General features: G+C 38.7%; 8 protein-coding genes and 2 pseudogenes across 11 annotated transcripts; 6 read left to right on the plus strand and 4 right to left on the minus strand.

The window, feature by feature from the left end:
* Positions 1-4194: 4194 nt before the first annotated feature.
* Positions 4195-5765, minus strand: LOC143626563 (uncharacterized). The gene has a single exon (XM_077096621.1). The coding sequence runs from the start codon at positions 5692-5694 to the stop codon at positions 4213-4215; it is 1482 nt and encodes a 493-aa protein (XP_076952736.1). The 5' UTR covers positions 5695-5765; the 3' UTR covers positions 4195-4212.
* Positions 5766-10325: 4560 nt separating this feature from the next.
* Positions 10326-14652, minus strand: LOC143628080 (uncharacterized). Of its 2 annotated transcripts, none has more exons than XM_077097761.1 (7): positions 14563-14652; positions 13608-13808; positions 13408-13530; positions 12889-12926; positions 11561-12797; positions 11400-11473; positions 10326-10695 (listed from the first exon to the last, which is right to left on the minus strand). In XM_077097761.1, exons 1-7 carry the CDS (start codon positions 14635-14637, stop codon positions 10503-10505), a joined length of 1941 nt encoding a protein of 646 aa, XP_076953876.1. In that variant the 5' UTR covers positions 14638-14652; the 3' UTR covers positions 10326-10502. The 2 variants fall into 2 exon arrangements, with proteins under 2 accessions (XP_076953876.1, XP_076953868.1); XM_077097753.1 differs by having other exon boundaries at positions 11561-12803.
* A 31555-nt stretch (positions 14653-46207) lies between these two features.
* On the plus strand, positions 46208-49044 carry LOC143628095 (remorin-like). Its single transcript, XM_077097767.1, has 5 exons — positions 46208-46463; positions 47224-47289; positions 47398-47485; positions 47575-47656; positions 48645-49044. Exons 1-5 carry the CDS (start codon positions 46298-46300, stop codon positions 48837-48839), a joined length of 597 nt encoding a protein of 198 aa, XP_076953882.1. The 5' UTR covers positions 46208-46297; the 3' UTR covers positions 48840-49044.
* Positions 49045-49776: 732 nt separating this feature from the next.
* Positions 49777-51247, minus strand: LOC143626574 (uncharacterized). The gene is made up of 3 exons (XM_077096627.1): positions 50618-51247; positions 50368-50497; positions 49777-50290 (listed from the first exon to the last, which is right to left on the minus strand). Exons 1-3 carry the CDS (start codon positions 50721-50723, stop codon positions 49777-49779), a joined length of 750 nt encoding a protein of 249 aa, XP_076952742.1. The 5' UTR covers positions 50724-51247.
* A 13422-nt stretch (positions 51248-64669) lies between these two features.
* LOC143628103 (uncharacterized) lies at positions 64670-67214 on the plus strand. Its single transcript, XM_077097775.1, has 3 exons — positions 64670-64950; positions 65449-65544; positions 65645-67214. Exons 1-3 carry the CDS (start codon positions 64891-64893, stop codon positions 67142-67144), a joined length of 1656 nt encoding a protein of 551 aa, XP_076953890.1. The 5' UTR covers positions 64670-64890; the 3' UTR covers positions 67145-67214.
* Positions 67215-68683: 1469 nt separating this feature from the next.
* Positions 68684-71162, plus strand: LOC143626577 (protein phosphatase inhibitor 2-like). 3 transcript variants are annotated; one of them, XM_077096637.1, is made up of 4 exons: positions 68684-68720; positions 69870-69985; positions 70128-70304; positions 70813-71162. In XM_077096637.1, exons 2-4 carry the CDS (start codon positions 69970-69972, stop codon positions 70986-70988), a joined length of 369 nt encoding a protein of 122 aa, XP_076952752.1. In that variant the 5' UTR covers positions 68684-68720; positions 69870-69969; the 3' UTR covers positions 70989-71162. The 3 variants fall into 3 exon arrangements, with proteins under 3 accessions (XP_076952752.1, XP_076952745.1, XP_076952747.1); XM_077096630.1 differs by lacking the exon at positions 68684-68720 and adding an exon at positions 69633-69676 and having other exon boundaries at positions 69867-69985; XM_077096632.1 differs by lacking the exon at positions 68684-68720 and adding an exon at positions 69633-69676.
* An 18515-nt stretch (positions 71163-89677) lies between these two features.
* LOC143626589 (uncharacterized) lies at positions 89678-91140 on the plus strand. The gene is made up of 3 exons (XM_077096641.1): positions 89678-89951; positions 90776-90858; positions 90946-91140. The coding sequence occupies exons 1-3, from the start codon at positions 89747-89749 to the stop codon at positions 90994-90996; spliced, it is 339 nt and encodes a 112-aa protein (XP_076952756.1). The 5' UTR covers positions 89678-89746; the 3' UTR covers positions 90997-91140.
* A 3077-nt stretch (positions 91141-94217) lies between these two features.
* LOC143626595 (mitochondrial succinate-fumarate transporter 1-like) lies at positions 94218-95822 on the plus strand (annotated as a pseudogene).
* A 3334-nt stretch (positions 95823-99156) lies between these two features.
* LOC143626596 (uncharacterized) lies at positions 99157-100886 on the plus strand. Its single transcript, XM_077096645.1, has one exon. It carries the CDS (start codon positions 99246-99248, stop codon positions 100614-100616), a length of 1371 nt encoding a protein of 456 aa, XP_076952760.1. The 5' UTR covers positions 99157-99245; the 3' UTR covers positions 100617-100886.
* A 398-nt stretch (positions 100887-101284) lies between these two features.
* Positions 101285-105269, minus strand: LOC143626597 (uncharacterized; annotated as a pseudogene).
* Positions 105270-108099: the final 2830 nt, after the last annotated feature.

A 108099-nucleotide genomic window follows, 5' to 3' on the forward strand; every position in this document is an offset into this window, starting at 1 on the left:
ACTGCCGCATACGTTTTAGTGTTAGCCAGAAATCACCAACATAGTCGTTCCTGTCCATTCGAGTTACACCACCGACAACGGAACCGCGAGTGCTGGAATACGCCGCCGCCGCCCTGCAACTAGCCGGAGAAACCGCTGACACCGCATCCACCTCTACGTGGGTTCTCGCTGACGCTGCTGGTAGCCAGGCAACCACCGCTCGCTTGCACTCCCTGCTCGTACACGTGAGGTCTTCGTCGCTACCGTAACCTGTTGTTACCGGGAATCACCGACGCTATCACCATCTCGAGTCGACCTTCCAACGGAATCGCCGTAGAAGGTAAACCCATATCGATCTATAATTGTTTCGTTATATCAGTTAACAAAGGGTTGGCTTAACAACTCTTGGCTAATGGGTTTATAGAACAAAAACAAAACATATGTTTTAAGATATATATATGTTTGAAGCCAAATCTGAAGTCTGAAATAAGAATGCCAACTTTAATATGTTGCTTTTATTCTTTTTTATTTACTGTTTATGAATCCAAAACCAATATTAAATTATATTAATAAAAGTGGAATTACCTATTTAAGTTATGTTGAGAAGCTTGTATAATGAGTTTTAGTACTAATATATACGTAAACATTTTATGAATATGAAATAACTACTAAAGTATGTAGTATATATTAATGAAATTGGGGAAATAGTAATTATAATAAGACAATTATATACGTATACAGAGAACATTACCAAATAAATAAAGTGTACATGGATATCAAAGCATAATGTAAATTACAATAATATTATAGGTCCCCGCGACATATAATTCAAGCTTATGGTTACCGCTATTTCGCTTAAAAGGTACGGATTCCGTGTTTCTCTTCTTTTAGCTTTATATTGTTTTCACCGTTCTCGTAGTGTACGGATTCTGTGGTCTTTTACTTGTAGCGTAAATATTGTTTCCCATCGATCTCATAGTGTATGGACTTCGTGGTCTTGCACTGGTAGCGTCATACCGTGTCTTCGCTATCATAGTATATGAGTTCTTGAGTCATTGATCGCGTTATATTTATTGAGTTATTTCATAGTATCTTGTCACCGTTATTTATTGCAAAGTGTTAGATTGCTATTGTTAAATTGTCATGCATGCGATATAATATATTTTATTGCACTCATTGTCGCATGTTCCTAATAGACCATTGTACATTGACTGATTGTTATTGAGACATATTATATTAATATTGACCATTGTTATTGTATTTTATTTGACCTCAATACCCGAGCATTTATCCACCTATGGGGACGTAGGGCGTCAATCGAGGCACCTTTGACGTGCTCTATCTGTGGCGGAGCGATTAGTCCACATCGTCTCTATTTTATTGTGCGATGAGAGCACTTACTGATATACTGATTACTGAGAGGCGTATGGATTGATCCTAGGTAAACTGTTACTGGAGTGAGATGGTTAGGTGTGTGTGTCCACATTCCTATCTCACTTAATTACTGGTGCATTAGTCCGCAGCTAATGTACATACTGTTACTGTTACTGGCTCACATGGGTATTTCCATAGATATATTGTTATTGTACTGATTCATAACTGATAGTTCAGCGTATTGTTAGTGCTATCGGCTCATAGACTGTACTTGTTTCCCCTGTAATCTTTTATTGTATTGCGTTGTTCTTCACCGTTTGTTACTGCTATTCTCCTCCGTTACTGGGCAAATTTTTGGCTCATCCGTGTTTCTTTGTTCTGTGTTTTCTTTAATTTGTTACAGGTACTCAAGGGAATCCGGGGAACGTGTGATAAGAGAGTAAAAGTGAAAGTCTAGAAGTTGGAAAATAAGGAACTTAAATAATTTTCTTTTGAGTGAAACAACTTTATTTAATTTTCGTTGTCAATAATATTGAACCTTTTTGGTATTTAATGATTTTAAACTTTTAAATTTGGATTTATTATCTTATCGAGTGACACGTCGGCCCTAACCGGGTCGGGGTGTTACACAAATCATGATTTAGAACTTGAAACCACGATTTAAGAAACCATATTTTAACGATTCAGTTCATACTTTATAATTTGTTTAATAAAGCATATATAGAATTGATCACTTAAAATTTTAACACAAATTAACAATTTAGAAAGGAAAATTCATAAGATTTCGATTGTTGACCACAAGGTCTCAAGTCGAATCCGATCCCAACCTGGTTTTATCGTAATGGGCCTTCAGAAGTTTGGTTTTCCATTGAATATGCAAATAGTGAGTTTGTGCTATCCAGCATTGTTTGTGTCACCTTTTACCATTGAGTTACACCAGGTAACCGGGCTTTATTCAAATGTTTTAGTGGGTTTGAAAACGTGATGGACCCGACCGGCTAAAATTCTAATTTTTTAAAATCGTATTTAATGATGTAGCCGACTTACATGTATACACCACCAAAGGTCAAATAATATCCTAATTCCTAAATAAGTACTTATAAATAATACCCATATCCATTGATTCCGCTACCCGATTTTCTTTTGATGTTGACTTGTCTAAAAGTGACGGCATGCTCCATGCATAGAGTCAATATATTACAATACTTTTTACTTGTTTAATGGAGTTAATTAAACATAATTAATCAAATGTATAAAATGGTTATAACTATCTCATGCATAATATACAACTAATTTATAGTAAATAATACATGGTTAATTATGTTTTTACTGTAAATTAAAACACAAACACAATTAGAGGTACACAAACCGGGTATTTTAAAGAACAAGAACAGGGGAACCGATTTCGGGTATGGTCAACAAAAGTCAAAATCGGGTCGGGTAGGAACCAGTTCCGGTATAGTCGGGTATTTGACCGGGTATTTCCGGTTCTGATTCGGGAGAGAAATCCTATACCAAGTTGTACCCACGGGTCGTGTACATGTAAACACAATGTTCTTTATACAAACCCTTAAAACAACCGATTTGCTATTCCATGCGGTTTTCAAAACTGAAGATACCAACTTTTGTTACCAACAGTGGCGTCGTCAAAAACTTTTTCCTACAAGTTCAGAAATTTTGATGGACGGATGACCGATCGTATATCATTTAGCTTTGGGTTTTCTACGGGTTCGATGTATAAATTTCTACGGATACAATGTCAAAATTCATGAATATATAACACCAAAAAAAATTTGTACGGGTTCGACTTAACTCATTCTCCAAAAGCCGCCTAAGCCCCTGGTTATCAAGAGAGGGCAAATAAAAATACTTAAAAATCCGGTAACGGGACCCGCAGGCCATGTTAATAAGCATCAGATTGTTTAATGGAAACAAATTGTCCGTGTATATAAAAATATGTGAAAAACAAACACATGCCTATAAGATACAAGAAAAGGGTATACAGATAATGATTTAAAGGTATGAAGAGTCAGATCTCACTTATTATTTTAAGTTAGTAAAGTGTCATCTACATGAGTCATCAGCAACAATAAGTATAAGCCATATATAATAAGTTATGTTGGATCAGAGGTACCAAATCAAATTAATTCTATTAACATTATATACCAACTATTGGCATCACCAAGGTTATCTAACAAAACACAAGCAAAATTTATGGGAACTGGTATGGTATTGAACCAGTACGGTACCGAAAAATACTGATATCGAAAACAAGTGAAAGTATAAACCGAATACTAGACTGATCTAGACTGTTCAGTACCGGTATCATTGAATAGGCCGAAGGAGAAGACATGAAAAACGTATACTAATACCGGCATCGGTTTGGCTCATCAATGGTACTTGGAAACAAAATGCTTATCCCTACTTGTAAATAATACAAGAAAAAGTCACTAAACTAAAGTAGTACATGTGAAACAGAAAAAACTTATACGTAACGAGCATAACTGAACCTAACCAACCCAAAAACTAATGGTTTGTTTTTATGTTCTTTCTAAATGACTTTTATAATAACCCTTACAAATACAAAAATCATCACAAACATAAAAATTCTAGCACGTATTAAAAAACGAAAAAAAAAAAAAAAACTATTTTCAACAAAATTATGGGTAGTAGATGCAAACCTTAAACAACTTCCAGCATTGTCATATCCTTTATTTTGCCACCAATTAAACCTGCAAAAAACTTTTAACAGCAAAAAAAAAAAGCACAAAATAATGACCAAAATGGAGAGAGAAAAAATGGTGTTTTTCATTTTGTTAAATACGAAACCGAAACCGAAACAAAATTCCTATTACAACATTAACATCTTCGATATCTCCTAATTTTGTGAAGAAGATGTGTATACCGACCCTTTTCGACCATTTCTTTTATTACCTCATGCGCTTCAAAATACTTTCCATTTTTCCTCAAATAACTAACAAGTGTACTATACACAACAAAATTAGGGTTACACCCCCTTAACTCCATTTCTTTAACCATCAAACACGCGTACTCAAACTTCCCGTTCATACAAAGCCCACGAATCATCGCATTATAAGTATAAACATTTGGTACTCTCCCATTATTAATCATTTCAGAAAACAATCCCTCTGCTTGTTCTAACCGCCCAACCGCCACGTACCCGGTTATCATAACCGTGTACGCCACCACATCCGGCTCACACCCGTAGTTAACCATTTCATCAAAAAAGTACTTGCATGCTTCCATGTTACCCGCCCGACTCAACCCGTCTATTAACGTGGTGAAATGAAGCACACTTGGCTCGATTCCAACTTCCTTCATGTGGGTCAACAAGTCAACCGCTGCTGCGGGCTTGTCGCCTTTACCAAGAATGTGGAGTAAGATATTAAACGTATGAAGATCCAGTGAAAACCCGCTTCGTGTCATTTCATCGAATAAGCTATGAAACTGACCTAATTTCCCAAGTCTATATTTCGTATACATAAAAGTCAACGAATCCGGTGAATAACCGTCGGTCAACATTTGCTGATACACCCATTCGATTAGTTTATACTGTTTAACCGCAAGCAGAGAATGCAATATCGCATTAAAGCAATGATTAAACGGACGAAAGTTGAAAGATTTCGACTTTATAAACCTCTCCACAACTTTCTTGGCGACACCCGCTTCGCCACACGAACATATCAATATATTAAACGTTCTCGACGTAACAGGATACCCTTTCTCGGTCATTTCATCAACTAATCTCCACATCGTCTTATACTCCTCCGACTCTGCAAATATCTGCATTATCAAATGGTACGTATTGACCGTATGACTGTAATTCGATTTTCCACCCGACCATGTAAAGAACTTGTACCCGAGCTTCGCACACCGCTCACGGTTAACATGATTCATGTTCTTCAAGATGCCTATAAGAACCTCTCGCACGAGTAAACCCGATACCTCTAGTTCTAAACTATCTAAAGCCGATTTGGTGTCGAAGCCCGGACCGTCTTCTTGGAGTACTTTTAGCGCTTTAACGGTGTTAAGTTTCGCATTTCGTATAAAACTTGCTCTACTGAATGCATTATTATTATCATTATGGTCTTCGTGATGTTCGTCTTCGATAGCATTAACGGAATCTTTTCCTTCGTGGGTTTCGGATTCTAGGGTTTCATTTGATGCAAAATTAGGGTTTGGGTTGTTAATGTGGGCTAATAAGTGTTTTTCGATTCGACGAAAGGCGGCATTGAAGCTACTAGTGTTGTTGCTACATAAAGATCGTGAATTGGCGGGAAATTGAGCTAATTTGTGGCCTAATTTGGCAATTGGGAACATGAACAGAGGCAATGGTTATTATTATTATTAGGGTTTTGTTAATCGGGTCGAATTGACCCGGATTAACTTCGACAACACCTAATTAATTAGCTATGAGAATATGTATTTAAGTACCTTGAAGTTGTGCAGTTTGTTGTATTGAAGACGGTGGTGGATGACGGCGGCGTGAGTGGCGGTTACGGCGGAGGGTTTATGATCGACGGAGAGTGGTAGGTTCCGTTTGCGAGATTTAACATGTGGAACCCCGGATGCGAAACTGATTGAGTACGCAAGTTCGGCTCGTTTTGACTTATTAGAACTTACGGCTTGAGATCGGTTTATTTTGAGCGCTTTGTTAGAAACAACAGCTTGACTCGTGAGTTATTTTTTCAAGATAGATCTAGGCTAGCTTTAGCTTGACTTGTTTATTATTTATTAGTTTATTTATATACACTTAGAGGGTGTTTGTGATTGTTTATTTTTACCCAATTTATTAACTTTTTGAAAAGTAATAAGATGTTTAGAATTGCTTATATGTTATACTTTTATAACTTATTAACTTAATGAAAAGTTATAAAGAAGTATAATAAGGAATCCCAAACTCCCCCTTAAAATATTTTTTGCGAAAATTCCCAAAATGACCTGAACGAGGAGAGAAAGAAAATCCCAAAATAACGTTTTTTTCATCATTCCATAACCCCCCCCCCCCAAACCTGTCGGCTCAAAAGACTTTTGAACAAAAATTGTCGACTCATACGACTTTTATGAAACCTGTAGGCGAAGACAGATTTGGTTCAAAACTTGTCTCCGCCGATAAATTTTGTAGGGATTTTTGTGGAATCTTGAAAAAAAAAGGGTTATTTTGAGATTCTCTCTTTTCTTTTGAGTCATTTTAAAAATCTTCCCTGATTTTTATATATGTTGTTAGTTGTAATTTTTATATATAGCATAATGTATATTGTTTCGTTATATTTATCTTAATTTTATATCTAACAAATATTATCATATAAATATATATATTCGATACATTCAATTATAATTATATAAACATAGGCTCGTTTAGACTTACGAGCAAGTTCGAGCTTAATAAGTGAAGCTTTGGCTCAATTTGATTTGTTAAACAAACATATTTTAGGCTCGAGTGAAGGATTAATCTTGAATATTAATAAAGTTAAGGGTTTATTATGTTATATTTATTTTACTAAATTGAATTGTAGTAGGTTTAGGAAAGGTATGCCTTGAAGAGCAAGTTAAATAGGTCTATAAATAGGGTCTAGATTATTAGTTTTATTTGTGAGAGTAAAGAGAGAGTTGAGAGAGAGTTAAGAGAGAGTCAAGGAGTCTCATCTCCATGTACGTTTGATAAGTTCGTGAAGTTCGTTTGTTATGTTCGTTTGATTATATGAAAAGAGTCGTGGGTTGTCACCCAATATCTCGTGTTAGTTTGTTTGATTCAATTGTTTGATCCGTCTGGGCCAACAATTGGTATCAGAGCTTAGGCTCGTTGTTCGTAGAAGTTTGTGGGCTTCCTGTTTGAAGAGTTTGGAATAATCGTTAAGAAACAAATTATTGGGTGGTGTACGTTCATACCAAGGGCAACTGATAGCAAGATTAAGCAGGGTATGGTTTCTTTTTCAACAAAAAAAAGTTAATTAAAGTCGGTGCAAATTTGGAATAGTGTCGTTCGGTGTTTTATTATTAAACCCATAGATACTTGCTTTACAATTTGAAAAAGAAGTCAAAATTATATAAAGAAACCAACATAGGTTATTTTCTTTTGTTGTGAGATTCAAAACAACACAGCAAGTTCGAAGAATTAATTAAGAATAAAATTGATTCTAGCAAAGAATTAATTTTTTCATGCTAAGTTAACCGACTTATCAATCAAGTAAAAGAGAACAGAAAAGTTTGTGAGGTTTGGTTATTTGTTGGAGATTGGTTTCGAGATTGGGAGTCAATTCCAACTAGAATAGCATAAAAAAGTAAAGATAGGAAAGACGCTATGGTGTTTGGGGGACTTCCAGTATTAACGAAATCGAACTACAAAGCATGGTCGACCACAATGGAGGGGTTTCTGAAAGAATATGGTATTTGGGAAGTTGTTGAACCTACAGTCGGCGTAGCTGTAGATGAAAGGAAGATGTACACAGCATTCGGGTTCATATGTCAAGCCCTACCGGAAGACATCTTGGTACAAGTTGGTATGCTCATGAATGCTAAGGAAGCATGGCTTGCTTTGAAGATTCGATTTCTAGGAATTGATTATGTACGAAAAGTAGAAGAACAAAAAGCAGCTCAAGAAGCCGCTGAGAAAGAAAGATTGGATGAAAATGTTGAGAAGGAAAGATTGGATGTGATTGTTCAAGAAGAACAAACACGTAAGAAGGAAGTTCATGAAGCTGTTGAGAATGAAGAAGCTTTGCAAGCTGTTTTGAGAAGTGAAAGAAAAGAAAGGTTGAATGAAGAAAAAGAAAGAATTTCTTCAGAAGAAGAAGAGAAGATGGAGAATCTTAAGGTATGTTTTTATGACTCAAACAACCTTGAAGATGCGAAAATTGATAAGATAAGTGAGCAGAAAGGAAGCAAGAAATCTGCTACTGATGATGATGAGAGGAAGGACATTGTACTGAATGAAAGGAATGATGCAGCTAACAGGTCTGTAGATTTAGAAGTGTGTGTGAAAGTCAACAATCGAGCATTTGTTGATGAAAAGTCAAAACCGAATGAAAGGTTGAGAAGAATTGTTAGAATGGAAGGCCTAGTAGGGTCTGATAAAGAAGGAATGAATAGCCTATCTGCAAGTTTTGATGAGCAAAGAAAGAAAAGAAAAGTTAGAAAGAAAACCGTGGAGAATGAAGTTGTATCTGAAATCAACGTGGGAGGTTTAAATGATGAGCGTGAAGAATCTGTTAAACAGGTTTGTTACAAACAACTGAAAAGAAAGGGTAAAGATGAGCCAATGATTTAAATTGAAGAGTTGAGAGCGTTATTGGGAATTCAAGACCTTGGTGGTACAAAAGAGATGAATAATTCAAGATTAAGGGGGTGAATGAAGGATTAATCTTGAATATTAATAAAGTTAAGGGTTTATTATGTTATATTTATTTTACTAAATTGAATTGTAATAGGTTTAGGAAAGGTATGTCTTGAAGAGCAAGTTAAGTAGGTCTATAAATAGGGTCTAGATTATTAGTTTTATTTGTGAGAGTAAAGAGAGAGTTTAGAGAGAGTTAAGAGAGAGTCAAGGAGTCTCATCTCCATATACGTTTGATAAGTTCGTGAAGTTCGTTTGTTATGTTCGTTTGATTATATGAAAAGAGTCGTGGGTTGTCACCCAATATCTCGTGTTAGTTTGTTTGATAAGTTTGTTTGATTCGATTATTTGATTCGTCTGGGCCAACATCGAGGTCATAAAAGCTTAGATCAAATCGAGCTTTTCACGAGCTGATCTTGAATATATCACGAGCGGATCAACCAATTTGTCTCGCTTATGATAAGGATAATTGGTTTCGCCCTGCCATTGACTTATAACATCTCTCAAATAGTGGTGTGTTCAATGTGTAAATACGCCTAGGCACATTTACGTTAATAAAAGTTGAGGTCGTCCTAGATGAGATCTGGACTAGCCGGTTTACCCAAGCATTGTGTAGGTTGTGTTACTTACAAAGTTACCAGCTTATCACTGACGTTTTACTTTCTTGTTAGCATATTTTAGGTCATACAAATTAGGAAGATTTAGAATCATTTTCCTTATAGATGGGTTAGTCATTATCCTTGGTAGATGTGCATAAAAAACCGGTTTGAGACCAGTTCTATGCAAACCAAACCGAACCGGTTTGACCATAAAACCGGTTTCACCCAAATTGCTGATTTTGGGGACCGGTTTCCTTTATGATCTACTAAACCGGTTTTAAAACTGGACAGTTTGAGAAGAAAACCGGTTTAAAACCGACCGAATCGAACCGAGTTGGATCAGGTCGACCTCTCTTGCTACTAAATCGGTTTCTAACTGACCCAGTTTGGGTCAAACCGGTTTTGACCAGGCTTTGACCAAACTGTTCGGTTTATAAACCGGTTCGGTTTGGGAAAAAACCGGTTTACACATCTAATCCTTGGTGTCAACATAAGATGGCTGGTTACCTTAGCTAGTTAGGTACATGAAAATGGGCTTTAGATACTAGTTAAGCTTAAGCCCACTTGCATTTTTGACTCTTAAATTGCAAGTGGAGTCAACCATAAAACACTTTCAGTGACCACAAACTTATTTTAAGTGATGATTCTTTCATATAATTTCTGATCATGAAGAGATTTTGGTACAAATGATTGTTATCATTAGCTAAGATTTAGAAAGTGAAGTATCCGATGATATCGAAAAGTCAACTTATTTTGATAAAACGCAAGATCTGATGCACGCGTGATGCTGAATCGTCCTAGTCTGAGCGAGACATCATTTAGTCAAAACAAGAAGTGCATACACCCATAGTGGACAAGTTAGGCATCCACACACTCTTAAAAGGAAAAATGATTAACACTCATCATGATGCTATGGTAGTTAAAAACGTCTATTTAAATAATAATAATAATAATAATAATAATAATAATAAATAAATAAATAAATAAAAAATCATCCAACTGACTAGTCTTCCTAGTTTTCTCAAACATTTTAAGTACTTGTGATACTACTCAACATAAGATGAAACACAAACACAAAAAAAATGTTGTATTTAATCTGTTACTGGATATAATATCCAAACACAATATTAATTGTAACTATATTATTGTTCTGTTCATACTGTTACAATTTTATGAATCGAGCATCTACAATCGAGTTACATCTTTTTACCATTTCGCAAGTTACGCACGGCCATTACCAGTTCTTGTCTTTCACCTTCCACCTCAGCAAATTTAAGACTTACTTCTGAATATTTTTCTTGCATTTCTTTTAGCTCATTTTCCATGTGTTTGTTCCTTTCTTCCAATGCTGATATTTCACTTAATAATTTGTTGAGTTTCTGCTCGGATCTTTAAACACAAGAAACAAAGATTCGTTAGTGTACTGGTTGGATTGACCCGAAACACTTTTGTCCAAAAATATAATTTTTTTTTGGATAATAACACAATAATATATATTTTTTACTAGTATGATATAGAAGGCTTTATGCATTAAAAACACACTTTAAACGGCTTTCAACATGTTTGACCTTTTAGAGATGCAGTGCAATTCAGATCGACCCGTTCCTAAGTAAACAAGTCTAAATTCCAGGGGTGTGCACAGGTCGGTTTTGGGCGCAAACCGAAAATTTGATTTTTGGGTTTTTAAAAACTGTTCGGCTACGGTTTGGGACTTTTTGGACGTCAAATTTTTGGTCGAAAAAAATTTAGCTAAACATTTTTAAAAACTTTTGGCTGCACCATTTATTAATTTTTATTACTTAACATTTAAAAATCAAACTTATAGTTTATAAATTCAATAATAAAGTCGGGGTTTTTCAGTTTTTACGTTCCGGTTCAGTTACAAAAGTTGGTTCGTTTTTCACGGTTCGGTTTTGGTGCATGCGGAAATTCGTTTTTTTTAACATAAACCAAACCGTCAGCTTTGGGTATGGTTTAGTTATTTTTGGTTTCATGCACAACTATACTAAATGGCACTAAATGCTTAACATAATACCTTAGATTATAAATTATAAATATAAGCAAATAAGTTTATTTAAGTTAATTGCGCATACCTTTTTCCTGAATCCGCTATAGATCTGCTTTCATCATGCTTGCTAGTCGCGACATCACAAGCTACTTTACGTTCCTGAAATAGAATATTAACCGCACGATAAGTTAACCTTCTTCCTTACCCATATACACATATCAAATGTATATGTACATATTACATTACCTTGACCAAATTCCGATTTTCTTGATCTAAACTTGTAACTTCTTTATGTAACTTATCTTTCTCTGACTCAACTACCAACAACCTTTGTTGCAGTTGATTATAATCACCTCTCAACACCTTCAACTCTGACTTCAAACTTCTAATCACAACATTCTTTTCACTCATCAAACTCGTCCAACTTGTCGATTCCTTCTTTAACGAATCGAGTTCCGCCACCAACGCCTCTCTTTCCTTAACCATTTCTTCCAAATCATTATTATTTTCTATAACTTTTTTACAATTTTCAAGCTCTAACGACATTTGCTCAATATGTTCTTGCTCATCTATTTGATCATAAAGCTTTTGCACTTCTTTCTTATGCGCGTCTTTTAATTTCAACAGTTCTTGATTCAACTTCTCGACAACCTCAGCGTTGACCAACATTGACTTTCTCAACGCCTCTTCCGCTTGCGAAACTCTTTCCTCTTGCTCTATTTTAGCTTTCATTAAATCTTGTACATCATCTTCAAAATCATTTACTTGTTTCTCCAACTCTTTTTCTAATCTTTTAATATGCGTTTCTAACTCCGCGTTTGTATCCAATGTTTTCGAAATCTCTAAAGCTTGATCCATTATCTTTTCCTCTAGCTTCTTCACTTGAAGATCATATTCTTTATTTGTAGTTAAAGATTTTGATGACACGTCATCATTTTCTTGTAATAAGTATTTATAATCGAGCATAATATCTTCGATATGAACCTTTAACTCCTCTTTCTCTTTCTTTTCAGCCTCTAACTCCGCATATATGTTCTCAATATCTTCCGAAAGATGAGATATATTTATATTTTTATCTTCCAACTTTTTTTCAAAATCTTTAACCGCAATAACTAACTCTTCGTTCTCCTCCTTAACTTCCTCTAACTTTAACGACAAATTGTGTGATCTGTTGTTCTCTTTCGATATCTGTTTCCGAAGCGATTCTAATTCCAACTCAGCTAACTCGGCTTGTCTTTCCAGCCTGGCGACTTCGGCTTTTAACGTGTTTACATCGTCTTTTTCCTCAGGGCTGTGTAACAAATCCGCCATGCTTCTGTCTGAAAGCGAACCGAGTGACCAGTCGGTTATTGATCTTTGCTTTACAATATTATTTCCCTCGTTTTTACTCGCAGGGTTTGATTTTCCATTTTCACTAGTGTCACTTGCTTGGTTTCTTGATTTGACTGATTCAGACTGTAAGGACTCATTCTCTTCGGACTCTCTGAAACTTGAATACTTGAATATTAGATTAATCAACATTAAATTTATAAAAATAATAATAAATAGTTAAATGCACTTGTTAGTTGTTATACCTTGATTCATCCGTTCGTTGCATCTTTTGTATAAAAACCTGTTCACGTTATGTATAATTATTAGTAAAAACTATAAACATCACACATTTGCATTCTGTTTTCAAACTTCAAACAACTAAACGAGAACTTGGGCTAGGAATGGATTTACGGGCCCCATAACTAGTGAGCGGAAAGGTCTAGACGTTTGTAATTTTAGCCTAAAACGTTGTATGTCGATTTATACTTATGATTTCAGTAATTTATAGTAAATTTGTAATTTCAAATGGTTGTCAAATCTGCAAAATTTAGAATTCCTGTAAAATAATACTTAATGATTTACACGTCTATTTATAGTTTTAAGTTCAGTAAAAATTAATCGTTTGTAATTTCGAATGTAACGCTGCCACCGGCATTCAATTATAAATCAAATTTCCTTGAGAATAATTAGTCTCTATTTACTATTCTTGCTTCTGCTCTACATCATATTTTAAAAAATAAAGACATTATATCATGATATTATCATCTTTGATATAAACTTACATGTAGAATTGCACCAGTGTCTGAAGCTGTAAGTGGAAGTGAAAGCTGAAATGGTTCGTTTGTCTCGGCAAAATTAGCAAAATCAACTCCTACTTCTCCAACAAACCCTGACTTTGAAGATCCCTGTGACAATCCACACACACATTACACCAAAACCAAACAAACCAAACAAAAGTATTTCCAAACATTCATGTTCTTACTGTTTGCACATTAAAGTAATAAACTTTCTCCTTATATGTATCAGTCTTTTGATGTTTGACCAGTTTGACCATTTCATATATAGGCTCTGCCCATGTACAAGCTCCATCAACAACAGGAGTTCTTGCTAATTTGGCTACTGGTTTCCCTGTTTCTGCTGGTATCAAAGCAATCATTAACCCTTTTCCTTTAATCTTTGGTACCTGCAAGTTTTACAGCAAATCAAGAAATAAAGTTCAAAACTTTTTAAAAAATATTCAAGAATTCAATATTTTCTTGATCATTATTCTAATCTGTGGCACCTGCAAGTTTTCCCAAAAAAAAAACCCAGAAATAAAGTTTAAAACTTTACTTTATCATTTAATCAAATTTTAATTAGAAAAAGATTCTGGATTTCAATACTTTCTTGATCAGGCTGCAAGTTTTGCAACAGACCTAGAAATAAATTTTGAAACTTAATCACTTAATCACATTTTAATATAAAAAAATTCAATACTTTCTTGATCATAATTCTAATCTTTGGCATCTGCAAGTTTTGCAGCAAACCAGGAATAAAGTTTAAAACTTTATCATTTAATGACATTTTAAATAATAAAAAATCAAACTTTCAACACTTTCTTGATCATAATTCTAATCTTTGGCACCTGCAATCTTTGCAGCAAACCCAAGAATAAAGTTTAAAGCTTTATCATTTAATCACATTTTAATTAAGACTCAAAATTTCAGTACTTTCTTGATTTTAATTCTAATCTATGGCACTTGCAATCTTTGCAACAAACCCAGGAATAAAGTTTAAAACTTTATCATTTAATCACATTTTAAATAATAAAAAACCAAAATATCAATACTTTCTTGATCACAATTCATCAAGTTCAAATCTTTTTCACACTACTTCATTCAAATTAAAAAAAGATTCAAAATTTCATCACTTTCTTGATCATAACTCATAATTCATACCTGGGTTGCTTGAAACTGAAGCTGAAACATGACATTGATCTTGCTGTTTTGCTTTGATCTTCCAGATTTGAACATTGTTTCTTGAACTTGTTCTCTGATTTCTTGAATATGCTGGTTTTTTCAGTTTAATAATGTTGTTACATTAGGACCAAGATTGGCAAATAGGTTATGATTTGCAATTGTAACATTGGGAGATAGCTGTCAAAGATGAAGCATCATAAATGCAAGGTAAGAAGGCTTTTTCTTTATTAGCTTTAAAATTATATATGTGAAAAAAATATTATAAAAATGGAAGAAATTAATTGAAAAGATTTTACTTTAATTAGACAGCAAGGTAGGTACCAAATTATAGAATAATATTGTTTTGCTGTGTGTCAGAGTAACGTTCACATATTACAAAAACCAATGTTTTATTTGTAAAATTTGATAAAAAAATTGTGGGTTATTAGGGATTTTAATAAAATAAAATAGTTACTAGAATGCAGATTTATGGATATTAATATTGTGACCTAAAACCAGAGTGGATATGGGTGTGGTGGGCCCATTTATCTCCATAATTGAAGCATGAAGTTGATGGGTGCACAGTGGTTCTATTTATGATTGACTTATATAATAACTTGCATAATTATTTTTTATAACAAAGGGAGTTTCTTTTTTATGTTTAACATGTTGTTCTCTTATGGTGACTATATTTTTTAACTGGATACATGTTGGCTTTAGGGTTTGATTTGAGTGTTCTCCCAGTAAATTATATGATCGGTTGCTATTTGACAGACGTTGTGTCATCACAAGAGCGTAACTTTCTAACGTAACACACGGTGGAGCGTAAATCTAAGTAAGCTCGGATCTAAACTGACAACCTCGCAAGACGCAACTTAAAATCATATTATTCCATAAATGATAATTAAAGTTTCAACTTCCAGCCTTGTTAATCCAACCCATGTGAGGGCATGTGCTACTTTTTCTCTCACATACACGTAATGGGAATCAAAGACTAGTTTTAAGTTTTAACTTTTAACAACTAAAATATTTATGAGGAATGTTGAAGTGATGGTGTATTGGTGTTAGGCTGAGGGGTGTGGAGCGCGAGAAAGGGCGTAAGAGGACAGGGCGCGAGCACCACACCACCGAGGCGCGAGAGGGGCGCGAGAGGGGCGCGAGCGCGGAAAAAGAGGCAGGCGCGGATGGGCTAGCAGCTGAGAATGGCGTGAAGGTTTCTTGGGTTGCGTGAATAGAGCCGTTTGGGCTCGTTTTTTATTAAAAAAAAAAAATTTTTTCCATACAATTTTTCTCTATATATTAACCTATATCCAACACAAACCCACAACAATATAACATACAATCTTTTCTCTCTATTAACCTATATCAAACCCAAACCAACACCAATATCACATACCAATATCACATACCATACCCAAAACCCAAAATCACCCCATCTTCCAAACCTTTTTTTAAAAACATGGCTGGAAATTGGTACCCAAACCTAGATTCAGATTACAGTTACGACGATTTATGGTCGGCACCGGACCAAGCGATGTTTTATTCGGGGTCGCAACAACCATCCGGCTTTCAACCATCCAACATACAACCGTCTCCTAACTTTGTAGTTCCGGAGACACAAGAAGCAGAAGGTGAAGCTGCGGGACAAAGAAGACGCGTCCACCGGAAAAAACAAGTTGCAACGGACGGGTCGGGTTCGGCTTCGACTGGAAGGACGAAACGGAAAACCACTCCGTGGTCATCGGATGAGAAGGAAGCCCTGTGTCGGGCTTGGATAGTCATTTATGAGGATCGGCGTTGCGCTAATTGTTTTAAACGTTTTTAAAAATGATTTTTAATAAAAAAGTTAAATAAACAAGTTAAATGACTTACAAATTTATTTATGCATTATGCAGCGGACTACCAAAAGAGCAAGGTCTTTTGGACAAAGGTTAGGGAGACGTTCTATTCGCTCGTTGGGAGTACAGAGCGGAACGCCGATATGATTTCGGGTCGGTGGACCGAAATCAGAAAATTTGTCGGCTTGTTTACTAATCTGTTCAACAGGAACGCCGGTCGTATGAGACCAAGTGGCAGTGACGATTTGGCGGTTTATAATTTCACTGTCGAAGAGTGGAGGCAGGAGTGCCTGCGAAGGTATGGGACGGTGAAGACGTGGGACGATGTAAAGGTGTGGGAGAGGTTGAGAAGGTGTTCTAAGTGGGTTGAGCTGGTGGCGCCGGACGTTGATGCGGAAGTAGGGCCGAAACGGAATAAAACTAGTTCGTCTGGAGCGTACAGCACTTCCGCCGGGTCGGATTGCCGGGTTGGATTCGACCTAAACGTTGCGGGGGAGGAAACGTCTTCACCGCCGAGGAGGCGGCCATTGGGAAGGGACGCCAGGGGCAAAAAACCGGCTGAGGGGGAAGCCGTAAACATCAACGATCTTGTTGAATCCCTCAATAAATTCAACAAAACCATGGAGGTGGTCTCTAATGACAAAAAGGAAAAAAAAAGAATGAGAGATTTGGAATTCCTTACAAGAGACTTCAGTAACCTAAATCCGGTCGACCAAATGCTGATGGAAAAACAAAAGGAACGTATCCGGAAGAGGTTGATCGAAGAAGACCAAGCCGAAGAATAAGAATAATGTTTTTTTTTAGTACTTTAAATTTTTTTTTAGATATTAATGTGTTTTTTTAATTAATGTGTGTTTTTTTAAATAATTTATGAGTTTTTTTAATAATACGTTTTTTTAATACATTTATAAAAAAATTAAAAAAAAAAACCGCTCGCGCCCCCTCTCGCGCCCCTCCACACCATGTCCCGGGGCGCGAGCACCACAACCAATACCCATCTTATCAAGTTTCTCTCTCTGCCACACGTCACAATATTATTGGCTGGCGCCCCCACTCGCGCCCCCTCTCGCGCCCCCCACACCCCTGGGGCGGTTGGAGTATATGTAACGGTTAAATCTCACAACAACCTAGATTAAATAAGATATCATCATATATTTAATGGGGAGTTTGGTTACACTTTTGTTATAGTTATCTAAATATTTATGAAAGAGATGGTATTCATGTCATAAATATCAAAATGAGTGTACTTAGGCCCAACAATATATATTTAACGATTGGGGTGCTAAGCTGATTTGGTAAAGGTTAACAAACAGAACACAAGTATCACTTTTTTTCATGGGTTAAGGGGTGTTAAAGGCAAGATGGGTTTAAATCATTTTCTTAGGTGAGATGGAGTGAAAGAGGGCTAAGTGAGTGATTTGACGTCCACGTGTAGTTAACGGGTGTGAGTGTATACCCCATGACCTTAATAGTACGATTTTTGTGGAGATATGAATATTGCAAAAGTTAAAGAGGAATATTTGAAATCAAGGGGTTGATCTTGTCGGGTTAGTGATCTATATTATTACTTGTGTGAAAAACGTCAACTCTCACTCTACATACATAAAATAATGTAACCCAAATACAATCTGTTTAATCCATCCGTCAAAACGTATCAAACACTCTCATAAAGTTGCATACCATTTTTTTAATTAAATATTTTAAAAGTTAAAGTAAGTCGATATAAAGTAAAGTGTCATTTTCTAGGGATTAGATTTCATTAAGTAAATGGAAGAAGAACATGATTCTCAAAACTTTTAATCAAGGCCCACTGGTATAAAGTCATTATTTGACCTTCCTGCTTGTTTTACATTTAGTCATATATTTACCACCTAACCATACCATCATTATCAAAATCTTCTACAAACATATTCTTTTCAACTTGTTTTTCTACAAATTAATGTATTAGTGATTAGAGTTTTCAAGTATCCCAATCACATGTTATTTGTTTAGCTTTCATAGAATCGTTAAATAATAATAAACTTGGGAAACCACATAATTGCATATACTTTCGAATTATCTATGATACCTAAGATAATCAGACCACATGTAGTGGTCGTTTTGGCCCAAAAAGCCTCCCTACACCTCATTCTTCTAAGATCATGTGTAATTAAAATTAGACAACCTTAGACATTTTACATCATGTGGGCCCAATTAACATTTCAAAGTTTTACAAAAACCAAGTGTAGTGAGAAAATGTCCACGAATCTCCTACAATCATTATTACCCCCCCCCCCCCCCCGGTCTCTCTCTCTCTCTCTCACACACACACACAAAACGCCGATCTCCAAACATTTTGTACACAATGTTAACATCCAAAATGTTGTGGAGGCGGTGTTTGGGAGCATTTTGGCCTCAAAATGCCCACCAAAATGCTCCACTACGCATAGTCTAAGTTTTGGGTTGGAGAGTTGTGTAGGAATGACTGGTTTGTGAGAGAGAGGGGAATAATGTAGTGACTGCAGGACAATTTAGAGATTTTTTTATCACTATACCACCTTTTACAAAAACTTTTTATTGTTGATTAGGATGCCACGTGTCGCACAACATCCTTATGTAGATAATTTTGACTATGCATGATCTAACATAACTGTATATCTGTCTCTTTTATCTTTCTCTCAATATACTTTGTCACCACTACATAAAAGTGGTTATATGATTCTCATAACACTAAAATGTTAGAATTTTTTTTCTAAAACATTTTGAAACTAAATGGTATCTACCTAAAATATTTAGTTTGAAAATCTACTTTTAATCAGACAATCATTTAGTATATTTATTTTCACCCAGACACTCAAAATCAATTCTTTTGTACACCATATATAAATGAGAATGATAAGTCATAACAGGATCAACAACTTTTGTCTAGTAATAAAGGAGGTTGATAGTGTATTCACTTTTCATATATTTATCCTCAACATCAGGTGTAGTTTTAGTAGGTTGGGGAGTAGAGACCTTAAGTTATGTGGGTGGTTGTTGGGAATATTTAACCTACCAAACTTTTCTGGCTTCCTCATATTCTTTAATGTTTATTCAATAATTTAACTTATTACAATCATATAAAAAAGTGTCATACACATTATTGTGTCGGAATCTTTGATATCGATGTTTTTTAGGCAACTGACAGTAGTCGTGGAAGAGAGAGGGAGAGGAGCTTGCGGACGTGACAGTGAGAGAGAAAGGTGTCACGGTTTGTGAGGGTCGAGAGAGAAGTCGTTAATTCATGGGGATACCTCTTGGGCAGACTGGCGTGGAGTTGTTCGAGACCTCCAGCGTTGCTACCGCTCTCACTCTCACATATATATGGCTTAAAATATAAAATTTACTGGAAATTAACTTGTATAATTTCCAACCTAAGGTGAGCTTACTTGTTAGAAATAAATATTTTAATTTGTTTTATCAAAGTTATACAAGCAAGACCTACTTTCTCTTGTAGGAGTGGCAAACACTCTTGAGACAAATGCTACATAACTATCTTTTGATATTGGGCCCTTTATTCCACTCTAAAATACATGCCATCTCGCTAGCCCACGTAGATCAAATATAAAAGTATAAAACTAAAAGGTTATCTATGCTTTAAAAATAGTGAACTCATTAACTCAAGTATCTCTCTTGAATGTAACTCAAAAGATTAATTGAGTAAAGCCTAGATTGATAGCCTAGTGACAGAGATAAAGATTTTGAGTTCGAGCTCATGTTTTAACTAGTAAAAGTATTTAACCTGAGTTAACTTTTGTACTTGAATTCAAATCCGAGCCCGAGCCAAAGTAGACCACTTGTGGATGTTATTTTATAGTTCTTTTTTATTTAATGTTACAACATGATTTTTAAGTTAAGAGTTTTTAATGTCATTTTTTATACAATACATATGTTAGTTCAAAATTTTGTTTTTTTAATTGATTATAGTTCCTTTACAAAAATTTGCCCTTCATATAAAAACTTGCGTGACTGTTAATCTATAAACTTTTCTCAAGGGTTTTACTAAAATAGTCAAGCTATTACTATATCACATACTTATATTTTATGACATTAATAATTTATGTATGATACAATGCAAATAACAACAACAACAGGCCTTTAATTGTAAATTGATAATCCATTTTGCTACATTATCCAACTCGTTGCATGTGAATTAAAACTCTTTTTGTTTTCACAAAATGTAGAGTAATTAATACAAATAGAAAATTACAATGCTAATAGCTATATTAATCTGAATTAATCACCTTTTAGGTTTTAAACACGTGCCTAATTGAAGTCTATTAAGTTTGGTAGAATAAAAAAGAGGTGAAATGTCAAAAACGAATCAAGCAACTGCAACATAACACTGTATTACACAACTTCTATAATCGTCTAAATCTGTCATCAATTTATCATATACTTAATTAGCGTAGATACGAGTTATAATACACATATTTTCTTTGATTGTATAATTAAGTAGTTATAATTTATATATCTAAAATTACGCCATTTTTATTAAAAATTCATTCATGATTAATGGCCACTGAAGAAACACTAAGTGATCCCGGCAGATTAAGGATAATCTTAGGGTTAAGTAGATGTTTCCTACGAGGGTTAGGTCCGGCAAAGATGGTTATTCTTCCCAACCTGCAAAACAGACACCGTAAGCTCGTCACTGAGAAGGGGGGGGGGGGGAGGTTCCTCCTTGTGACCACCCTCCGGCGTGAGAATCAGACTAGATTGCTCTGAATATAAGTGTATATTGAGAGAAATTGCTAGAGAGAAGATGATGATACCGTTCCAAGGTGTTGGAGTATTTATAGCCGAAGGTAGGTTTCCAAGCAGGTACGGCCAGCTGTATAATATTCCTTTTCCACCAACTATGGGCTATGTTCGTGCCACGATGGGATTTGGTGGGTAGGCAGCGGCTGATAGTGACATTTTGTACTGGAGCGTGCTCCTCCTCGTACTATTGTCGGTGAGCTGTCACCCTGTGATTGGTTCATAGGTCGCTTTCGTCAGATCTTGTCAATTTGTCCATACCTTGGTAGGTATAGTACAAAAGATCTTCTAGACGCGTACGGACTGGCTCTTTTGGGCGGGAATATTCCCGCCCTTCTCATTCCTTCTTCAGGTGACATTACTGAAGTATTAAGAGTTAGTGCCTTATGCGTGTAGCCTTACTGTTAATGCGGGTAGCCTTCCTTCTTGGCTTGTACCCACAGCTGCGGGGACAGGCAGGGTACTGTACCAAGGGAGGCTTTCCTGTGGGAACAGCTGGCTTACTGCGTGTAAGGTCTTCATCTCTCTGAGCATGGTGGGTCCTGCGGATCCAGTTGGTCTTTGCGCAGACGTACCTCTTCCAGGTGAGTCTTGCGGGTCCAACTGGGCTTTGCGGGGACCTACCTCTTCAAGTCCCCCCAGTCCATTGTTCTTCTCATGAATTGTTAATAAGTGAGGTGAACTTTTGGACTTTAAGTCAGGGGTTTTAAAGGGGTTTTCGTTTTTTAAGGTTCTCCATGGGGATTCTTCCCGCAGTTTTCCTAATGTCACTTGCAGAAAATTCCCGACTTTTTCTGCCTGATCTTTGGGTATGATGCGGGTAGGTGCGTAACCTCTCTGCAAGTCGGGAGCGTTGAGTTTCACTTGTGTAGATTCTCCACGGGGTATTGGTAGTTTTAGACATGGTGATCAGTTATGTTAAACAACCAATTCCACCTTGAAGCTTCAAACAATCTAGTTCTCAACGTTCCCGCCATGCGGGGGTGTTATTTCCCTTTCCGCAAGCATGACCCATAAGATCCATCTTGGGTTCAATTCCCTGCAAGTGCTGAGTATGTGAAGGGTTTCGCCTTGACACTGTACCCGCACTTGTCTTATGGTTTCTTGTTTTCCAAGGTATCTTCTTGGCTTTAATTCCCTGCAAGTGCTAAGTATGTGAAGGGTTTCGCCTTGACACTGTACCCGCACTTGTCTTATGGTTTCTTGCTTTCCAAGGTAAGGGGGTATATTCCCTCTTATTTTTGAATCTTTTTGGAATTCGGAGAGTTGGTGAAAGGATAAGGACAGTCCAAACGGTTGAAGGGACGTTGGCGTCTTCTGACGGTTTCAGGACGTGCAGGAAGTTATGACGACGTGATAGCATGTGGTCAATCATGACGCTTTTTCAGGCGCGTGGGCGCGAATTTCATGACACGCGCCATTCCGACACCTGTTGCCAGCTTGCTTTATCCACGTGTCGTCGTATCATTGCGCCTGCGCTTTCTCTCTCATCCGCATTAAATTCATCGCATTCATTGCGATGAGTATATAAGGGGGAGAGGGTGTATCTCGTCCCATCCTTCACTTCACTCTTCCTCCTTTTAAGCGATTTCCGGCGAATACTCGTCTTTTCCGGCGAGCATTCTCCTGAAACCGCTTTCTTTCATCTTTAACATTTGAAAAATGTCTTATTCTACTCATGACCCAGAGGTTAACGTCGAGGAGTCCGACGTTTACCTCGAGAACCCGACGTCTACGTCCGATAAGGACGATAAGAGTACTGTCGGCGAGTGTCAGTGTACTCTTTCTGTCGATGTATACCATTACATCGTCAAGAAGTTCATGCTGGAGCCCTATGAGCCAGAGTTCCCGGAGGCCCATCAGACGGTGTACGATGCCCCTAAGGGCAAGATAGGGGTTTACGCTTCGTTCTTCTTATATGGGAATCTAAGATTCCCATTAACGAAGTTCGTGTACCGTGTTTTGGAGAAACACGGTGTTCATTTGACGGAGGTGCACCCAATGGCAGTTGCTAAAGTTCGCCATTTTGAATGGGTGTGCCGTATTTTGGGTATCGAGCCTTTAGTCGACCGCCTGATGACCTTCTATACCTGGAGGTGCATCCAGGGTTGGTATACCCTTGTCACTCGGATCAAGGATTTGAAGATCTGAGCTACCGAGCGTAGTCTCCGCTCTTGGAAGCGTGAGTTTTTCTACATTTCCGCTCGCGTCGTTCCCATTGCGATGACGTTCAAGAATGGGAGGGCACTTCCTAACCTTCCGGCTTCCAATTACCAGGAGACGGAATGGTTCACCAAGATCTCCCAGATTCAGACTCCGGTTTATCGCTTCGCGGAGTCTGGGATGGTGATGCTTGGGATGAGCCGCGTGTGGAAGGATGCCGGGTCTGGGAAGCCGCAAATACCCATCGTTCTCGAATACGGTTTGAACTATCTTCCTTTTGGTACGCCCCGTCTTTTGTGTTGGTTTAGGGTTTTCCTTCTAATATTTTTATCGTTTTTATTTCAGAAGGGAACAACTTACATTCGCTCTTGCACCCGCGGGAGACTGGTGGTCCCGCACGATTGGGTACTCGTGATCTCGATGAGAACGAGTTGCCCATTTTGGAGCAGACTGCGGATAGATTCGTAGAGGTCTACCCGCCAGGCCACGAGATTTTAAGCGTCACTCGGCCAGGTAAGGAGTTCTTTAATCCTCGTCCTCTTCATGCTCAAACTTCTGCTGGAATTCCTCTGATCTTGTCATCTTCTGATGAGGGATCCGCAGATGGGCCTTTTATTGTGAGGAAGAAGAAGGCGGCTGACGTGAAGGGCAAAACGAAGGTTGCTACCTTCGTTGACCTGGGGAATCAGTCTGATTCCGAGACTGAAAGTGAGGAGGCGGCGGGGAACCTTGGTGGTGGTGGCGAGGCCATTGTCTCAGAGGTTGAGACAACGGCTGTCACTTCCGAGCCACCAAGCGCTGCGAAGGTGACTGGCGTGAAGAGGCCAGTTTCATCGGGTCCATCTCCGCCTGTCAGGGCTTTCAAGATCAAGAAAACCAGTAAGTATACTTTTTGTGTACCTTTTCCGCATTTCCTTCCGCCTTTGTTTTTTATATCTTTTTTTCTTCATGCAGGAGTGGACTTATCAGCTTTCGAGAGCGGTGCGGGAGGAAGCGGTTCAGGACCCACGACGATAGGTTTGGTCAACCTATCCGAGGCGATGACCTAGGCGGTTGCGCCTGTTTCTGGTACTGGTTCAGTTGCTCATACTGTTGAAGCAATTGTTCCGGTTATGACGTCATCTGTCATGGCTGCTGTGCCGACGATGGCGTCCAGTTTCGTTGCTGCGTTAAGCAGTTCAACTTCTCCGCCGGCCGTCAGTGCCATCTTTACTACATCCTTCACCGGACCGGCGGTGACTTTTTCTGTGAGCTCATCCGCAGCGGCTACCACGGTTGTGAGTTCATCTCAAATAAGTTCATCTCCAATGGTTTCTACCTCAGTGGCTTCTACAGTGTCACATTCGGCGTCAACGATTACCTCGTCTTTGGCCGGTTCTTCAGGTATGTTTAGAGTTGGGGCCTCTAGACTTACCTCTGTTGATGTGGGGGTCCGATCTTTGCCTCCTTCCCATCTCCTTGACCTCTTGGATGGGTATCCTTTAGGTTCGGGTGATGGGTTCAGCGGCTATCGGCCTGTCATCGACCCTACAGGTGCGTGGGGTTACTTTTGCCTGTTATCCATCCTTGTCATTTTTTCCTAACTGTTTTTTGTTTTTGCAGTTTCGGATTCCAATGAGTTTTATGCTCCAAGGTGGAATATCCGCCGGGGAACAACCCTCCGGACGGCTGCAGACTGCGTCGATCGGACGCGCCATGCCGCTCCAAGTGGTGCATTGGGGGAGGCAATGGCTAGCTACCAGGAGGGTAGGTTGTCCAACGAGCTCCGAATTCTACTCGCCCGGATGCAGCCGCGTGTCGAATTACTTTGTCATGAAAACGACAAGTTAAGGACTGCGCGTAGCTTGGAGGGGGCTCAGGTGCGATCGTTGCGGGAGGAGAACAAGAAGCTTGCCGCCACCGCTGCTGAGAAAGAGAAGGCCTTCAAGGACCTTGAGGCCGAAATCCAGGCCAGGCATGAGGCCCGTTCCAAGGCTACCCAAGCTGTTAACGAACAGCTTAGGTTGGCCAAGGAAACTGCGCGTAATGCAACCGAAAGGGCCACCAAAGCTGAAGCTGTTGCTGAGCCTCTACGCGCTGAGAATGAAGAATTAAAAGCTAAACTGGAGAAGCTTCAGCAGGCTAATGAGGCTTTGGCTTTGGAGGATGCCAAGAAGCTACAGGAGCTTTTGGATCAGAAGGGTGTGCTTGATCGCACTGAGCGCAAGCTTAAAAGCGTCGAGGAGGCTGCTGCCAAGGAAGTGCTGCTTGCCAAATTAAACAAGAATGAAGCAGAACACGTACGCGATCAAGATCACGCTACCCTTCAAGAGGCTCTGTCCAGTAAGGATTGGCTTCTACGAGAAGCGTTGCCACAGGTACGCATAGCTCCATTATTCTTTGCTTTTTGCTTTTTGCTTTTTGCTTTTTTCTTTATACTTAGAATTTTTTTTTTTTTTGTAGGTTGTGCATCGGATTTTCGCGAACACATCCTATGATGATGCCATGAGTGCAGCCCTCAACGCTTCTCATGAGGATGGGGAGAAAGCTGGTTTTTTGCTTGGTCTAGGATTTGCAGAGAAAGGCATCCCGCATTCCAAATTTCCTCTACACGATGTTGACACTGAAGCTGCCTATGACCAAGCTGTGAACCAGTTGCTGCTTTCTCTCATCCGGTTGTGGAGAAGGTGAACGAAGTTGCTGCTACTGATGACGGGCTAGCTGTTCTCAAATCTTTCCTTGAACAGCCGCAGTCAACTGATGGTGCGGGTTCAAGTGGGTTTGGAGGGAGTGGTCCCGAAGCCTGAATCTTGAGATTCCTCCCAACCGTTAGGATAGATTTGTATTTTTTGTAGGCGGGTAGATACCTGGCCATTTTGTAATGTTTGAACAGCTTTTAATGTGAATATAAATGTTTTGTTAATGCCTTGCCTTGCAAACATTATATGATTTGTTCATGCATATTTTAGTTTAACTTAGCAATTTTCTAAGTGTTTTGAATAAGTTAACCTTTCGACGCGTGTCAGATAATAGGTTGATGTTATGTTTCCTCTATCATGATTGTGCGGGTAGGACCGTCACTTTCACTTAGTAGGATGACCAAACTTCATCTATGTCTGACCTGCGTGAAGGTTTTCCTCATATTCCCCTTAGAAATTTTTGCTGTTTTTGTATTTATGCGGGTTGTGCCGCTTTCCACACGCAACGACTTACTTCCTCCCTCACTTATTTATGCGGTGAATACCGGCATATCAGTATGGTCAGTTCATAAGTATAAAGGTAAGGCTATCAACATCAATGTGATAAGGAGAATCATTTCCATTAGAAGTGGCTCTAGGCCTGTTCGTTACAAGTTTGGAATTGATCTACATGTAGCATCTGCGTAATTGAGCTCCATTTCATGTTCTTGGGATGGGGGTGCCATCGAGCCTTTCGAGCCGGTATGCGCCCTTTCCCATAACTTCTTTAATAATGTATGGCCCTTCCCAGACCGGGACCAGCTTTCCTGGGCGCTCTTGGTTCGAAGCCTCGTTGTTACGCAGTATGTAGTTCCGACATTGTAGTTGCAGAGTTTCACCCGCGTGTTGTAGTACTTTTGCATTTGTCGCTTGTAGTTCTCTTCACGCGCTGCGGCTAAGTCTCTGCGCTCTTCGGTTAGCATAAGGTCTAACCGTCTTTCCGCATCATTGTCTTCTGGTTGAGTTATGACTCTTGGTGAGGGTAGACCAATCTCGACTGGAACCATGGCTTCAGTGCCATAGGTGAGGCTGAATGGGGTTTCGCCCGTGCTTGCTTTTTTCATCGTTTTGTTTGCCCAAAGGACATGTGGAACTTCGTCCACCCAGCCGGATCTATGCTCCAAGAGTTTTTTCTTTGTGCCGTCGACGATGCTCTTGTTTGCTCTTTCCACCTCACCATTACCCTGTGGGTGTGCCACTGAGGTAAAGGTGTGGGTGATTTGAAGCTCTTTCAGCCACTTTTGTAGCTTCTGGTCAGCAAAGTTGGTGCCGTTATCGCTCACCAAATTCTGTGAAAGTCCAAAACGACAAATAATAAATTCCCAAATAAATTTTTTGATATGCTTTGCGGTTGTTTGGGCTAGGGTTTTGCTTCTATCCACTTGGTGAAGTAGTCGATGGCTACCACTAGGAACTGAACGTTCCCTGCTGCTGTGGGAAATGGGCCTGTCACATCGATGGCCCACTTCTGGAATGGCCATGAAGAAGTGACTGGAACAAGTTCGTTCTTCGGGCGATACGTGTTTGGTGCGTAAAGATGGCAGGACCTATATTTTTTGATGTAGGCCAGCGCATCCGTGTGCATCCCCGGCCAAAAGTATCCCGCGTTGTTTAGCTTAGCTACAACTGCGCGTGGACCTGCGTGTACTCCACAGATGCCTTCGTGTACTTCCCTTAGGAGGTAGTCGGCATCTTGGTCGTCAACGCATCTGAGGAGTGGGCCAAGAAAATTACGCCTGTAAAGTATGTCATCAACAAGTTGATAGTTCAGTGATTTACAGCGTATCTTTCTTGCCTGTGTCTTTGACTCTGGTAGTATACTCGCTGCAAGGTAATTTATGATTGGTGTCATCCATGTTTCCGTGCCGGTTTGGATGACACAAATTTCCTTGTGCGGGACTGATGGTGCTCCAAGAAGTTCAACGCGGATGTCCTTTCCCAAGTGGGTGAAGACTAACGATGCAAGCTTGCTTAACGCATCCGCAGATTTGTTTTCGCTTCGCTTGATGTGCACAACTTTGCAATCGTTAAAATCCCGCATAAGGGTTTTTGCTTGTGCGAGGTACAGGGCCATTGTGTCGTTCACGACTGTGTACGTCCCGTTAATCTGGCTGGCTACTAGCATGGAATCCACGTGGGCTTCCAAGTTTTTCACCCCCATCTTACGCGCAATTCTTAATCCGGCCAAGAATGCTTCGTACTCCGCTTCGTTATTCGTACTTGGGAAATCCAGCCGAATAGCGTAAGTGTATTCTTGGCCTGCTGGGTTAGTTAGTTTCAACCCTGCGCCTGAACCTTCGTTGTTGGCGGCTCCATCAGTATAGAGTCACCAGACATCGTCAATGTCTTGTGCTGGAGAGGGTTGAGCCTCTTCCTGGCACTCTTTTTCCCACGATGCGGGGACTTCTGCAATAAAGTCGGCCAAGACCTGGCCTTTTATGGCTGGTCTTGGCTTGTACTTTATCGCGTATTCCCCCAACTCAATTGCCCATTTGGCTAGGCGCCCCGACAATTCGGGTTTGCCTAGAATGTTTGCAAGTTTGAAGTTGGTGAGAATGGTGATTGGGTGACCTTGGAAATATCGTCTTAGCCTGCATGAAGCCTGTACAAGCGCTAAGACTAATTTTTCCAGGGTAGAGTACCGGGTTTCCATGTCTGTTAAGACGCGGCTTACATAGTAGATGGGCATCTGGATGCCTTTTCGTTCTACTAGTAAGACTGCCCCGGTTGCTCTGTCTGTGGCGGAGAGGTAGAGAATTAATTCCTCCCCCCCTTCTGGTGCTGTGAGCGTTGGGAGTTCGATCAAGCGTGACCGAATCTCTTGAAAAGCTGCTTCCGCTTCTGGTGTCCAGCGGAAGTGCGTTTTCTTCAAGCAATTTCTCAATGTTGACACGAATGGGAACGACCTATCCGCATGGTTTGCCAAAAAGCAGTTAAGTGCGACTAGTCGTCCATTCAGTGTCTGAGCCTGTTTAATGGTAGTAGGTGATTCCATTTTCATAATGGCTTCGACCTTTTCAGGGTTCGCTCTGAAGCCATCTTTGGTAACGGTGACTCCTAAGAACTTCCCTTCTTCCATCCCAAAGGAACACTTGCTCGGGTTGAGCTTCATGTTTATTTTTCTGAGCGTGTTGAAAGTTTCTTCGATGTCTTTCAACATCGCTTCTGGCTCGAGGCTTTTGATGACCAAGTCATCCATGTAAACCTCTAAGTTCTTCCCGATCTGGGCATGAAACTCTTTGTCCATCAGGCGTTGGTATGTTGATCCGGCATTCTTTAGTCCGAATGGCATCATTTGGTAACAAAATGTGCCATCGGGCGTCCGAAATGCGGTTTTATCCTGATCGTCAACAGCCATGTGGATTTGATGGTATCCTTTATACGCATCAAGGAAACATTTAAGGCGAAACGGTGCTAATGAATCTACCTTAAGGTCAATTTCGGGTAACGGGTAACAATTCTTGGGGCATGCTTTGTTTAGGTCTTTATAATCTATGCACATGCGCCACTGTTTGTTGGATTTTGGTACAATGACGGGATTTGCAACCCATGTTTGATATTTCCTAACGCGTACGATGCCTGCGTCAAGGAGTTCCTTGACTTGGGTTCTACACGCGTTAGCCTGCTCAGCACCCATTATGCGACGCTTTTGTATGACCGGTGTAAACGCCGGGTCACACTTGAGCTTATGCTCAGCCTTACTTCGAGGTACACCAGTCATGTCAGCTGGTGTCCACGCGAAGATGTCGGCATTTTTTTGCAACAAGCGTTTGAGTAAGGTGCGTGTGGGATTAGTGATCGTTGGGCCAATGGTAACAGCCTGGTCAGGGTATTTGCCATTGAATGCCCATTCTTCTGGTTCAGAGGTGGTTGGTTTAGCCATTTTTGGTTTGGGTTTAGATGAGACAGATGCGATGCATACATGGGGAATGCCCGTGATCATAGCAACGCCCTCGGCTGTTAGCCATCCAATCATCCCATGGACCGAAGACACCACGACATTAAATCTTGCCATCCCATCTCTCTCGAAGAGAATGTCGTATGTGTGGTGTGGCTTCCTCATTACAACGAAGTCCACGTCTTTTGTGCGGGAGTACTTCCCGTCCGTGAGAGTGACGGGGAAGGATAGGATACCCAAGGGGGTGTTTGTGCTGCCATCGAACCCTTCCATCGAGGCGTAAACTGTTTCTAGGCGTTCTTTGTCTTCGTCGTCTAGCTTGTCGAAGAACTGCCTATACATGACCGTTGACGAAGCGCCATTATCAGCAAGAGTGCGGGAGGTGATGTAGTGCCCCAGCTGGCTTTTGATGACTATGGGGCCTTCTTTGTTGGGCCCTCCTGGCACACGCAGGAAGCGCACTTCAGCTTCCTTCCACGCACTTGGCTCTGTTGTTTGTCGTTTTCTTCCTCTGACGTTGCCATGAACCATGTGAATGCTGATGTCGACGGGTTTTCGTCCATTGCCCTTGTACCGATTGTCATTCCTCCCTCCGTTCTTGATTGACGCCACGAGGTGTGTGAGTTTCCCATCTTTGACGAATGTTTCGACGATATCCTTCAAAGATGTGCACTCCTCCGTAGTGTGGCCTTTTGTCTCGTGGAAGTCACAGGATTTGCTCTGATCAGCGTTATGACGCTTTCGGATTATTGGAGCCTTTGGCCATGGGAGTTTCTCGGTGGCAAATATCTCGGTGACGCTTTTGGTGAGTGGCGTCCATCTGGGATTCCGGTTCGACAAGTGCATGTTGTCCCTTCCGCCTAAGAGAGGGCGAGAGCTGGATGAGGTGTCAAAGTTTATCCTTGACTGCCAAATACCAAGCTTCCTCTTTTTATTTTGTCGGGCGGTACGGACGTTATTTTCTCTTGTTCTCTACGTGTAGAGGTTTGTGCTCTGGGGAAGATTTCTACCCAGTTGCTTCTCCGTTTCGGCAAAGCGTTTAGCTGCCGTCATGATGGCATCCCACGTGGATGGCATGCCATCTTTACCTGTCAACGTGCGGATGAGCTCTGGGTACTTAGCGCCCTGGATGAAAGCGGCGCGAACAAGATCTTCGCTTATAGTGCCCAGACTTAGCTTCTTTGAGTTGAAGCGAGTGATGAAGTCTAGCAAAGATTCGTCTTCCTCTCGGATGCAGTTGAGGATTGTCCATTGCTCTTCAGTATATTTTCCTTGTTGACTGAAGTGCTGGCTGAACTTGTGCTGGAAGTCTGCCCAATCATAGATGTGGTGGACCGGTAGACGATCAAACCACGCTCTGGCTGCCCCCACGAGCGTCATCTGGAACATGTAACACCATGTGGGTTCCGTCCAATTACTGACTGTTGCCCCCGCTATAAATCTGTTCAAGTGATCGTCCGGGTCAGATATGCCATCGTAAGTGCCTATGTTGGACATCTGTTTGGCACTCTTTGGAGCGATTGCTTCCGCAATGTCCCTTGCAAATTTGGACGTTCCCGCATTCGCAACAGTTGGTCTGAAAGTTTTGGAGAAGTCACGTGGGTTTCCCTCCGTGTTCTTTGGTTTGAAGGTTCCCTCGAAATTTCTTCTCGAGTGGAAGTCTGCTTCTTTACGCTTCCCTTTCGCCTTTTGACGAGGGTTTGCGTCAATGTCAGATTCTTCCCAATCTTCATCATCCAAATACTCGCAATCATTGCTCATGTTGAGCTGTTGTCGAGTGCTTCCGAATTCGCCATTGGCCTGTTGGAGTGAACGTAAACGTTCGTCCAACTCGGCTTGGAATTCTTTCTGACGTGCTTCCGCCCAAGCTTTAACTTGATCTAGTGTTTGTCGGGGAAGCCTCGTCTGTTGTTTCTCCAACTGGGTATCAATAAATCCCAGGGGAGGATTGTTTACTGCACTTGCCCCGGCTTGGGTAACCGGGGTAGTGTTCATAAAAATCGTGTATTCACCGGTGTTCCCCCCAGTAGCTGGGGTTGTGGTTACCGGAGTTTCTTGGTCACTCGGTGGCTTTGGCATCGGAGTAACCTTAATCATCTTTCCAGAAGTTTGAAAAAACTGAGAAAAAGAAGAATTAGTTCTAGCGTAATGCACGGATGGCGCCAATGAAGAAACACTAAGTGACCCCGGCAGATTAAGGATAATCTTAGGGTTAAGTAGATGTTTCCCACGAGGGTTAGGTCCGGCAAAGATGGTTATTCTTCTCAACCTGCAAAACAGACACCGTAAGCTTGTCACTGAGAAGGGGGGGGGGTTCCTCCTTGTGACCACCCTCCGGCGTGAGAATCAGACTAGATTGCTCTGAATATAAGTGTATATTGAGAGAAATTGCTAGAAAGAAGATGATGATACCGTTCCAAGGTGTTGGAGTATTTATAGCCGAAGGTAGGTTTCCAAGCAGGTACGGCCAGCTGTATAATATTCCTTTTCCACCAACTATGGGCTATGTTCGTGCCACGATGGGAGTTGGTGGGTAGGCAGCGGCTGATAGTGACATTTTGTACTGGAGTGCGCTCCTCCTCGTACTATTGTCGGTGATCTGTCACCCTGTGATTGGTTCATGGGTCGCTTTCGTCAGATCTTGTCCATTTGTCCATACCTTGGTAGGTATAGTACAAAAGATCTTCTAGACGCGTACGGACTGGCTCTTTTGGGCGGGAATATTCCCGCCCTGCTCATTCCTTCTTCAGGTGACATTGCTGAAGTATTAAGAGTTAGTGCCTTATGCGTGTAGCCTTACTGTTAATGCGGGTAGCCTTCCTTCTTGGCTTGTACCCACAGCTGCGGGGACAGGCAGGGTACTGTACCAAGGGAGGCTTTCCAGCAGGAACAGCTGGCTTACTGCGTGTAAGGTCTTCATCTCTCTGAGCATGGTGGGTCCTGCGGATCCAGTTGGTCTTTGCGCAGACGTACCTCTTCCAGGTGAGTCTTTCGGGTCCAACTGGGCTTTGCGGGGACCTACCTCTTCGGCCACACATGCCTTTATTAGTTCTTTATGACCATAAAGTCTGGCCTAGATTCGAAAGTTGAAATGGTAACTTTGTGCAAAATATTGAAACAAGATAAAGATAAAGGGTGCAATATGATGTTACATAAATGTTGGAGGTTCGTATTATAATTAAACCCATAACCTTTGTAGAAACGGCAATTGATGAGCTGTTGACAGTTTATTTATTTATTTTTGAAATTCTTAAAGAAATTTAAGTAGTTATTTATATATTTTATGAAAATTAAATAGCTCTTTTTTATAAATTCCCACTTCATGCAATAAATTGCGATAATGACATAATATAATGTGTGAAGTTATTTTTTGTCTTTTAAAATATAGTTTGGAGAGACATATTTTGTTTTCTAAAAATATTGACACAAATAGTTTTATTTATTATCTAAATTTTAACAAACAGATTATACGCATCTTTCTCTATCCTTTTACTCAATCAGGGGGAGGGGTGGTGGATGTGATGAACTTTCTCATCACACACCCCACCCAATCAAATGGTGTCACATCATCAACCCTAAATCCATCACATGTGATGGTTTTTACAATGGGTGGTTGTGTGGTGTGGTGTGGTGTGATGGAATTTTTTTGTTTGTGTTCTTTTTTTGCAACTTAAAAAAATAAAACAATATTTTACTAGAACTTAAAAAATAAAAACAATAGTTTACTATAACATAATTCAACTTAAAAATTAGAAATAAAAAATAAAAGTTACAATAAACGTCTACTCCTCGTCTCAATCCGGAAATTTTAAACCTGAAGAACCTATAAGCTCAACTAGATCTCATTTCAACCGATGATGAATATCTTCATCCCGCAAGTCTAATTGGACATCACCGGGAACGGGAACTTGAGTCGGAGGATCTGGTACCCAATCTGGAGAAATTGCATTTCCATCTTCTTTTATTAACATATTGTGTAATATGATGCATGCATACACGTAGCTAGAGATCGTGGGTTTTTTCATTGCACGAACCGGTCGACTAAGTATGCACCATCTACCATTTAAAACACCGAAAGCTCTCTCGACATCTTTTCTTACCGATTCTTGCAACTTCTTGAACACCTTTTCACTGGTCTCGACAGGAAACGAAAAGGCTTTCACAAAAACAGACCATTGCGGGTAGATACCATCGACAAGATAGTAGCCACGTCTGTAATATCTCCCGTTGACAAAATACGGACAGAAAGGTGCGGTGCCATCTGTTACGCTCTGAAACAACGGTGATGTGTACAGAACAGTGATGTCGTTGTTTGAGCCGGGAACACCAAAATAAGAATGCCAAATCCATAAATTGTCACACCCCGACTTAGGGCCTAGGCGTGTGACCACGGGTTGGTACCTGTTTTGTAAATATATCAGAGTTTATGGGTTAATTTTAGCGGAAGACTTTAGGTTGAATATAATATTAATTTACATTGAAAATTTATTCGGGAATTAAATACCCGAGTTTTGGTTTACAAAGATTGTTTTCATATTACAAGGATTTTTATATCAAAAACGGAGCCATCTTGTACGCGCTTCTATCTTCATTAAGGCTCCAATCCTTGTTAATGCTACTTATGCTTAATTACCTGCAATGGGTTGGAAAAATACGTAAGTTATATGCTGGTGAACACGTATGACTCAATAAAAACATTTTGAATGACAATATAATACAAATGTAGTTTTCTTGACAATCTCAGCAGAAGCATTTCTACTTCCGGTATATGTACCACTGCCCTACACAAACAACGGTATTCCCCAAGCCAAACGACCCTAAACTGAGAACTGGTCATGACCGTTTAAGCTCGTGGCTTCATTGCCTTTGATTGATTGATTGAGCTTTAACAATTATGTTTGGATCTAGACACATGCGTATTCGGTCTGAGTTGATATTATTCTCTACTTTGCATTATAATATTTTAGAGATTTCATTATCTCATGTAGACATTGATTGACTCGTTAAGACAAACACCCGTTCGTCTCATTGAGTATAAATATGTTTTGACTGATTAAGAAGGTTGACGTATTCACCTGTACCGTCGGTGTTGTAAACCTTGACTGATTGATTGATCGACTGTGAATGATATTAACCTATAATAAATAGGTTCGTATGAATGTTTTGAATGATGTTAAACTATGATTGTAAGCTTAACCTTGAAATCGTTTGTCTCTGATTGTGAATGAAAACACTTAGTTTTATGTGACGTTTGATATAGCATGCTTTGGCCTAATAGGTTCTATCAAGTTGTAAGTTTCTCCAGGTAAGTAAACGGGTCCCTCGGTTGATTGGGATTTATGCGAATTACTTTTCCTTAGGCAAGAAACTTACTACTAATGATATCCCCCTTCCAGTTACTACATGCCCGTCAAAATATCTCTTTTGTTTAACATTACTTCATCATGAAGTAATGTTTTATGAAAACATTATTGCGAATGAATGTTTGTAAAATACGATCAAAGTTAAAGGCCATAGCCTCGATTGATAGTCTAAGCTATAATTCAAATAACTTAAACATAACTCCTACCTTAATTCGGATGCTTATAATGATAATAAGATAAGGCAGTACTTGATCTACTCGCTTATGTGATTGCTAGCTTAATTCCAACTTCGTTTCTTGCACGTATTACGAGAAAATGGCACGTCGACTCGTCACGGCTATTGGGCATCGAATTTCGTTTAATAAGCAAAAAGCTTATTAAAAAGGAATTAGATTCTACTTATTTAGATTCTATTTATATTGAATTATATTGAAGGGTTTGTTAGAATCCCATCCAGCAGGGATTCTTAGTCAAAATAGGATTATCGTAAGATATAGAAAGATAAAAAAAATCTATATTTAATAGATTTGAATTATATATGACGAGAAGATCTTTTTTTTTTCTGATTTTACTTTACGAAAATAAGAATTTCATCTTTTATCTTGTTGATAAATAATAATTAATATAGAAAAGGGGACGGATTTTTAATTTGATGTGACTTTTGATTCTTTAGACAATTAGATGTAATTAGATCTTATGTCAACAAAGAAAACCCAATTCGTCTAATTTTTACCTGGATTCCAATAAACTAATTAAATAAACTAATTACTTGTTTGCTCAAAATAATTGAACTGAATGTTTTAATTTTGATTCAAAGGAAAGAAAGTGTGGAGTTGAAATAACTCACTCAGAACGCTTTTTAAAGGATTACGTGGTACGATTAAATCGAATAAGCCCTTCTGGAATAAATACTCAGCCGCTTGTGAACCGTCGGGTACTGTTTTATTCAATGTTTGTTCAATTACTCTTTTACCCGCAAAGGCAATGTAGGCATTGGGTTGAGCAATAATGATATCCCCCAACATACCAAAACTAGCTGTCACCCCACCGGTAGTAGGAGATGTAAGGATTGGTACATAGAATAACTTTTAATTGGATTGATAATCATATAAAGCAGAAGAGATTTTAGCCATTTGCATCAAGCTCAAACTTCCTTCTTGCATGTGTGCCCCTCCAGAAGCACACACTATAATAAGAGGTAGAAATTCTTTAGTAGCGTATTCAATCAAATGGGTAATTTTCTCCCCAACTACGGATCCCATACTAAACCCCCATAAACTGAAAATCCATAACCGCAATTGCTACGTTAATACCGTCTAGTTGCCCTATGCCTGTTTGAAAAGCCTCGGTTAATCCTGTCTTTCTTTGATAAGAGTCGATCCGATTTTTATAAGGCTCCTCCTCCGAATGAAATTCAATGGGATCCAGAGAGACCATGTCTTCATCCATAGGCTCCCAAGTACCCGGATCGATCAAAAGTTCGATTCTATCTGAACTACTCATTTTCAAATGATATCCACATTGTTCACAAAGATTCATTTTTGATTTAAAAAATTTCTTATAATTTAATCCATAACAATTTTCGCATTGAACCCACAAATGCTTGTATTTTTGAGTTACATCCAGATCAGTAGAACTTTCCAGATCAGTATAACTTTCTCGTATAATTTGATCACTCGTTCTGGCATCCGCGTTTTTACTACTATTTCCACTTTCACCACAAATGGAACTAGAAATGTAATTGTGACTGGAATTGTCACTACCACTAATTGATGTTTCTTCAGAATATTCATTCGAGTTAAAGCAGACTATATGGAACAAGTATAAGAAAAATGATTTGGGGTATCTTTTATATGTATCGAAATATACACAACTCAATTAAATAAAAAATCGAAATATCTCATAATCAACCATTTCGAAATAAGGAAATATCCCCCCTTTTGACTTGCTTTTTACTTGTTGGAATTGAGACTTTATATTCAGATAGATAATATCTTGTCATTTTTTCGACGCTTCTTTTTGTGCTCCTTAATGACCAAAAAATTGGATCTCTTATAATGATAACTAGCCAATTTCTTTCTGTCGTTTTTTGCCACCCTTTTTCATTTCACAAGATTCTTCAGAAAATTCCCTCAATTATTCTATCCCTGACTACTCATAGTCAGTTAAATTTTTTAAAAATCTTAGCTATTTTTATATAATGATAGAAAAGGAGTTCTTTCGTATCAAAATCTTAAAAATATTTATATTCATTATTGAATATTGAAATTGAATTTTAGATTGAATTTTCGGAGCATTCATCGAAAGGAGATATGTGCTTCGAATTTTACTATCGGGAAACAATATTTTTTTATTCTTTATTATTTATTCATTCGAATTTTTTGTCTATTTCTGTCTTTTTTTCTAGATTCAAGGCCTAACCATGAAATCACAAATAAAAAATAGTGAATAGATTCATAGGTTCGATAACTTGTAATAGAACTGATGCGTGAGAGAAATATTAGATTAAATAGAGTCGACGAATGAGATGGGTTCATTAACAATTCACAGATGAAAAAATGGCAAAAAAGAAAGCATTCACTCCTCTTTTATATCTTGCATCTATAGTATTTTTGCCCTGGTGGATTTCTCTCTTATTCAAATAAGTCTGGAATCGTGGGTTACTTATTGGTGGAATCCTAGGCAATCCGAAACTTTTTTGAATGATATTGAAGAAAAGAGTATTTTAGAAAAATTCATAGAATTAGAGGAACTCTTCTTCTTAAAAGAAATGATCAAGGAATACTCGGAGACACATCTACAAAACCTTCGTATAGGAATTCACAAAGAAACAATCCAATTAATCAAGATACACAACGAGGGTCGTATTCATACGATTTTGCACTTCTCGACAAATATAATCTGTTTCATTATTATAAGTGGTTATTCTATTTTGGGTAATAAAGAACGTGTTATTCTTAACTCTTGGGCTCAGGAATTCCTATATAACTTAAGTGACACAATAAAAGTTTTTTCTCTTTTTTTATTAACTGCCTCCCTAGGTTAACTATGTGAAAATGAAGGTGAGTTTGGGATGAATTGGGTTCATACCCGTCCTCCCCTTTTATATCCGTTTTTGGACCCTATCGCGATACACGATAGATTCCTTGTGGCCCGTCGCGTATCGCGACGCCGCCATTTTACACCGCCTTATGCGGTGATGACACGTGGCATGTCATATTGCGCCACGTGTTGACACGGTTTCAACACGTGTCCGGTGACTCACCAAACCCATCGCGCTACACGATGGGTTGATTGTTACCCCGTCGAGTATCGCGATGGGAACAAATTTTTAGAATTTGCACTTTTGGTCCCTGTACTTCCTAAGTTAGTACTTTTAAGCTTAAATTAAAGAGGGTAAAAGACTCGGTGTTACATAAATCATTTGGCGCAACCGCTTCTAGTGAGATGGTCGGTCGTTTGATATCACCCCTAACATACGCCCCTCGCAACTCCCGTGGACAATTCCTCCATTCGATATGTGTACAATCGATGCTACCGAGCATCCCTGGAAAATGCCATCTAGCCTCGTGCGCGGCATAAAGACGTGTAATGTCGTGTCTTGTTGGTTTTCGTAGAAACTCTTTGGCATACAATTTTATAATCGCGTTACAAAAGAATTGTAGACATTCACGTGAAGTTCTCTCAGACATTTGTAAGTATTCATCGAATTGGTCGGGTAGGTTACCTGTCGCTAGTTGACGAATAGCGGATGTGCATTTTTGAAGCGCCGTAAAACTTCGTTTGCCCCTTGCGTCGTAAGATTCTTGAAACCATTCTTCGTTTGCTTCGACGTCGACTACAATATTTAAAAATAAAGATTTCGGCAAACGAAAGCGTTCCCTAAACGTCTCGTCATTGTATTTCGGCTCCTCCACAAAATAGTCGTTCATTAGCACGTCGTGGGCATGTATACGATCACGCTCCACCACTTTTTTCTTTGGATGGCTCGGGCCTTCAAGTTCGTTATATAGCAACGGGAACCATTCGAGAATGTCATCGTCCGAAGACGAAGAGCTATCGGTGTCTAAGGGAAGCGAGTGTTTCGGAAATGCCATATTTTTTTGTTGTGAATGAAGGGGAAGTTTGAGAGTGTTTTTGAGTTGGATTTGGTTTATGTTTTGGTTTGGTTTTGGTTTTATATTGGTTTTTTTTATTTAATCCCCCCCCCCTCCCAACGGCCACTTCCCCCAACAGTACAATTTTTTGGAAACCACCCCTCCTCAAGCGTGATGGCCATCATGCAACCCACCCTCCTCAAGCGTGACAAAGGAGCGGCGGCGGTGTGCTAAGAGCCACCACGCGTGATGGCTTCCTCCTCACGCGGTGCCCCGTCCGCCCTTATATATATTTTTGTTTATAAATAATGTAACCACTCTATTATATATTCTTTTTTTAAGTTTTTTATATCTTTTGTCGATCACCTATTGTCAAATGCAACTAAAAAAATCAGGTCAGATATATTTAAAAAATAAAGTAAACAACATAAAAAAAGAAACTATTTTTTGTGTTGACCGTTAGCGGAGTATATTTTAATATTGACTTAGGGTTTTTATAATTCTTATTTCAATGTTTTAAAATAATTTGGCATGATTCTTTTAACTATTATTTGACACAGGTTAGACTGAAAAAAGAAAAATAATTAAAAAAAAAGTATGATAGGTTGGGCAAATATATATAAAAAAGGCACTTCGTTGAATGAAGAGTAAAAAAGTATAATGGATATTGGATAGGTTGAATAACATGATAAGTAAAGTATACTGTGATGGAAACATAAACTAAATAAGTTAAACCAACTTTGGTAAATATTTTTAAACACCACCATTATAGTAAATAAATATTATCTCCACCAATAATCTTTTAGTAAAAGGAATAAAAGATAAAACAAACTCAATTGTATGTAGTTCTTTGTTGGTGATATTAGTGTCAACAACGTCTTTTGGTATAACGGAGTTTATCTAAGACCAAATGAAAATTTTGAATAAACGACGACTTGAGTTAGGAGTTAATGAGTACATGCTAGATTAAATCTTCTATGATTTCAAACACAATAAAACCTCAAAAGTTTAAGGACAATTATTCCTAAAAAGTACAAGAAAGATATTATAGGCCATTTCTTTGTCACTAGTGGAAGTGACAACAAATCCACAAGTGGTTAGTCTTTTACATTTGGTAGACATATTAGTCTTAGTTATGCTTATGTGAAACACTTGATTTTTTAATAGAATTATTAATGTAGTTTATGTTCTCTTTTGTAGTAACTTAGCTGATCTGTTTACTAAATGTCTTCTTAAATACATGATTTCTGAAACTATAAGAGATATGAGCAAAGTTTATTGTAATGAAAACCCAACCTTTACTTAGACATAAATCTAATTAAATGTTTAATGAGGTAAAACCAAGTTACCGATCACCAATTTGGACATTAGCTTAATAAACTAATGAGTAATATTTCGAGTATGAGTCGTATACTCTCATTGATGTAGTAAGTTAAAAGGACTTCACATATGTAGAGTGTAGACACAAGGAGAGGTGTCGCTCTAACATAAGCAAGACATACTCTACTATTGTAGGCGTCTAAACGAAAGAACAAGAACAAACTCTCGTAAGTTGAAATGATAACTTTGTGCACAATCTAAAACAAGAGAAAGATAAAGGGTGAAATTTCGAATTATGTATTTGTTGGAGGCTGGTTTAAAATATTAAACCCATGGAATCTTTGTCGAATCTGCACCTCTGTGTGTTGGTTTGCAAACGTCACTGGATGAGTTGTTGACAGTTATTTCTAGGACATTTTTAACAAATATAAATTTTTTGGACATATTAATATTATAAGAAATTTAATAAGTTGCAAAAATGTTTTATATTCTACATTTGTGGTTTTATATTTTGAAATGGTTCTCTCTCATTCAAGTTGACCCCCCCCCCCCCCCCCCCCCCCTATTTTATGGATCTTTGTGGATTCTTTTAAATAATTTTTTGAAGTCATTAAAAACATAAGTTATAAGTAAACTCAGATTTTCTTATATGGAAAGTTACAAAATATATGATGTTTAAATGAATAGTCTTGTCTGAAGTGGGTTGGGGGATGGGGGGTTATGAAATCGAGTTTCGGGTTTCTTGATACAATCGAAACAAATTTCTAAATTTTTAAAAATTCGATGTGAGTAAATCCGTTGAATGTTTCTGTATATGATCCCGTGTGTGATTCTAGTTTTTGAACAATTTTGCGGAAAGAAGCCATAACTAGTTATCAACTGGTTTCGTTGGTGATAATGAATTTTTTTGATTAAACGACAACTTACACACTCTCTAATTTACTCCAAAATTACTTCTTTAATGTCAACCACAAAATTTGAACCCCCACCCCATGAAAAGGCCGCCTTATCCAATCCCAAAGACCATTGTATTTTGTACTTGCAAATACTTGTACATAGAAATCTAAATCGACATATTTAGTCCTATAACATGTAATCAAAGGTTCATGAATTTTTTTGAAAAATCATAAACTATCGTGAAATCCGTACAACTAAAAGTTAAATCATCATTAGCTGTGAATACATTGTTTGAATCGATGAAAACAATGTTGTCTTATGTAATAGATAGTTAAATGTGGCAATAATCATAATTGGGATATATGTAATATAGTTTATGTTTCTTGTTTAATTAAATGGGGATAGATGGTAATTTAATTCCTTGGTTGTTGATGATTAAATAGTTAAGTTTTAAGCTTTCCGAGCGCTTTCAATTCGGGTTATTTGATAAACACCATATTATTCTTTAGCCATTTGAGTGAATAACGTGTATTCGGTATCAAAGAACCAAGACTGTTTTCATGAAACTTCTATGCATGGTTCGAGGCTTTGAGCACTTTAATTTAAGTGCAAATGTTGATGGCAAATGTAAAATGTGTCAAATTACATTGGCTAGCTAGTAGGTTGTTTTGTTATTAATTGCTATCAGACCTCATATCATAATTCATATTCATCACAACTACTTGTGATCATTGTATCATCAAACGAAACGAAAACATCCTTATACTGTTACACAGAGACAAGGATTTCAAAGGTGGATTTATAAGTGTTCAAGTGCTTAAGTTTTGTTATCATCATGCAAAGTAAAGGAGTTTGCTAAGAGTAGCTGCTAATTTGACATCAATTTGAATATTTGATGATGAGTTAGAAACTTAGAAATCAGCTTAAACATTTTTGTTTGTATAAGTAGTAATTGTTGTTTCCAGCTTAAAGCTTACACAACCTACAAGTTAATAGTATTAACTGTTAAGACTCAAGTATTGAAAATGTGGTGTTTCAGTTTTTAAGTCCTAGCAATAAATCAAATCATACATATAACTTCAACTGACCTTAAGTTATGCCAAACAAACTTGACGTACTACGTTGTACAAACAATATGTAGTCACCCATGTAGCCATATTTTAACACACTAACATAATTCATAAAGATCAATTTATCAGGATAAAAATGATTTCTTATGTTAATCATTCAGTAGTTGGCCTGCATTTTGTTCGAGCTGAATAAAAGTTACGAGTTATGACACTCAAATATGAATATCAAGATATGATCTCGTAGGCGAGTAAGTATTTAGACTCGTTACACGTCAACAAGCCAAGATTGGCATCTCTAGCAAGCTCGAACAAAATTTAAACAACATTCACGTGATGCTAGCAAGAACTTATAGAGCTGAATATATACGTTACACCACCTATAAAGGTCATCATCTTCTATATCATTATACACTCTTTGCAGTCTTGCAACATTTTTCTTTAAAACTAATTTATTAGATATAAAAATTCCTTTGTAGTTGAGGTAGTCTCTTATCTAATTATAGTTTTTTTTATATTGATCTTGGGTGTATTTTATATATGTATCTTTACTAAAAGTGCTCCGAATAAATTAAATATGTGCATTAAGATACGAAGGCTTCTTCTTCCAAAACAACGAAATCATTTTTTCACTCTTTCATATACTAGGGGATTTCACTTGGAAAAAAAAAATGTTCCATACTAATCGATTCGGGTTCATAACCATGGGTTCCAATGCACGAGATCTTGTAGCACTTACCAATAGAGGTGCACAAAAAACCCGTACCCGGAACCGGACCCGAAAAAATACCCGCACCCGGTTTTTTTTATACCCGGGTATTCTATACCCGAAACCGGAACCGACCCTACCCGTAGGGTATGGATAGGGTATGTCTTTTGAGCTCAATACCTGTACCGGAACCGAACCTGATCTATACCTGTAAATACCCGAAACCGGTCATACCCTATACCCATACCTGGTTATACCCGATACCCGATAATAGTTTTCTAATACTCGAAATAATACAGAGTTTTTATAGTATATTTTTATGTTTACTTCACAACTTTTATGTTTAAGTTTTTATAAAATGCATATTATTAAGTAAATAATTTATATTTTAAGTGAATTTATGGTTTTTGTAATATAGTTTAATTTATAAATTACAAAGCAAATTTAAAAATGAATAAATAATTTACAAATTCAAAACCGGGTAATAATACCCGGTCGTACCCGGTTCCAATACCCGAACCCGATAATACCCTACCTGGGTACATATGATTGTGTTTTTCTCGTCAATACCCTACCCGATTTCTCTCAATACCCGATACCCGAAACCGGTTTCATACCCGAACCCGACAATTAGAAAAACCCGATTTGTGCACCTCTATCAATTAGAAATGTAGTTCATATTTTCAAAAGGGAGTCATCCCCAAACGGGCCAAACTTACCTTAACAAGTATAACCGTACTGAGCGTCTATTCTATAAATGATCAATTTTTCTGTTAGTATTGATGCCCAACATTATCATTCTTTCTTTTTATAGTTTACCTCCTGAATTGTTGTTTGAGTAAATGTGAACTTTTCTTTTATTGTAAGTTTGTAACCTAAATAAAAAGTTTCCCATTTCTTCACTAATTTTAGGGTGTACATGAATCGATACGGATTGAAAGGGAAATTGTTATAAAAAAACCCAGACTACCTTTAACCAATTATTAAAAATACTAAGTAAACACTTTCTTTTCTCTTCTCTTTCAACTTAAGAACACATAAAATTTTAATTTCATTTTGTTTCTTTCAAACTCTAGAACACCAAATCAAATAACTTTCTTCTCTCCTCAGACTTTATTCCGTTCTTTTAGAATACGAAATTCTTGATTAGGCTTGTAAACAAACCAAACGTTATGTGGACAGTTTGTGAATCGTTAGAGGGGGGGTTGTTTGTATTCGTTCGTTTAATAAACGAGCAGACATGAACAAGAAATTTCGTTCATTTGTTAAACAAACGAATATGAACAGAGCACTCGTTTGTTCAACTGTGTTCATGAACATTCATTCACAGGGCCGACTCCGAGAAGACGAAATTTTTTTTGGCCCTTAACTAAAATGAACATTTTGTTGGGTTTAAACAATTTAATTTTAAATGAGCTTACTTAGTTATGATTTGAGTTGTGTAAAAAACTTTTGTATAAATATAAACATAAAAATATCTCAAATAAGACTAAAACCCACAACCTTTTGTTAGATTTCATACCTCTTGTCACTAGACCAAGCTAGTAGTTATGTAACTATGTTGAAACATTGAATATACATATTTTTGTTCGTCAAAATAAATCATCATCATCATCATCGTACTCAGTATATCCCACCAATAGCAAAGCTATGGTAGGGTCTGAGGAGGGTAAGATGTAGACAGCCTTACCTCTACCCCATAGGGATAGAGAGGCTGCTTCCGGTGAGACCCCCGGCTCGATAGTAGTTTTGCATCAAGCCTTGGACATAAAGCACATAGCACTCAATCATCGGGATACCGGCTGATTGGTGCATGTACCCTCGTCTTTCGGCTATCAACGCCACCACATGATGCCTGATTAACCTTCCGCCACTTTTAACGTTATTTTCACGAGATTAGTAAAATAATGTCAAAATTAGTGCAATTTCACTTTTACCCACCCGAGGGTTTACACATATATACATAATATGCGCGCACCTCAAGCAGGGCGTGTTCATCAAAATAAATATGATTTAAAAAAATTAAAATTGGGCCTAGCAGGGTGTCGGGCCTGTGAGCGTCGACTACCCTGCCACCCCTTAGACCGAGTGCAGTGGGGCTCGAGTTTGGGCGAGAAGGGGCTCGAACACCGCCCCCCGGGCGATAAATGGGCGAAAAGGGGCGAGGGCGGGGAGTTCTTCTCGCCCTCATGTCTATGTTGTTTGCATATATATATATATATTATATGTGTGTGTAAGATATATATATATATATATTACTATTGTAGCCCCTACACCATTACACCCCAAAAACAAATTTTCAACCCTTGCTGACTGGGCGCCACACGGCGCAAAACGCCCCAATTTGTAGCCCCTCCACTACGCATAGCCTTATGGCCAACTTATTCATAAATGTTCTTTTGTATATGTTGTTCATGAAAGTTTCTTGTACATTTATTTATATTATCTAAACATTTTATATTCTTTAATTTGTTACCCTAAACATAAAACACGAAACAATATTCTCTCATTGTTTTTTCATTGTTCTCATTTTGTTTCTCTTTATTTACATTGATAAACACATCGATGCCAATCTTTAGGTTCCGCCGATTTCATTTATGTTTATGAACTGTTCATATACACATTTATTTCTTCAACAAACGAACATGAACATAAAATACGTCCTTATTCTTGATTAATTAAACCAACACTCAACAAGGTATAGTGTACAAGTATAATATAGATGGGGGTTCGTATAACAGTTCACAAATTAAATCAATTTAAATAAATAAAATCAGGCAATCCATAACTCCAGCTTGTCCTCTGCAGTACGACACATACCCACCACACCCACATAATAATAATATCTTTATTCATTTCCAATCATTTCAATTCTCCAATTTTCACCATGGCAACAGCAGCTGAAGAAGAAACCAAGAAACTTGAAGAAGTACTTGAACCCGAAGCCCCATCGGACCCACCACCACCACCCGCACCGGAAGACAAACCCATCGTCCCGGTTGTCGCTGAAGAACCACCTGCTGATGAATCCAAAGTACTTGCTGTTGTCGAAAGTAATTTTTAAACCCTAACCATAATTAAAGATGCTTGCTTTGTCAAAATTTATCATGTTTCGGTTAATTCGGTTATTTGTTAGATGTGTATGGTTCGGTTTGGGCTTAAAACAAACCAAAAACAAAAACTTTTGGTTTTTGGATTTTTGAAATCGTGTGTGGTTTTTTTAATTATTATTATTATTATTATTATTATTATTATTTATTTGGTGGTTTGTCAGTTGAGCTTGAAATTTTGGGCCAGAAAAAGAGTTTGCACTTAATTAATTAATAATTATTTTGTTAATTAATAATTAATTTTGTTATAAATCAGGGAAAAAAATATTTGATTTACATATCTATTATCTATTGAAATATTTGCTGGTTGAGCTTGAAATTTTGCGCCGGAAGTAAGCTTAAAATAATGAATTTGGGTCTAGATTATTTTGTTAGTTAATAATTATTTTTATTATACATCAAGGAAAGAAATATTTGAGTTACATATTTATTTATTGAATTCTTATAAATTACTTAAAACAAAAGGTAAAGGTAAGTTTTAGAAATTCAGTTTGGTTTCGTTTTTTCAGTTTTTGTTACATGCAACATAAAACCAAACCATTGTTTTTTTATAGGTAGTTTCGATTTCATGCGCACCCCTAATTCTCTGTTTATGTAGGGATTGTTTAATGAATATTTGTTGATTTTGTAGAATTAATTAGGGAATTTGGATTAATTTTGTTCATTAAGAATATTGCAGTCTAAGTGTTTGTTTTGATGTCAGAACCAACTGAGCCTTGTGAAGAGAAGAAGCCTGAAGAGAAGTCTCAAGAGGGTTCTGTTAATAGAGGTAATAAAAGCTTTAATTTTGATTAAAAATTAATAATAATAAATAAAAAAGATTAATTCATTGATTTTTTTTATTTTCTTATTTTATTTATTTATTTTTTTTTTCCAGATGCTGTTCTTGCTAGAGTTGCAACAGAGAAGAAAGATGCTTTGATTAAAGCATGGGAAGAAAGTGAGAAATCCAAAGCAGAGAACAAGTAAACACACATTTTATTATAAAGCAAATATATTTAATATGTTTGGTGAAATAAATTAATTTTTTTTTAATTGAATTTGTGATGAATAGAGCTCAGCAGAAGTTGTCTTCCATTGGAGCATGGGAGAACAGCAAGAAAGCAGACTTAGAGGCTGAACTCAAGAAGATCGAGGTACGTTTTTTTTTCTATTAATGGTTAGATTACAGATTACTGATAATATTCAAATAGAGGTAGAACATGGGTTGCTTTAACAAACTATCACTTTGTTGGTAATTTGCTGACGTAGAGCGGAAGCAAAAGATAAAACGAGAATAATCTTAAGAGGAAAATTGATATATTGTTGAATGATTGAAGTATTGCATCATGCTCCTAGTTATATTGTGCATATAAACATTTTAGGAAAACCGAAAGTGGCTGCATAATGTGTCGGAGAAACTTTTGCCACATAATCTGGTTTGTCGAGTCATTTTAGTTCATTACTCGCGGGTCACGTATTAGGCTATAAACAATCCGAGTCAGGCTGGGCTCGTTTAAAATTTGAGCCAAACCAGCTCGACTCGTTTATCTTAGCAAGCTAAAATGTTGAGCTCGAGCCGGCTCATGGCTCGCTGAGCGAGCACGCTTAATTCAATTTTTTAAATATTTTTACACATTGATTTATATAAAAAAATATAATACACATAATGCATAACTAATAAACTACAAATATTATAATTTATATTTATTAGGCTTTTGTATACGTTACCTGACAAGCGAGCCAACGGGCCTGCTAAATGAGCCTAAGAAGTGAGCCAATGAAGAAATGAGCCAAGCTTATCTTGGCTTGAGCTCGACTTGTTTACAAACCGAGCCGATTTCAAGCGAACTTAAAACGAACCACAAGCCACAAGCTTTTTGAACAACCCTTGTCCCATAACTCGAAATGTAGCATAATTTAAACTCTATTTAAAGTCGACCCAATTTTAACCGGTTTGCCTCTGTTCAGCTCGTCCAAATATGAGTCTGCAAGCTTCTCGATTAAAATCAGTATCATTTGGGTAACCAAACTAGTTTTCTATTGGTAGACTTATAATATGATAGTTTAGTGACATATACCATGAAATAAATTGCCATATATGTTGAAAAAAAATCATTTTAAATGTGAAATGATAATGAGCAGGAAGATTTGGAGAAGAAAAAGGCGAAATACATTGAGAAAATGAAGAACAAAATAGCTCTACTCCACAAAACCGCAGAAGAAAAGAGGGCGATAACGGAAGCCAAACGTGGGGAGGAAATCTTGAAAGCGGAAGAGCTGTCGGCTAAGTATCGGGCTACCGGAACCACCCCAAAGAAAGGATGGTTTTCAAGCTAAATGTGTAATCATTATTCCATTCCACTATGCTGCATGTGTAAATTCCGCCTTTTGGGATTTGTTAGATGTGTGTTTACTTGTATTTTGAAATATTTGTTTAATGCTTCATTATTTGGTGTGCATAGTACTTATATATATATTATGTGTATATGCATCATTTGTAAGAAACAAGTTTGAATGATATGTTTATGTTTGTTCCATCAAATTTTGGATTTGTGTTCATAGAAAGATCTTGGTTTAGTCATTGGTGAATGCTTATTATGTTGACTTGTTAGGAAGGGTCAACTGGCCCAACTAAAACTCATTGGTAAGGCCTTAGGATAATAAGCCCACTATACAGAAATTTGTAATCAAGTGTGAGACCAGCCCTTAAAACACAAACCAGAGGTGCACAAAATACCTGGTTTTGGACCTGACCCGGTGTACTCAACCAGAACAGGTTCCTACCCGTACCCGACCCGTGGATAGGACCTGGTATAGAATTTATCCCCTGAGCCGTACCCGGAACCGGAAAAACCCGGAACTGGTTCATACCTGACCCAGTTTTGACTTTTGTTGACCAAACCCGGAAACGATTCCTACCCGGTTCCGGTTCCTGAAAATACCTGGTTTGTGCACTCTAACACAAACATAGGAAAAGCGACGGTTCGATTCAAACTGATCAAGCCAGTCAAAATGAAGTGAGTAAACCTTGGTTGAATCAACTCTGTATTTAATACTTTAGTTTGTTTCCACAAATGAAAAAGACATCTTTATTTATATAGTTGGAAAACCCACTGTTTTCCTAGAGATAAAACTACAAGGATTTGTTTACATACAAAACAATTATATGGAAAAATATATACATGAGTAATATTTTTCTAGTTATGATATAACATTAATGACATTCACTTTACAAATTAGTTGTTACACTTCCTTGTTTAATAATCCTTTTTCTTTACACACTTAACAAGTCTTCAATATTGAAATCTCCACCATTAAAGTTGAAAATTTGAACCATATCTTCATTTGAATATTTGTTTAGACAATTAACTGTCTCACTGCTATATGTGGATCCTCGATCATTTAATACCAAATCGTTCGCAAGGGCTTCTTGGTAATTTGACCCATTGCTAATCCCGTCCGTGCATATTGAACTCTCATGTCCGTTGAACTCTTCTAGGCTAAGCCAATCTGCAAATAAAATCTTTGGCAATTTGTTAACTTTTGCGATATCCGTTGATTCCAAACTCGGGTTTGGTGTAACTGAGGTCATGCATGATGATAATGATGATGATGATGGTGATGTTGAGGACCCTGTATGTCCCGTGTTTGAGTAGTTTGTATATTTTTGTTTAATCTGACTATCAAGATGTTCTGGTTTCGCCACTCGCTTTTTCAGATAAGAATGCCAGCGATTCTTTATCTCATTATCGGTCCGGCCATGTAAATGTTGGGCTATTAAAGACCATCTAATCAAATAATTAACCAAAATTAATAATTTGTGCCATCAAAAATAACTTATCAAAATAAAGTGGATTATGCTTACTTGTTGCCTAAAAGGCCATGAAGGGTTAGAATAGTTTCTTCTTCTTGCATAGAAAATGCTCCTTTCTTTAATCCCGGTCGAAGATAATTAATCCATCTTAACCTGCAACTTTTTCCATTGCGTTCCAAACCTATACGTGCGGCACAAACCATTAGGATTGATAGTCATATAATGCTTAAAAGAAAACGAAAAGTTAAATGCTTTGCGTTACTTGAGGTTGAAGAAAGAGCGTATTGAATATAAAAGTTACCTGCATTAATTGGGACAGCACTCCAACAACTATGACCATAGTTCATCACATAATCTCTTAGCTTTTGGTCCTCATCAGGAGACCATAACCCTCTCGTATGCTTCATCTTCGGCTTCTTTGATTGCTTACAACTCAAGTCACGAGCTTTTAAGCGAATAAAAAGCTAAGGATCGAATTGAGAAAGAGAGAAGTTGATGATGAATGCTATGATGAACAACTGAGATTATGTATGGTTTGGCATTTATATAGAAACCAATGACTCAATATATATATTATGCATTGGATTAATATTTAAATGGCCTCTACCCAACACATTATGAATTAAATTATGAATTATATCAAGACAAAAAACTTATAAAGATTAAGTCAAGTAAAACCAGACATAATAGAGACATTTATTTATATTATGACTAATTGCTATGATTTTTGGTCCATTTATGTATATATTATGACGATAGCATTGGAATCTAGTATGAACATCATCAAACAGTTGGCCACAAAGTTGGTCAATGAGTATATGCATGAACCTTTAATCATTATGCAATACAAATCATACAAGGATCTGCATTTGGTGTGTTTTGAGTAAATGAACACGACAAAATCATTTTTAAGTAGAGAAACGCGTAACACAAGCACGTACAGATGGTGCTTTGTGATACACAAGGTGGGAGTTACGTATTCTAACATTTTGACGCAGAGCGGAAGCAAGTAATTAAAAAATAGTCAATGATAATATCTTATTGAATAATGTAACCACTACATTAGACTCAATTTTAGAGAGTAAGCCTAAATATTGCGTGTAAGGACTAAAAGTAAGCAACAAATTAATCATGAAATTGATTTTCTACATAAACGCGCAAATTAATCAAATTAGAGATTCACATGTTTTTACAAATAAAGAAAACAAATAAAGATATAATTTCGACTTCCAAATGAGGCTCTAAATGATAGAATTCATATCCGACTATTGGAATCTCACATGATTCGGCTTGTCATGATCTTTTCGTCACTTATGAGCCTGTAACTCAACTTTTTAAGTTGCGTACGTCCCGGCTAGTTGGTCCAAATATGTGTATGTTACTATTGGATTTAACTTCGTATCACATCTCTTTCTTGAAATTAAATTTGTATACGCGGTTACGACAACACAAACTTTTCAAAACAATAGAATAAGGCAAATGAGAAAAGTGAGCTTCGCATGCACGATTTTTATATATCAACAAATGTTTGACTAACCTTATTATATTGGAATGATTCTTGTTATCAAAACTCTTCAAGTCATCGCCAATCAAAAAATCGACTTATTTATTTTAACAGACATGATAATTAACAACTTCAATTAAATATAACCCATATGTCTTTTAAGAATATAAAAAAATAATAAGAGAGATTAAGTGACAATAATAAATGGAACATGTGATTAGTTATTCATATATTTGGTTGTTTCAAGTTGGCCTAGTAGCCTACGGTTTAACATTTCATATTTTTCTTCTTAACCATTTTTTTATAAGCTTATGTTATAATCTTTTATTAGTACTTGTCATTTTGTATAATTATGTAATTATTTTTTATTATCACATCACCTCTCTTTGGTTATAGCATGTCATGAATTTTGTCGTTATGATGGATCGATTTGCATCCAATGATAAAGCGATATAATATTATTGTAACAAGTTAATGTAAATAATAAATAACTGGTCGAATTCTGATCTTGAGAATACACATATATGTAATTTAGTTGAAGCACATATGAATATTAGTTTTTGCTATTGTGAACTGCGTATATGTAATGCAGCAGAAACATGTACATATGAATGGGGCATACATATATGTGTTGTTCATATCAAGATTCTTTTTTCAATAGCCAGAAGTTTCTACACATAAAAAAGTTTTCAGATAATCAAAATAAAGCCATTGACTTATTGTAGCCATTGATTAATCATGCATAGTTAATAGTTATTAGAGGTTTTTGATAAGTTCTTACAAATAAAATATATACATATAGTTCTCATAAAATCCATATCTGGCCTGTATATATTGATGATACTGGCAAACCGCAAACAATATTACCATCATTTAACAGAAGTAACTAAGGCTTATTGGATTTTAATAACGCAAACTTTCATCTATTGGCCGTGATAAATCACATCTCACGAAATGTTTACATAGAAATCTAGCTAACTTTGAATGTATTGTGTTCTAGCGATCTCACACTAACTGAAAGCTAACCCCTTTAGTTTCTTTTTTCGTGAAATGGACTGCTTGTGGTAAAAACATTTTTGTTACTACAATCGAGTGTTCATTGGAATTGTAGGTTGGCCATGTGTATTAAGTTTCCCAAGTTTCCCTCCTTATATGTAGTAAGAGACACGTTTTAGCCACATAAGCAATTCACGTCATCAAAAAAAAAACAAAAAAAACTAGCAGGTTAATTTCATACCATATCATTATCATGATAGGGTAAAGTTAACTTACAAACTAAAAAGCGTACGAATCACATCATAGTGTAATTACAAGTAGTGTACTTATGTAATTACATTATGCTATAATTACACTACATTAAAATTGCACTACGTTATATATATATATATATATATATATATATATATATATATATATATATAATTACGATATCTGATTCTCATAATTAACATTAATTTAATTTGCATTCGATCCAAACTCTATCATGACATAATCATATAAATTATCTCACCATATCATTTAGTCGGCATTCTTTATTTCATAGGAGTAATTAAATATTTAAATTATATAGAAAATAAACACGTCAACTTGTTTCCTATCACAAGAACCATCTTAAATTTATTTTTTTTTTCCAACAATTATTTCTCAAAAGTATTCTATAATAAATGTGATGATTAGTTATATCATATATAATGGTTATAAAACTAGTAAAACCAATTAAAAAGAAATGGAATGTCAATGGTTTTATAATATTAATCCAGCAGGCATTGTCAACCAGTGAACAACAGCCTTCTGTTCTAAGCTAACATTAAAAACTATAAATCATGTTCTATCACTGGTAAGCACCAATGAAATATGTCGTTGAAACGAATAAATTATTTTAGTGTTGAAGAACTCGAACATCTTCACCGACAGAGGCCTGAAGCCTGAGGTCAGCCACATTTTGGATGCAATAAGTCCAAGCTTGCTGTTTCGGTATAATTGTATTATTATGTATCTCTAAGTATTTGTTTTGGCCTTTGTCAATGTATGTTATAACTTCTAAATGTATAAATATCATTAGATTATATATTAATATATATATATATATAATTTTGTCAAGGTTGTGATCTAGAAGAGTTTGAAACTGAATCAAAACTAACAGCTTGCAGCTAAGAAAACACTACTAGGGAAGTTGTTTGTGTGGATATTTTGTTCAGATTTCTTGGGTGGTAAGTAACCAATATCACCAACCCCATGGACATTTTATTGTGACACAGGGAACAAAAGTGAATGGATTTTAGATTTCTTGGGTGGTAAGTAACCAATATCACCAACCCTCTACGAATCTATCCGCCGTCTGCTCCAAAATGGGCAACTCGTTCTCATCGAGATCACGAGGCTCAGCAACGGCTTCAGCTTTGGTGGCCCTTTCGGTCGCATTACGCGCAGTTTCCTTGGCTAACCTAAGCTGTTCGTTAACAGCTTGAGTAGCCTTGGAACGGGCCTCATGCCTGGCTTGGATCTCGGCCTCAAGGTCCTTGAAGGCCTTTTCTTTTTCAGCAGCGGTAGCGGCAAGCTTCTTGTTCTCCTCCCGCAGCGATCGCACCTGAGCCACCTCCAGGCTACGCGCAGTCTTTAACTTGTCGTTTTCACGACAAAGTAACTCGACACGCGGCTGCATCCGGGCGAGAAGAATTCGAAGCTTGTTGGACAACACGCGGCTGCATGGCGCGCCCAGTCGACGCAGTCTGCAGCCGTCCTGAGAGTCGTGCCTCGGCAGATATTCCACCTTGGCGCATAGACCTCATTGGAATCTGAAACTGCAACAAAAAACAGTTAAGAAAAAATGAATCAGGAGGAATAACAGGCCAAAGTAACCCCACGCACCTGTAGGGTCGATAACAGGCCGATAGCCGCTAAACCCATCACCTGAACCTAAAGGATATCCATCCAAGAGGTCAAGGAGATGGGAAGGAGGCAAAGGTTGGACTCCCTCATCAACAGAGGTAAGTCTAGAGGTCCCAGCTCTAAACATACCTGAAGAACTGGCCCCAACAGAGGCAGTCGCTGACGCCGAATGTGACAATGCAGAAGCCATTGAGGTAGAGACCATCGGAGATGAACTCATTTGAGATGAACTCATAACCGTGGTAGCCGCCGCAGATGAGCTCGCGGAAAAAGTCACCGCCGGTTCGGTGAAGGATGTAGTAAAGATGGCACTGACGGCCGGCGGAGATGACGTCATAACTGGAACAGTTGCTTCAACAGTATGAGCAACTGAACCAGCACCAGAAACAGGCGCAGCCGCCTGGGTCATCGCCTCGGATAGGTTGACCAAACCTATCGTCGTGGGTCCTGAACCGCTTCCTCCCGCACCGCTCTCGAAAGCGGATAAGTCCACTCCTGCATGAAGAAAAACAAAAGATATTAAAAACAAAGGCGGAAGGAAATGCGGAAAATGTACACAAAAAATATACTTACTGGCTTTCTTGATCCTGAAAGACCGGACAGGCGGAGATAGACCCGATGAAACTGGCCTCTTCGCGCCAGTCTCCTTCGCAGCGCTTGGTGGCTCGGAAGTAACAGCCGTTGTCTCAACCTCTGAGACAATGGTCTCGTCACCACCACCAAGATTCCCCGCCGCCTCCTCACTTTCAGTCTCGGAATCAGACTGATTCCCCAGGTCGACGACGGAAGCAACCTTCGCCTTGCCCTTCACGCCAGCAGCCTTCTTCTTCCTCACAAAGAAAGGCCCATCTGCGGATCCCTCATCAGAAGATGACAAAATCAGAGGAATTCCAGCAGAAGTTTGAGCATGGAGAGGACGAGGATTAAAGAACTCCTTACCTGGCCGAGTGGCGCTTCAAATTTCGTGGCCCGGCGGGTATACCTCTACGAATCTATCCGCCGTCTGCTCCAAAATGGGCAACTCGTTCTCATCGAGATCACGAGGCTCAGCAACGGCTTCAGCTTTGGTGGCCCTTTCGGTCGCATTACGCGCAGTTTCCTTGGCTAACCTAAGCTGTTCGTTAACAGCTTGAGTAGCCTTGGAACGGGCCTCATGCCTGGCTTGGATCTCGGCCTCAAGGTCCTTGAAGGCCTTTTCTTTTTCAGCAGCGGTAGCGGCAAGCTTCTTGTTCTCCTCCCGCAGCGATCGCACCTGAGCCACCTCCAGGCTACGCGCAGTCTTTAACTTGTCGTTTTCACGACAAAGTAACTCGACACGCGGCTGCATCCGGGCGAGAAGAATTCGAAGCTTGTTGGACAACACGCGGCTGCATGGCGCGCCCAGTCGACGCAGTCTGCAGCCGTCCTGAGAGTCGTGCCTCGGCAGATATTCCACCTTGGCGCATAGACCTCATTGGAATCTGAAACTGCAACAAAAAACAGTTAAGAAAAAATGAATCAGGAGGAATAACAGGCCAAAGTAACCCCACGCACCTGTAGGGTCGATAACAGGCCGATAGCCGCTAAACCCATCACCTGAACCTAAAGGATATCCATCCAAGAGGTCAAGGAGATGGGAAGGAGGCAAAGGTTGGACTCCCTCATCAACAGAGGTAAGTCTAGAGGTCCCAGCTCTAAACATACCTGAAGAACTGGCCCCAACAGAGGCAGTCGCTGACGCCGAATGTGACAATGCAGAAGCCATTGAGGTAGAGACCATCGGAGATGAACTCATTTGAGATGAACTCATAACCGTGGTAGCCGCCGCAGATGAGCTCGCGGAAAAAGTCACCGCCGGTTCGGTGAAGGATGTAGTAAAGATGGCACTGACGGCCGGCGGAGATGACGTCATAACTGGAACAGTTGCTTCAACAGTATGAGCAACTGAACCAGCACCAGAAACAGGCGCAGCCGCCTGGGTCATCGCCTCGGATAGGTTGACCAAACCTATCGTCGTGGGTCCTGAACCGCTTCCTCCCGCACCGCTCTCGAAAGCGGATAAGTCCACTCCTGCATGAAGAAAAACAAAAGATATTAAAAACAAAGGCGGAAGGAAATGCGGAAAATGTACACAAAAAATATACTTACTGGCTTTCTTGATCCTGAAAGACCGGACAGGCGGAGATAGACCCGATGAAACTGGCCTCTTCGCGCCAGTCTCCTTCGCAGCGCTTGGTGGCTCGGAAGTAACAGCCGTTGTCTCAACCTCTGAGACAATGGTCTCGTCACCACCACCAAGATTCCCCGCCGCCTCCTCACTTTCAGTCTCGGAATCAGACTGATTCCCCAGGTCGACGACGGAAGCAACCTTCGCCTTGCCCTTCACGCCAGCAGCCTTCTTCTTCCTCACAAAGAAAGGCCCATCTGCGGATCCCTCATCAGAAGATGACAAAATCAGAGGAATTCCAGCAGAAGTTTGAGCATGGAGAGGACGAGGATTAAAGAACTCCTTACCTGGCCGAGTGGCGCTTCAAATTTCGTGGCCCGGCGGGTATACCTCTACGAATCTATCCGCCGTCTGCTCCAAAATGGGCAACTCGTTCTCATTGAGATCACGAGGCTCAGCAACGGCTTCAGCTTTGGTGGCCCTTTCGGTCGCATTACGCGCAGTTTCCTTGGCTAACCTAAGCTGTTCGTTAACAGCTTGAGTAGCCTTGGAACGGTCCTCATGCCTGGCTTGGATCTCGGCCTCAAGGTCCTTGAAGGCCTTTTCTTTTTCAGCAGCGGTAGCGGCAAGCTTCTTGTTCTCCTCCCGCAGCGATCGCACCTGAGCCACCTCCAGGCTACGCGCAGTCTTTAACTTGTCGTTTTCACGACAAAGTAACTCGACACGCGGCTGCATCCGGGCGAGAAGAATTCGAAGCTTGTTGGACAACACGCGGCTGCATGGCGCGCCCAGTCGACGCAGTCTGCAGCCGTCCTGAGAGTCGTGCCTCGGCAGATATTCCACCTTGGCGCATAGACCTCATTGGAATCTGAAACTGCAACAAAAAACAGTTAAGAAAAAATGAATCAGGAGGAATAACAGGCCAAAGTAACCCCACGCACCTGTAGGGTCGATAACAGGCCGATAGCCGCTAAACCCATCACCTGAACCTAAAGGATATCCATCCAAGAGGTCAAGGAGATGGGAAGGAGGCAAAGGTTGGACTCCCTCATCAACAGAGGTAAGTCTAGAGGTCCCAGCTCTAAACATACCTGAAGAACTGGCCCCAACAGAGGCAGTCGCTGACGCCGAATGTGACAATGCAGAAGCCATTGAGGTAGAGACCATCGGAGATGAACTCATTTGAGATGAACTCATAACCGTGGTAGCCGCCGCAGATGAGCTCGCGGAAAAAGTCACCGCCGGTTCGGTGAAGGATGTAGTAAAGATGGCACTGACGGCCGGCGGAGATGACGTCATAACTGGAACAGTTGCTTCAACAGTATGAGCAACTGAACCAGCACCAGAAACAGGCGCAGCCGCCTGGGTCATCGCCTCGGATAGGTTGACCAAACCTATCGTCGTGGGTCCTGAACCGCTTCCTCCCGCACCGCTCTCGAAAGCGGATAAGTCCACTCCTGCATGAAGAAAAACAAAAGATATTAAAAACAAAGGCGGAAGGAAATGCGGAAAATGTACACAAAAAATATACTTACTGGCTTTCTTGATCCTGAAAGACCGGACAGGCGGAGATAGACCCGATGAAACTGGCCTCTTCGCGCCAGTCTCCTTCGCAGCGCTTGGTGGCTCGGAAGTAACAGCCGTTGTCTCAACCTCTGAGACAATGGTCTCGTCACCACCACCAAGATTCCCCGCCGCCTCCTCACTTTCAGTCTCGGAATCAGACTGATTCCCCAGGTCGACGACGGAAGCAACCTTCGCCTTGCCCTTCACGCCAGCAGCCTTCTTCTTCCTCACAAAGAAAGGCCCATCTGCGGATCCCTCATCAGAAGATGACAAAATCAGAGGAATTCCAGCAGAAGTTTGAGCATGGAGAGGACGAGGATTAAAGAACTCCTTACCTGGCCGAGTGGCGCTTCAAATTTCGTGGCCCGGCGGGTAGACCTCTACGAATCTATCCGCCGTCTGCTCCAAAATGGGCAACTCGTTCTCATCGAGATCACGAGTACCCAACCGTGCGGGACCACCAGTCTCCCGCGGATGCAAGAGCGACTGTAAGTCGTTCCCCTCTAAAAAAAAAGAACAATGTTAGAAGAAAAACCCTAAACCACCACAAAAGACGGAGCATACCGTAAGGAATATAGTTCAAACCGTATTCAAGGACGATGGGTATTTGCGGCGTCCCAGACCCGGCATCCTTCCACATGCGGCTCATCCCAAGCATCACCATCCCAGACTCCGCGAAGCGATAAACCGGAGTCTGAATCTGGGAGATCTTGGTGAACCATTCCGTCTCCTGGTAATTGGAGGCGTGGAGGTTAGGAAGTGCCCTCCCGTTCTTGAACGTCATCGCGATGGGGACGACGCGAGCGGAGATGTAGAAAAACTCCCGCTTCCAAGAACGAAGGCTACGCTCAGTAGCGCAGATCTTCAACCCCTTGATCCGAGTAACAAGGGTATACCAACCCTGGATGCACCTCCAGGTGTAGAAGGTCATCAGACGGTCGACGCGGGGCTCGATGTCCAAAATACGGCACACCCATTCAAAATGGCGAACTTTAGCAATCGCCATTGGGTGCACCTCCGTCAAGTGAACACCGTGTTTCTCCAGAACACGGTACACGAACTTCGTTAATATAGGAAGAACGAAGCGTAGACCCCTATCTTGCCCTTAGGGGCGTCGTATACGGTCTGGTTGGGCTCCGGAAACTCTGGCTCATACGGCTCTAGCATGAACTTCTTGACGATGTAATGGTATACATCGACAGAAAGAGTACACTGGCACTCGCCAGCAGTACTCTTATCGTCCTTATCGGACGTAGACGTCGGGTTCTCGAGGTAAACGTCAAACTCCTCGACGTTAACCTCAGGATCATGAGTAGAAGAAGACATTTTTTAAAATGTTAAAGAAAGCGGTTTCAGGAGAATGCTCGCCGGAAAAGATGAGTATTCGCCGGAAATCGCTTAAAAGGAAAAAAAAGAGTGAAGTGAAGGTATGGGATGAGATACACCCTCTCCCCCCTTATATACTCATCGCAATGAATGCGATGAATTTAATGCGGAGGAGAGAGAGAGCGCAGGTGCAATGAAACGGCGACACGTGTGGATAAAGCAAGCTGGCAACAGGTGTCAGAATGGCGCGTGACATGAAACTCGCGCCCACGCGCCTGAAATAGCGTTCTGATTGACCACATGTTGTCACGTCGTCATAACTTCATGCACGTCCTGAAACCGTCAGAAGACGCCAACGTCCCTTCAACCGTTTGGACTGTCCTTATCCTTTCACCAACTCTCCGAATTCCAAAAAGATTCAAAAAGATTCAAAAATAAGAGTGAATATACCCCCTTACCTTGGAAAACAAGAAACCGTAAGACAAGTGCGAGTACAGTGTCAAGGCGAAACCCTTCACATACTTAGCACCTGCAGGGAATTGAAACCAAGAAGGATCTTATGGGCCATGCTTGCGGAAAGAGAAATAGCACCCCCGCATGGCGGGAACGTTGAGAACTAGATTGTTCGAAGCTTCAAGGTGGAATTGGTTGTTTAACATAACTGATCACTATGTCAAACAACAAAACCTCGTGGAGAATCTACACAAGTGAAACTCAATGCTCCCGACTTGCGAGGAGGTTACACACCTACCCGCATCATATCCAAAGATCAGGCAGAAAAGTCGGGAATTTCTGCAAGTGACATTAGGAAAACTGCGGGAAGAATCCCCACGGAAAACCTTAAAAAACGAAAAACCCTTTTCAAAACCCCTTGCTTAAAGTCCAAAAGTTCCCCTCATTAACAATTCATGAGAAGAACAATGGACTGGGGGGACTTGAAGAGGTAGGTCCCAGCAAAGCCATGTTGGACCCGCAAGACTCACCTTGAAGAGGGACGTCTGCGCAAAGACCAACTGGATCCGCAGGACCCACCATGCTCAGAGAGATGAAGACCTTACACGCAGTAAGCCAGCTGTTCCCGCAGGAAAGCCTCCCTTGGTAAAGTACCCTGCCTGTTGCCGCAGCTGCAGATACAAGCCAAGAAGGAGGGCTACCCGCACTAACAGTAAGGCTACGCGCATAAGGCACTAACTCTTATACTTCAGTAATGTCACCTAAAGAAGGAATGAGCAGGGCGGGAATATTCCCGCCCAAAAGAGCCAGTCCGTACGCTTCTAGAAGATCTTTTGTACTATACCTACCAATGTATGGACAAATAGACAAGATCTGGCAAAAGCAACCCATGAACCAATCACAGGGTGACAGCTCACCGACAATAGTAAGAGGAGCAGCACGCTCCAGTACAAAAGGTCACTATCAGCCGCTGCCTACCCACCAACTCCCATCGTGGCACGAACATAGCCCGTAGTTGGTGGAAAAGGAATATTATACAGCTGGTCGTACCTGCTTGGAAACCTACCTTCGGCTATAAATACTCCAACACCTTGGAACGGTATCATCATCTTATCTTCTCTAGCTATTTCTCTCTATATACACTTATATTCAGAGCAATCTAGTCTGATTCTCACGCCGGAGGGTGGTCACAAGGAGGAACCCCCCCCCCCCCCCTTCTCGTATCGTTTCAAGCAATATCGAAGGAATAGTGGCGGTCGACTGTATGAAACTGAACAACTTGTACCTGGTGGACCAAATCCACTTCATAATTGATGGGATTTTTGACCAAATATCCATTCTTGTAGTAGAATACAGATTTAGCATTGTGTCAAAGTTTTGATTTGTCTTTTTTGTTTTTTGCAAAAGTTGATGTATAAAACATTATATCAAATGAGTATTAAAGGAAATTTGTTATCTTATTGTTTCCACTCTAACATAATTTGCCAAAAATTATCAAGGACATCAAAATCTGAGTGAAATCGGTCATGAAACTCAGAAATTTGACTTTTGAAGTCAAAGTCAACTAAGATATAACCGAAAATTCTGATGAAATAAAGCATATAAAAAGAAACTTTTTTTTCCTATTTTTCATTTGTTTGATTTTGATAGTTTAGAGAGAAAAAAGAACATGAATTGCAGCTTCATCATCGGTATGGAGCTGGTGATACTAAGATGACAGATGACTATGTTGACTTTAAAGTCAACTGCCAATAATTCTCAATCTTATTAAACAAACACTTGTATTATTTTATTTGCCATCTTAGCTTAGCATGACTCACCATCTAAAATAGTTGCAGCCTGCAATATGACATCAAGCTGCCTGCAGTATGACATCAAGCAGCCGGCTTTACTTCTAGATTGGAACTATTACAGAAAGGTACAGACTTGTTTGGATTCATGCATCTTAACGCGGCTAAGAAAACGTTCATAGCAATAAGTTAAAAAGACAGTTAAAACTGTGAAATCTTACACGAAAATCGCATCTCAGTGTCCTAATACTCGAGTTTCTTTCTATAATTATTGGATTGTATGCATACTTATTGCTTATTGCTTACCAAATGGCATGCTAAAGTTCGAAAATAATATTTTATTTTTATATAGTAGTTAGTTCAATAAAACTATGTATACCATGAACTGATCATGATTTATAAAATAATAATGTCAACTTTTAAAAAACTAATAATTCATGTCAACTTATACAGAATAATTTATCTATAAATAGACTTCTTTTTCTTCACCAGCCTAAAACCATATTCAATTTTCTTGAATCTTCGGCTTTTTGTTCATCTTTTTTTTTATCAGTCTACATACATGAAGTTTAAAGTTTCGGGTTTGCTTTATATTCTTATAATCCTTCTTGTATCTATAGTTCATATATCGAGTGGCAGGAAACTCGTGAATCATTCAACGAAAGAAGAAAACGAAGAAAGAATACGAGCCAGTTTCGTATCTACATTTCAGAGAACTTTAACACCAAGCCCGAGTTTAAGAACTATGAGATGTATAGCGCATCAGACCGGCTCGTGCCAAGTGGACCGAACCCGCTTCACAATTAATTACTTTATGCTAAATGTTCTTGTATTTATATGTAGAATTATTTTATATTCTTTTTGTAAGATACTTTTTTGTAGATTTGAGATTGAAATAGAGTACTTATTTCCATTAGTATATATGTTTTTTCGTCAATGGATCATGGATGTGGGTGCTTGCTTATGAGCCTAGACTAGATATGGCTAGGACCCACTTCCCGGTTCTAAGACTAGCGCTAGCGATGGGAGAAAAGGTGAAGGTTTGATTATTTATGGCCCGCGAGCAGGGGCTTAACTAAAGCATAGTCAGCGTCCAGTCAACACAATTTGGCGTAATATTAGAGGATGAATCAGAGACCAACGAAGCCCCACAACAACACATAGTCTAAGCTCTAAGCCGGTTCTAACCAAAAAGTCAACTTTTGAATTTAAATGGGTCAAACCGGTGAGCATCTAGATGTAGTTGACTTTATTTATGGCTGGGACTACTGGTGTGCTAGGCAAAAAAGTCAACTATATGTTATTTAGGGTGCTAATTTCTAGCACGTAATAAGATGGAATTTATGGGTTTGAGTTTAGTTAAAAAATTAAAAAGTTAAAATGGGTTCGGGTCAGCTTTGAGTTGAACATGTGAATACGTCTAGCTAAACAAGTCGTATTTGGGTCAACTAATGAGTTCATCGATTGACCTTCATCGATTGACCTGTTTGATTGCTTACTTACCTTTATCATTTGTGTTTTATATCATAGTTTAATCTAATTGAGTATTTAATGACCAAATATAAAAATTAAAAAATAAAATAGCATAAAGTTTCATAGTTCAATTGTGATTACTTTATGAATTTTTCTATTATCTTTACTAAATTTGTCACTTTAGACCATTAACATGTAAAAAAATCAAAATTTTGGGTTAAACAAGTCATGTTCGTGTTTAGAAGTGTAAGCTAATCAAATGTTCATGAGCTAATCAAAATCAACTCGTTAAAAACTTGAATCAAGCTGAGCCCGCGCTTAAGCCTAAAAATATGCTCATTTATTAAACCCACTCAAACTTTAATAACAATTCAAAAGCTATTATCAGGCTTTATAAATAGAGCTTAAAATGAATCGGACTCGACTCGGCTCATTTGCACTCCTATTTGTGTCAACCCGCATAAACTTGTCCCTCTGACACAATTTTTGGGTTCATGTCATGTTTAATTTTGATCAGATTTTTAGGTTCACACCAGCTTGACCCGCTTATTTAGAGAAACAAACAATTTAACGGGATAATTCCCAAAATGTCTCCTTTTTAGAGAGAGATTCCATTTTTGTCCCTCCAAAATTCAAATTCTATCTTTGTCCAACACAAACTCGTCGACGTGTTTTTGATCCAATCATACATGCCACGTGGCCTAAACACGTCATCCATGCATGTTTTGAAACGTAATGGGTCATCCCTGGCATGTTTTGAAACAAATCTGGAATGTCACGTTACGTTTCGAAACATGCCCGGAACTACGCATACGTCTCAAAACATGCCAGGGACTACGTGTTTCGGCCACGTGACGTGATACGATAGGATCACAACACCTCGACTAGAATTTCTAACACAACGACGTCAACAGAATATCACATAGACAAATATGAAAATTCGAATTTGAAACAATAAAATTAGAATCTCTTTCTACACAAACACTGACACATTTAAAAATTTTTCCCATTTAACACCATTAATTTATAATCTTATGCTTTTGACTTGTTTTTTTTTTAACTATATGTAGAAATATTCCAAAAGATTTTCACATATTCTGGAAAACATTTTACAGTTCATTGAATGAAACACAGACGACCATTAAAACCCATCTTTGAATCCATCGTAACATTATTATTATTATTAATACTATTATTGTTTTATTTATCCCATTAACACAAGAAACATTAATAATATTAATATTCTTGTCAAATAAAGACACGATATCACACACTGAGTGTGACTGTCATCTTCTTCACGCTCTGGGTTTCACTTTTTCAGGTCTAATCTTGTTTCCTAACCTAATTTTCAATTGCTCAAGTCTTAACTTACAACTACAGGCTCAATCTTTGGTGGGTTTTTAGAGTGCACACCAGGTGTTTGCGAAATGTCCCCAGTGAAGTCACCGGACGAGTTTAGTGCTCGTGATGCCCAGAACAAAGATAAGGTGTGTTTATCTAGGGTTTATGAGTTTGATCTTGTTATCAATTTGAGATCTTTAGTTGTATGCTGAAATCCCCCAAATTTTGTTGGTGAAATTAGGGTTTGTGTTTAGTGGTGGTTCTTGGTTTTAATTAGGGTTTTTTGTTGTTGTTATAGATGGATATCTGTTATCAATTTAAGATCTTTAATACCCTAAATTTTGTTGGTGAAATTAGGGTTTATGTTTAGTGGTGGTTGTGGATTAAATGGAGGGTTTTGATTGAGTGGTTCGGTTCCGAGAATGTTGGTTCTTGGTTTTAATTAGGGTTTTTGCTGTTATAGTTGAATATCTGTTATCAATTTAAAATCTTTAATAGTCTGCTAGAAAACCCCAAATGATAACATTTGGGTTTATGTTCAGTAGCTTTTGTTCATCAAATTGAAGCTTTATATTGAGCTGTTCGGTTCCTCAAATATATGCTTAATTATTCTGTAATAAAGTTGTAATCTTGTAATGTTTTAGATTATAGTTGAGAAAGATGAAGCAGAAGAACTCCCTCCAGGGTGGACAAAGGAAGTTAGAACAAGAAAAACAGGCTCTAGAACAAAAGTCGATCGGGTAATTATTTTGCATGATTTAATCAAATACATGATCATTAATTCATATTCCCGTCTTAGTTATCAATATTATTGTCATTGTTTATGTTTCTACATTTTAGTATTACACGGATCCAGTCACCGGATACATATTCTTATCCCTTAAAGACGTTCAACGATACCTCAAAACCGGAGAATTAGGAAGACTAGCTATCAAACCGAAGATAGACGAAAAACAAAAACCGAGTGAATTAAAGGAACAGAAGAGTGAAACTTTGAGCCATAAGCGGGCCCCAACCGGTAAGTCTGCATCTCCTGCACGGGCTTCAAAACGACTAGCGGGTGGTAATAGTGGTGATGCACCACCACCATCATCGCCACTATCACTATCACCGCCAGAGCCTAAAACTCGTCAAGCTACACGACTAGCTGGCATCAAAGTTGACTCACCCTCACTTCCACAATTGCCGCCAGAGCCTAAAACCCGGCAAGCTACACAACTAGCGGCAGTGACGGTTGATGCACCACCAACATTACCACCAGAGCCTAAAACCCGTCAAGCTAGACGACTAGCGGGAGTGACAGTTGATGAACCACCACTATCGCCACCAGAGCCCAAAACGCGTCAAGCTACACGCCAAGCGGGAATCAAAATCGATTCACTGCCACCGTTGCCGCCAGATTCCAAAACCCCTCAAGCTACCCCGGTAGTGGGAATCGAAACAGGCACATCACCACCATCTAAACCCGTGCCTAAAACCAGTCAAGCTACTCCGGTAATGGAAACCGAAACAGGCACGTCACCACCATCTAAACCCAAGCCTAAAACCTGTCAAGCTAAACTGTTAGCCGCATCACCACAGCCTAAAACTCGTCGTGCTACAAGACAATCGGGAATCAAAATCGACTCACCACCACCATCACCATTAGACACTCGAACCAGCCGCCAACCCACCCAGACTAGACCTGTTAATTCCACCACCCCCCAAAATAATAACAAGAAAACCGAACCGGAAAAGCCCACCGAAACCCGCAATCAAAATGCTGACATGGACGCCAACATGAATCATAATCAAGAAAATCCCATTATTCCTCCATCAAATCAAGAAAGTAACAAGAATCAGATTCAAGCAACTTTAGAGAAGCAAAAATCCCCTGTGGTCAACCCTACAATAACCAATCCCGTTCCGCAATCCGACTCCTCGATCAACTTTTCAATGAGCGATTTATGGACCGACCCGTGCATCGAATTCGCTGTAAAAACACTCACGGGTGCAATCCCATTCACGGATTTGAATAAAGTTGAAAACTTTACCGCCGCCCCATCACCAGCGCCTCTACAAGATATCTGGACCGACCCGTGTATTGAATTTGCTGTAAAAACACTCACAGGTGCAATTCCAGTTACTGAAGATGATTATTTACCGCACAGACCTTCCAGCAGTGCGAATCCCGCAGGCCCACATAACTTTTCATCACCTATGAATGTGTATCAAACAGGATATAGTAACAAGCAGCAGGAACCGGTGTTCCCGACACTTGGAAACGGGGGGCTGCAGAAATCGGGTAAGTTTGTTAACGGGACTAACGGGCAGTGTTCGAGATCAAGGTTTTATCAGTGAGATGTAAAAGGTAAAATGTGCAGTTTGTAGACTAATTAGGATGTTAATTTTAAGGTTATTTTGTGTTTGTTTTTGTATTGGAGTTTTTTATAAGACTATGTTTTTTGTAAAATGTATTTTGAGATGATAAATGCTGATGATAGCTAGATGTTACAATTAACAATTTAATATTTTACTTGTTTAACCAAATTTTCTTTTCTAATATAAACAAGGTGTTTTTTAAATGCTTTAAATTTTAATTAGTTATAAGTTAATAATGTTTTAACAACCTAAATTTTTAAAGGCTAAATCTAAGTAGGTAACGGTTTTAAATTCTCTTCCGTGTTTCTTAATGTTCATCGTTACAAACTTACAATGACGTAACCTTTTCATGATCTCCGAATTCAATATCTTATTGTGACAACAAACTTGTTTTCTTAAATTCTGAATATATCGTTCTATATAAATTTTATTAAAAGTTGACTCGTTAATTACCGTTATATGGAGGGTCAAGAGCTAGGAGCCACTTTGGTTTCGGGGAGTTGGTGCATGTGTTGCTGTAAATTACCATTATACGAAGGGCTAAGAGCTTAGGAGCCACTTTGGTTCCGGGGAAGTTGGTGCTTAAGTTTGAGGGGCCTAGCCTCAAGCAATATACACATACCGTAGACTCGCCTGTTTCCTCGGCTAACATGGAACTTCTTCTTGGCTCGACAACTAAATTTTTAATTAGATTATATTTCAGGTAAAAAAAGTTGTAAAACTATTTCACTTTTAACACATTTAAGTGATTTGTTAAAAATTAGCCGTTAGGGTTTTCTTTAAAACGTCAACTTATTCACTCACTAACTAACTGTACTTCTAAATTATACATATTCTAAGTATTTCTTACTATTTTTATCAAATTTTATTACTCAAATAAATTATATTTCTATAAACTAAAAGGTTAATAGAATTAATAGATATTTTCCTTTACTAAAAGAAAAAGAAAATGAAAATGTCTACCCATGTTATTCGAATAAAAAGAAGCATCTTTCGAATAATCAAATCGAGTATCAATTTATACAGGGCCGGCTTAACGATGTTAGAGGTCTAAATCAAAACAAGAAAAAAAACTGTTAAATGACCGGTCTCACCTGGGACCTACAACTAAATAGGTTAACCAGTAGACCAATAGTTATTTATGTTTCTAATATGACGATTATATATATATATATATATATAATGCTTCATTTTCTTAATTTGGAGGTCTTAATCAATTGTGGACCTAAAGCTCTATCTTCATTTCGCTGGCTTGCCGATCGAGGTTAGAATCGTAAATGCAAATATAAGAGAGTGAGGGTCAAATCGTAAATCGTAAATGCAAATATAATAAGCAAAAGAGACCAATTGATAAGGCTCAGCTCGTTTCAAACTTTGTATGGATCCAATCTTAATGACTCATTTCATTTTCACTCTTGTATAATAATTAATAAATAAGGGAGTAATGTAACTAACACTTGACTCCTTGAGGGTAGACTCGTAAATGAACATATAAGAACCATCACCGGCGATTGCTTGCCGCCGGCTGAACCACGCAACCGTTCCCGATCCTCCGGTAAGCAAACTTCCGCCTTATAATAATAATAATAATAATCTATTCATATAGATGTAGTTTGAATGACACGTGTATCAGCAATTGATTGATTTTTGTTTAATCTCATGAGTTATTCCAGTTGAATTGATTTGATTTGATTTTCTAGGGTTTATACTTTATATACAAAACGCCTAAAAGTATCGCATAGTTTGATAATGTTATAAGGAGATTTTTGGTTTAATATATGCCATTAGTGATTCTGAGTCTGACTGTTATGATTTGCATATTGTTAGGCTATGTGTAGGTGAGGGCTACAAAATGGGCGTTTTGTGCCATGTGGCGTTCAGTCAGCAAATGGTGGATTTTTATTTTAAGGGCGTAGTGGTGTTGTAGAACAATATATATATATATATATATATATATATACACCACACATAAAAATATAATAATAATAATATTAATCAAACAATAACAGGCGAAAAAAAACACTCCCCCCTCCCCTCTCCTATCGCCTGGGGGGCGGTGTTCACCCAAAAAATCGCCCCATTTTTTGGGCATTTGTCGCCCACTACAAGTGGCCTTATATACCTTACCTTTGGAAATGCTAAAGAAGCTTACTTACAGTTATATTTTTATACTAGTTTTGCTGCTTGTTTTCATGTTTCTGCATCATATTTGGGTGAATTCACGTGCATATTAGACTCGTTTAGTTTGCAACTCATAAAAAAATAAAGATATATTAGTTTTGCTGAAGAAACTTGTTTGCAGGTATATTTTTGGGTAGTTTTGCTGCTTGTTTTCATGTTTCTGCATCATATTTTGATGAATTCGCGTGCATATTAGACTCATTTAGTTTGCAACTCATTAAAAAACAAAGATGCATTATACATCAATCTGAAGAATATCTTTTTTCTTGTTTTGTTTCAGCAAGTAGGTTACTTGCAACTTCTAGGCTTCAGTTGAGCAAGAAACATGAGGTAAAAACGTAATCTTTTTTGTTATTTATTTTTACTAGCAATTACATAAATCACAAAGGTTTCAAAGTTTATTCACCTTTACAGATATCCTTTTTATGATCTATATATTCTGTTTTGTATACATGTGAATTTCATAATTTGTTTTTTTAATACCTTGTTGATTTATCTTTGTATGATTGTTTATTTGAAGCAGTAAAAAAGGTGTGAAATGGGATGAGGCAAATTTAGGGGAAATTGAAGCAAATAAACCTGTAAGGCAGAAAATTACCGAACCGAAGACTCCATATCATCCAATGGCTGACGTTGATGGTAAATTAATATATATTACTTTCGCTAATATTGCTATTCACTTTTGCCTTTTTTGTTACTTTAATATGCATTGAAGCAGATTAACAAGTTCATTTAGTAATTTAAACTGTTTGCAGTACATATAAGTAAACCGTGTTTGCAGGATCTTTGTCACCAAGACGAGGTTCTAGTTTTGTTGAAGGAGATGATGCTGGTGTGCATGCTGAAGCAATTCGGTCGGCATTGAATGATGTGGCATCTTCTAGTAGTGACAACTTGAGACGTTCTTTCTGGACATCATCTGAAGATGAAGCAGATTATATGGATCAAGATGATGAAGGTTTGTTTTATCATCTTAAACTCGTATTCTTTTAGTAAGTAACTAAGTATTAAAACTGGCAATCTTGACCCATTGGACATACAGACCATCCGTGTGATTAATTCTTTAGCCAAAATAGAAACTATAAGAAAGTATATTACTTGTTAAGGTGATTTGCCCATCATTTATTCTAAAAGCTATTACTATTTATATTATACAAAAAAAGTAAATTACGCTTTTAGTTCATGTGGTTTGGCCATCCATCAGTTTCAGTTTGACTTTTTCAGTCATCGTGGCTTTATTTTTTGTCAATTAAAGTCAGGACACCTGACGGAAAAAAATGGTTGGTGTTAAGCGTGTGGCATTAATCGAGAAGAAATGTAACCACTAGGACTGAAAATGTCAAATCGAAACCAACGAGCTATTTTGGCCAAACCACATGGATGAAAACCATAATTTACTCAATAAAAAATATTGACTTTTGTACTAAATATGTGACCTGTTTTGACCCGTGTGGAATAATGAACAGATTCTGAAACTGGAAGGCGAGCAGGCTTTAGAGAAAAGAGAAGTGCTCATTATGATGAGTTCCATAAAGTAAAAGAAATGCAGCGCAAGGGTTCGGTAGATGAAGAATCATCTGATGAAGATGGAGAATATGGGAAGAAAACAAATGCATCAACATCAATAGCACCTCATGCATAGGGTATTTTGAGCATTATCTTATAGATGAGTTCGCTTGTAAACCGTTTTTAAAAGTTACATGAGACCACAGGTATTTTGAATATATCCAGATGCAAATTGGCTTGTAAATAAGCATTTTTTAATGCTTGAAACTTGATTATTCATACATGAGGACGACTGTGAATTGGGAGAAAGGATGCTTTGAGTCATTGTGGTTGAAAGTTTAGTTAGATGGTGATAATGTTGAAATCTATTGCTTTAGTTAAACAGTTACATTTTTAAAGTCGATTCTATTGGAGCAGCCTCTCGACCTCTAGAGATAGAGGAAGGTATGTCCTCATCTACCGTTTATATGCCCTCATAATAGCTTTGCTATGGATGAGATTTGTTTTACTAGGTACACATGTTTGTTAATGTATAAGTTTATATTTTAAGAGGCTCAGTGTTACATGTTGCAGAGGGCCTCCTGTATATAGTTAGATCATTAATCTACAATACCTTATGAGGTTTTTATTCAACAAAATGTATAAAAAGTTAAAGATGGCGGTCAATGGCGACGCGAACCCAATCCCGATCATTAAGTTATGTCCTATAGAAATTCCCCAATCGCATTTTGCCACCAGCCTCGGGAAGCTTAGTCTGTGGCATTTTACCTACGTCGCTTGCAATGGTAGTTGGATTTAAGTTGTGTTTCATCGTTGTACAATGCTGTTTGATATACAATCCAAATACCTGCTTCAATCTACGGAACTTGTGAAGAGCGATAAAGAGGTTTTTACATGTACTAAATTTCTTCTAAATTTCCTCTGAATGAAAATGAAGAGGTTTTATAAACAGATTAACCGGTCTAAAAAAAATCTTTCATAGTTAACTAGAATCATTTAGAAGTACTATAAGAAAAACAAGATTTTAGTTGGTACCAAAATCACCTTTGCGAAGGTTGATCGTTTTGTAATTGATCTATCTTGATTTGGTCAACTGATCAAGTAAAACTTAATGCTGCCATATCATCCTCATTTTCGCTTTTTTTACATGGATTTCGAGTTCGTTTTGGTTTTGACCCAATTACATACAGCATGCAACTCGACTTCTTAACTAAAACTTTATCTATTAATAGTAACTCGATTTTATTAAACACATGCATTGTGGTGGGAGCGCGGTAAAAGTTGGGTCAGTGTCAGTTCGTTTTATTGTGGTCACTCTTGTTGAAATTAATTATTATTTATTTATTTAAGAAGGTAATTTAATTATTATCCTTATCAAATACTTAATTCAAGTTTAAGAGAGAGTAAACAAAGTTAGTAAACCTAGGAAACTGAAATTGCTAAATAAGAAAATTTGTACAAAAGTAAAATATATATGGGATTGAACATAAGGGGATCCCATCTTCTTTTTATTTTTCGAGCTATAAACTTTTATAAACAAAAATCAAACACCAAAGAACCACCTTCACAACCGGAGAGAAGCCACCAACACCAAATCCAAAAGGAACTACATGAATGTAAAATTACACCATTTTGTTGGTGCATGTTTTGTAACAGATGATCTTTCGTGTTTGTTAGAATTGAGAGCAACGGTCAAAGGGGAGACTGTTGGTGCATTTTGTGACCGTCGCTATGCAATTCTGATCAGCGGAACGCCACAGGCGAAGTTAGCACAACTTCGCCTTAGGCGAAGTTAGAACAACTTCGCCAACGGCGAAGTTGTAACAACTTCTGCCTTAGGCGAAGTTATCACAACTTCGCCAACGGCGAAGTTAGCACAACTTCGCCTACTGAAGCCCAGGCCCGTGAATGTTTGTCTATATATAGTTGTGTCTTGTTTAGTTTTAGTAATCTAGAAATCAGTGTGTGTTTGAGCAGCTTGTTTATTGAGAGAGAGTAAGAGACTAGAGTCGTGTGAGACGACCCGAGGTAGAGCTCACCTCGGGTCAGTCGTGTTTTCTGTTTTTGTTACGGTATGTAACGTGATTATTTTATATATGAATCTGCAGATTTGTTTATCCCGTTCTAGTATTTGTTTGTGTATTTGATCGTGTACGTGTTTGTGTTATTCGTCTTTACACCAATAAACGAGTCTAGGAGGATTCCGCACTTCTAGACCTCGTGCGGATCTCGTATCGATCGCCGACGCCCCGGGGGGACTAACAAGTGGTATCAGAGCCTTAGGCTCTTATGCTATGGTTCGAGATCTGCGTTTTGGTGTTTCTGGCACGTTTCTGTGCGTTTCTGGCCGAACAGTTCTTCAGGCGAAGTTATTGTTCATCAGGCGAAGTTGCCGTCACTGTTCGTAGGGTTTCAGCGAAGATATAAGGTCTGGCGAAGTTATGAACAGACGAAGTTATGAACAGGCCAGGCGAAGTTATGAACAGGCCAGGCGAAGTTATGGCCAGGCGAAGTTAGCAGCCAGGCGAAGTTATGGCCAGGTGAAGTTAGCAGCCAGGTGAAGTTAAAAAAAAAAAAAAAAAAAAAAAAAAAAAAATTTGTTTGGAGTTTTCGTCTGTATGGCCGGGTGTACACGATTATTGTGAGACCGAAGATGTTGTTCCGTCAACGAGTGATCTTGTTATCTCTTGGTCTTACGTGTGAACAAATACGTGTCAACTCTGATTTAGAGTTGAGGTTGTGAATGGGTTATTGTTTGAAACTGGATAGTGACACATATTCGGGTGTTTGTGGGAAAGGAAATTGTTGTTGTTCGTGGTGACCAACCGAAGAAAGTCAAATTGAACTGAAGGTTTTTCGTCATTACTGGATTGCGGTCAGAGCATATTTTTTATGTTATTTTCAAGGCGTTCGAGAATTGGATCCTGAAACGTGATGCTTATTTATTAGAGTGAAGATTCTGGAACAAGTTGGATTTAACCGGGAATTAAAGTGTTTATGTTCCTGATCGTTATCCCTGGTGATTGAAGGTGCTTCAGATTTTTTAATGGTCGTGTGTTAGATTCTGTCAGGGTGGTTTTGTGATGAAATTGATCACTTGATGTTGAGTAGTTGAAGATTAAACCTTATCGTATGCCGACGAGTTGGTGAAGTTGTGGAGGAAGCCCAACTTCATGTGTTGGTGAAGTCAGATGGACTCACGTGATTGGTTGAGATGATCTATTGGCACGAGGATGCATGCATTACAAAGACCTCAATCGTTATAGTCGGAGAAGCTTACACTGAAGGGGAGATCTGATATGGAAGACGCTGGGTGATTGGTAGATTTGTGAAGCTACAGGACAGTTTCTGACACGGCTGGTTGACTGCAAACAGAAGATCATCAGTTAAGAGGGAGTCTGTCGGTGCATGTTTTGTAACAGATGATCTTTCGTGTTTGTTAGAATTGAGAGCAACGGTCAAAGGGGAGACTGTTGGTGCATTTTGTGACCGTCGCTATGCAATTCTGATCAGCGGAACGCCACAGGCGAAGTTAGCACAACTTCGCCTTAGGCGAAGTTAGAACAACTTCGCCAACGGCGAAGTTGTAACAACTTCTGCCTTAGGCGAAGTTATCACAACTTCGCCAACGGCGAAGTTAGCACAACTTCGCCTACTGAAGCCCAGGCCCGTGAATGTTTGTCTATATATAGTTGTGTCATGTTTAGTTTTAGTAATCTAGAAATCAGTGTGTGTTTGAGCAGCTTGTTTATTGAGAGAGAGTAAGAGACTAGAGTCGTGTGAGACGACCCGAGGTAGAGCTCACCTCGGGTCAGTCGTGTTTTCTGTTTTTGTTACGGTATGTAACGTGATTATTTTATATATGAATCTGCAGATTTGTTTATCCCGTTCTAGTATTTGTTTGTGTATTTGATCGTGTACGTGTTTGTGTTATTCGTCTTTACACCAATAAACGAGTCTAGGAGGATTCCGCACTTCTAGACCTCGTGCGGATCTCGTATCGATCGCCGACGCCCCGGGGGGACTAACAAGTGGTATCAGAGCCTTAGGCTCTTATGCTATGGTTCGAGATCTGCGTTTTGGTGTTTCTGGCACGTTTCTGTGCGTTTCTGGCCGAACAGTTCTTCAGGCGAAGTTATTGTTCATCAGGCGAAGTTGCCGTCACTGTTCGTAGGGTTTCAGCGAAGATATAAGGTCTGGCGAAGTTATGAACAGGCGAAGTTATGAACAGGCCAGGCGAAGTTATGAACAGGCCAGGCGAAGTTATGGCCAGGCGAAGTTATGGCCAGGCGAAGTTAGCAGCCAGGCGAAGTTATGGCCAGGTGAAGTTAGCAGCCAGGTGAAGTTAGCAGCTAGGTGAAGTTAACTTTGAAGATAAATGCATAGCGTGCAAGAAGGGAAAACAACACAAGAAAAGCCATCTCACCAAGACGATCAACTCAATTGCTGGTACTCTAGAACTACTTCATATGGATCTCTTCGGTCCGGTGAATGTACAAAGTCTAGGCGGTACTTCTTACTGCTTGGTGATAACTGATGATTACTCGCGATACTCGTGGGTATATTTTCTGAAAACGAAAGACGAGACGACTCAGATGGTGAAGAATCTAATTACAAAAGTCGAGAACGTCATGAGTAAATCAGTTAAATTCATCAGAAGCGACAATGGGACAGAGTTCAAGAACTTTGAGATGGAAATCTTTGTCTTCAGAAGGGTATTGAGCATCAATACAGCGCTCCGTATACTCCACAACAGAACGGAGTAGCTGAAAGGAAGAACCGAACGTTGATTGAAGGAGCCAGAACTATGCTGGCAGACTCAAAGCTTCCGGTGATGTTCTGGGCTGAAGCAGTTGCTACAGCCTGCTATGTTCTGAATCGGGTGTTAACCGTTAAGAGACTTGGAAAAACTTGTTACGAGCTTATGCACGGAAGGAAGCCCAACTTGTGCGGTCTTGAACCTTTTGGGTCTCCTTGTTCGATTTTGAAGACTAATTCGAAATTTGGTGAAGTAGCTGATGAGGGAATCCTAGTCGGTTATGTTGTTGGGACTCCCAACAGACGGGTCTTCAATACGACAACTTGCAAGGTGGAGGTGGTTTGTAACACCGACATTACTAGTTACCAACCGCCAAAACCAAGCAATGGACCTGCTGAGCTGTTTGACTATGTTAAACTTTTTAAGTCGTTTAACGTACCTACTTTGGAAATTTCTGAAGAAGACGAAAGAGCAGTGACGAAGATGATATTTGATGAGGAAGAGGAGGTAGTGCAACATCAGATGACAGAAAAATCTCAGCCTTCCACATCAAACCCTATCGATACCCCTGCGGCCTCAACTGAAGATGAGTTTATTAATCCTTTTCACTCTCAGCATGAAACTACCATAGATGAGATCTCTTCAAACTTGGAAGACAATTTGCATGTCGGTGCTGTTCCGACCACGAAAATTCACAAAGATCACCCATTGGAGAATGTTATAGGTGATGTGTCCTCTAGTGTACAAACCAGAAGTAGCTTGAATGAGCACACCTGTGTTTATACAAGCATTAAAGATACAGGTATCATGAACGAATGTTTGTACTCTTGCTTCATAAGCCAAGTTGAACCGAAGAATTATCAAATGGCTTTAAAGGACAGCTCGTGGGTCGAAGCCATGCAAGAAGAGTTGGCTCAGTTCGAAAAAATGGAAGTTTGGACTTTGGTTGAAAAACCAAAGAATGTGCATGCTATAGGCACGAAATGGGTGTTCAAGTGCAAGAGAGATGAAAAGGGGATTATCGTGAGAAATAAGGCGAGGCTGGTTGTTAAAGGTTTTAATCAGCAAGAGGGTATTGACTACAATGAGGTTTTCGCTCCTGTTGCCCGGTTAGAAGCGATTAGATTGTTTTTGGCGTTTGCTGCATCTAAAAAGATGAAGGTGTTTCAGTTGGATGTGAAGAGCGCGTTTCTTAACGGGAAAGTTGATGAGGTTGTGTTTGTTGAGCAACCTCCGGGTTTTCCTGACCCAGACTTTCCGGATCACGTATACAGGTTGAGCAAGGCGTTATATGGGTTACATCAGGCACCTCGTGCCTGGTATTCAACGTTATCAGACTACTTGCTGGAAAATGGTTTTGAAAGAGGATTGATTGACAGTACGTTGTTTGTGAAGAGAGAAGGATGTGACTTCCTACTGGTTCAAGTCTACGTGGATGACATCATTTTTGCTGCATCAAGAGTATCCATGTGTCAGGATTTTGAAGCTGTCATGAAGAAACGATTCGAGATGAGTGCTATGGGTGAACTAACCTTCTTTCTAGGATTGCAGGTTGATCAGAAGAAGGATGGGATGTTCATTCATCAAACAAAGTATGTTCATGATGTGCTGAAGAGATTCAAGATGGAGGACAGTTCTCCATATGACACCCCAATCTGCGTCAATCACAAATTGGGCGCTGAATCAGATGGTGACGCAGATGTGGACCCTACTCTGTATCGGGCGATAATAGGTTCATTAATGTATTTAACTGCTTCTAGGCCCGATATAATGTTTTCTGTTTGTCTTTGTACTCGTTTTCAGGCAAACCCAAAGGAATCTCACATGAAAGGTGTGAAGAGGATTTTGCGGTATCTTAAGGGCAAGCCGAAACTAGGGTTGTGGTACCCAAAGGGAGGAGACGTTGAACTGGTGGCATATACAGATTCTGATTATGGTGGATGTAATCAGAGTCGGAAGTCAACAACAGGAGGCTGTCAGTTTCTTGGAGGAAGATTAGTTTCCTGGCAGTGCAAGAAACAGACATCAGTTGCAATTTCAACATGCGAAGCTGAATACATGGCAGCATCCAACTGCTGCTCTCAGGTTTTGTGGATTCAGCAACAATTGCGCGACTATGGTATGAATTTCTTACTTACTCCTATTTTAATTGATAACACTGCCGCCATCTCAGTAATTAACAATCCCGTGAAGCACAGTAAAACTAAGCATATTGACATTCGTCATCACTTCATACGGGATTGTGCTGAGAAGAAACTGATAAAGATCGAAAAAGTTGATACACTTGAAAATTTTGCTGACTTGTTTACAAAAGCGTTTGATAAATCCAGATTTCAAAACCTAATTGAGCTAAACGGGATGATCAATCCCGAGTAACCATGTCTTTGTTTTAAAAAAAAAAAAAAAAAAAAAAAAAAAAAAAGGTCATTTTTGCTTAAAATCAGTCGGTTACCTCAGTTTGATGGACATATCCTCGGATATGTTTTGGTCCTCGTTTTTCGACTTAGAAAATAAGGATAGCCATTAACCGGAAGACTGAAAGTAACCGGGGCAGCTATGACGTGTGTTCTTTCAGTTGCTGAAAATTAGTCGGTCATACTTAGTAAGAAGGACACATACTTGTATGTGGTCGGTCCAGTTGATCCATTGGATCTTCAGGATAGCCGTTTACCTGACGACTTTGACGTGATTGGGGCGATTGAAATTAAAGTTTTTTTTTTTTTGGGAAATGAAATTAATTTTCAAGTCTGTTACTTCGTAAGAAGTTCTATGCTGTGTTTAACAGAAAATTGATCCAACCTTGGAAAATGATATATATACTGATTGTGTGTGCTTAACTAGTGAAGTTTTTAGGCTTAAAAGGCTTTAGAACAGTCATTGTATGTCATGGTAATTTTTATGGTGCGTAAAAGTGTATGTGATACTAACTTAAATTTACTCGAATTTACGTGGAAACTCCTTAAGAGTTTTGTATGTCTTCATACATATCTTTTCGAAGGATAGGCAGAAAAGCGACTACCCAGTCATACACGAGCCCGTAAGTGTTCTGATTCCCGTGAAGAAAGCATTTCAAGATACTGCAGTGATCCAGATTCGGGACTTGCAGTGGTTTAGTACTCCGAAGTCGATAAAAATGTTTGTTTAAAAAAAAAATATATATATATATATATATATATATATATATACGTGTATATTTTTAAGTACTTATGAGACATAGTAACAATCAAGACTTCTCAAGTCTGGAGTTAGAAGAAAACGGGAGGCAGACATCGTGTATCTACAAGATAATCAGACATTATGGGTCGAAGTCAACTCGGGGTGACTTGGGTATAGTCAAATACGCTTTGAGAATAGATAGAAGACATCATTATCTCTGAGTTGTTGCCAACTTAAAATTTTGAGCTTAACTGAACCTTAATCCGTATCACAGAAACGATGAAAACCATTTAAGTTATTTACATGCTTGCAACCTGTTTCTCTATGTCATAATACAGCTAAACACGGATCCAAGTGACAGTCACATAGTTAGTATGATTCCTGTTGGGATCTTTTCTAAAACGTAGTGTTCCCTGACTAGACTGAAATTTGATCCCTTATTTCGTTAAAATTTTTTATAAGTTGTGTTATTGTAAAACTGGTTACTTGGACATGATCATTTTTGTTTAACTCTTTTTGGAAACTTCTAATGTTAAGTGCAAGATTATTCAAACTTAAAGGGCTGATTTTGAAAATACGGGCGAAGTTGTTGAATTTGGCGAAGTTGTGCTTAACTTCGCCTAGGCGAAGTTAAGCGTAACTTCGCCTGAACCAACTCAGCCCTATATAAGGACTTTCAAACGGAAGCAGTAACATATATTGCAAATTTTTCCGGCGAACATAATATCAAATCCATATTATCCGATATCGTGTTTTCATTCCGTTTTCGATCCTTGATTTCAGTTTCTTGTGCTCATTATCGGTATGTGTTGTCAATATCATTCACAAACTTACTCGTTCGGTATAGTTTTACCCGGTTCGAGACCTCGGGTCGTCGAACCTTCGAAACCAAGTTTTTCGACCTCACGTTACGTGTTCATGGACGACCTTTTCGTCCTAACACCATTGAAATATGTTGGACTTCATTGTTATATCCTTAAATCGGTCCGAAACGTCGGATAAAACTTGTTTGAATCTGAACAGTCGCCGTTTCAGATTCAGGCGAAGTTAAGGTTTACGCGAAGTTATTCTCAACTTCGCCAGTGGCTTAAGTTCGCTTTCAGCGAAGTTATCCACAACTTCGCTTGAAGCTTAATTTCGCCTATGGCGAAGTTATCCATAACTTCGCCTTGAACACAACTTCGCCTATTTCAAATTTTTTATAAGATTTCAGACGAACTTACAGATGAAGCGAAGTTGTTCCCAACTTCGCCTCACCTTTAAATTCGCCTGTTCTGTGTACATCACAACTTCGCTCGTGGTACTTAGCGAACTTGTGAGCTGCTTACACACTGTTTAACTTGTTTTGTTTGGTGCAGATATGGCTGCTGTTGGAGGTGCTGGTGGTGATGATGGTGATGAGCAACGACAATTCTTTCCAGCCCATAACCAATACATCACTTTGGATCCAGACGCACGAGGCGTTGAAGACTATAGGGAGATTATCACATTTCTCCAACGATCACGAGTTTTTCACGCGATCACTAATACACTACCCATATCTCTGCCTAACATTGACGATTTCTGGCAGACGGTGTATTATGATTGCAGACCTGAGCCTCCGGTGATGCGAGCAACCGTAAATGGTCACAACATACAGTTTTCCTCGGAAGACATACGGTTGGCTCTGCAGTTCGGTGATGAAACGAGAGACGACCCAACGGAGTTCGTAGCTCCTTTCCGTGACGGAGCTTACTTGAGGATGGGTTATTCGGGTCCGCTGGGGGACTCGCAGAGGAGGAAAGGCTTTCTGCTGGATCAATGGCGCTTTCTGATGCATGTGTTAATAGTATGCATGTCCGGCAGAAAGGCAGGAACAGACGGGATGGGTGCGACGATGCAATCGGCCATGATTGCGCTGACTTACAACCGCAGATATTCTTTTAGTCAGCTAATCTTTTACGAGATTGATCGTCAGAGACGGGCGACGGCGCGCGAGCGTTTTATTATGTATCCTCGATTTCTACAAATGATTATTAATCATGTCGCTCCGTCTATACCGCAAAGACGCCCTATCAGATACGTTGAGTGCGTAACAAAACGTATCTTTGCTCAGTGCAGGACGTCGAGCACTCGTAGCAACCCTGAGCGGCGTCCCAGGCATACTCCACTTTTCGGGTATCTCATCAACCCGGAGTATGTTCCTGCAGGAGGGGACGAGTTCAGAGATCCCCAACCACATCAGGCAGTAGCACCTCATGCTGTATCAGCTGCGCCTGTGGTTTCTACTGTTGCCTCTGCTGCTGTGCCAGCTACTGTATCTCATGCTGTGTCTACTGCTAAAGACGTTGATCTTAATGCTGCCTTTGGCGTACATGGTGTGTTTGATATGGATGTCTCGGGTCCTCGATTTATGGATGTTACCAGTGCAGCTACTTCGGTAGCTGACTCTGATCTAGACGAGACGTTTGCTGAGGCAAGAAGACTTATGGTGTCTCGGGAACGGACTACGGGAAAGAGGCCGAGAACTGTGGAGGAGGATGAGGATGAAGTGGATGAAGAGGAGGCAGTGCAGATTGTGCTTAGACGTTCAAGAAGAGAACAGAGAGGTATAGGTTCGGGAGCTGGAGAATCTTCAAGACTAGTACGTTTTGCTCCACCTGCCTTGTCTGGTATGTCTCTTATTACTACTACAGCACAGGTTACATCGGTCGAGACGTCGGCCCCAGCAATTGTGTCCCTACCACCCCAACCGCTTAATCCACCGGTGGTAGTTGCACGATTTGTGGAGTCGACAATCACTTCTACTGCAGTGTTACCAAGTGTACCACCTGCGGTCACTTCTGCTGATGTCCCGCCAACTCCAACGCCTACTTCAGATTCCGAGAGGATTACATCACTAGAGCGGATTGTTGCTGATCAGACAAAGACCATTCAAAGCCTAGTGGAATCCAATCGACTACAAGCTGCCCTCCTGGTTGAACATGGAAGAATAATAGATGCCTTCAAGGATTACTTGGCATCTCAGGGGGAGAATACTTGTAGGGGCGATGAGTTGAGGACGAAAAGACGAGAAGATCATGACGATGATCCCAATGCACCTTCCGGTGCAGGTGATGAGCTGCCAAGAACCTCTCAGGCTCTTGGGGCTTCCACAACTGAGGGGGAGTCTACAAATGCAGCTGGTGATGATGTTGTAGTTGTGGATGACGACGCTGATGTTGAAGACGTTATCGATGCTTTGAAGGAGTTGGATGAGGAGGAGGACGATGAGTTGATGGATGATGACGACGTGTTGCCTATGGATGAGATTGAGAGGATAGGAGAACAGATTAATGTGGAAGATGTATTAGAAGAAGGTGAGATTGTGGATGATTCAGTGGAACATGAGATTCCAGCTGTTGAGAGATCAGAATTGGGGGATGAGAGTGTGATAGAAGATACAGTATGGGAGGAGCAGCCGAACTGGAAAGAAGGCTGTGCTCAGTGGTTTGTTAAAACCAAGAAGCCTGCAGTGCCAACGATGTTCAGAAAGACTTATAATATAAAGGGCTATGCAGAGTCAAAGAAGGGAATCATATGCTGGTTGTACGACAAAGAGCTGAAACTATTTGTGATCAAACGGTACGACGGCATTCAGTACTTTAAGAGATTGTTGAGATCTCTGAATTCCTTACCAGAATGTGAGGTGAAAGATTTAGCGAGATTGGGGCTGATCAATAGAAGCAATGATGATATGGCAAGAATCATTGAGAAGATTGTATGGAAAGAAGCCATTAAAGACAAAAAGTTTGAACTGCTAAAGCCTCAAAAAGGAAAGTTGATAGAAGACAAAGATCGTGGAATGAGGGCTGACGGCAAACCATGGATGGTTATGAAGTATAAACCAGTCCGTCATTTGAAAGAAGTACCGATGAAAGTTATGCCCAAGAACGTCCTAAAAGATTTAAAATGGTGGTACGTAGATTGCGAGACAGCTGAGGCAGTAATGGAAGATGAGGATGAACAAGAAGTACTTCGGGTTTACGACCCGATGCATCTTGTTAATCTGTCGCAGGCTGATTTGAAAGTGCTCAACGAGAAGAAGATCTTCTACATTTCTGCTTGGAAGGATCAAGCTAGGAAGTATCAAGGGGTAGTGTCGGTATGTGTGAGAGAAGGGGCGCACGCGTAGAGGTGAAGATTACAAGACTCAAGATTTGAAGATCAAGATATGAAGCTACTGCCAAGGGGGAGTCTGTTGGTACATGTGTGTCAGTAGTTCATAGTCTAGCATTTGTAATCGAGTCTGTAATGTAATTATGTTTTGTTTATGATTGTTTTGTAATACGCGAAGTTGTCAACAAGTTCGCTATGGCGAACTTGTTGAATCAGCGAAGTTATGGACAACTTCGCCAATGGCGAAGTTGTCGTGTATAAAACTGTTTCACTGAAACAGTTTGAGTGTTGGTCGTTTAGGGTTTGTTTCAGTGTGTTTCATATTGGTGTTACGTGTTATTTTCTGTAATAGTGACCGTGAGTCACGTGTTCGGTTATCAATATAACGTGGTTGATTTATTGCTCGTGTGATTCTATCTCTACACTCGTAACTACCTGCGCACGGATTCCGCACCTGCGTTGTTAGCGATATCCCGTGTACGATCCGTTCAGGAACCGTCAATTGGTATCAGAGCCAATCGGCTCGATTGTGAGGTTCGGGATTTCACGCGGGTGTAGAAAACGTCTCGTTTGACCTATTCGCGGGACGTGGTTTTGTTGGGATTGAGTTTTGCTAGTGCTTGACAGTCATTTTCAAGCCTTTGCATTGATCGGGAGCTGCTGGATTGACGAAAACAGATCTGAACAAACTTCCCTGTTCATCGGGCGAAGTTACCGTTCATCGGGCGAAGTTACCATTCTTCAGGCGAAGTTGCCGTCGCTGGAATTAGGGTTTTTGGCGAAGATATAAGGATTAGCGAAGTTAACCACAACTTCGCTCACTTCATAAGTTCGCCTTAGCGAAGTTATCCGCAACTTCGCTTCATACCCAAGTTCGCTCAACTCATAAGTTCGCCAGAGCTAAGCGAAGTTATTTTTTAACTTCGCCAAATCTAGCGAATTTAAGAACTCAGCGAAGTTCTCTTTTCAGCGAAGTTAACTTTCAAGCGAAGTTATTCTTAACTTCGCCTACTGAGCTGTTTTAATATTTTTTTGTTTTTTTTCAGGTTTTTCAGGTTTTTGCAAGGATGTCGTCGATCAACATCTCCGATTTGGTCAAGATGGAAGTAGAAGCGGGGTCTGCCACTAAGGCCCCGAGGCTGATGAAAGGAACTGACTTCGTGGCATGGAAGGACAGATTCATCCAATATATTAAATATCAGGATGCAAAGATGTGGGTGTGCATCCAGGATGGATATATCCCACCAACCATGGTGTACGAAGGTCGCGATGTGGTTAAGAAGTACAGCAAAATGGAGGACGAAGAGAAGAAAATGTACGAGGCCGAAAGCAAGGCCCATGCTGCGATAACAATGGCACTTCCTCAAGAGGTTCTCCATACGTTCCGAAAGTACACTTCTGCAAGAGAGCTTTGGGATGCTCTTGAAAATAGATTCGAGGGGAATGTGGGTATCCGTGCATCGAAGGTAAAACTTTTGAAGACCCAGTTCTCCGTTTTCAAATTTTTGAAGAACGAATCACTGGATGATATTATCACCAGATACTATCATCTAATGACAGAGCTCAGCAATTATTCAATTGCTTACCGAGAAGAAGAGATCGTTGAAAAGCTTCTCGATGCTCTCCCACCGAAGTGGGAAATGTACACCGTCCTTATGAGGGAAGACAGAGACTTTCCAACCTATGATCTAGAAACAGCAGTAAACAAGCTCAGAACTTATGAGCTTAATATGGTTCGAAAGGAAACACCAACAGATCAGATACAAGACCCTGGTATGTATGGTGCTAAGGTTAACTCAGGCTCAAGTTCAAGGCCTGAATCTGCTGCCTTTTACTCGAAAGGGGAGTCAGGTCCTGACTCACCTCATGAAGGAAATGTTTCTGTTAACATGAATGGTGATGTATGTTTCGTTGCTGGAGGATCTAGTACTTCAAAGCCTCAAGCGTCCTCAAGTGGTTTTTCTGCACATGCCTCAAGCAATAATTATTCCAAGATGCCTATGAGTGTAAAATCTGCTGAAGAGCAGTTTGCAGTCTATGCATCATTTATTGCTTCCTATGAAAACTACATCCAGGGGAAGATTGTGGACCCTGCTGTTCTGGATGAGGACTACGACCAGATCGATGCTGATGATCTGGAGGAGATGGATTTGCAATGGCAAATGGCAATGATTGTGAGGCGTGTTAAACGGTTTATGCACAAAACTGGAAGAAAGTTTGTTGGTGGTAGGCCCGGGTTCGACAAGTCCAAGGTAAGGTGCTATAATTGTCAACAGTACGGGCACTTTGCCAAGGAATGCAGAAATGAGAGGGTTGAACGAGGACAAGGTCGACCTACACAACACTCAGGAGTTAACAGAGAGATAAATGCCATGTTGACCAGAGAGGCAGGAGAGTACAACTGGAATCAACGCTCAAGTGGTTCTGGTGAGCAAGCAAACATGGCTGAGTCTGAAGCTGAAGAATGTGAGAAGGTTGAAGAAATTGAGAAAGCAAATGAAGAAGAAACCGCTTTCATGGCAAATGACAAAGATAATCGCTCCGAGGTAAGTCCTAAACCTGTTTGTACAAAATGTGAGAATTTGTCTGAGCAACTTGCGACCATAACTGATCAGTATGTTCGTTTAGATGCTGAATTTAAAAATCTTAAAGAAGATCATCATTTTACTAAGGCAAGAGAAAACAGTTTTAAAGTTAAAATAAAAGCATGTGAAAAAGATGTCAAAAGCTTAAAAACTAAACTTGCTGAAAAAATTGATGTAATTGACCTAAGCTATGAGGTTTTAGAAGAAAAAACTAAACTTATTGCTGAACGTGAAAAGCAGATTGCTGACCACCAGGTGAAAGTGGTGGAACTGAACCGAAAACTCGAGCAGTTCCGAAATTCCTCAGCTATTCTTGATCACCTTGTTAGTGATCAAGGTACCTCTCCAAAGAGAGGGGGAATTGGTTATCACGAGGTTCCACCACCGTATAACCATAATTACACTTTTAACCCTAGTGTACAGAAATCTGCTGAGTTTGAAGTTCCTCAGACAGTTCCCATCAAGGTTACATTTAAAGAACCAACTGTTAGTAATGGCGAAACGAGTTCGCCTGTTTCTAGTGTAAATATTTCTGGTACAAGTCCAGTCTCATCGGATTCGGATAAGTTGTCCGAATCTGGTAAGACGAACGAGAATGCAGTGTTACCCACCGGTGGAGATAAAAATAAATCTTCTAAAAAGTGTACTCCACTCAACCCGTATGTCCCACCTTATGTGAGACGAACGGCTGGTAACACTGCCTCTACATCCAAACCAACATTTGACAAGAAATTGGAGAGTCGGTGTTGCTTTAGATGTAACAAATTAGGGCATTTAGTTGCAGATTGCCCTCTGGAGCCGAGATTCAGAGGTGTGAAGCCAAATAAAAATGAGAATAAGCGTCATTTTGTTCCTGCTAAAAATGAAAACTTTAAAAAATGCCATAATGTAACGAATTCAAGTTTTCATAAAAACCAACCTCATTTTTACAACCAAACCTCAAGATATAACACTTTCAATTCTCAAAGGTTTGGAAGGCATTACACCCAATCTGCAAGGAGATTCCCTAACAGGACTTACAGAAATTATCCTGACGCTAACTTGAGAAAGCCAGGGTACGGGACGTATCGATCCAAGACCAATTGGTCTTGGGTCCCAAGATTCTAACTCTTTGTTTTATTGTGCAGGAACAGTTGAACAGGGCTGCAAACAATCTTTGGATTGTAGATAGCGGCTGTTCCAGGCACATGACAGGCAACAAACACTTGTTGCAAGACTTAAAACCTGTTCAGGGAGCTAGAGTTAGTTTTGCTGGTGAAAGCGGTGGAAGGATTACTGGTAGAGGAACTGTGTCGAATGGGAGAATGACACTTGAAAATGTAAACTTTGTGGAGGAATTAAAGCACAATCTGCTGAGTGTGTCGCAGATTTGTGATAAAGAATACACTGTCCATTTCACTAAGAATAAAGCGATTGTATTGAAGCCTGGTTTTCATATACCAGAAGAATGGATAGTAATGAAAGCTCCACGTGAAACGAATACATACGTGTTGGATATGAGGTCTACTGAAATGGCCACCGGAGAATCCTGTTTAATGACAAAGGCAAGCGAATCAGAATCAGAATTATGGCACAGGAGAATGGGACATATTCATCTTCGTAAGATGAACTTCATTGTCAAAAATGGGCTTGTGATGGGCGTTCCCTTAAAGAGTTTTAACTTTGAAGAGAATTGCATAGCGACGGTCACAAAATGCAATACAATGTAGGGGCGATGAGTTGAGAACGAAAAGACGAGAAGATCATGACGATGATCCCAATGCACCTTCCGGTGCAGGTGATGAACTGCCAAGAACCTCTCAGGCTCTTGGGGCTTCCACAACTGAGGGGGAGTCTACAAATGCAGCTGGTGATGATGTTGTAGTTGTGGATGACGACGCTGATGTTGAAGACGTTATCGATGCTTTGAAGGAGTTGGATGAGGAGGAGGACGATGAGTTGATGGATGATGACGACGTGTTGCCTATGGATGAGATTGAGAGGATAGGAGAACAGATTAATGTGGAAGATGTATTAGAAGAAGGTGAGATTGTGGATGATTCAGTGGAACATGAGATTCCAGCTGTTGAGAGATCAGAATTGGGGGATGAGAGTGTGATAGAAGATACAGTATGGGAGGAGCAGCCGAACTGGAAAGAAGGCTGTGCTCAGTGGTTTGTTAAAACCAAGAAGCCTGCAGTGCCAACGATGTTCAGAAAGACTTATAATATAAAGGGCTATGCAGAGTCAAAGAAGGGAATCATATACTGGTTGTACGACAAAGAGCTGAAACTATTTGTGATCAAACGGTACGACGGCATTCAGTACTTTAAGAGATTGTTGAGATCTCTGAATTCCTTACCAGAATGTGAGGTGAAAGATTTAGCAAGATTGGGGCTGATCAATAGAAGCAATGATGATATGGCAAGAATCATTGAGAAGATTGTATGGAAAGAAGCCATTAAAGACAAAAAGTTTGAACTGCTAAAGCCTCAAAAAGGAAAGTTGATAGAAGACAAAGATCGTGGAATGAGGGCTGACGGCAAACCATGGATGGTTATGAAGTATAAACCAGTCCGTCATTTGAAAGAAGTACCGATGAAAGTTATGCCCAAGAACGTCCTAAAAGATTTAAAATGGTGGTACGTAGATTGCGAGACAGCTGAGGCAGTAATGGAAGATAAGGATGAACAAGAAGTACTTCGGGTTTACGACCCGATGCATCTTGTTAATCTGTCGCAGGCTGATTTGAAAGTGCTCAACGAGAAGAAGATCTTCTACATTCCTGCTTGGAAGGATCAAGCTAGGAAGTATCAAGGGGTAGTGTCGGTATGTGTGAGAGAAGGGGCGCACGCGTAGAGGTGAAGATTACAAGACTCAAGATTTGAAGATCAAGATATGAAGCTACTGCCAAGGAGGAGTCTGTTGGTACATGTGTGTCAGTAGTTCATAGTCTAGCATTTGTAATCGAGTCTGTAATGTAATTATGTTTTGTTTATGATTGTTTTGTAATACGCGAAGTTGTCAACAAGTTCGCTATGGCGAACTTGTTGAATCAGCGAAGTTATGGACAACTTCGCCAATGGCGAAGTTGTCGTGTATAAAACTGTTTCACTGAAACAGTTTGAGTGTTGGTCGTTTAGGGTTTGTTTCAGTGTGTTTCATATTGGTGTTACGTGTTATTTTCTGTAATAGTGACCGTGAGTCACGTGTTCGGTTATCAATATAACGTGGTTGATTTATTGCTCGTGTGATTCTATCTCTACACTCGTAACTACCTGCGCAGGGATTCCGCACCTGCGTTGTTAGCGATATCCCGTGTACGATCCGTTCAGGAACCTTCACATTTCAACCAAACTATTTCTCTATTTTCGACTTATTCTTATATCAAAGAAACTCATTTCATTCCCCCCCACAAAAAAATAATCTCTTCAATCCTGACATGTTTTCCATCAAAAAAATTCCCATTTCGCACCTTCCAAATTCGCCAACAGCTATAATAACTAGCCCGCGAAAAACTTCCTTCTTGATTTCGCCCATAAACAATACCCTTATGGAGCTCTAATATATCTCTAACTGTTAAGCCATAGATATGAGGGACTTTGCATTATTGCATACCGACTTATACGGTCTAACACCACTGCCGCGATGAGGCAACCAGAAGTAATGGGATCCAATCTTCTTGCGTTGTTATGCCTTAATTACAACATGCTTAACCACTCTATTAACTTATTTCTCTAGTCACTAATTAATGTAAAAACTATTGGTGACTAATCATTATTTAGCATATCTATAATATATATAAACGAAAACAAATAAATATACAATAACGTGAGTTTTTAAAATAGAATTAACCCTGAAGAATATCAAACCAAGATTTTTTCCTCAAACCCAAAAATATCTTTTAAAATAATAAATTAATAAAATCCAAAATAAACCAAATAATAATCGGATATTTTCCTAGCCGGTTTACCTCCACCACTCTTTCAATCACACAACTCCCCTTCACGCGCCCCTCCACCAATAACCATTCACAAAACCACCTTCATAGTACACGTGTCGCCACCTAAAAGCACGTATAATACAACACTATTCAAGCGCGTGATACTTTTTAATAAAACATTGCGTAACGTGGGAACAAAAGACGAATAATAAAGTCAAACTGGTCTTATAAAAAGCGGATCCGGCATCTTATCTACAACCGGAAATAATTTCTTTTGGTAATATTTTCTTTTGCCGGAAAATATTATTATTCTGACGATCACCGGAATAATAATTATGGATGGTAAAGAGTATAGGTGGACAAATGAGCGCCACCTTAATTTCCTCAAATCCGTAGAAGCTTCTTTCGTTAGAACAATGTTGGAGAACATTGAGGGTCGTGTTCTTTTGTTGGATCGGCACGTGCCGGACACTTGCGAGTCCACGTTGGACTCCAAGTTAACTATTGGTCGGATGAATAAAAAAAGGCATTTTCCGGCAGGTATGTATAATAATAATGTACATTTTATTATTATTATTATTATTATTAAACAAAGTAACTTGGTAGGGGTAAAATGTGATTTGATACTTAAAAACGAGTGAAACAATATACCGGGTACTGTATCGATTTTTTTTTTATTTAGGGTCGATCAGTATTAATAATGTATGTCATAATGTTAATATGCTAGGAAAGAAACTATTTCTATGCAATATTTAACTAGATTTTATGTAACATAAAAACTAAAAACTTATAAATATGTTATTGCAAGACAAGAGAGGGTGTTTGTATGTCGTAGTACTTTTTAGTACGTTGTTTTTAACGAAATGATGGTTAAAGCGGACGGATTGATAGATTTTGATCGGTTAGTTATCACCCATGACAATAAGATCATCTATTCAAATGTTTTTATATTTAATTTTTTAGTTTTATTTCTGTGATAATTTTATTTCTCTCGGAGAGCATAATTCGTCTAACGTAAGATTTGGTAATATATAATTATTTTTACTATTAAATTAATAAAATGTCAAATAGGGTTAAAAATAAAACATGAGATTCATGACATTCACGTAGACATTTTAGATGTAATAATCTAAATTTAATATTAATAATACTCTTTTTACGAAAAATAGAACTCTAGTGTCGTTACAAATTGGTACTATATAATATTTTATAGAAAAAATAATTGTAAGTTTTGGTACCAGATTCTATGGTTTGAGAGAAGATATTTTGAAGGCGTCATTTTTTAGTATTTACATTATTTGCTTCTTTTCTTTATTAAGATATTTAAACTTTAATTTAATTTAATATTTTAATTTATTTAATAGATGATCTGGACGGCAGCTTTGGCATTGACCGACGAGTCAAAAGGTTACGAACCCAATCTTCTCATTTTTCTCAAGACGATCAGGTTTTTTTACATTATTAATATTATTATTATTAATGATAATATTAACATTATTATTATAGATACTGAATTATAATTTGTTATTTGTAGGTCGTTCCACAGATGAGACACGTAAAAAATGTTGAGGGTGACAATAACTAGCATGTACATCATCATTATGACCATCTTAAAAAGCATGCATGGGGTCATGATAAAAATAATGATTATGATGGTTGTGGTTAATGTTACGGATATTTATTTAGTTTAGTATTAATTCACTCACATTTTAAATTAAAGTTACCTGATCTTCTTTACATACTTTACAACTACGTCAATTAGTTTGTTCGATTTGTCTATAAAACTAGACCATGATACATATTCTTCTAGCCTAGTAGTTAGTAGATGTCTAGTAAAATGTTCTTTTAAGTAGTTGAGAGTTCTAATTTTATTTTGGAAATTGATGCGATTTAAAAGTTGTTTTAAAGGGTATGAGTTACCGATTTAAATAAATACATAGCCGATTAAAGATCTCTTATAATTATTAGATGTTGTAAGGGTTAGGATATTTTTAAAACTCTTAAAAGTTAATGAGAGCTTTGAGAATTACTCAAAAAACATGTTTTTTTTAAATAAGAATTGGAAGAACTTCTATATATTTTAGGAGTATATTTGTCAAAAAATAAAAAAATTAAAGACAAAAACCACCGTTATCGCATGTTACATATGCTACATGCATTTACGTTACATACTGCTACTAACCGTAAATGCTCATTACATATGTTCTAGTAATGTAACTTACATATAATACGTAGGAAAAAAAAACGTTTTCGTATGTTTTTTGTATGGTTCTCAGAGTTTCCATGACTCAGGGTGGTTTTCAAAAGAACCTGATCCACTTAATACACATTTGTTAAAAGAAGTTTGTTGGTTAGTTAAAAAGAAATATGTTTGGTTAAATTATTCTGATATGAATTCTGAGAAAATTGTAATTTAAAATAAAATAATCTAAAATATTTGCGTTGTTATGTCATTAAGACGTTACAAAAGATGTCTGGTATGATGAAGTCTCTTCACAATAATGTAATTGTGTACAAAAATCCAACTAACATCTACCCCGAAGGAGTAAATATCTAAAGCAGCAATTTAAATAGTAATATAGTGACTGATTAGATGTGTAATATGAAAAAAAATATATATGCATGTTATTAATGTTAAATAGTTCTAAAAGAAACTAAGCTAAGGCAATTTTGAAAACTTCTCAAACTTTTAAGGCTATTTTTTTGTAGACTTTTGTTTTTTCCGTGTAAATTAGTTAAAGTAGTCACTCTCTAACCAAAAAGCACATAATATGCATGTTTAGTAGATTGAGTGTAAATCATTTTAATTTTATGTTATACGTACAATTGATAAAAAAAACAAAGTAATTAAATTAAATTAATTAGCATACACCCGTTTTTGTTCATATCAAAACCATGAAATAATATATTCATAAACGTTCATATATGCTTCAAAAATTCTAAGCAATGACTGATTACCGGTTTGCCTATATATGTTTTAGAAAAAATTAAAAAAGACATTGATATGACATAGAAAGTGAACCCACAGACACTTTAGTCCAAGAAGACTAAAGATATTAATAGTCTACAAAGGCAGCAGAAAATAATAAAACATGTGAGGGAAATTGAAAAAGGCAATTTATAAATTTTAAACGAGTGTAAACGGTTTTTATTTTTCTTTCTTTTTATAAAATAAAAATGATTTACTATGGATTTTCACCATCAATGTTAATAATCCATGTCACTATTAAAAGAATGAGTATTTTGGTCGCTTTTATGTTTGAATGTAGCTTTTTGTGATCGGGAGTGTGATGGGAAGACTATTTGTGGGTAATCCCATTTTAGGACTCGGGATCATTCTGCAACCAAATTCATCAACAAATGATGCACAATTATAAAATGTCTCCAATAAACGTAACAATATAAAACAAATACTACATAATCATATATATAAAGTGTTAAATCCAAGAGTTGATCTATGCCTAGACCAGGATGTGCCCTGGCTTACCCACAACCATGTTTCCGAAGTGTAGAATTTGTGTAATTTTTTATCTTTGTTTTATGTATCAGATATCTCTTAACAAATGTTAGGATATTCTTGAGTCAAAATTTTTCATTTTTTTTTTTGAAATTCCTTATATATATGTTGGAAACACACATTAAATAGTAGTGGTCCACTTATCAACTGATAATATGATATAAACAACCAAACTATGATACAAGTACCAGACACAAGTTCACATGTATTAAGTAACCAAAACTAAGTTCATAGATATCTCAAAATTATTTATGTAATACTAATGATTTTTGTGGTTTTTATTAAAAGAACGTATCGCCCTTGCATGTGATTCTTATTTGGAATGATTAAAAAAAAGGAATATCGATAAAAAGCAATATTCTCATTATTTAATTAAATTGATTCCAACGTGTAAATAGGAATGAACATTTTGTCCCGAATACTTATACCCGTATCCGTATATGTACCCGTACATGTAACGATTTAGCTTATTCGGTACGGTATTGGTATTCGATTTTATTAATTTCCGGTACGGGTACAATCATATAGGGTACAAGTATGTTTGGTATTTTGCATTCATTTGTAATATGTAGAGATTTTACTGAGATTATCCTTAAACCATATCATCATTGAACGTAATACGATTTACAAGGTATTGAACCTGCCATTATATTCGCTATTATGGTTTCCTACTTTACTTTGGTATTATGATTTATTGGTTTTAGTTTTTCTTTTGATTGAGGTATTAGTAATGTCGGTATATGTACCAATTTAGTCAGTTTGGTACCTGTCACGTACTCATACCAGTACCCAGACCAAACCAACTTATTTCTTACTCATTACAGTAATCGTTGTAAATTTGAAAAAAAAAACAAACAAACAAAGCAGTACAAAAGTGGGTACCGTATCCGTTTGTACCCAGATACCCATATATGTACTCGTACCGTACCAATAAATTCGGTACGGGCATCGTATCGGTACTCATTTTTATTGATTTTCTATACATGTACAATCGGGTATATATGGGTACATGTACGGATACAATACCAATCTTATACTTGGTCGTTTTATTCCTTAATTATTTTTTAGTCTTTACTTTTCTTTATATATATTCTTTTAAAAATGCATATAACACAGGATTCGCCATCTTATTTTTAATCAAATTCATAAGTCTATTTAAAAAAAAGGTCTAAAAAAGGCAGCTTAAAATATAAAACGCGGTGGTTAAAAGCAAATTTAGAAAATTCAAAGAAATTTCCCTTAACTTAGGTGCCAAAAGACAACTAATGTTGTTAAAAACATATATCATTAACCGTATATAAAGGTGCCAAGGTGGCCACAACTTATAACATTTGTACCAATTCCACACATAGGTAAACAACATCTCATTTCTTTCTTAAATGGATCAAACAATGTCAAACCAAAACAAACCTATAATCCCTGCATATGTAAAGGCCATATCCGGTTCACTTGCGGGAATCCTGGAGGCGGCTTGTCTCCAACCCACCGACGTCATTAAGACTCGGTTACAGCTTGATGGAGCCGGCAACTACAAGGGTATATTCCATTGTGGTAGCACTATAGTTAAGACTGAGGGGGTGAGTGCCCTTTGGAAGGGTTTGACGCCCTTTGCGACTCATTTAATGTTGAAGTATGCCCTACGAATGGGGTCCAATGCGGTCCTTCAATATGCATTTAAGGATTCTGAAACGAGAAAGAAAGATTAGCGATGGAGGGAGGTTTGTTTCGGGGTTTGGTGCGGGTGTTATTGAAGCTCTTGCTATTGTTACTCCCTTTGAGGTGATCAGTTTTTGAAACATGCATTGTGTTATTTTTTAGATATGGAGTTATAAAGAAAATCATCAAATGACAATCTTGACCAATAAGTATGACAAAATAATTTTGACAATTTTTTTTAGAAAAATGTCATTTAACTTTTATTTTTAATTAAGAAGTTATTTAGCCGACTAGAAACTTCCACGTGGCACTGTAGATTTAATCTATTGTGCCAGATTCTCTTTAAGAACACGATTTGACTAGAAACCGCAACTTGGTCGTTGGTGACCCCTGACAAAACAACATGGATCTCCTACACCAAAATGTGGTTAAGAATCTAGCACGACAAAACGAATATGCTCCAACAGATAATTTGCTATGCTAGGATTGAAAAATGTTGCACCGAGTGACACGTGTCAAGCACTGGTTGATTGATTTTATTTTTTTAAGTTTTGGATACTTAACAAACACAATGATTAAGATGGGCATTTTGATGATTTTCCCTAAATTATCTTTATGTTGAAAACAAGTTAATAAAATGTGTAGGTGGTAAAGATATTATCTTTATGTTGAAAATAAGTTAATGAAATGTGTAGGTGGTAAAAATAAGACTACAACAACAAAAGGGATGCTCTAAAATACAAGGGTCCCATCCATTGTGCTCGGTTGATTGTGCGCGAAGAAAGCCTAGCCGGGCTTTGGTCAGGGGCGGCCCCAACAGTTATGCGCAACGGTACAAACCAAGCGGTCATGTTCACGGCCAAGAACACTTTTGACAAGTTATTATGGAGGAAAAATGAAGGTGATGGGAAGGTTCTTGATCCATGGCAGTCCATGATATCCGGGTTTCTAGCCGGAACAGTGGGTCCGGTATGCACGGGTCCATTTGATGTGGTAAAAACAAGACTCATGGCTCAGAGTGGTGAAATGAAGTATAAAGGCATGGTGCACGCGTTCACGAGTATATATGGTGAAGAAGGGTTGTGTGCGCTGCGGAAAGGTCTTGTGCCACGGTTGATGCTTATCCTGCCGGGCAGGCTATAATGTGGGGTGTGGCTGATCAGGTGATTGGGTTTTATGAGACTAGGTATATGCACCTTCATCAAAATGATGATAATATACCTTTGTTAGGGGTTTAGGTGAACTTTACAAAGTTTCATTTTTCTTGTTATCAGTGACTATGTGTATTTGTAATTGTGATTGGTTAAGTTTCATTTTAGAATATTGGCATTCTTTTGTAATTGGATATGAGATGAATGGTGATTGGATTTGTTTTTTTAAATTAATTATATGTTTCTGAGTTTTTCTTGATTGTCCCAAGTATCAACCTTGTTTGTTTTTGTTTTTTAATAAATTTTACTTCTTTATATGAGAAATATCCCTTAAGAGGAGTGATAGTGGTACTCATAATGGTAGTAGCGACATCATTAAAAAGTGGTGGTGGCTATGGTAACGGTTGTCCTCATAGTGTGGCTTGCTTTTCCAAATGTGGAGTGGTTTCGACTCCCTGGGTATGGGCCACTACACATGCTCTTAACGGAGTATCTAAAGCTATAGTTAATATGAATGCCAAATCAAATGAATAAATAATTTGTATTTTAATTAAAAAGTATTAAAACTCAACATCCTTTCGGCTAGCGAAACTTTTAGACGACCTCATATGTACCCCCGAAACACTCCGTATCTTGAACTAAAGCAAGTGGCATCTTTCTCACCACCTATGTCTCAACTATACATGTACAAAACGGGTTATATCCCAAACCGAAACTGGTCTAGGTTGCTCAAGACATGGTCAAAAACAATTTAGAAGAAATCGGATCGTGTTTAAAAGTTGTTGAAGGCAAAAATGTTAAGCCAATTAAACCAGTTTAGATCGGGGTTGAAACTGGTTTGGGACAAAAATAAAAATAAATGGTCCTTTTGCTTGTACTCAAATTGGGTCGGGTCCAAACCGGCTTGAGAAAACGATATTACAAATTGGTCATAAACTGATAGGTTGGATCTTGAACCAAACCAGTTTAACGGGACCAACCCGTATTTTTACATGACTAGTCTCAACTCTCAAGACTATCAACTACCAAAGTTTTCTAAAGCTTTTATTTCTTTGTTTGTTGCCAAGAAATCTTCATTTGTTGCTTATCTTCAGCAATAAATCTTCTTAAATACACTTGTTAAAATCAAAGAAAGAGACACCTCTTAACTTTTTGACTGATCCGCGAGAGGGAAGATCTATCATGTGTCATGCGGATGTTCTTGTGTTTGGCTAGCAAGGGGTAAGCATGCGTGTGTTGACCTCACTGGGGTGTCCCTGTTGGTGGGGCTGAGAGACAGTGGCTTCGTACCGGGACAGGCGGTTTTCAGAGCGGAATCTAGGAAGGTTGCTAAGCATGAGGCATCGTGTTTGGAGAATTAGCACGTGTTCATTCCAGTTGCCTTCGACACTTTTGGATCCCTAGCTCCCGAGGCGGTTCGCTTCTTGGAGCGGGTGCAGAGTAGTCCACAGTGACTCGCAGAGCCCGAGGAATCAATGATTTATATTTAGTAGAATAGGCTTTGCGATTCAAAAGGGGATAGCGGCGCAGCTTGTTGCTCGCTTACCCACTATCCAGATGTAGCTCGGTTTGTGTTATATATAAACTAAACATATAAAAAAAAATCAAAGAGAATTCTTACCAAATGGGTTCATGGCCGGTGAATGATATACAAAACTTTTGCTAGGGCTAAATGAAAGTGACCAAATAAATACTAGCCTATATTCTAGAAATTTATACTCCATACATAAAAGAGAACAACCGAAAACAAGTGTTGATAAAAATGTATATAAACATAATTTGGTAAATTTCTCAACTTGTAAAAATCAAAATGTATGTAATTAATGTCCACGTATAAAAATAAACAAATGCAAAATTGTAACTGAAGAAATAGAAGTCAAATTGTATTTGTATTGTTTTATTATTATTCCTTGCTTGAATTGTGCATGGCCTCAAAAATAAAAGTTAAAAAGTGTCCCTCAGGCTGTTTTAAGAGTTAAGTGCCCTTCAAGGCTAAAGGTCTTTTCTTATTTATAAAACAAAAAAAAGTCCCCTCAAGCTATCTACACGTTTAAAAATAAAACCTCACAAGTTTTCTAAAACTTAAAAATAGGTTTAAAAAAAGTAAAATAAAATTGAAGGCATATCGCATCCATTGGTGATCATGGCCTTATGAGAATTGATGTTCTCATATGCTCTCATTTTTTTTACTTACTAAAAGAGGACGGGTTGGGTTTATATTGCTTTTATCTTAATAGAAATGTTTAATAATATTAGTTTACTTTTCATATTTAGGGGATGCACTTAAGGTAAAATGATGGTTATGGTGATACTTGTTTTTTCTCAAAAGCTCTTTTTGGTTTCTTTTGTCTATGCCGCATAGACTGTTTGTTTTTTGAAAGACCTTTCACTAAAAAAGATCTACGTGTCCTCTTATTGGAGAAAACATAAACCAACCACTTTTTAAATCTGCACACATCTTCAGTACTCTAACCACCATGTTATCATCTCTTTCACACCTCTCCACCCCATATCACATGGACAAAGAAACACCGTTAGCTAAAATAAGCGTATCTAAATTGAACTCGAATGTTTAACCCACCTAAATAATAAGTCTATCGTAGAAACTCTCACTCACCCAAAGGAAACAAACGGTGTCGATATCTTAACACGACAACATACGTTACTAGGTAAGAAATGTAAAAGTCACAAGTTAAATCACTCTTCTTTTGACATTTCACACCATAACGGACAACCTGATAAATATTTATTTAAAACTAGTTTACCCCCTCTTAGACCGTGAGTAGCCGAAAAACGCCCAAGGCATCACTCACCACCCACGTTGGAGTCACGTCCACCAACTCCACCAGCTCATCTTCACCTCTCCCCCTCCACCCCTTTTGTCACACCCCTTTAGCCTTGAACTTCTGGCCCATACGTCGGTCCAAAAGCTCAACTTCTGCCCATTTCCCACAGAGCCTCTTATTAGGTCCACCATCAAAACTACCATCCTACTTCAAACTGTTTACCACCTTGGCAATATTCACCACTCTCCTGTTTTGTTATTGTTGACTGAAATCGCATCCTGATTATGAGAAGTCCATAACTTTTTTCAACAGACCATTTTCCTCCGTCTTGTACGTCCAACCCGACTTCGCAAGTAAGAATTATTGACATCTCTGAGTCTCAAAATGCCTAGACCGCCTCTCTCTGTTTTTTTTTTCTTAGGAGTCACCCTCCCCCTTAGTCTTAACTAAATTAGTAAATTACTTCTTTTTATCATTTCTTCCAAAATGAAAAAAAAAAGCACATTGGGCCAAGATCTACCAATAGAGAAACACCATTTGGGCTACAAACATCAAGACCAAACATCTATCAACAGTTCAACACAACAACATCAACAAACCCAAACCAAAATAGATATCAGTATCAAATCTAAAGTAAACTGATCTCATATCTCAGTCCTGAGATCTCTTCTTCATATTCAACTCTGTTCTTCAATACTTTAAAACACCTTCATCAACACCAACAATGCCACCACTCTTTACATCATCAAACAACAACAATAACCTCATAATCCAATCACTCTCTTCACTCTTCCTCACACTCCTCTTATCCTTCACCCAAATCCCATCTTTCTTCCTCCATGGCCTCCACACCTACATCCATCCTGATGACGTCACCCCACCAAACCCTAACTCTTCCGGCATCAAAGCCGCCATCCGCCGCCCCTCCGACACCGGATCAAAACCCAGAAAGAAACCCAACAATCATTTCGAATTTGACGAACAAAAAGCTCAAATCTTTAGACTTAAACTCACCCACAATCACATCCAATCACGACTCTATTTTGACCAGTTCCGTGGTGCTTTTAACTTCACGATTGTTGGGTGCTGTTCGATTATTATACATAACTTCTTGCCGGTGGTGAAAGACTCCGCCGGAGTGATTTCAAACGGTACTTTGATTCCGATCTTGTTAGGGTTTCTAGGGTTTGTTAGGGTTTTGATTATACTTACCAAGGTTTCGTTCGAACGATCGGCTTCTAGACAGTCTGATAAGCAATTGAGTGTGTTAATTTCATTCTTAGCTACTTTAATTGCGTTTTTAATCGTTCTTGAAGTTTTCCCGAATTGGGTTCTCGATTTAGGTTTAGGGTTTGGGTTTGGATCTTTAGATGGGTATGCGAAAGTTTGTGTCGCGGTGTTTATGGGTTTTGTTGCCGGGTTGTTGTATGTCCCGGCGAGTAGATCTGCCCGTGCGTATTGGCTTGGGACGGATCAGATTCGGTGTAATTTATCGATGATTTATTGCGGGTGGTTCGGGAGGATATTGTTGTACTTTAGCTACTTCTTAACGGTTTTCACTTCGTTGCTTTGGATTAGCCCGTTTACGGATTTTGTAGTTAACAAAAACGTTAAGATGAAAAACGTTCGGCATAGGAATTATTTAACCGGCAATGTGGGTATGTCACGGTCGGATTTTGAGTCGTTTAGGTTATGTTGTTTGCTAGCGACGGGAGTTTTGAATATGTTAAGTTTGCGTGCGAATTTGCAAATGTTTTTGAACGAAGCGGTGTTGTCTTGGTACCAAAGGTTACATGCGAGTAAGGTTCCGGATTTGGATTATAGTCGGGCTAAAGTGTTCTTGCATAACCATTATTTGTGTCTTGCGGGGATACAATTCTTTTCGCCACCAGCGTTGGTGTTGTTTTTTCTTGGTTTGTCTAGGATTGATGATAGTGTTCTTGACCATTTTAAGGGGTTGTGTCATTTGATCCCGTGTTCGGCTTTGGTTAAGGAAATGGGATTGTTTATGAGTTGGTGGGTTGTTTTGGTTATGGCGGTTTTGGTTTCGGTTAATCTTGCACTTTATAGGCAAGGGATTTTGTATGTTTCTTGATTGTTGTAGAGTTTTACAAGTTTTGTTACACTTTTATTTCATTACAAGGGTCTGTAACTTTCGATTCATACGTAGTTGGATAACAAGTTTTGAGTTTGATTGTGATTATTTACGCGTATAATGACCTTTCTTAGTATGATATCCAGATGACATAAAGTGCGGTAAAACAAGAAGTACCAAAATATAGTATCGATGTGTTGTAACGATTGCTAATTTGTAAGTAGAGGTGTAAATGATCCATGTCAATCAAATCGCTCGCGATCTACTAACAAATAAATTGCATAAAGCTTGAGCTGAACTGAGCTTACATAAGTTTGAGCCCAAGCTTAAATATAAAAAGCCGAACAAGTCCATTGTTTATACAAATATAATAATTGTTTTTAAATAGGTTAAATATATAATTGCATAATATATATTGTTATTTATATTTATGACGATTAAAATAACTAAAAGATATACACTATAAATGATGGAACTCGAATTTTGAAAATTACTCATGTCCCGAGCTCGAACTTTCTTATATTAAATGATTCGAGCTCGAGTTTTGACACGCTCGAGCTGGTTTAAACCCCCCCCAACCCCCCCAACCCCCAATACTAAAATACAACATTCAAATTGAGGACAATATTGAAACATTCACCTTCTTGGTAAAGATTAAAGGGCTAACTCATTGCCTGATTTTACAAATCTAACCTCTTTAACATGTTTACTTCTAAATTTCAATAAAACTATCACAAGAACTCATTTTCAATTGCTTTCAAGAACTTGAGCACATGTTGCATAGTAGGCCGACTAGCCGGATTCTCCGAAAGACAAATAGCCGCAATCTGAACCGTCTTTAACATCGCTTGTTTCGAATCTGCATTCGCAACCGTCGGATCAAGAACATCAATAATCCTACCTTTCTTAATCTTTTGAAACACCCACCCCACCAAATTCCCTCCTTCAATATCTTTAAACTCGGGCCCAGTGGGCTCTTTCCCGGTCACTAATTCAAGAAGTATCACTCCAAAGCTATAAACATCGCCCCTAGTTGTTGACCGCCAGCTTTGACCATACTCGGGTGGAATGTAACCAAACGTCCCGGCTAGATCCGTGCTCACATGGGTCTCACAAGCACTTATTAAACGGGCCAGCCCGAAATCAGCCACTTTGGGCTCAAAATCTTCATCAAGTAAAATGTTACTCGCTTTAATGTCTCTATGAATAATATGCGGATTAAACCCGTGGTGCAAGAAGGCTAACCCACGAGCCGCGCCCACCGCAATCTTGAACCGTTCGGTCCACCATAAGATTCCCAAACCCGTTTCAGGCGTGGTTTCAGTTCGGTTTCTTAACCAAAGATCTAAACTGCCGTTAACCATATACTCATATACAAGCAACTTTTCATCTTCAAACGAGCAATACCCGAGTAACGAAACAAGATTTTGATGTTTGACTTTCCCAAGCGTTTCCATTTCCGCCAAGAACTCGCGTTGGCCTTGCATTTTTGACTTGTTCAACTTCTTGACCGCCACGGTTTTCCCATCCGATAATCGGGCTTTGTAAACGGTCCCGAATCCACCGTCTCCGACAATATTGGACTTACTGAAGTTGTCTGTAGCTTCTAAAATGTCAACTAAAGTCAACCTCAAAAGGGGTTGTTCAAACATTGCTATGTTGATGCTTAAGGGCTCCTTTGACCGGCTGCTGGTCAACAAATACAAATTTTGATCAAATGGGCTGTTGTTTAACTTGCTGATGTCATCGTCTTCGCAATCTTTCGTGTTCTTGATTCGGTTCATTCGTATTTTTACGAATATTAAGATTCCGATTAACAAAATCCCAATCACAATCGAAGTCAACGCCACAACTATTATAAAGTTTGACCGTTTTTTGAATCTTTGAACCGGGCATTGCATTCGCAGAATCCCGCCACACAAATCTTTATTCCCCGATAACGAGATCCTCGAAACATTGCTGCAGATTCCATTCCTTGGAACCGGGCCTTCCAACTCATTTCCCGCCAAATTCACGAAATTTAAACTTAAAACATTGCATAACTTGTCTGGTATTCGACCCGAAAGTTTATTATTTGAGAAATCAAGATACTCGAGCCCGATCAGACTCCCAAGATCCGAAGGAAGCCCCCCCGTTAATCCATTCCCGTGTACATCCAAAGAAGTCAAGAATGACATATTCGCTAACGACACGGGCAACTCGCCAACAATCGCGTTTAAACTCAAATTCATTAACTCGATCCGCCATGCTACATTATCACTAAACAACTCGTTTATTCGACCCGAAATCTTGTTTTCTTGCACGAAAAGCCCAACTAGATTCGACATACTTTTAATGTTGGCAGGAAGTTCGCCATCGAGCCGATTATTACTTAAATCCAAATGGGTCAACCCGGTTAACCCACCAAATGTGGCGGGTATTGGGCCCGAAAGCTTGTTCCCAGTCAAATTAAGCTTCACTAACCCGGTGAGTTGACCGAGTTGGGCGGGTATCGAACCTGTGAGATTATTATTCCCCAAATACAACCCTTGCAGCTTCAATGAACCACCTAATTCAACCGGTATCCGACCCGAAAACCGGTTGTTTGATAAATCTAAGGTTGTAAGGTTGGTCAACATGGTCAACGAGTTTGGGATTTGACCCGAAAGATCATTATTATTGAGCAAAAGATCCACCACAACCAAACAATCCCCGAGCCCATCCGGGATAGAGCCCGTTAACTGGTTGTTTGAAAGATCAAACAGCCCGTGATGCTGAACGAAACTCGAGTCGGGTATACCAACTTCCCGAAAGTACTTTGACTTTGTTGACTGCGGGATTGACCCGGTCAAATTTTTGTTTGAGAGAACCAAACATTGCAATTCGGGCAAGCCCGAAATCTCCTCGGGGATTGGCCCATTAAGCCCGTTACCACCGAGGTCTAATGTGGTTATCGAAATGCAGTTCCCGAGTTCAACGGGAATGGAGCCCGTTAAACGATTCGAATTCAAGTTTAAAACCGAAAAGGAACGCAGTTTCCCTATCTCTTTCGGGATTTGACCCGTTAACCGATTGTTACCGAGTATCAACCTTTCCAACATTATAGCATTCCCTATATCCGGAATCAGTTTACCTTCCAGCATATTATTAGCAGCAGAGAACTCCAACAGGTTAACAGATTCCCATAAACTCGCGGGTATCGGGCCTGTTAAGTTATTCGAATCAAGATCAAGTACTATTAACGGCAGGCCCGATAAGTAGCCCGGTACGGGCCCGGAAATCTGGTTATCAGACAATATCAACTGAGTAACATTACTGCAGCCAACAAACGTGTCGTGTATCGGGCCCGAAAGCAAGTTACTCTCGAGGTCAACCTCGGTCAACGAAACCGCATTGCATAGTTCCCTAGGAATCGGGCCTGTTATTAAGTTGTTGTTTAGCCCAATAACATTAAGCAGTGAGCAGTTCCCAAGTTCGGGTGGGACCCGACCCGTGAATCGGTTACCCGACAACAAAAGCGAGTTTATTTGGTCCCATTTTCCGACCCATGAGGGTAACGGGCCCGAAAGTTGGTTATATTCGGCTGAAAACGAGAGCATTTTGAGCTCCGAGAGCTCGTCGGGCAAAGGGCCCGATAACGAATTAAACGAAAGAACCAATGTTTTAAGGCTCCTACATTTTCCAAGCTCACTAGGTATCGAACCGTTGAGTTTGGAGTACACGAGGTTTAAGATCGTTAAGTTTCGTAGCTGTCCAAAGAATTTCGGGATGGTACATTGTAACGGGTTATACGAAAGGTCAAGTTTCGATAAAGATTTAAGATTCGACATTGTTTTTGGTAACGGGCCGGTTATTAAACAAGAGGGCGAAAAAAAATTCCGTAATTTTGTCAAATTTCCGATCTCGGGCGGCAATACGCCCGAGAAATGGTTCATACCGATGAAAAGATCGGTAAGACTAGATAGCGTTCCGATCTCGGACGGAATGTTACCCGAGAGAGTATTATTAGCAACATCCAAAAACATTAAGTTTGTAAGGTTAGTAAAAATATTCGGGCTCAAAGAGCCCGAAAGCATATTATTACCAAGCCCGAGTGAGTGTAGTTTTCGTAGGTTTCCTATCTCTGGCGGGATATTTCCCGCCAGCGAATTAGAAGAGAGATCAAGCGACTCGAGATTTATCAACCTCCCAATATTTTTCGGGATCTGTCCCGAAAAATAATTGGGACCCAGCTCTAGTATTCGCAGCTCTGTCAGCTCCCCAATTTCGGGCGGGATCTCGCCCGAAAATTGGTTCTGGCCTAAGTCCAGCATTTGGAGCTAGTGGAGCTGGGAAATGCTGGTGGGGAGTTTACCAAAAAAATGATTCGAAGACAAGTCGAGGACAATAAGGTTGGAAAGCGAAAATATAGACGCTTCGAGTGGGCCTCGGAGCGAGTAATGTGAGAGAACAAGCATGGTAAGTTGGTTGTTATGGCAAGTGACACCTTGCCATTGACACATGGAAGAGTTAAGGTTCCATGAGTGTAACGTATTCGGGTTTGAGAGTGTGTTTTTAAAGGAGATTAAGGTTTTTGCATCTTGGGTTTGGTTAAGGATGGTGGGTTTGGCATTGGTTAAGAGGGTTGTGAATAATATTAATGATATTAAGAGTGTTGGTGTGGCCATTGGTGTTTTATTTTGAATTTGAATAGTTGAAACTTAAGAGAGTATTTATGTGATTAGGTGGAAAGGGTTGAGTAGTAGGAAGTACGTACACATGGAGACAGAGATTCGATGCTTTATTTAGGTGAACATATAACGACGTCGTTTTCTGGTAAAGATAAGAAGTACTGTATTTTTTTTTTTTTGTTATTTTCATATCAATTCATTACCAGGTTGAAAAATGAAAAGAAGTGCTTACAATGATATAAAAGATAATCGGATAACAAGCTATGTCACTAGCCTCAAGTGTTATGAAACCAAAAGTATTGAAAGCAAATGGTATAAACACGTGTTAGCTAACAAGAAGTTTTTTATTATGTTTAGTCACCTTACATGAAATACCTTTTAGTGCAGTCACACATGTGAAGACACTATTACCCAAGCTCATAAGAGGGAGAACCTTTGTTAAATCTACCCACCCATAACCAAAATAATAGTTGGTTTAAGAGTTGAACTTCCATCGTCAAGAAATTTACTGATGTTGTCTGAATATGTTAAAGAGAACAATATCCCTAACCTACTATGTTATTATTTTCTTTCTTTTTTAAGGTATTTTTTCTTTTTGAAAATAATTAAACATGATGACTCAGTTGTTCTAGATATGTAATAATTTAGAAGCAGAAAATGTACATGAAAAGAGACGAGTAAGATGTCTTTTTCGTTCTTATAGTTTGGTAAATAATACGAATTTAATACAAGAAGTTTATTTTTGCATATAGACCCTCCACGATTTTCAATTATTGTTAATTACATCCAAATCACTAACTCCGTTAAATTTAATCGTTAAATCAGTGGTAGACATGAATTTTCACTCTTTCTTTATTACAATACTTATTTAAGTGAAATGCGGTTTTAGTCCATTTGGTTTGTCTAAATCTGCAGGTTTAGCCCAATAGTCTCAAGTTTGCAGTTTTCGCCCGTATCAAATTTGCGTTTTTCATCCTTGTAGTTTCATTTAACTTGCAATTAAACCCGAATTTATTAACCTCGTTAAGTTTGGTCGTTAACTCATCTGTGTGCCCTTCACGTGACGACCAATTTTCTTTTTTGTTTTTCTCACAAAATAAACCTTAGTCCTAATTCACAAGCCCCCTCACGTGAGGGGCTGAGTGTATTTGGAAAAAAAAGGACAAAATTGCCCCTCACGTAAAGGGCGCACTGATGGTTTTAACTACCAGACTTAATGTGATTAGTGAATTTAGGTTTAATTTCAAGTGAAATGAAACCATAGAGACGAAAAATGAAAATTTGAAAATACTTGACTAAAACAGCATATTTAGACAAACCACAGTGGCGAAAACCGCAGTTAACTGAAATAAGTATTATAATAAAGAAAGAGTGAAAAGACATGTCTATCATTGACTCAACAATTAAATTTAACGGGGTAATGATCTGGATGTAATTGGCAAGAATTTGAAAACGTGGAGGATCCATTTACAATAAGTTTACATTTTGGACTAAATTCACATTATATGTCAAACCATAAGGACGAAAAATGACAATTTACTCGAAAAAGATTAAAGAAAGTGCAAAATTTTAAACTTCTTTTAATTATCTATATATTTTTACAAGGTTTTAATGTTGGAAAATTGGATTTTAATAATCCCAACTTTACGCAGTTGGCCTATAATAATCTCAACTTTGAATATAGCTGTCACTTGTCCCAACTTTCACACTATTTGTTTTCATTGGACCTCCGTTAAAAAAAACTTAACGGCGTTAAGTTTTTTTTCAAATTTCAAACTGAAATTTTAGGGCTTTTGATCGGAATGAGTATACGGGTCGATTGATGTAAAACTTACCTCCAAACAGTGGTCCAAATGACTAAAGGATGCTTCAGGTCCGGTGTTTAAACTATTAATTAACAAAAATCAAGTTGTATGAAGCGTTGTTTCGAGTTAAGTTTTAAATCAATTGATTCGTATTCTCATTCCGATCAAAAGCTCTAAAACATCAATTTAAAACTTGGAAAAAACTTAACGTCGTTAGATTTTTTTAAACGGTGGTCCAATGAAAACAAATAGCATGAAAGTTGGGACCAGTGACGGCTATTTTCAAAGTTGGGATTATTATCGGCCAACTGCATGAAGTTGGGATTATTAAAATCCAATTTTCCTTTAATGTTTATATTTTTATCTTTGATAAATACTCATTACTAGTCTGGTTATATACTGATTGTTAAGGGAAACTAGGAGTTGTAAATCTAAGATAATCTTTTCTTAGCAAAATAAAAGATTGCTTTTCAAGTTAATCAACAAGAGTTTACAAGTTTTGTTTTCAGGTTTAAAGTGCTCAACAACTCAATTCTCAATATTATCGATTTTTGTCTTTTTTTACTTTCAACTACGATCGATTTTCCACATTGCTACGATCCAAACTTCAAGTTACGGTCATTTTTAGGGTTCAAAGCGTATAGCAGCATTCAGGAATCCAATGTTTTTACATTGTTTAAACATGTCGTTTCTTCAATATCAAACTTGTGAAGTTGTTCTTTTACAGACCATTCGTTGTTGAGGGTAACATATAATTAATGCTAAAAGGGCGCGTTTTTTTGTCGCAAATTTGTGGATATGTTCATAATTTGGTTAGTGAACTCATAAACAAGCTGAACCGGTTTATTAATCAAAACCAATTAGTTTTCAAAAATTTTTAACCGAATTTTCCAATCAAGATCTATTCATAACCCGAATCGATCAATATACACACCAATGCAACCAAGATCACCAATTCGATAATGTCTGCGGTTATTAAACCATTGCTTATCATTTTAGATATTTGGTATGTATATTGTATTTGTTTTT

The sequence above is a fragment of the Bidens hawaiensis genome, unplaced genomic scaffold, assembly GCF_021521415.1.
Source record: "Bidens hawaiensis isolate Kalapana, Puna unplaced genomic scaffold, B.hawaiensis_p1.1 tig00000458_1, whole genome shotgun sequence".
Taxonomy (NCBI): domain Eukaryota; kingdom Viridiplantae; phylum Streptophyta; class Magnoliopsida; order Asterales; family Asteraceae; genus Bidens; species Bidens hawaiensis.

Bases quoted from the DNA above. Each gene is read 5' to 3' on its own strand.
- LOC143626563 (XM_077096621.1), bottom strand. From the start codon at position 5,694: ATGTTCCCAATTGCCAAATTAGGCCACAAATTAGCTCAATTTCCCGCC.
- LOC143628080 (XM_077097753.1), bottom strand. From the start codon at position 14,637: ATGTTCAAATCTGGAAGATCAAAGCAAAACAGCAAGATCAATGTCATG. The intron at 13,809-14,562 runs GTATGAATTATG...TAAAACTTGCAG, and splicing joins TTCAGTTTCAAGCAACCCAG to GTACCAAAGATTAAAGGAAA. The intron at 13,531-13,607 runs GTAAGAACATGA...GGATTGTCACAG, and splicing joins ATTACTTTAATGTGCAAACA to GGATCTTCAAAGTCAGGGTT.
- LOC143628095 (XM_077097767.1), top strand. From the start codon at position 46,298: ATGGCAACAGCAGCTGAAGAAGAAACCAAGAAACTTGAAGAAGTACTT. The intron at 46,464-47,223 runs GTAATTTTTAAA...TTTTGATGTCAG, and splicing joins AGTACTTGCTGTTGTCGAAA to AACCAACTGAGCCTTGTGAA. The intron at 47,657-48,644 runs GTACGTTTTTTT...GATAATGAGCAG, and splicing joins CTGAACTCAAGAAGATCGAG to GAAGATTTGGAGAAGAAAAA.
- LOC143626574 (XM_077096627.1), bottom strand. From the start codon at position 50,723: ATGAAGCATACGAGAGGGTTATGGTCTCCTGATGAGGACCAAAAGCTA. The intron at 50,498-50,617 runs GTAACTTTTATA...CCGCACGTATAG, and splicing joins TGCTGTCCCAATTAATGCAG to GTTTGGAACGCAATGGAAAA. The intron at 50,291-50,367 runs GTAAGCATAATC...TTATTTGATTAG, and splicing joins CATGGCCTTTTAGGCAACAA to ATGGTCTTTAATAGCCCAAC.
- LOC143628103 (XM_077097775.1), top strand. From the start codon at position 64,891: ATGTCCCCAGTGAAGTCACCGGACGAGTTTAGTGCTCGTGATGCCCAG. The intron at 64,951-65,448 runs GTGTGTTTATCT...GTAATGTTTTAG, and splicing joins ATGCCCAGAACAAAGATAAG to ATTATAGTTGAGAAAGATGA. The intron at 65,545-65,644 runs GTAATTATTTTG...TCTACATTTTAG, and splicing joins CTAGAACAAAAGTCGATCGG to TATTACACGGATCCAGTCAC.
- LOC143626577 (XM_077096630.1), top strand. The intron at 69,986-70,127 runs GTAAATTAATAT...CCGTGTTTGCAG, and splicing joins TCCAATGGCTGACGTTGATG to GATCTTTGTCACCAAGACGA. The intron at 70,305-70,812 runs GTTTGTTTTATC...AATAATGAACAG, and splicing joins TATGGATCAAGATGATGAAG to ATTCTGAAACTGGAAGGCGA.
- LOC143626589 (XM_077096641.1), top strand. From the start codon at position 89,747: ATGGATGGTAAAGAGTATAGGTGGACAAATGAGCGCCACCTTAATTTC. The intron at 89,952-90,775 runs GTATGTATAATA...TTTATTTAATAG, and splicing joins AAAAAGGCATTTTCCGGCAG to ATGATCTGGACGGCAGCTTT. The intron at 90,859-90,945 runs GTTTTTTTACAT...TGTTATTTGTAG, and splicing joins ATTTTTCTCAAGACGATCAG to GTCGTTCCACAGATGAGACA.
- LOC143626596 (XM_077096645.1), top strand. From the start codon at position 99,246: ATGCCACCACTCTTTACATCATCAAACAACAACAATAACCTCATAATC.